General features: G+C 51.0%; 6 protein-coding genes across 16 annotated transcripts in view; 2 read left to right on the top strand and 4 right to left on the bottom strand.

Annotated features, from left to right (window-relative positions):
- The window catches only part of TSPEAR (thrombospondin type laminin G domain and EAR repeats), a gene marked incomplete at both ends in the record, with an annotated part of 153,565 nt that extends 137,396 nt beyond the window's left edge, over positions 1-16,169 (top strand). Inside the window, 9 exons of the mRNA XM_080937782.1 lie at positions 109-199; positions 1,684-1,840; positions 2,837-2,968; positions 3,572-3,798; positions 4,777-4,963; positions 7,161-7,390; positions 12,277-12,467; positions 13,171-13,272; positions 16,016-16,169. Of these exons, the coding sequence (XP_080793908.1) occupies positions 109-199; positions 1,684-1,840; positions 2,837-2,968; positions 3,572-3,798; positions 4,777-4,963; positions 7,161-7,390; positions 12,277-12,467; positions 13,171-13,272; positions 16,016-16,169 (1,471 nt within the window). The remainder of the gene's footprint in view (positions 1-108; positions 200-1,683; positions 1,841-2,836; positions 2,969-3,571; positions 3,799-4,776; positions 4,964-7,160; positions 7,391-12,276; positions 12,468-13,170; positions 13,273-16,015) is intronic.
- Positions 16,170-28,104: 11,935 nt separating this feature from the next.
- Positions 28,105-28,878, bottom strand: LRRC3 (leucine rich repeat containing 3; the record flags this gene model as incomplete). Its single annotated transcript, XM_080938249.1, has 1 exon — positions 28,105-28,878. One exon carries the CDS (start codon positions 28,876-28,878, stop codon positions 28,105-28,107), a length of 774 nt encoding a protein of 257 aa, XP_080794375.1.
- Positions 28,879-37,955: 9,077 nt separating this feature from the next.
- On the bottom strand, positions 37,956-79,621 carry TRPM2 (transient receptor potential cation channel subfamily M member 2; the record flags this gene model as incomplete). The annotated part of the gene is made up of 32 exons (XM_080937780.1): positions 37,956-38,102; positions 39,233-39,349; positions 40,529-40,630; positions 41,750-41,855; positions 42,668-42,754; positions 45,652-45,753; positions 46,032-46,108; positions 47,226-47,383; positions 47,975-48,062; positions 49,119-49,206; positions 51,141-51,273; positions 51,506-51,687; positions 53,798-53,981; positions 56,264-56,435; positions 56,869-57,001; positions 57,574-57,692; positions 59,230-59,443; positions 60,486-60,598; positions 61,396-61,541; positions 61,759-61,888; positions 62,379-62,516; positions 63,161-63,514; positions 63,687-63,808; positions 66,624-66,726; positions 68,409-68,609; positions 69,540-69,601; positions 69,751-69,931; positions 71,555-71,721; positions 73,122-73,302; positions 74,821-74,989; positions 78,455-78,543; positions 79,460-79,621. 32 exons carry the CDS (start codon positions 79,619-79,621, stop codon positions 37,956-37,958), a joined length of 4,527 nt encoding a protein of 1,508 aa, XP_080793906.1.
- A 13,442-nt stretch (positions 79,622-93,063) lies between these two features.
- On the top strand, positions 93,064-99,444 carry CFAP410 (cilia and flagella associated protein 410). Of its 3 annotated transcripts, none has more exons than XM_080937886.1 (7): positions 93,064-93,195; positions 94,143-94,161; positions 95,013-95,059; positions 96,097-96,326; positions 97,295-97,460; positions 97,884-97,959; positions 98,734-99,444. In XM_080937886.1, exons 1-7 carry the CDS (start codon positions 93,119-93,121, stop codon positions 98,860-98,862), a joined length of 744 nt encoding a protein of 247 aa, XP_080794012.1. In that variant the 5' UTR covers positions 93,064-93,118; the 3' UTR covers positions 98,863-99,444. The 3 variants fall into 3 exon arrangements, with proteins under 3 accessions (XP_080794012.1, XP_080794011.1, XP_080794013.1); XM_080937885.1 differs by having other exon boundaries at positions 97,881-97,959; XM_080937887.1 differs by lacking the exon at positions 94,143-94,161 and having other exon boundaries at positions 93,107-93,195; positions 97,881-97,959.
- A 2,276-nt stretch (positions 99,445-101,720) lies between these two features.
- PFKL (phosphofructokinase, liver type) lies at positions 101,721-121,204 on the bottom strand. Of its 2 annotated transcripts, XM_080937588.1 has the most exons (22): positions 121,061-121,204; positions 117,911-117,984; positions 114,685-114,762; positions 114,000-114,189; positions 113,376-113,541; positions 112,893-112,937; positions 112,591-112,699; positions 110,981-111,076; positions 109,824-109,916; positions 108,782-108,907; positions 107,989-108,053; positions 107,353-107,416; positions 106,340-106,486; positions 106,001-106,071; positions 105,308-105,395; positions 104,657-104,809; positions 104,160-104,324; positions 103,923-103,984; positions 103,419-103,530; positions 102,689-102,788; positions 102,500-102,605; positions 101,721-102,167 (listed from the first exon to the last, which is right to left on the bottom strand). In XM_080937588.1, the coding sequence occupies exons 1-22, from the start codon at positions 121,143-121,145 to the stop codon at positions 102,020-102,022; spliced, it is 2,343 nt and encodes a 780-aa protein (XP_080793714.1). In that variant the 5' UTR covers positions 121,146-121,204; the 3' UTR covers positions 101,721-102,019. The 2 variants fall into 2 exon arrangements, with proteins under 2 accessions (XP_080793714.1, XP_080793715.1); XM_080937589.1 differs by lacking the exons at positions 112,591-112,699; positions 112,893-112,937; positions 113,376-113,541; ... (2 more) ...; positions 117,911-117,984; positions 121,061-121,204 and having other exon boundaries at positions 109,820-109,916.
- Positions 121,205-133,446: 12,242 nt separating this feature from the next.
- The window catches only part of AIRE (autoimmune regulator), a gene marked incomplete at both ends in the record, with an annotated part of 11,444 nt that continues 3,917 nt past the window's right edge, over positions 133,447-140,973 (bottom strand). For 2 of the 8 annotated variants that reach the window (XM_080938298.1, XM_080938300.1), the window contains 7 exons: positions 133,447-133,527; positions 134,410-134,478; positions 136,594-136,699; positions 136,795-136,916; positions 137,812-137,988; positions 138,619-138,718; positions 139,782-139,897. In XM_080938298.1, the coding sequence (XP_080794424.1) occupies positions 133,447-133,527; positions 134,410-134,478; positions 136,594-136,699; positions 136,795-136,916; positions 137,812-137,988; positions 138,619-138,718; positions 139,782-139,897 (771 nt within the window). The remainder of the gene's footprint in view (positions 133,528-134,409; positions 134,479-136,593; positions 136,700-136,794; positions 136,917-137,811; positions 137,989-138,618; positions 138,719-139,781; positions 139,898-140,973) is intronic. The other 6 variants (XM_080938299.1, XM_080938301.1, XM_080938302.1 and 3 more) reach the window with 3 other exon arrangements.

Here is a 140,973-nt window from a genome sequence, read left to right as displayed (position 1 = left end):
TCGCCACAGCTGCCCAGGATGCTCGCTTGTTTCCATGTGAGACCCCATCCCCGACCTTCATAAGCAAATGAGGGTGATTGGCACTAGTGCTGTCCACTCGTGTTTCAGAATGGCTGATGTTCCCTTCCCATCCACCCTATCAGTAAGAGGAGCCCAGTTCTTCATTGGCAGCCGGAAGAGAACCAAAGGCCGATTCACAGTGAGTGTAGAGGGGCTGCCAGCGGCACCCCTCCCCCTGGACATGTATGGGGACAGCCTGTTACAAGCTTCTGATGATAGATTGCCATCTGTGCTAAGGGAGAGCCAGGAACACAAAGGTGTCACAGAGTCTACCACAGGGCTCTCACTGGCTATTTCTGTTTTCTAGTACATTCTTTAAGGTTCCTGGGTCCCTGCTTACAGAATCTCCTACCATGGAATCCTGTCCCCAACACTCTGACAAACTGATGCTTGAACCCAGCCTTCCCATCCATCCATCCATCCATCCATCCATTATCCATCCTTCTATCCATCCATCCATTCATCTATCTACTCATTCCTCCATTTACCCACCCATCCATCTACTCATTCATTTTTCACTTTCCCATTCATCTACTTACCTACCCATCCATCCATTCACCTACCCACCCATCCATCCACTCATCCACTCATTCACCCACCCATCCATCCACTCATCCATCCTCTCACCTAACAACCCATCCATTCACTCATCCATCCATTCACCTACCTACCCATACATCCACTCATCCATCCTCTTGCCTACCCACCCATCCATCAATCCATCCATACACTCATATATTTACACACACACACACACACACACACACACACACACCTATCTATCCATCCATTCATTCACACATCTATACCTGTGTTGTACTCACTGCTAGTGTGGTATCTGTACTCTACACCATACCTAGAATCTACAATTCTCTGTAGTGTCCATAGTAACCACTCTATGGAAGTGTACTTGTGTTACGCTTGATGGGCAAATGAAGAAAAGCAGATATATGGATAGATGCATGGGCAGATGGATGGATGCTTACATGCATGCGTGGGTGAATGAGTGAATAGACAGAGAAGTGGGCAGATACATATATGGGTAGATGGCTCAGTGGCTGGCTGGATGGGTTGGTGGGTGGGTAGATGGATGAATGGGAAGGTGAAAAAATGATTTAGTAAGTGGTTGAGTGGGTAAATAGAGGGATGAGTAGATGGATGAATGGATGGATGGATAGATGAATGAATAGGTAGATAGGTTGATAGATTTTGGATCCATGGACATTGATGGCTGGGAAGATGGACAAGTAAGTGGGTAGGTGTATGTATACATGGATAGATGGTTGGATGGATAGTTTGATAGATAGATAGATGATAGATAGATAGATAGATAGATAGATAGATAGACAGACAGATAGATAGACAGACAGATAGATCCGTGGATGGATCCATGGTGGATGAATGACAAAAGAAGAGATGGAAGAGTAGCTGAGTCAGGTGAAAAGATGTGGCCTTGTCACTCCAGTTCCATGTGGACAGTCCCTCCTTCACTAAGAGCAGTAAGCAGTTGTCCCCTTGCCTCCCCAATAAACCTACAGCCAGACACCTCTCACTCTGCAGGTTAGCCAGCAAAGTCCCCAGCAACTACACACGCCAGTGGTACCTCACTCTCTTCCCCCACAGGGTGTGATAAGGCAGCTGGTTCTGCTGCCTGGCTCAGATGCCACCCCACAGCTGTGTCCCAGCAGGAACGCCAGGCTGGCTGAGCTGTCCATCCCCCAGGTGCTGAAGAGACTCATGGAGAAGCCTGATGATAACGAGGTGCTGAAATATCCCTATGGTTAGTATAGTAGGCGGGGCTTGCTTCCCACCCTGGCAACACCTGAGCCCACAGACTCCTTTCTTGGCTTCTCCAGTGTGCACCTCTCAGTGGCAGAAGGGCAGTTGTCACAGTTGCCAGAACGATACTCAGGGCCATCAGAAAGGCAATAACCTCCAACCTGTCCCTTGAAGGGCTCTTTTTGGATAGCCTACAGGCCAACCAAGCACCTTTCTTGGTTTCATGGGCAGCTGGAAGGTATGGTTCACATCAAGAAGGTTCTCTCCTCTGGACTCCTGGCCAGCTATTGCTCATGTCTCCTAGCTACTCCCTCCAGGTCATTCTAATCTCAGCCCAGCCCATGCCAAGACCTAGCTCTGTTTCCTGCTAGCCTTGCAGCCCATGACATCCCCTGGAAATGTTTTCTATGATCCCCATCTTCTCTGTCCTAGAGTTAAGTTGCAATGTTGAGCCATTTATAAAAATCACAACCCCTGCCTTACAGACTCTTAAGAAGCCCTCCCCTACTACACATAAGCCCCTGCTCTGCAGAAAGAGGCTGAGGGGAGGGACAGCCAGTACTCTAAAACTTGTGGTTCTCACATCATAAATAAAGGACGTCCCCCTCTGTGTGCGTTAGGCATTTGGGTTTTTACTATGGATTTTTGACATGAGACTAAGGTTGGTGCTAGAAGTAGTGAGATCTAAACACACTCGAGAATATTGTCCTTGGCTTTGCACCTAGGGCCTCTAGGGCAGTGTGGGGTCATTGAGGGTCTGCAGGGTGACAGCAAAAGAACAGAGAGATGTGCCCTCCAGGATGAAGGTGAGTAAGGTTAGCCAGCCACACAGGGAACATCATGATTAGAGCCACACACATCTCCAATGACCTGTGCTGTCAGGGCTCCCTTCAGCCACGTACAAAGGTGAAAGACCACTGGCCTTAGACACCTCACATAGAATCCTTGTCTAAGGAATCCTGTTATGCCAGACACTTTGACTTGATCTTCCCCACAGAAGCTGACATGAAAGTAACCCTGGGATCCCGGCCACCATGCACCAAGGCAGAGGGTGCCCAGTTCTGGTTCGATGCTGCCCAGAAGGGGCTGTACCTGTGCGCAGGCAGCGAATGGGTTTCCGTGTTGACAGGTAAGGCTGGACCCAGAATTCAAACCCTACAGTATCCTAAGCACATAGAGCATCTGGCTGCATGCCCTCTGGGAAAGGGTAGGCTGAAGGACTGAAGTCCCATTCATCCATAAAGGTCACTTCAGAGAGTGGAAAGCCACCTCAGTAGCAGGTGGCCACCAGAGCAACCTATGCAAGCCCAGGTGTCCCTCCCCCAACCCCAGAGATAGCCTCAGAACTCCAGGAGTATCAAGCCTCTGTGTTTAATCTAGAAACAGGCAAATCTAGGGTGTGTTATGAGAGATGTGGCCTCTCTCGGCAACTCTTCCCCGGTAGCTAGCTAATGTCTGGAAGAGGGTGCAGTACAGGCAATCACACCTCTCTTTTATCCTGTTTGCATCTGGGATAAACACTGAAGCACCCTAGCAGACAGAAACAGCCTCCCTTTAATGGACCTTTCCCACATAGATAAGACAGGGCTCCAAGAAAAATCTTCATAAATCCCAGGGCCCTGGGCATAAGCCTGGGAACCAAGTCATGTCAGGGCTCCTGAAGTCACTCCCAAGAGAACCCCCAGCTCCGTTCCTATGCACACTGACTAGGTCCCCATCCTCCCATTCCAAGCCAAGACCAAGCTGGATTACGTAGAAGAACATCAGAGTCTACACACCAACTCAGAGACACTGGGCATCGAGGTGTTCAATATCCCCGGTGTGGGGCTCTTCGCAGCCACAGCCAATCGGAAGGCTAGATCAGCCATCTATAAGTGGACAGATGGGAAATTTGTCTCCTATCAGAACATCGCCACACACCAGGCACAGTCATGGAGACATTTCACCATCGGGAAAAAGGCAAGTCTGTACAGGTGACTTCCCCTTCCTTGTTGACAAGCGCCTCCATGGGGTCCGCAGGTTGGAATACCTGTGCACTCTGCAGGCCGAAGCATCTCTTGGGCTTCCAAGCCCTTGCTAGGAGGGATGATGGCTCAGAGTCACAGGTTGTAGGCTGTAGAAATGTGCCTATGAGGAGTCTGTTCAACTCCACGCAGGGCAGAAGTGGCACCAGCTCAAAAGTCTGTCTAGTCCTGTATAACTCACTACAAACCAAAACTGTTCAGACTGGAGGCGGGGAAGTGGCTTGACTGGTAAAGTGTTTGCCCAGCATGCACAGATCCCCAAGTTTGTGCCCCAGCCCCGTATAAACTGGGTGTGCTATATAATTATCTTATAATCCGTCAGGGAATGGAGGCAGCAGGATCAGACATTCAAAAAATCATCCCCAGTCACATAGAGAGTTTGAGGCTAGCCTGGGCTACGTTAGATTATTTAAACAACAACAACAACACTGTTGGAGTAACCTCACTGGGCCAATCACAGTGCAGGGAACATCTCAGAATGAGTATCTTTTATACCACACAGGCTACCCAGAATGCGAAAATGGTGGTTAGTACCAGCTCTTTGGAGGCCAAGGCCTGAGAGTTGGTCTTGGATAGTTCCTTCCACCTGGGCTCGAGTGAGCAGAGAACCTGGACAGGAAGAGGGCATTCACACCAGGAGAGGGCATTCACTCCAGGAGAGGGCATTCACACCAGGAGAGGGCATTCACACCATGACAGGAGAAGGTCACATGAGGACTGGAAACCATGTTTTCTGTCCCTGGGAGAACCACACAACCATGCGATGTTGAGCCCTGAGCATGTCTAAGCACCAAGACTCTCAGATCTGTTCCGTCTGTCCTGTACCCTTCCCTGTAGATGTGGGAAAGATGCTGACGTTCAGACTCCTGCAGATTGGGCTCCTGGTCTATGTAAGATAATGCTTCTCCTTCAGATCTTCCTGGCTGTGGCTAACTTTGGGCCAAATGAAAGGGGTCAAGAGTTCTCAGTCATCTACAAATGGAGCCCCAGAAAGCTGAAGTTCACCCTTTACCAGAGGATCGCTACCCACAGTGCCCGTGACTGGGAGGCCTTTGAGGTAGACGGAGAGCACTTCCTGGTGGTAGCCAACCACCGAGAAGGTAAGATAAATGTAGCCTTTGACCTGGAAGGAAACCATTGCATAGCTTGTGAGCAAGGGTGGATTTTTCATATATATACATATATATACATACACATGTGCACACACATATATACACATATATACACATATATACACACATATACATATACATCATATACATATACACACACACACACACACACAGTTGTGTTGGAGCTGGGAAATGGCTGTCAGTAAAGCACTTGTCTTACAAACTAAGAACTTGTGTTTGCCCAAGCACTATTGCTGATGCCAAGAAGTGCCTACTGGCAGGAGCCAGATATGGATGCCTCCTCAGAGGCTCTGCCAGAGTCATACAGATACAGTTGAGGATGCTTGCAGCTAATCATTGGACTGAACATGGGGTGCCCAATAAAGGAGCTAGAGAAAGGACTGAAGGAGCTGAGAGGGTTTGCAACCCCATGGGAAGAACAATATCAACCAACCAAACCCTCCAGAGCTCCCAGGGACTGAAACACCGACCAATGAGCACACATGGAGAGACCCATGGCTCCAGGTGCATATGTAGCAGAGGACAGCATTGTCTGGCATCAGTGAGAGAATTTGATTTGGTCTTTGGTCCAGAGAAGGCTCATTTTCCCAGTGTAAGGGGACGTCAAGGCACTGAGGTGGGAGAGGGTGGTTGGGAGAGGGAGCCCCTTCATGGTAGCGGGAAGGGGGGGAAAGGGAAATAACATTTAAAATGTAAACACAGAGAATATCCAATAAAAAAAATCAAACCTGAGTTTGACACCCAGCTAAGCATGGTGCCATGCCTTAGTAACCCCAGCACTAGGGTAGCGGACTGTAGCTAATTTGGCCTTATTGGTGACCCCTCAGGCCATTGAAAGGCCTTATATCAAAAAGACAAGGTGGACAATGTCACCGAGGAATGACACTGGAGATCGGCCTGCAGCCTCCACATGGACATATCACATGTACATATGCATCCCCCCACCACACACACATGTGCAAACACACAAGCAGTAAGTCATGCTTGACCCATTTCCTGCAGCTTACCCCTGAAACACATGGTCGGAGGTAGGCCACATAGACTCCATCATAGTCATCCGTCACAGGAGAACAGGGAAGCCACTGAGCCCCTGCATGGACTGTATCCAGCAACTTGCCTTGAGCCAGGTCAACACAGCTCGCCGGTGGCATAAGGACCGTAAACCAGGGCAATAGAGGAAGCATGAGCATCCGTGGGTGTGTGGCCATAAATAAAGGCAGCCAGTTGGGAGGCTGCCGTTGCTGTTCTTCTGACAGCAGGCTCAGGAGTCCTGCGTGGGCTCCTTAATGTCAGAGCAGGTGGCACAGACTGGGCCAGCTAGGGAACCTGATGTCTGGGCCAGGCCCTGGACATTATGGCAGCCAAGTCTTCTCAAACCGAGGATGGATGTTTCAGGGGCCAACTGCATGGTTGCTCTGAACCATTGGTTCCACAGCCCAGCATCCACCCAAGTGCACAGCTCACCAGGTAGACTTGGAGGTGAAGCCTTAGCCACTACACTCAGAGAAGCCAAAGACCCCGACAACGGGGGTACCCCAAAGAGGGAGTACTCCTGCAGAGCAGGCACTGGTGAGGAGGACCATAAGGGAGGACCTTCCAGGAAGGGCCATAGGAGCACAGCCCCAGGGGTCTCCTCTAGGAGACACCATGAAGGGAGGATTAAAGAGGAGGACCTCCAGGGAGCACCACAAGAGAGGGTCTCCAGAGATCACCATAGGAGATGCCTTCCATGAGCATCATGAGGGAGAACCTCTCTAAAGGGCCCCATGGGGGAGGGCTTCCATAGTGTGTCACAAGAGAGAAAAACACCTGGGGAGCACCATTCATGGACGATTTCTGGGGAGCACCATGGGAAAGAAGTTCCAGAAAGAGAGGTATGAACAAGCCTGATCTATTAGGGTAGGGAAGGGCCAAGGCAGGAGGAGGTGAGTCTGGAGATCTGTAGGGCTCAGATATGGGAGGGTCCAGATGGCCCCCTGGGATTTTTCTTCTGCCCCTCAGAGGCTGGGGGAAGAGGCTGCCTGAGGGGTGCAGTAAGGGAGGAACTTGGGGATGCAGGAAACGTGCATGGTAGCTGTCCATGCCCTGGCCAAGCTGTGTCTGGCAAGCAGCTGTGAACCCCCAGGAACAGCGCCCCTCCCCCCAGCACTGACCTTGGTTCCAGGGGACAACCACAACATCGACAGCGTGGTCTACAGGTGGAATCCCAGCAGCCAGCTCTTTGAAGCCAACCAATCTATTGCCACATCTGGTGCCTACGACTGGGAGTTCTTCACCGTGGGGCCTTACTCCTTCCTGGTGGTGGCCAACACCTTCAATGGCACCTCCACCCAGGTGCATTCCCACCTGTATATCTGGCTTGTCGGTGCCTTCCAGCTCTTCCAGTCATTCCTGGTAAGGAGCCCGAGTTCTCTAGTGCATGGGCCCCATGTGTAGTGTGAACCTGCTGAACGGGATGACTAAGGGGCAGGTTCTCTGAAAGCCAGCATGGTGTGGCCCTGACCCCAGTGCCCGAGTTCCTGTCCCTTCCAAATGCTACAAGAGCCAGGTGTCTTCCCAGGTGGTCCCTTCCAAATGCTACAAGAGCCAGGTGTCTTCCCAGGTGGTCCCTTCCGAATGCTACAAGAGCCAGGTGTCTTCCCAGGTGGTCCCTTCTGAATGCTACAAGAGCCAGGTGTCTTCCCAGGTGGTCTGAGCCCTCACTGTGTCTCTGGCCACCTGGGCTCGTGAGAAAAGCCTGGGTGTATTGAGTCTGGGTTACTAAGAAGGTGTCACAACAGGCCTCCCCATTGCCCCCTCACCCCGGTTCTGATCAGTCACTGGCTCTCCAGGTCTACAGGGTGTAACAAGGCAACTTGCACTAATCAGGGGCAGAGGGGATCAGTGTCCCCTTTCGACTTGGAAACCCCTTGGCTGGTCCACCACCCCTGCTGGCAAGACCTATGAGTACTTAGTTTTGTGGCACAAACACAGTTTTATGGTCATGGTCTGTTTGTGCGGGCTGCACTGAAGAGAAATATTTTTGTCAAGACGAGCAGGGCTCCAAGCAGTGACCTTAGTAGAGGGCACAGGCACAGAGGGCAGCGGCCACTCCGTATTTAGCACAGGGTCAGAGCAGAACCCTAATCCTGGGGACTGGTCTGGCTCCCTGCTGCAGGAGAGGGCAGCCCCGAAAGTGACTCTGCTGAAGGAGGGGGTGGGGCACAGCTAGAACAGAGCAGTGGAGGGCGGGTACAGAGGCAGATGCTGCTAGAAGCCACTAGCCACTGGGGAGTCAACAAAGACACCCCAGAGGAGGGACAGACTCAGCCCCGCTGGAGCTGCCGGCTGCCCTTAGGAGCAGCTCCCCGCCCCGCCCCAAGCCGGTCCCCGGCCCCGCCCCCCGCTCCCGTCCCCGCCCCACTCTAACTCTTCAGAGCCTACAGAAGTCCACTTTAATGCTTTGCCAATGTCTCTCTTCCTTTGCCTAAATCCTTTCAGCCCTGGAGATGCCTTAGTACATTTACCGTTTGCATTTTACAATGTCACGAACATGAGCTTTGAAGCAGTCTCAACTACATACCCTGAACTACCTGCCCTCTGTGGGGACACACCCACCTCTGCAGGGCATGCCTTTCTGGAAGGGTCTGTGGTGCAGGCACTCAAACCTGAAAAGCTCCCATACATAGGGCAGGAACTCCCAGGGCACCATGGGTAAGTGCACAGTGGTTCAAAGGGAGACTCCAGGCATCAGGAATTTTCCAGCCTAGGGCCAGTTGAGCAGAGACTGGTTGTCACTGGTGTGGGTTGGGGACAGTGGAGTGGTGCAGAAAGAGACTCTTTAAAGGTGTGGCATTCCTTAGTCACATCCTCTAGTGTTTCAAGAAATTCCAGAGCCCTCCTCTTAGAGTAGAGACCAGGGCTTCCATGATGGGACCCTTGGTCCATTGCTCCAACAGAATCTCTGAGATTTCGGACAGGGCTGGAGAAATTAGCAGCAGTTAAGAGCACTGACTGCTCTTAAGAGGCCCTGAGTTCAATTCCCAGCAACCACATGGTGGCTCACAACCATCTGTCATGGGATCTGATGCCCTCTTCTGGTGTGTCTGAAGACACTAATATACTCATATGAATAAAATAAATAAATCTTTAAAAAAAAAAAGAATCTTTGAGGTAGGGTGATCTATAAACAAAGGAAGTTTATTTGGCTCACTGGTTCAGAGGCTGGGGAGCTCGGAAAGATCAAAGTTCGGCTTCTTTCTACACAGGGCAGAGAAGGAAGGATGAATGAAGCGGAAGGCATACCAGCATGCTCCTGTAACCTAAAAAAAAAAAAAAAAAAAAAAGACACTCGCTAGGTCCACACTCCACACCAGCTCTGGGCTCCTGAGTAGCAGGGAAGACACTTAGCATTCACTGAGGCTGGTCTGGCCCCAGTGGGACATTAACACCCCTTACACAGTTCCAGGAGAGCGTGCTCTTAGGTCTCCCCAGGGCCTCCTGTGCAAATCTCCTCAGGGTCCATTAGTGCACATGAAAGGACAGCAAGCAGCTCAGAGCTCAAAGGAATGAAGCCCTGATAATGAGAGAGATGTATAGTATGTAGGTGTGTATGTGCATTCCCACAGGCACCTGTCTGTCCACATGTGTGCACATGTTCAGACACATGCTTGCAGGCCAGTGTGCATCCAACCCGTGATGTGTATCCAGGTATACATGTTTGTGCATACATTCACAATGCATGTGCACAGACATTGTATACATGTGTCATACACGTGTGTGGACATGTTCCTGCATATGTGCACAGATTTATGTATGTGCATAAACATGTACACGTGTTGTGGGCACGGGAGTGCACCGGTGTGCCTGTATGTACGCCTGCAAGTAGGTAACAGGCATGTGGTCAGCGGTGACTATTTTCTCAGCACGTACTTGCAAGAAGCAATACAGTGACAGTCAGGACACTGCCTGAGCCATGCCCTGCTTGGGTGGGGGTCTGGCAGTCTGAAGTTCCTGCAGGATAACTGGGGTGGCCCTGGACTGGTCCCAGCAGATGGGCACAGCCCTGTACATGGAAGGCAGGCCGATCTAGAAAGTCTCTGCTCTGCACCCAGACATCGTGGCTCAGGACTCCTGGACCTCTCGTCCTCTATTGTCTCATTCCTCAGACTATACCTGATATCTCATATCTCAGTTTATGCCTCTCAGGCTTTCTCAAGCTCGTCCTGGGTCAGTCCTTCAGCGGCCTCCTCTTGGGATTCCCAGCTGGTTCTTGCCCGATGCCTGGGTGGCTGAGCTCAGTGGGTATTGGCGCCCTCTATTGTACAAGGAGAAAAATGCTGTTATGTTCTGTTGGCTGGCCAGACCATGGACAGCGAGGGAACAGGGTTCTCATAGGTAGTGTGCAGACAAGGAGCTAACTGACCCATACTGAGGGCAGGTAAAAAGCCTTCAGAGGAGGGCTGTGAAGATGGCTCAGTAGGTAGTAAAGTGCTTACCTACCATTTAGCCCCTAGAACCCTCGTAAATTAATCCCAGCACTGGGAGGCAGAGGCAGGTGGATCTGTGAGTTCGAGGCCAGCCTGGTCTGCAGCGTGAGTTCTAGGACAGCCAGGGCTACACAGAGAAACTCTGTCTTGAAAGAAAAACAACAAAATCTATGTGTGTAGTAAATAAACACGTGCTTTTAACCTTAAATTCTAGAGAGACAGAGGTGAGTGATCCCAGGGACTCACCGACAGTTTAATCGACGAACCCCGGGTCCCACAGAGAGGCTCTCTCTTAAAATAACTAAGTAGATGGTTACTTGGTAATAATGCTTGAGGTTGACCTCTGCCCCCCACATACATGTGCATACATATGTATGTATACCTGCATATATGAACACACACATGGGAGTTCCCAAGCCATTTCCCACACTGACTGTGCAAGATGCCATTCAAGCAGAAGGCTCCTTGGCATCAGCAGTGGCAAGGGCATGCAACTGACCTGCCTACAGTCTACACCATGACTTACTCTGTCCCCAGCCAGGACAACCTGGGTCAGCCCCAGGATACCCTGCCCTGTTCAGAGAAGCAGCTATGGGTTCCGACTGGCTGTGTGTCTTGAACATCCCTGTCCTGGGTTCGGGTCCTCATTGTTCAGTGAGAATTCCAGCAGATGCTGGCCCAAGGTGTTATCTTGAGACATAGGGTCGTCACCTAACTCACATTCCAGCAGAAATCAAATGTACCCAAATGCGGGGTTCGCCCCTGTCCCCCATAACTGTCCCTGGATAGTAAACATGCTGATTCCTTTTTTTTTTTTTTTTAAGATTTATTACATATAAGTACACTGTCGCTGTCTTCAGACACACCAGAAGAGGGCATCAGATCTCATGACAGATGGTTGTGAGCCACCATGTGGTTGCTGGGATTTGAACTCAGGACCTCTGGTAGGGCAGCCGGCACTCTTAACCACTGAGCCATCTTTCCAGCCTGTGGTGATTCCTTATAGTGGTTGCATGTGCCATTTTCTGGCTCTGAGGCGAGCTGAGCTTCTGACAATTAGTCTTTGCTGTGCTGTGCCTAAGTTCCACTTTTAGTTCCCGGCCTCAGTCCTGCACCCCCCACCCTCCTCACTCCTGGGCAGCCTTTCTCTTGAGGTCCTGACACCACACAGTGCCAGCCTCCCCCCTCTGATGGACTGTGGCTCCTGATCCTAGCTCCTCCTCCCACCACAGGCTCCACCTCCTGGTCTGCTGAATTCCGGAGCTCACCCCTCAGCTCTGCAAGGTAGCTTCTCTCTCCCTGTAGGCCAAGATGGAAGGCACAGACTTGAGCAGGAGCTAAGAATGCAGAGCCCCTGGCTGTGGCGTCAGGTTCCTGAACGCCGGTAGAGCCCTGCTCTCAACCTTAGACCTCCATACGGGCCAGCACATGCCTCCCCGTCCCCTAGCCTCCTATCTTGATGTCTTCCCAGGCGGTCACATACCCACCAGGGCTTTTCTGGTGACATTGCTCAGGGACTCCCTCTCCTGGACCAGGATTGGGAATGTCTCCAGTCCACTCCCTCCATACATGTACCCCAGCCACATGCTTCCTTTGTGTAGGCCCCTCATACACATGGATCTGCAAAGCTTCAGGTCTGTGGTAAGGGCTCCATTCCCCCACCACCTCACACCTCATGGGGCTGAGTGACCTTTGGAGCAAGCGGGCAGAGGAACACCGTCTTGGTAAAAAGAATGGCAGCCAGGTGGCCTCAGTGGCCTCTGGAGCCATCCTCACCCGGACCTCCTCCCCGCCGTTCTTCATTTACTCCAGACATTCGGCGCTGCCGACTGGGAGGTCTTCCACATCGGCGACAGGATCTTCCTCGCTGTGGCGAACAGTCACAGCTACGACGTCGTGCACATGCAGGCACAAAACGACACCTACGTCCTCAGTTCCGTCATCTACGAGCTGAACGTCACGGCTCAGACCTTCGTCAAGTTCCAGGATATCCCCACCTGCAGGTACCAACCAGGTGGTTTGTAAGGGCGGGGTTGAGTTTATGGGTGGGCGGCTACAAGTCTCTCTACAATCAAGTCACAGGGCTGGGCTTCAGGCTAGGCCCAGTGTGGTCACCAACCCAGAATGCATCAGGAGCTCCCATTGGGGTTCTTTATTCCTTAAGAGCTATTAGACACGCTCACAGCCCCCTCTGGAGTGCCAGGCACTCCTCAGCCAGAGAGAAAACACTGGGGCAATTTAGACTCTCCACAGAAAAAACTCTTAAGGCCAACAGTCAAGGGAAGAGGTAGTGCTTGCTAGGAATTGAACTCAGGACCTCTGGAAGAGCAGCTAGTGCTTTTAACTGTTGAGTCATCTCTCTAGCCCATTTGTTCCAATTTTTCAATTTTGTTTTTTAATGTGCCTTGGTGTTTTGTCTGCATATATGCTGTGTGAAGATGCCAGACGTCCCCCCACCGCTGGGAACGAGGCAGTTGTGAGCTGCCACGTGGGTACGGGGACCTCTGGAAGATCAGAGAGTGCTCTTCACCGCTGAGCCATCCCTCCCGCCCCAAGATAAGTTTTAAAAATCAAACGAAGGAAGACGTTGCACAGTGAGAGAGCGAAATGTAACTCAGGAGACAAGACCTGCCCAGAGTCCAACATGGGGCGGGCATCGGCTCTGCCAAAGCATTAGTATTTCCACCCCACTCCCTGTCTCCTCAGTGCGCTGGACTGGGAGTTCTTCTCCGTGGGAGAAGATCACTTCCTGGTGGTTGCGAACTCCTTTGATGGAAACACCTTCTCAGTGAACAGTATTATTTACAGGTAAGGATTGCCGAAGATCAGCAGACATCCTCCTACCTTAGAGTTCAGAGTGTGGGGGAGGAGTGTGTTCCCCCCCCCCATGTTACCAGCTACAACCCGAGGGCCACGCCCCTCAGATAATGATTGACAGCAAGAGATGCGTAAGTGGGCATGCTAAGCGCGAATTGTGGGGGGCCTGGTTTTCATGTTTAACCATGAATGGCGTCGGTTCATTCCCAGAATTTCATCAGTTTTTGCAGCTAGTCACCTGAACACATTATCTAATGACTCTAAAGGCTTCTCGAGTCCCACGGCCCTCGCCACACTCTGTCACTGCCATGAAGGTAGCGGCACCCTCACCTGGCAAGGCTTCTATTGCCTAGTTAGATGCCTAACTTGCTTAGAGTTCTAGAACGGTCTTGGACAGCAGCAGTGGCTGCCAGCAGCTCTGCCTAGGGCTTTGATCTAATGCTGAGGGAACAGACTGCCTGGCTCCTCATTTCCCTAGGCATCCATAGCATTTGGGGTGGGAGAGGCTGGTCTGCTGGTGTGATGGCAGACAGTGAGAGGTTAGTTCAGAGCCAAGCCACTGACGTTGAACTCAGACTTACTTCATCCCAGAATCCAATTGCCGACTCGGAATTTCTGCATCCTTCCGGAATTCCAACTGTAGCTCAGACTCTGGTTCCTGAGAGGAAAGGAAGTTTGTCTGTGACATCCTGTAGTCTATAACTTCATAAGGATATGATGCTGCTTCTCTCTGCACCTGTCACCAGGACAGTTTCTGGAACTTCTTTGGGACCCCCCTCTCCCTCACGCTTACCTGCTTCTTCAGGTCTCTACTCTCCTGAAATACTTCCACCACCTATGGTTTATGAGAAAGTTATGGCTTTGCTTAGACGTCCAGATTCATTGCTATAGGCTTGACCATGATAAAATAGATGTTGAAGGGTTTGTTAAAGGGATGGCTCAGTGGCTAAGAGCACTCCCTGCTCTCCCAGAAGACTCCCCGATGGTAACCACCCACATGGTAACTCCCAACCACTCGTAACTCCAATTCCACGCATGCACAAAGTCTGGGAAGGTCACAGGACTGTCCAAAATCACAGGACACCTGCCACATACAATCAAAACACTCATACACATAAAATAAACATAAAAGAAAAAAATGAATTTATGTTGAAGAGTCATGGTGGCCAAGAAACATTTGAAAAGGCTTGGGAGATGTCTCAGTAAAGGGCTTACTGAAAAAGACCCAAGTTTAATCCCCAGTCCCCCCCCAAAAGCCAGCCCATGTGTGTAGTCCCAACACGGAGGATGTGGAGATAAACCCATCCCTGGAGTTCTTTGTTCAGCTGGCCCAGCCAATTCAATGAGCTGTGGGTTCTGTGAGAGATCCTGAGAAGATGGGGGTAATTGAGAAAGATACCCCAATTCTATTTCTATGTGCATGCAAACCAATACATGCACACACAGACATACACACACATAGCCACACATAGACATACACACACCACACACATAGACATACAACACACACATGGACACACAAGCACACACACACATAGACATACAGACACCACACACAGAGACACACACAGAGACACACACAGACATACAACACACTCATCAACACACAAGCACACACACACACACACACATAGACATACAGACACCACACACACAGACACACATAGACATACAACACACACATCGACACACAAGCACACATACACACAGGAATAGTGAAGGAAAAAAACCTGTGAATGTGTAAATAAACTAGGGTGGGTTTTGCCTAAAGTGAGTTTTCAGGTGACTGGGCTGAAATATGGCGCAGTGGTAGTGCAATTACCTGCCGTGCCTGAGCCCTGGTTCCATTCCCAGCGCTGCAAAAAAAAAAAAAAAAAAAAAAAAAAAAAAAAAAAAAAAAAAAATTTAAAAATTAAAAACAGATAGAATAGAATACAGCCCAGAATAAGTAGAAATCCATGGTTGCCTAACCCAATAAATTATTGAATTCCAAGTCAATGGAGAAGGATGTGTTGTTTATAAAAGATCTCACAGACTTACCTCTCTACAACAGAGCATAGGTATTGTTACTTTATATTCATGGACAAAAAATAATTTCATATGAATTAAAAATCCAAACATAACCTGGGCAGTGGGGGTTCATGCTCAGCACTTGGGAGGCAGAAGCAGGCAGATCTCTGAGTTTGAAGCCAGCCTGGTCTACAGAGTAAGTTCCGGGACAGCCAGGGCTACACAGAGGAACCCTGTCTTGAAAAACAAGCAAAGAAACAAAACATTCAAAAAAAGGAGTAGAAATGCAAAATGACCTCATGTCACATCAAGCATGTAGAAGGTGCCGTCTGGGAAGGTCACGGGACTGTTCAAAATCAGAGAGGAGTCTCTCACCACCCACACACGCAGCATCCCTGCTGATCAACAGCAAACAGATGCTTTTAACCCAGGGGAACGGGCGAAAGCAAGAATGTCCAGGAGGTCACAGTGGAGGGCATCACTGTGCTGAGATAGTCCAGCCCCACGGGCAACACGGCTGCTTCTCACAATGTGGCAGAGCCTGCCCTTACCTGCTGGGTTTGACAAGATAATGTTGGAGGATATTAGCTCAGAGACACTGCAGCTCAGTGTGAGGCTGCCCTGGGATCTGGGATGGGGGCAGTTTCTCCCCGGGGCCTCAGTTTCCCACGTGACCCTGGGAGCATCGGTGCCGAGGGGACCAGGCTGACTATCTCTCCTACAGGTGGCAAGGTTATGAGGGCTTCGTGGCGGTGCACAAACTCCCCACCTTTGGCTGCCGGGACTGGGAGGCCTTTAACACCTCTGCCGGCTCGTACCTCATCTACTCCAGCGCCAAAGAGCCCCTCTCCAGGGTCCTGAAGCTGAGGACTGGCTGAAGTCACCCTGGACCCTCGCTGTCTCCCCCGCCCCCACATGCATCAGGGCAGGACCCACCCAGCTCTCTCTGGTCCTGGGGCAGGTGAAGATGTCTGTACACCTCCCTACACTCTCTGAGCTGGCTCTTCCCCTCCCCCAGCTGGGATCTGTATCAGAACCACAGTCCTGGTGACTGGCGGCCATGTTTCAGGTAACCCTGGGGTCCTTCAGGCTGAGGCCCAGGGCTGCCACCCAATCTCGGTGCTCCCAACCTGTTTCTGCAGGAATTCTGCCTTAAAGGGACAGTTGCTATCACATTTTACCTCAAATACATAGGCCCTAGAAGTCTCTAGGGCCCCAGCTCTCCCTGCTGTACAGCCCTGATGTGCATGTCATGACCCAACACCTATTTATTGTATTTTTAACTATGTGAAAATATATTTATATTGCTCTTTACAAAAAGGCACGGATGGCATTTTTTCCTTTGCAGGGATCAGTAGTGGACAGGTGAGAAAAGTATCCTCCTGTGGGGGGGGGGGAGTTTTTCCTGGGATGTGAACAGTGGACACATGCAGAGAAAAGCATCCTTCTGTAGGAGGAATTTTTCTCCTGATGGCAGTTTATTTGTAAAAACCTGGGGGCAGGAAAAGTTAAATCATAAATCTCAAACTCTATATGGTGTGTCCCTTTCCTCCCTCAGGAGCCCCATCATGGGGACACGGGTGGCTTCCCTAACTATATTCCAACTCCAACAGTGCAGCAAGCTAGGCACATACGTGTGGACCCCAAGGCCTTCTAGAAACAGTCAGCTTGCTCCTTTCTATGGTCAAGCCAAGCATAAGACCCCTTAGGCTTCTCTGGATAGTTCCTTGAATTTCTATCCTTGAAGGACATCACGGAGGCAAGGGACACTGAACACCCCCCCCCCAGGGGAGGCAGGAAACAATAAGGCCTTAAGGGACATCCCTGTGCGAGATGCAAGGGCACAGGCCTTCCACTTCAGGTCCTGGAGTCCAGAAAACATTGGCAGACCTGGAAGGGTGGCTTGTACAGAGTAACCTAGCTGACCTGTTTCCAGACCTTTCTCCAGCTACCAGAGTTGGAACCAGAAGACATGGCCAGGACCGTGGGCACACTCTGGGGCCTTGCCAGGTTTGCCGGAGTATTGCTCAAGTGTTAACGTGAAGCTGAGACTCTCTCTTGCACCATGCATGCAAGTCACAGAGGCTGTCGAAAGAGAACAGTACAGAAAGAGCAGTCACACACCCTGGGCAGCTTTTTTGTTGCTGTTGTCTGGGTTTTATTTTAATTCTTGTAACGCAGTTTCATGTAGCCCCTACTGGTCTAACGTTTGCTGTGTAGCTCAATCTGGTCTTGAGCTCCCGATTCTCCTGCCTCAGCCTAAGTGCTGGGGATACAGACATGTGCCACCCCAGACAGCTTAGTTACCTCCATAACAGCTGACTCTAAATCAGAAGTGATGCAGACCATAAGTTACCCAGGGGTGCTGTACTGGCTGGTTTTGTGTCAACTTGACACACACTGGAGTTATCACAGAGAAAGAAGCCTCAGTTGGGGAAATGCCTCCATGAGATTCAGCTGTAAGGCATTTTCTCAACTAGTGACTGGGGGTGGGGGAGAGGCCCAGCCCATTGTGGGCCATCCCTGGGCTGGTAGACCTGGGTTCTATAAGAAAGTGGGCTGAGCAAGGCTGGGGAGCAAGCCAGTAACTAATTAAGTAACATCCCTCCATGGCCTCTGCCTCAGCTCCAGCTTCCTGACCTGCTTGAGTTCCAGTCCTGACTTCCTTTGGTGATGAACAGCAATGTGGAAGTGTAAGCTGAATAAACCCTTTCCTCCCCAACTTGCTTCTTGGTCATAATGTTTGTGCAGGAATAGAAACCCTGACGGAGACAGGTTCGAAGCCAGCACTGATTAAAGGAGACCTGAGCACAGCTCTCACACTGACCCAGGAGACAGGAAGCCCAGCCAGACCAGCATGAGGAAAGAAACCACCCCCCCCCAAATAAAACCAATGTTCAAGTGATCATTTGATCACTTTAAACGTGTCTTTTAAAACCCGGTGGCTTTCTTGATTGATAAACCCCTCACAGCAATCATGATGGGCCGCCCACTGATTCTGTTTTGGGATGGCCCAGCTCCAAAACTGGGCTCTCAGGCCAAGAAATAACAGACCTGCACAACAGGCCCAGTGGGAAGGAAGACATGTGCATGTGCAGAGAAGTCTGTGGGTTAGCCCAGGGGTCCAGTGTTGATTTAGTCCCCTACCCTGCCCTTCACATGGGGCGCTTGCTGGGCCGTCAGGATTGTCCCCATGCTTTGGCATTCACATTCACATGGCTAGAAAATCCTCTGAAGCCAGTCCTCCTGAGGAGAGGGGTTGCTGCCCTGCAGGCCATCTCTCTCCACAGTACTGACTGGGACAGAAGTGTGACAGGTTAAGTGGACACAGAGTAAGGTGAGTGGCAGTCACTTCTGACAACATCCAATAGACTCTACCCCTAAGCTCAGTGCAACCAAACTCTTGGTAAATTCAGGATGTGTCTCAGAAGACCCTCAGCCTTCCCCCTGTTTATGAGCTGTGGTGGAAAATTCCCATATAGCTCCAGGTCCAAGAAGGACTTGCCTTTCCCATCTGGGTTGCTCTCTGCTACCATACCCACATCTAAGGATGATGCTTAGGTCCATGGATCAGCCCAAATTCTCTTAAGGGTATGTGGGACCATGAAAGATAACCTGGTCCCCGGTTGAGCTAAGGCTAAAAGCCCCCCCTACTGAAGATACAGTAGGCACTTTGCCTGTTCCCCAGCACCACACCTCCGTCACTAACCGCAGCCTGCCCCCATAGATTTGTACCTAGTGACATAAGGGCAATGCCCCAAGCCTTTCCACATGTAGGACGTGACCTGTGGCCACATGGGCTCAAGACAGATCTCTATTTTAATGAGGTACCTGAAGGTCTGGAGGGCTTAGCCAATAAGCTTTCCTTCCCATACACTCCTCTCAGTCACTCCTCTCTGTAAAAGGCATTTAACCCCAGGCCCACCCTGAGAAGTGGGATATGGTTTTACGCAGCCTCTTCCCACCATGATAACAAGTGTCTTAAAACCATGGCCTGCCTCTTTTCATTGGGATCCACCGTGCAGAGCCCTGGAGAAGGCTTTTGCCTACAGAGCTGCTGTCCAGTCTCCCACAGAAGACCCCTCTGTGCTCCTAGCCACACCCACCACCAAACCCAAGCCCCCAAGACAGCGCAGACTCATGGAAAGTCTGAGTCCGGTGGGAGGGCTGGAGAGGGCAATCAGGAAGCTTTAGAAACAGGAAGGGACACACAGGTCCTCTTGACCTGAGAATGGCTTCCTAGAGCTGTCCCAAAGAAAAGCAGAGAGCAAGCTGGTGATGGTCAAACACCCAAGTCATGTCTGCAGTACCATGAGGGCAGGGTGAGGACTAGGTAGAGCACTGTGTTGTAACAAAGTCAGTGGCCAAAACCAGCACAGAAACTCCCCCAACTCTGTCCCACAAGGCAGAAGGCCCACACGGGCTCCTGGATGAATGAAGTGCTAACAGAGATGGCCCCTTCCTAAAGGAGCCTGGCTCCCCATCCTTCTAGCTCCTAGAGCCACGGGCAGCCTCTGGCTTATGATCTTACCCCTCATTCCGAGCCCAGCTGCTTTGGCTGTACCTCTTTTCCTCCAGAGGCACTGAGTCTCTCTTCCCAACCTGCTCCGCATAGCAATAGCCACAAGACCACAGTTGGCCATGGAAACTTCAAGTTCTTTTCTTGGCAATGGCCACAGGATCACAGTCAGTGATGACCACAGGGCCACTGTGAGCAATGGCTACAGGACCACAGTCAGCAATGACCACAGGACCACAGTCAGCAATGACCACAGGACCGCAGTCAGCAATGACCACAGGACCACAGTCAGCAATGACCACAGGACTGCAGTCAGCAATGACCACAGGACCACAGTCAGCAACAGCCATAGAATCACACTCAGCAATGACCACAGGACCACAGTCAACAATGACCACAGGACCACAGTCAGCAATGACCACAGGACCACAGTCAGCAACAGCCACAGAATCATAGTCAGCAATGGCAACCTGAAGTCCTTTTCTGCTGTGCAAAGAAACAAGCAAGGATTCTAGAATTGGGGTAGGACACCTGTAGTGGCAACTGTTCTACTAGATGTCTCCTGGGTTTTCCTCCTCTCCCATCTCTCTTTTCTCTCCCCTCTTTTTTCATTTTTCTCTCCTCTTTTCCATCCTTCCTCTCACCTTTGTTTTTCATCTCTCCTCCCTCTCTGCCCACCTTTATCTTCCCTGTCCTTTCCTCTCCTCCTCCCCTTCCCCACCTCAGAAGGACCAGCATTGAGATATAATAAGAAGGTGACCGCTGGAGAGGTGACTCAGTGGTTAAGAGCACCGACTGCTCTTTCAGAGGTCCTGAGTTCAATTCCCAGCAACCACATGGTGGCTCACAACCGTCTGGAATGGGATCTGATGCCCTTTTCTGGTGTGTCTGAAGACAGCAACAGTGTACCCACATACACAAAATAAATAAATCTTTAAAAAAAAAAAGGTGCCCATGGAGAGAGGTTCAAGAAAGCCCTTACCCCACAGCTTGGCATCTGGCCTCAGACTTAACACCTCCAGGAGCCTAACAGGTGCAGAAGGACAGGATAGGCTGTGTTGTTATCTTTCTTGCTATTCTTCTGCAAGATGAAACTGTGTGCAAAGCTCACCTGTCCCCCTGGGAGCACCTTGCTAAAGCTGACCGAATTCCCCAGAAGGAAGCCACAAAATCAGACTGCAGGACACAAAGTACATAGACAAAACTTTCCATCCTGGTCCTAACCTGGCCAATCTGACCCAATATGTATGTGATTTTTAGGCAGTTCTCATCCAAACCCAAGAGCCACCCTTCCTAAGAGGGCACAAGAGCATCTCTAAAAGAACTGAACAAAGGCCCTGGGACAGGAGGGAAGCGGCCCCAGCTCCTAGCCCGCCCTTGGCAGATACACAGCTGTGGCTGATATTATTATCTGGAGAGCTCTACATTACAGGGCTGGAGCTGTCACTAGGGGATGCAGTGCCTGCTAGCTTGCAAAGCATGTGCCAGGGCCTAGGTTCAATCTGGAGCACCAAGAAAAGTAGGAAGGATGAGAGGAAGGGAAGGAGGGAAGAAGAGAGGAAGGAAAGGAAGAAAGGAGGAAGGAAAGGAGGGAAGGAAGGAGAAAGAAAAAGAGGGAAGGAAAGAGGAAGGAAAGGAGGGAAAGAGGGAGGAAGGAAAGGAAGAAAGGAAGGAGGAAGGAAAGGAGGGAAGGAGGGAGGAAGGAAAGGAGGGAAGGAGGGAGGAAGGAAAGGAAGAAAGGAGGAAGGAAAGGAGGGAAGGAAGGAGGAAGGAAAGGAGGGAAGGAAGGAGGAAGGAAAGGAGGGAAGGAGGGAGAAAGAAAAGAAAGAAGGAACTGGGAGAAGGAAGGAGGGGAGGAAGGAGAGAAAGAAGGAGGGAAAGAGAAAGAAGGAAAGGAGGGAGGAAGGGAAGGAGGGAAGGAAAGAAGGAAGGCAGGCAGTTGGTCCAAGTTCCAAGGATAGGACATGAATGTTTCTAGAACTTCCTGCCCCCCTGGCATGAGGGGTAACTTTCTGAAGGTATGAGCAATGACCAGGGGCCATGAAAGACAGATAGTGTGTGAAGTGATTCCTGAAGATGGAACTTTGCATGTTTCAAACTGTAGGTTAGTGGAGGTGTAACAGCACGAATCGCTGGCACAGTGATGGTGTCTTGTTACACCCACTCCTCTCAGCTGACACAAGCAGAGAGACCACATGGGGTCATTTGCCCAAGAAGGTGGAGCCAGACACCAACCTCTGGAACAGACTGAAATCCTGGGGAATGAGCCCCATGTCCACCAAGGGGATGTTACACCAGCAAGAGACAGAGGTAACCCCTTCCTGGGTCCTTATTCATAGAACTAGACACTGATAATGGAATGAGCCAGCCAGTACCCCTAAACCCATGCACCCCATCTTGCTCTTTCTTGGAAGCTTGAAGGAGAAAGTGAAAGACCCCCGCAGAGGGGAGACCCTCAGTCAAGTCTTGGGATAACATGACCCCCTAAGAACTCACAAAAGATCATCCTTGCTGCAATTACATGAGGTTTTTTATTAACCAGTGCACTTGGGTGGAGACTCATATCCCACACAGGAGTAGAGGAGTCTGACCACGAGTGGCTGGGAGAAGGGGGTTTTAAAGGAAGAAAACCACAATGGCGAGGGGGGGAGTACATCATTGGAGAATATCAAAAATACCAGTAAGAATCGTAAGGGAAATACCTGGTTTCTCAAGATTGCCTATAAGGTCAAAATTACCAGTGAAGAATCTCGAGGGGGAACATCCGGTTTCTCAAGACTGTTTATGATGTGTTATTTAACTTTTATGTTTTTATGGTCAGCCAGTTCCTGAAACAGTCACTGAACTTGCTATCCTACATTTTTGGCTCTACTCTATCCGCTAGGGGTCTTCTACTTTACCTGTTGGGGGTCAGGATTTATCCTGGTCTTTCAGAGGCATTCTGGGCAGCTTCCTACCAGCTCACACCTTGCCAAGCCTGAGAGAATAAAGACACCGAGGGCTCTTGTTCTTGTTCACCATGGAGGGGACCTGGTGAGGCCTAGGCCAAGCTGTTCACTGCTCACACAAACTCTGAACCTCAGAGTCCCTGAGGTCCAGGGGGCATGTGTCAAACCGTCCCAGGATCCACTGTGCTCGGGGCAAGTAGAATGAATGAACCATAGCAACCTCCCCTCTGTCTGAGTCTCCCTTCCCTAAGGGCTGACTGCTACTGTGGCTTCCGGTCCCTTAGATCGTGGATTTGCTTCAGTGTGTGTACAGAGTGTGAGGGAGGGGGTTAGGTGGCCTCCACTGGTCCCAACGGTAACACATAGCTACTTCTCATGGCTAATGTCACCCAGTGATGCTTTGGTGTCCACTCCCTTTCTGGGCAGTGTTGTTGCCATGGTTACAAGTGCAGAGCCAGTTCAAGCTTGAAGCATCCCGCCCCTGGCTATGACGGCCATGCAGAGAGGCTGAATGAATGTGAACTGGTCTGCTTTGCCTCACACACTGGTGGCTGGGCTTTCTTCTCTCAGTAGTCAACCAAGCTCCTGTCTTTTTGTTTTGACAACACCCCCAAGGCCCAGTTCCCAAGTGACAGTGTCCAGGCCAGCCATCAGAGATGCAGATTCCGGCCCAGGCTGCCAGAAGCCAGCTGCCACTAGGCAAGCACATTGCTACTTCTGAACTTCAGCTCCTTTACTGAGGCGGATCAGGACCCACCATGCCAGCCACTAAGAACCAACTAAAACACCCCCAAGAGCAAGCTGGTCCTGTGATGCGGAGGCTGTGGTCCCCTCCCAGTGGCTGTGTCCTGAGTAAAGAGGGTGTCTGAGGACTGCTGCTATCCCAATGCCAGGCCCCCACAGAGTCACAGGATTTTGCCTCAGCAGGGCCTGGGCCCGCCTTGCCGGAGCTCTCTGGATACAACCGTCCCTTAGATCTTCCTTCCACGTGTTCCCATAGCTTTGCCCTCGGTACCACCCAGAGGCCCTTTCCAAAGCAGAGCCTTTCCTGTGAATCCAGCAAGCACTCAGGGACCCATGTCAGGGTCCCCTCAGCCTGGGGTGTGCAAGGTAGAGGGGTCCACTGTAGGTTCAGAGAGCTACAAAACTCCTCAGAATCCCAGAAAAGCAGCTGTTCCCTTTGGATTCTGGGAAAGTCAGGAGATAGATTCTGATACAGAAAAAGTCAGGATGCTGATACAAAAGAGACCCTTAAGCAGGCAGCTGCCTCTAGAGGCCTGGAGGGGAGCAACACTCCCTCCAAGGACCACAGACACACTGTGCCAGGGATGAGGGACGGATGCAGTTGCAGGTGCATGTGTGCAGAAATGTGATACCAAGGAACAGTGCATGCCGCTTAGCATCTCCATGTGAGCACGTGCACATCCACACGAATGTGACATTATGTCTGTGTCTGCCTGGCTTAACTGTTGTGGAAATGTGTGTGCCTGTATTTGTGTGTGTATGTGTGTATGTGTGTGTGTGTGTGTGTGTGTGTGTATGTGTGCATGTGTGCTCATGCACACACACACATCATGGGAGTTCCTGAGCCCTGCTCTGCCTATGCAGAGGGTTCCCTTAGGAGAGACAAGCCAGTTTGCAGGGATGGAAGACAAGCTGGCCGGTGATGTGAACACCCTCTGGGACTTCCAGACTCAACCCTGAGCTGGAGTGTAGAGACTTGGTGTGAGGGGCTCCATGGCAGGAAAGCATTCTGCAGAGGGAAGGAGATCCCACCCATTGTCCAACCCAGAACCCAGAGAACAAAGCAGGATAGGAAGTAGGTAGGGATAACCCAGGCTGGTAGGTGGGTGGGTACCAGGCCATCCTCAGGAACACAAGTCTCCAGGTAGGGCATCTGGGAACAGTCGTTGTAAAGTTGGTGAGGCAGGCAGGCACCCATGACCTCTTTGCAGGGATACGAAGCTGTCGGGAGGCAACGAGCACCCAGAGTCGTGACTTGAAAAGTCAAGTCCTGAAGATTCAGAAACGTTATCTCTGGCACGACAGTGCTGCCTATAAGCCTAAGGAGCATCGCTTCGCCGGAGCGCCCGTTCTGTGGCTATGCGGGTGCTGCTGGGCCCAGCCTGGAGGCCACGCTGAACAGTTCTCTCGCAGAGTGCTGTCAAATAATGACTTCTGGGAGTCTGACACATAATGTTTACTAATCTCCACGGTGAAAAGCCTCTACGTGGTCAGATTCAAGGTGCCACGGGGCAATCTGACTCCCAGAATTCCTGAAAACTTAATGACTGTTATAATCTAACTATACCGGTCAGTTGTCTAGCTAGTTGGAGATGCCTTTCCAGCTGTGAGGACCTTCACACAGATGTTGACAGGGTTGTGAGGGACAGGTATCAGTTATAATTGAAGATGACAGAATCCCAGTCAGCAGCTCGAGGCACAAAAAGCTTTATTGGGGACTCACAGAAAGGCTGGGAGGGGACAGGATCACATTCAGGACTGAGCTTCCAAGGAAGACAACTTAGAAATCATCCTAGGAGCCTAGTGCCCTGAGAACTACCACAGGCCCAGAACATCTCAGTCTATGACCATCCCTCAACCTCTGACCCCACCCAAGGAATTCAATTAAAAACCGAGTCTTAGGCAATCACATGTAATTAGTGGGAGGGAAAGTTCTCAAAGGAGCCGGTGGGTGAGACCTAGGATGATAGGTTTATACTGATAGAGGCCTGGGGCGGGAGGTGCGGGGCGGGGGGGGGGGGCAGAACACTGAGCCATGTGGCAAAAAACCACCCACTGTGTCTGAGAAACATTTAGGCACCTCTCTCTTCTGTGTGGCAAGACCCCATCTACCTTGGGGGGGGATGCACAGAGTAGGGGGAGACTGACTCAGAGTTCTGGAGATCTAGAGGGTCTGTGTAGAGTTAGGGAAGGAGAACATCTCATTCAAGGAGAGGAGGAGAAGCAGGTGGGATCCAGGGAGAAAGACAGTCTAAACTCAACCACCCGCGTCTTCAAGTCTCCATTAGAGGCTCCAGCCTCTTACATTTATCCTGTGAGCTGGTCATGGGAAGGAAGGGGTGGCTATATAAAAAGGACTCCGAGGATGAGTAGGAGAGTGCTGAGGTCTCTGGGGTTCTATAGGACAGGGCATGCTCTCCCCTCTCCCCAGTCTTCTCTTCCCAGCCAGGGTTGAGCAGGAGCCGTATAGATGCACAACCGGGTAGGGCTGAGCCCTAGGCTAAGAGCAGCAAGCCTGGCAGTGAGTTGAACAACCTGGGGAAAAGCCCTACCCCTGTGTATCTAAAGGGCCCAGTAGGGTGATTCTGGGACAAGAGCGGCTAAAGATTTCACCACCCAGCCTCTATCCATGTTCTTTTCTGACCTGCTTGTGTCAAATGGGACAGATGGGCTGGACAGTGGCAAGCTCCTGACACAGGCCTTCTCTACTAAGTAGGATGGTAGAAAGGCCACAGGGGTGGCTACCTCTCAACCTGAGCCCCTGACGACCCTCCCGACACTGGATCCCACCACACAGTAAGAGGAACGGAAGCCACATCCTCTGCACCAGCACCTCCCAGAGTAGGTCCCATGCTAGAGGTGTCCCTGTCCATGAGACAGTCACAGCTACTTCAACACCACCACAGCATCAGGATGCCCGCGGTCCTTAATCCAAGCCCTCATCTCTGGCTTCTTAGCCTCTTTTCCTCGGCACAGAACCCTTCGGGGTCCATTCTGCCCTCAGCACCGGCCTCCTCTGAACACATACTGGACACTATGCACTGAACAATGCCTGTGCCGTGGGGGTCAGGCAGCAGTCACACTGGTGTCTGGTGTCCCTATGGAGGCTGCCTCAAGGTTGCAGTTCTCATGGGAGTGGGAATGGTCAACTACTTCTGCCAGGGTCTGACCCTGAAGACAGTGTAGCTGGGCCCAGTGCTGTGGAGGAATAGTGGGCAGCTTGGGAGCTCATCCAGGACTCCAGATTAGGGCTCTACTCACACCGAACATGCCAGGAGTGGTAGCCCACACAGCCACCGTGTAGGGGAGGACAGTGGGGAAAGTCTGGAATTCGTGTTTTTCCTTTTCATATACTTCTGCAGCTGACGGTCGTGTGGCCTCAGGCAACCCTGTCACGTGGTGACGGAACTGTGGGCCACAGTGACGGTAAGACCAAGTCAGGTCTTGTTCCTGCAGCTCACAAGAGAATTTCCAGCAGAAACAGAAGCCGCATTCAATTTCTGCTCGGAGAGACATCTAGACCTGATACTCAGCACACACACACACACACACACACTCTACACTCACTTGCTTCTCCTAGATCCTTGACGTAGCTTAGGGTACAAACGCTTATACAAAAAGACAGTAAACAACAAAACCGGAAGTCAGTCGAGTTAGGTGGCTAGAACATCTACCCCTGAACACGGAGTAATGCAGGTAAGAAAGTTGATCAGTGAGCTCTGGGGTTTCAGTGAGGTTCAGAGAAGGTTCTTGTTAGAGAAAAGCAGCGTTCCTGCAGACTGGCACGAAAACCTCCAACCCCAGTCCCTCCTCCTCCTGAAAAAAAAGATGCTTTAGATGTTGGCAGTAGGAAAGCAAGGCACAAGAGCCGCCGTGATTGACAGGCTTCGGCTGCCCAGGCACAGATGGAAGTGGCAGGAGCTGGGGGCGGCCCATTAGTGGTCTGGCAGCTGATATTGCCACAATGAGCCCGCACCGGACCTTTCTCACGTTTCTCCATTTTCTCCCTCTCAGGGAACTGAAATTTTGGCACAGGGGGCAACTAAACTCCCAGAACAAAGGTCAAGCACGGGTCGCCACGGGCTGTACTTGGCACTGATCTCTCTGGAAAGGTCTAGATTGCCGGTACTTTGCTCCGGGAAAGGGCAACGTCTCTGTGATCAAATGTACTTGTGAGAGGGCAAGGGTAAACAGAATGAGCCATTCCCTGGTGGCAAAACTGCTGGCGCTTGAGGGGGAGAGGAGGGGATATCCTTTCGTGCGCAAGTATTCACTTCCCACAGCACCGTGTGGGAAAGGTTGGCAGATCAGACGGCTCGCAGACCTATACCACAAGCAGCCAGGGTTTAAGTGCCAGCTGAACCCGGCCCTGGCAAGACTTTCTATTTCTCTCAACCTCCATTTTCCTGCCCATTAAGACGGGCAACCCCGGCTACACTGTTAGGCAGTGGCTGCAGGAACCAAATGCCAGCTATGAAAGTGCTTTTGGGGAGGGGGGTGCACAGCTGCAGTGTGCCTCTCTTGGGACACAAAAGCACCATCACCACCACCGGCTGCAGAAAGCAGGGCAACCAGGCTCAGCGGCCCACCAGAGGAGGGGTACTAGGGTACGGGGCTGAGAGGCTCTTTGGAGACAGGAGCACTAGGCAGGGACTTCAGGTACTCCAGGTGTCGTCTGGCGTCCTCCTGGTTGTGCCGGACGTAGTACACTACATAGGCAATCACCATGGTAAACCAGCCGAACATGGTGACCAGCATGGCGACATCAGTGGTCTTCCGGTGGGTACTGCAGAAGCTGGCACCTGAGTCCAAGACCTGGATCAGCGGCTTGCCCACGAACTGCTCCTGTGCCGAGGTGTGGCAGGCAATTTCATCCACAGAGTCAGGGTCCAGCTTCAGCTCCCACAGGGCCTCCTGCAGGGCACACTCGCAGTGCAGTGGATTGTGGGACAGGCGGATCTTAGCGCTCAACTTGCCCAGTGCGTCCTTCGGAATTCTTCGGATGCGATTGTGGGATAAGTCCAGAAGCCGCAGGCCTCCAGCCAGACCTGAGAAGGCTGCTGGCCCAATGGCCTCGATGGCATTATGGGACAGGTCCAGCTCCCTCAACTGGGGCAGGTGCTGGAAGGCGCCATTGGGGACTCTGGAGATTCTGTTGGCATCTAGTTTCAGAAGCACCGTGTCGGCTGGGATGTCCCTAGGGATCTCCTGCAGCCCCCTTGAGCTGCAATGAACAGCCACAGCCCCGGCATGGTCAGGGCACTGGCATGCCTGTGGGCAGGAGGCACCTAACCGTAAGCAGAAGAGGATGAAGAAACAAGACCCCTGGGAGGGGGCCAGTGGGGATGAGGGGCTCTGCCTGCCCCTGGGGCCCATCGTGCCTCCGCCTGACCCAGGTAGCTCTTCTCTACTTGGATTTGCAAGCCAGTGTCCCTCCTCACGTTGCAGGCAGTCATCCAACACAAACTCTGTGTCTTCGCCTGCTGAAGAGCTTAGTAATCTCAGTTCTACAAGAGAGAGAGAGAGCTGAGGGTGACCAGCGCTGCACATTTCAATCCATCCAGGGAGGAAAGGAGTCATGGGCACACCAGGTTTGAGGCAGGGTTGCAAGCCTTCCAACATACCTGCTTTGTAACTTAACTCTGGAAGATTCCGAAGGCCACCCAGGGAAGCATCTTCCAGCTAAGTAAGACATCTAGGGCTAACCGATAGCTGGAGACAGGCCCTAGCGAGGTAGCTACAGAACCCTGCCCTAGCCTTAGGTCACCCACCCATAGCTGGGGACACAAGTCTGGGCCTCCGCCCAGAGATCCATTTCTCTCTCCCCTCCCCCAGCTCCAGGCCCATGCTGGCTGAGGGCTTCCCTCCGGATCCGCGCGAGCCAGGTCGGGCGGGGCGAGTGGCCGCGTTCGCCAGTTTGTCCCCAAGCACTCGGCTACCTGTGACACCTTAAGGATCGCGGTCATCAGTAGAGCTCGGCTCGCCGCGCGCCCTGAAGCAGCAGCTCCACGCCCGCGGCTCTGGAGACACACAGGCGAGGAAAAGCAGCCCCCTGCATGCAACCGGGCTGGGCGGGGAGCGGCGGCAGAGAGCGGGCGGCAGGGCAGGGACACTGGAGCTCCGCGGGTGGGAGGCCATTCAGGCGGATGGGGGCTTTACCTGAGCGGCCGCGGCTGCTCTGTGCCTTCCGAGCTTCCCGGAGCCTGCCCAGAGCCCTCCCGGCGCCGCGGGGACCCGTCCCGTGCCCACCCAGCGGCCAGTAAAGGAGGGCGGCTGGCAAGCCCGGGCGGGAGGGGCGGGAGCCTTTGCGATAGGGGAGGGGCCGACAAGAGGAGGGGCAGGGTGGGGCCGAGGCCAGGGGGCGGGGTTTTGTGTGTTGAGGCGGGGCCTTTAGAAGAGGGGTGGGAGGGAAAGGATGGGTGGAGAGGGTCCTTACGATTGGGGCGGCACCGGTGAGAAGGGGTCTTAGTAGGGGCGTTGGAGTTCTGTGCATTGGGGGACGGGGTGTAGCCAGTTGTGAGTGGGAGGGGCCAGGTAGGGGCGTGGTCTGCGTGTGGAGAGGCGGGGCCTCTAAAGGGCTGTACCGTGCGAGAGGAGGGGCTTATAGGAAGAGGGGCTGGGAAGGGGAGAGTCCTATTGAGGAGGGCCAAGGTCTTTAGGGAAAGGCCAGAGAGGTGAGGGTCTGAGTAGGGGCTGGGGCCTGCGTAAGGAAGAGTTGAACAGAGTTCATTAAATCCTACGGGGCCAGCACACCAAGGGGGGGAGCCCAAGAAGGGGTACGCAGGGTTGTGGGCGAGGTTTGTGGGAGGGGCGGGGCCTGATATGTAAACTGCCCTAATTGGGGCGGGATGCGGGCGGGGTCTGAGGGGCGTGGGCGGGTTTAGGTACCGGCTTTCTAGGGCATTGGTAAGAGAAGAGTCCGTGGGCGTGCCACGTGGGCAAGCCCCGCCCTGAGCAGCCCCACCGCAAGACTGACACCCCTCACCCCAAGTCTCAGGTCTAAGGCAAATGGGGGCGTCGATGCGAGGACCTAATCCTCAGCCCGCAACCTATCACCACTGGCCTCAGGAGGACCCCAGTCTCCCTTTGTCACCTGCCTTCCTCCCGCGGTCGAGTCTGAGTTCCCCATGACTTCCATAAATGGCCTCCTATCACATAGGTTCTCTTTCTGCCTTCTTATTTCGTGGTTCACCACGCTGAGTGGTTCTCTAGATCCAATGTGCCAGTTTCTGCATCTGTAACCTGTTCAACTCCGGTTGGGTTTTAATCCGGAACTCTAACAGAAGGGCCGTGGGAGCATCATGCAGCAGCCTTAAGAGCATACTCTGGAGGACAGTGGCTGAAACATGCACCACACTGACAACACAGGCACATAGCCAACAGCAACTGTGGGCCAGTGGCTATGACTGGGGGCCACGCTGTTTGTAGAGTGCTGCCTTGAGCTGTGGTATGGGTCTGTGTCGCCCCAGAGCCTCATGGTGTGTCTTGTGTCCTGTTTGCTCCGTTTCTCTGCTTTTAGATGAGTCGTTTGTTTCCCTTAGTTTGGAGTTGTGAGAATTCGCTGGAAACACCCTCCTTATCAGACACATAATTTGTAAATGTTGTTTCTCAATTTGTGTGGACTGTCTCTTGACAGTTATTCCCACAGTCGGTTTTTTAATTTTGAGGGAGTCTAACTCAGCGATCTTCTTTCTCTGGTGTATAATGATTTATCTTATGTAAGCTGTCTTTGTCTTAGGTAAAAGCCACCAGGGTCCTATGGATGTAGAGCTATATTTGACTTTGGGTTTGAAGTTGATCTGGGTAAGTAGTGTGAGACATAGTAAACAGCTCATTTTGTCTGTTGTTGGGAAAAACATCTTTTCTATAATTGCTGAGAATATTTTTTTAATTAGGAGTGGATGTTGAATATTGTATATTATTATATATACATATATATATATTTGCTGAGAATATTTTTAGTTAGAAGTGGATGTTGGATATATAAAGATATATACATATATGTGTGTATATATTATATTATATGAATACACCATAGCTGTCTTCAGATGCACCAGAAGAGAACATCAGATCCCATGACAAATGGTTGTGAGCCACCAGTGGTTGCTGGGATTTGAACTCAGGACCTCTGGAAGAGCAGTCAGTGCTCTTAACTGCTGAGCCGTCTCTCCAGTCCTGTCTATGTCTTATATCACTCAAGAAAGTTTCTGTCTCAACCACGCTTCTACAGTTGTCAGCATGAAGGAGTTCATAACACACCCCTGTAAGGCTTTCGATGTCCGTGAATGTGAGTGACTGCTGCTATTCTCACGCGACTCCTCCTGAGCCCTGTGCTTTCTCTCCGATAATTCAGGGGAGACATGCATTGATTTTGTTGATCAACTCAGAACAATAATTTTTGGTTTAAGTGGCTTCTCCACTTTTTTACTTTCTCCACTTTTACTTTTCCTCCCTTGATTTCCTCTCTAGATGTTGTTCTGTCTCTTGCTTGAACACATTTAACTTCCTCTTCCCTTCCTAGTTTCCTCAGCTAGAAGCAGAGCTCCCAGGCAGTGTTTCCTTTTCCATCATCGGCATTTTCTGTTGTCCTATTTCTGCTGCATCCTGGAACTTTGATATTTATGGTTTTTTTTTCCTTATCCAGTTTAAAATACTCTATAACCTCTCATTCTAGTTTTTTTTTTTTTAAATCTTTTATAAATATCTGTGTTTGTGTGGTCAGGCAAATGGCACCAGAGACCATGGAGGTCAGAGGACAAGTTGCTGTAGTGAGAATTTGGTTTCTTTAAAAACTCAGTTATGTTATGTGAATATGTTTTTGTTTTAATCCTGAGTGTGGGATGAGAGGCTGCTTCACAGCAGGTGATTATGATTTGCCTCATGCACTGTCAAGGGTGTGGTTTTTTGCCAACTGCAGATAGTTTAGTTCTGGTGATTAAACTCTGGAGAGAGTATAAATGAAAGAACCCAGATGGGGGCTGTGGCAGCTGCCTCTCCCCTACCCCCCCCCCGTCCTCTCCCCTTGCCCAATAAAATAGCTAAAATCAAATATGTCAACAACTTGCAGAAGTAGGGCCTCCCCTTCCACCATGTGGGTCCTAGGGATCAAATCAGATCCTCAGGCCTGGCAGCAAGCGCCCTTTTCCTGCTGAACCATCTCACCAGCTTCTCCAATTCTTGTTTAGTCCATGAGTTTAACAGTATGTGATTCAATTTCCAGATGTTTGTAAATTTTCCAGCAGTCTTTTATTATTAATTTAAATATATTGTCAGAAGATATATTCTATATTTCAGGTCCTCTTAACTTTATTGATACCCATTTACCATCCAGAATACAAAGATATTTGCATGCACTCAGAACGTGCTGTCTTAGTCAGGGTTTCTATTCCTGCACAAAACATCATGACCAAGAAGCAAGTTGGGGAGGAAAGGGTTTATTCAGCTTACACTTCCACACTGCTGTTCATCACCAAAGGAACTCAAGTAGGTCAGGAAGCCAGAGCTGATTCAGAGGCCATGGAGGGATGTTACTTACTGGCTTGCTTCCCCTGGCTTGCTCAGCCTGTTTTCTTAAAGAACCCAGGTCTACCAGCCCAGATATGGCACCACCCACAATGGGCTGGGTCCTCCCCCTTGATCACTAGTTGAGAAAATGCCTTACAGCTGGATCACATGGAGGCATTTCCTCAAGGAAGACTCCTTTCTCTGTGATGACTCCAGCGTGTGTCAAGTGGACACAAAACCAGCCGGTACACATGTGTTCTGGCTCTCAGTGAGATGCTCTGTGGCATGGAGGCTGCTGGCTACATCATAGAGAGGTTTCTAGAATTACCAACTAGCCTAGTTGCTCTAATTACTGAGATGTGGAAATTGAAATCTCTAGTTACAATTGTTGATTAGCTCCAGGAAGATGGCTCATCTGGTGAAGGCACTTGCTGAAGCCTGAGGGCCTGAGTTCGATTCCCAGAATCTCTAAGTAGGTAACAGGAGAGACTGAGTCTGCAAAGTAATCCTCTATCTCCACGTGTGCACTGTGGTGTGAGTATACACACACACACACACACACACACACACACACACACACACACACCACCCCATCAAACACAATAGTACATAAAATGGTTTGGAGATGGTTTGTTGGTTTCAAGACAGGGTTTCTCTGTGTCTCCTGTCTGAGCTGAAGCTCACTCTGTAGACCAGGCTGGCCTCAAACTCAGAGATCTGCCTCTGCCTCCAGCACGCTGGGATGAAAGTCATGCACCACCACCACCCAGCTAAAGTAAAATGTTAAAAAGTAAAATTTAAATATTATAGATTATGTGTGTGCACACTGTTAGAAAAAAGATGATGTGAGTGGCCGGGACCAATGAAAGAAAAGAGATGTCCCGGGTTTCAACACCAATGTTAGTTAAAAGATGAAGGGGGGGGGGTATGTTCTACGGAGGTGCGGTGAGGCATGGGGGCAAGAAGGATGCTTCTGGGGTTTCATATTGGAAATCCCTTCCCCCTGAGGGACCAGCCACATGCCGGTATAGTACAGAATAGAATTTAGTCAGGACATGAGGAGGGGAGTTAAGAGGGTAATAGGGGTAGAGAGAAGAGGACAAGAGGAGAGAGAAATAGAGGCTGGCCATGAGCATGTGGAGGAGGGGAGGGAATGGGGAGAGGAGGAACAAGGTGGGGGGGAGGAAGAGAGCAAGAGAGAGAGGAGGGGGCAAGCAGCCCCTTTTATAGTGCCAGGTAACTGTGGGGTGGGGTATACTTGGCTGTTGCTCAGTAACTGTGGGGTGGGGTTTACAGAATCCCAACACACGCGCCTATGTTTGTATATGTGGGTGTACGTACGCTTACATGGATGTGTGTGTGTAAACACATGTGTGGATGTGTAGACTGGAAACTGGTGTCGAATGTCTTCTTCAGTCTCTACCTCAGCTTTGAGACAGTATCCCCAGCTGGCCAGCAAGCCCCAGGAAATCTCCGGTCTCCACGTCCCCAACACTGAGAGGACCGGCACACGCTGCCACACCTGACATTTAAAGCATGAGTGCAGGGGACCTGAGCTCAACATCTCATGCTTGTGCAGCAAACATGTTACCAACTGAAGTCCCCACCCCATCATTGCTCACTTCAAACCCTTCTGCTCTGACCGCCTGTGTTCTTGAGTGCTGTCACTGTGAACTGGTCAGTTGTCTCCCTAGAAATCTACCCCGTGTGTTGTTAATACAGCCACAGCCAGCTTCCTTTTGGTCGAGTTAGAGTCGTATGTCCCAGTCTGTCCTTTCTTGTCATATAACGGGGCTATCCGATTCAAGCCACATCCTTCGGGTTCCCACAGTGCTGATGCACCTCTCAAAAACAATCAACTCCAAAGGGAAAAACAATGGCTCAAAGAAAGCTCCCTCAGTGTGGAAGTGTGCTGGTTGCTCTTTCCCCTTGTGAGTATATATACAGACACACCAGAAAAGGGGATCAGATCCCATTACAGATGGTTGTGAGCCACCATGTGGTTGCTGGGATTTGAACCCAGGACCTCTGGAAGAGCAGTCAGTGCTCTTAACCACTGAGCCATCTCTCCAGTCCCCTTCCCCCTATGAGCAATATCTTACAAGTGACTTACAGGAGGATTTTTTTTTTCCTTGTTCATAGTTTGAGACTGACATCCTGGTGGGGAAAGCATGGTATCAGGTGCCTGTCCATAGTCTGAAGGCAGGATTTGTTCAAAACTTGCTTACTCCATCTTGGAGGACCAGGAAGCAAAGGGACTGAATAGTGGTGTTCGGGTGACTTTTTCCTCTTTTATGCTACCCAAGTCCCCAGCCCACATGGTGGTGTCACCTGTACCCAAGATGGGTCTTCCTGCCTCAGTTAAACTCTCTGAGAAACACCCTCACAGACATGCCCGGGGGTGTTCTTCATTCTTCTAGACGATTCTAAGTCCAGTCAAGTTAACAGTGAGGAGTCATCACAGAGGGTTTATGTGATCAGACAGACAGTAGCTACCCAGCGAGAAGGGTAGCCTTGCTCTGGTGATGTCCTGTAGGCATAACATTATTATGCACTATGTGAAGATTATCCTTGAATTATTTCAATGCTGGTTTCTGTACCCCCATATCTGGTTGCAATCCTTATTCTAAGAATCTCCTGTCTCGACGCTGTGGAAACATTGCTCCCCAATTATTCCCTGATTGGTCGAGAAAGACCTGATCAGCTAGTGACTGAGCAGGGGAGAAAGAATAGGGCTGGGCTTCCACCCAGGGGAGGAGGAGGAAGAGGAGGAGGAGGAGGGAGGGAGGAGTGGAGATTACCCATGGGAGAGAGTCCAGGATAGACCATAAGAAAATACCTGGAGCAGAGAGAGCCGTAAAATGCGGTAGCACAGGGATTTTGCCTGGGAGGCAGCCAGATTAGCATGGAAGATTAAAACAGAGTAGTAACTGCTCAGTTATTGTGCCCTTACAGCTGTGCAATCAACACAACAGCCCAGTCTCAAATATTTGGGAGCCAGGTGGGCAAGGGGAAAGCTGTAACACACCCTTTAAAATGCCACTCAAAAATGACGAGTGAGTCCACGCTCTGAGGAGAGAGCAGACACATCTCAAACTGAATACACTGTCCAGAGGGACGGGATGCTTACCAACGAAAAGGTCATTACAGACAGCAGAAGTCTGAGTCACTGCTGCAGGTAGGGGAAACAAAGAAGTCGGTGCTGACTGGCCTGCATCCGTGTAATGAGATCCTAAGACAAATGAGAAATTCTGAGGGAATCAAGTCAGCGTGACAGCCAGACTGTAGCTTTCAGGCTCGTGGTGTGTGTCTCCTGGCATTGCTGGCTTGGTGTAAAGGATGCCTAGGAAACCCTCTAAGCAGTCTGTCAACATGGCTTTGTTTCCTTGTCTGCCTTCTTGGACTAGGCATGGGACTGTGACTTGGGTTTGTAACTTGAATGTTGGAGGCTTCATCCCTGGCACGGTGTTTCCGGGAGGTGGTGGGACCTTCAGGAAGTGGAGCTGAACAAGGAGGGGGAGGTGTTTCAAGTCACTGTGGAGGTTCCCTTGATGAAAACCGCTGCATGTCTCAGCTGGTGGACGCGAGACTGGTTTGTTTGGTTCCCACATGCTCACCCCACCCCATCCCTGTACCGTCAAGGTATTAACACATGCAATGACTCAATCACATGGCATAGGGTGGCCACGGGGCTGCCAGGCCAGCCAGAGCAGAGCCAACTGCTTTTTAGATCCTTTTCCTCAACAGTTTAAACCAGACAGCCTGCTCTGTACCATTGGAATCCTTGTTTCTCCTGGAGATCCTAGATCTCTCGGGATTCTTGGATCTCCAGGGATTCCTGGATCTTTCAGAATTCCTGGCTCTCTGCGTTGTTTTGAAGCCTGAACTAGAAAAAAAGACAGCCTAAGACCATGCCCTCCAGCTTCCGTGGAGCCACACAGCACTACCTGTCACTTTCCAGAGATCCTTTTGTTGCTTGGCAGGAAACACCAATCAGATGACCTTCCTCTGGGCATCTAGGGCTCCTTTCTGGGAGCCAGGGACATCTACTGGGAAACAAGTAGCTCAGGATAGACCCTAGATGCCGAAGAACTTTGTTCCTGGTATCTCCAGTTGAGTCCTGAACTTTTCCAAGATTCATTTTTAGATAGATGGATCATATACATTCTTTATTGCCCCGTCCCATTAAAACCCGGCATTGCCCACCACCACCCCCCCCCCGGCTACAGAGTTGATCTCCTAGCCAGTACCAATCTTTGAATTATTCATTCTCAGTTGTACATTTCTCCAGAAACCATGACACGATGCCCCATCGTCTTCTTCCAGGACGTTTCGTGACCAGCAGATCACCTAGAGCTGAGGGAGGGTGTGCCCCTGCCCCAGTGTCTTCTGAAGAGCACTTCTAAAGTCTAGGGATGACACTGATCCCAGCTCAAAGCCCTCGCTGCCTTCCTCAATGCCTGTGACTCAGCCCTGACCGGAAGTTATAAGGGTAGTGTCTTTTCTTGAAGGAGGCATAGCCTCTATCAACTTATGCCTAGGACAGAAGGCTCCCACAATGAGGACAGAGGTCCCTCTGGGGAGGGGGGGAAGTCCCAGAGCCAACACTTCCAGTCAGGCTTATGGGTAGTGACAGCGTCTTGCTGTCTCATTAGAGGGCCCCATAAACTCTAGTCAAGGCATGGCACTTGAGGACATGGATGGCTGGAGCCACTGAATACACTTCTGTCCCCCATGCTGTGACCCTCCTGTTGTGGCAGAAGTGGCTTTCAGGACAGCACCTCTGGGGATTTATTAAGATCCCTGTGGTCACCCAACCAAACCTTACAACCTACCCCTCCAACCCGGTACCACAACCTGCCACCCAGCCCAAGACAACGCAGCCCAAGTCTTGGGGGTCATTGATGGATGATCACCCCTGCCCCTGGAACTTCCACCAGAGCCCACAGTCAGAAGTGAGCTCCAAACAGCGAGGCCACCTTTTGGAGGATGGTCTTGTGGTTCGCATACAGAGGGATCCGCCGGTCTACCACCTGCCATTCGGTAGACAACGCCAGGCCATGGGGCGACTCCTTTGGATCACAAGTGTACAGGTTCTGCAAGGACAAACAGCCTGTGTCTACCCAGTGCCCTGAGTTCTCAGGCTGCAGGAGCCAAGGCAGCTGGCAATATGGTGTCCCACCCATGGCTGGCTTGCTATATGACATAGGGTTGCCTGCTCTGGGCGTGCCTGAGCTGACCCTGTAGACTCGGGCGAGTGGAGAGGTGTGTGTGACCGTACTCAGAGGTCTTTATTCTGCCAGGACAACCTGAATTTCTCGCCCTAGTTTCATCTCAACAGTATGAAGAGCCTCTCTGAACGCCAGTGAAAACGTGTCCCATAAAGAGGGTACAGGGAATGAAGGCCATGCCAGCCTCTCTCTGGACATGGTCCTCACGTGCTTTTATGGTGGTTAATATTGACCATCAACTTATCAAGATCTAGAATCACATTGGAGACAAATCCCCAGGCAAGCCTGTGAGAGGATATCTAGACTGGACTAGATCAGAAAGAAAGACCCACTTCTGAATGTGGGTGCCACGGTTCCCTGAAATGAAAGGGTACAGAAGGGGAAGCTGAGCTGAACTCCGGCATTCCTGCCTTCATCCTGACTGCAGACGTGATGCAACCGGCTGCTTCATGCTCCTGCTAGAGTGACTGTCCAGTCAGGATGACTGTGAGCCAAGACAGACTCGTCCCTAAGTTGCTTTCTTAAAAGTATTTGGTCATAGCAATATAAGGAGTACACAGAAAAATGACATATACATATATACATATACACATATACACATATACACACATACACACATACACATATACACATATACACATATATACATATACACATATACACACATACACATATACACATATACACATATACACACATACACATATACACATATACACATATACATACATACATACATATACTCATACTCATACATATACATCCTCCTCACTAAACAACCAAGTACAGATCCACTCTTCATTCTTTTCTGTGGTTCTTTGACCTTTCCCCTGGTGCCCTTTGGTCTCCTCAGGATGCGAATCCCTCTGTTAGCCTCCCCACCCACAGGCAGCTCTGTCTCAAGACCCCAGGCAGACCACTGCTGAAAATGAGGTTACTGAAACATGTCCAGAGCACGTCACCGTGCCTCCTGCTCTGGAGGCCGGGGCTCATACCTCTTCCAACCTCTTCAGCTCCATATCATTCTGGTCCTGGAAATGAACGCTGACGGCCACCGTCTCGATCCAGGCATTGTCTGTGTTCCTTGGGTCATCCACGTACCCTTTGTACACCTGGAGGCCGTGGCATGGGGTGAGCAAGCTGGTTCAGTGATGGGGTCCCGATTCCCCAAGCCCACCAAAAAGGAGCTCGGATCTACATGGAGGGAGCATCTCCTGGGGCAGGGTCTGAACATGGCTGGCTATCCTGCTCAACCCCTGACCTGTCTCTGCTCGAGGCTACCCAGTACATGTGTTCTCCCTGACCCAGTCTCAGGCCCTGCAGCTTCCTCACCCCACTCCTGGCCTCTGGCGCAAGTCAAGCATAGGACCCTCCTGCCTACACTGGGTATCCAGAAGCTTCATCTTTAAAGATTCTTCTCAGAGAGAAGCCATGCAGCCAAGGCCGCTGCTATACAAACCCGTTCAAAATGAGAGCTCAGAACAATTCCAGCGAGAAAGACAGATGTCTTTTGGCGGGGGGTTGTGACACATGTTGGAACTAGATATGGACGGTGGCCACAGAAGATGAGAAGAATATAAACGTATGGAAACTTCTCATCCAGTTGGGCTAAGAAATAATCCCTGGAAACGTCAATAGTCTCCAAGGAGATGGCCTGGACTTTCTCAAAGAGGGTGAGGTGCAGGCATTCCAGCTCCCTTTCTGGGTGTTTCTGTGTTTAGCCACAGGGCGCTCCAGATTCACCTTATGTGAATTTTTACTCCATTAAGAAAAAGAATTTATTTTTTAAATTGTCAGAGAGGAGGCGGTGGTGTCCACTGAGGCACTGTGCCAAGGATACCATCTAAAACTGTGGGGCTTCCGGGAGACAAGAGGAAGCCATCATTCGAAACCCTTGCTTTCTTCTAAGACCCAGAACAGCTGGACTGCTTCAGGACAACTGCTGAAATTGGTTACATTGTATCCCCCCAATAGTCCCAACAAACAGAGGTGAATTTGTAAATCTGGACTTAAGTACAGTGTTTCAGATGCTGTGAGAAAAAAAAAACACACATTATAGACTGTTCATCAGGAACACTCGTGTGTGTGTGTGTGTGTGTGTGTGTGTGTGTGTGTGTGTGTGTGTGTGTAGAGAGAGCCACCCTGTCTGGCTAGGAAGGATGGATAGTCCTATAAAGAAGTAAGAAGCAGATCCCTGCCTAAGGATCCAAGATGGCACCACTTAACATGCAGGGACTCCTCCACACAAGGGTTCAACACACAGGGCTCACTGAATAAGGAACAGACCCTACCTCTGTACCTTGCATCAGCAAGTTCTCAAAGGCCACCCAGAACTCCTGCCGGAGGACCTGTTTCAGCTTCCGTGGTAGCATCTCCCCTGGCTCCCGAGAGCCCTGAGCACAGAGGAAATGGAGGCCAGTCAGTAAGGCACGCAAGCTGGATCCCGGACAACCCAGGAGCCCATTGCCTCTGGCCACCTGCCTAATGTAGGCAGCCAGCCAGTCCTGTGAAAGGCTAAAGGTAGCAGCGTCTGTCAGTCCGGAGTCAGCTTGCTGCCCGAGTGACACTGCCCAGATCACCATCTGCGTCAGCAGCCCACAGCCTGAGCAGGGTATGGGGCTGAAGGATAGCCACAATGGCTCCACAAAGGCAAATGGGCCCTGTCACCACCTGCCACCATCCTGGCACCAGAGAAGGACAGGTGCTATACCCTCCATGGTTGTTGTCCCATCTCCCTCTGTCTGGTCCCTGCAACTAGGCTTTGAGCATCAGAAGACCTGGATGCTGCCTTGGTCCTGTAACTTCTCTAGCCAGAAGACCCCGGCTGACACTACTGCCCATGCCACTATGGGGACGGGTGTCCCTACTAAAGCAACCACTGAGCCACGGCCATCAACAGAGGTCTTCAAAGGAGGACAGCTTATTGGTGAATTTGGTAAGATCACAGGCCCAGGGAATAGGGACAAAGGAGGAACATCCCAGGCTGCACTTGATCTCTCCTAGCAGGACAAGTTCTGAGCCCTGCCCTAAGGTGGGCCTGGTGGTGTGGGTGGGGGGAGGTGGAGGGCAGGCAGGACAAGCCGATCTGAGATAAAATGAACAACGTGGATTCATACTGGCATGAACAGCCCGGGCCTCTGCATCCCAATTCTTTCATTACCAAATGGCCTCTGTGTACGGTTCAGCATCTCAAGTTCAGCCCTACGGCCAGCTGCTGTTTCCCAGCCTAAGGTCTGTGCAACACCCACACACACACCTTAACCCTTAAACATCACCCTTCTGCCTTTAGGGCTCAATTCAGAGTCTGGAGCAGGAGAAGCAATCCACATCTGAACCTCTGTGAGTTGTCCCTGCACTGAGCTCCACAATCCCAGGAAGCCTGGCCTAGGCTACACTGAACCACATTAACTCATCCAGGGCCACGGGAGGCTGGGACTGTCACTGTTTCTGCCGGTGACTGCCGGCTGCTGTCTACAGGCAGTGAGTGGGAGACTAGAAGATGTCTGGCTTACCCCAGGCAAGGCCCAGTGTTCGGAGTGAGGCAGCTTCAGCACCAGCACCTCCAGCATCTTCCTGACACTCTTCCTGCAGATGGCTCCACCCTGGTTCCTCTTCCACCTGCACAGGGGACCCACTTACACCTGCACGCCACAGGTGCCCATGCAGAGCACCTGGCAGGGACTGGCCAGGCCTGGAAGCACCATCAAACCCTCTGCTGCTTCTCCTACACCCTCAACCTCCACCTCCAAACACCCACCATGTTCCCCAGTCTACCCCACCCACCACCCACCAACCCCAGCCCCGTCTTCTTTCCTAAACACCAGTCCCCAGGCAAGATGGAAACAGAAGCCACAAGGGTCCATCCATCCTTAGCCTTTGACCCCGTTATCCAAGGCCACAGCTCACTGGCACTGCCAGGAGAGCCCAGTGCCTTGTTGGGCTTCATACAGCCTGGGCTAAGACCCCCCAGAGCATTGACCCTCAAAGTGCAGCCAGTCAACATTTGCCTAGAAGGTAGGCAGGACCCAGGGTTGGAAACATCATGAGGTTTGAGGGGTGCGTGCGTGCAAGGGTGTGTGAGAGTGTGACTGTGCACATATACCCTGGTAGGGAAATTTCCAAACTTTAATATTCCAGTGGAACCGTGGGTAGGCTTTGCTTTGGGTTTGTTTGCTTGTAACTCCTATAACTTCTTCTCTTTAGTAGAGGCTCTAAATACAGTTTTTATCAGGGCTAAGGGGCTACCCTAAAAAACTTTGGCAGCCTCCCGGGGAAAGGGGATAGTCTGGGCTTTCTCAGAGAGGGTGGGGTGCAGCATACGTGTCTGTGTTTTTCCACAGGCTTCACAAGTATCAAGTACAAAGGTCACCCTCTAAGTCATTAGACCTTGTGCAGGTGGGAGCATCTTTGAAGGCAGGCGAGGTGCTCACCGAGTAACAATTGGCTGCAGAATATGGTTGGGACCAAACCAGCTGAGGCTTCCGCGACCACGCAATCCTGTGCGGCCCATGGGGTTCCTAGGTTAGAAGGATTCACACTTAGCCTCTGCATCTGATGGAGAGGGTAGGAAAATTGGATGGGCGGAGCCAAGTCACAAGGGGCATAGCAGAGATCACATGTCAGTTCCTGCCAACCTGTCCTGGCCCCTCGAAGCTCTCCACAGGGCAAAGTCAGGGCTTCTGGTCAGTGTGCAACTACCACGGCCAGCTCTCCTTCACAGGTAGGGTCAAACACCCAAAAAACCATGTCTAGTGGTTGGGGTCGCAAATGGCGGGTGACTGCGCTTGAAGCCAGACCGAAGGAACCAGGCTGTGACTACACGGACCGTGCTCCTGGAGCACGGAGTGCTAACCACAGGCAACACGAGTGCGCAGGTGCCAACTGGGCCAGGACCCCTCTTTCGCCTCCACACCCCATTCTAAATCAGTACTCAGAATTGGTTGGTTCTCATGATTTCAACACAAACCAGACCTCACCCGTTTCCACCACAGGAGAAGCATTGTCTGCTCCATATACGACTCTCCCCACCCACCAATCCACATCTGCCAACTTGCAAGACCCACCCTGTGGGCAGGCTCTGCTTCCTGCCGCATTCCTAGTGCCCTCTGTGACCCTCCCTCCCTTCCCATGTCCCGCTGCTCAGCTGGAGTCCTAGCATCGAGCTATTGGGAGGTGGAGCCCTTTGGAGGCAAGGCCTGATGGGAAACTTAGGTCATCGGGATGCCCTTTGAGGAACCCCAGCTTCCTCTTCCCGCTTCGCTTCCCCAGCCTGGAGGGGAGAAGCTTTCTCCACTCCACCCATCCTGCCATGATGGGGTTTCCTCTTCACAGAGTCACCAGGGCCACTTTGAGTCTGTACTAAAACCTTTCAAACTGAGGCCGCGGTGATAATTCGCTCTTGGCTGGTTGTCCTGGGTGTTTCATAAGCATAGAAAGCCCTTGCACAAGCCCCACTACCTCCAGCTGCTTGGTCAGCGAGGAACACTTACTTCAAACATGACTTGGCAGAAAAAAAAGAGAACAGTTTTCTTATGATCTGCCCTTGTCCCCACCAAAGCTCACCTCAAACCCACCCCACCATGAGATCTGTGGAGGAATGGAGGCAGAAGGGGTCTTCAGGAGGTGACCGCCCTCACCATATGCCCTCACCTAGCCATGTGATATCCTGCCCTTCCCCCCTGCCTCCATCGACAAGAAAGCATCACCGGATGTGAGCGCCTGACCTTGAGCCAGAACCATGAGCCAAAATCAACGTTCTTTTTTTTTTCTTTTTCCTTTCATAACCTACTTAGTCTTTGGTATTCTATTATGAACAACATAAAACAGACTTAGACAATCATTTCACAGATGGAAGCTATATCTAGGAAATACAATTAAAAAAAAACAGTGCATGAGTCCTAACTATGTAAGTGTGTTATTATCTAATAAAAAAAAAAAAAATCACCAGGGCTGAACGAAGGCCCAGCAGGATAAATGGCCATGCAAAGGTAAGGAGAGAGTTCAAATCCTCGAAAATCGTGTTTTAAAAAAAAAAGTGAGCACAAAAGCACACACCTGTAATCTCCGGGGTGGCAGGGACAGGAGGATGACTGACAGCCAGCCTAGCCAATTACTGAGCTCCAGTCTTATGGAGAGATCCTGCCTTAAAATGAAAAGTGGTCCAGGGAGACCAAAGTCCTATCCAGTTCCATCCTGCTCATGTTTCCACATGCTGTCATAACAACAGGTATTTATCATACATCTGAGCATTGCTCCTCCTCCTTGTCACTCATCCTGCAACTGACATTACTTCCTAAGTCGTTTTTGCCCCATTCATCATGGTCCTATCATGTAGATATGCAGGTTAGAGTCCTGGTCTATTTTAAGCCACCGCTCCATTTGGTGCCACCATATACAACCTCTGGCTCCAGGGACAGTAGCCCACTCATTGTTCTAAAACATTCTCCAAAATGCCTGCCTCCCCCTTCCCTCAGGCCCCTCGGCATCCTCTGTTCCACTGCTCCCCCTGCTGGTCATGCCTGGTCTGGAAGCACAGTGGTATTTATGAGTATCTATGGGTACTTATGTTGTTGGCCCATCATGGTTGCTGGACAAGGTTACCATCCTTAATGTGGGCTCATCAGCCACGCACTCTTGTAGTGGGTTAATGCCGCTTATATTCCAATGCTAATTTGCATTCCCCCAAAATTGGTTGACCCAAAGATGAGAGAGTCCGCCCCCAGTTAATTCTGATTGGTAAATAAAGATATCAGTAGCCAATAGCTGGGGAGAACATAGGCAGGGCTTTAGGTTCGCTGGGGCTGGGTAACATGAGGAGGAGGAAGCAGGGGCAGGGGAGACAGAGTGGCCATGGGATAGAGAAGCAAGAGTCGTCAGGGCTCTGACCAAGAGAATGTGGCCCAGAGGGCTGCCCAACTGGGGTAAGATAAAGCCAAGATGGAACATGAAGCAACAATGGGGTTATGGATAGGAGATAAATGCTAACAGAGTGTGGGGTGGGGAGGCAGCTGACTAGCTATTGTGCTGCATAAGGCCTATTTAAAAATATAAAGGTTCTGTGTGTGTGTTTATGCAGGAGCATAAATGGTCAAAGGTGGGAGGGAAGGAACCCTGTGGCAGGATTTTAAAAATATTTTTACAACACACTCAAACAGCAGTGTTCTCCTCAGACATGACTATGGTCCCGGAGTTTCTGACCATCATTTGAAGTCTCCAGGTTCCCATGCCCTTGGGACACTGCTGGGGTGCATTCAGGAACCTTCCAGGGAAAGGCTCTGAGTGGACTCTGAGGAAATGGCACACATCAAGTTTCCCTTTCTCGTTTGCTTTTGCCAGAAAGAAAGGCCAGCTTGCTCAGAGAGAAATTCACCCCGAAGGCTGGCTTACTGATGCCAGCAAGGTTCAGCATACTCACAAAGGGAATCCATACTGGACCACATAGGCGCCATGGAAGCTGCGACGGTCCGTCAGTCCGTCCACAACGTTGTAACTGATCTTAGTCAGAGGTTCTGCCGTGCTGGGAGCAAGCAAAAAAAACATGTCCCTGTCAGAGGGAGGTTATGGCAAAGTAGAGAGACACAGAGGGACAAGGGATCAACCTCCATTGGCGACCCAACTTCAGTGATCGAAAGCCCTTCTTATGAGAGGTGCCGTTGCCCACAGCTCATGTCCACTGTCAGAATGAGTTGTATCCAGGACAGGAAAAGATGCCCTGGGATCCCCAGATGAGGCAGAACCTTCCTGGTACTGCCCTATGTGAATTCCAGGCTCCCTGTGGAGAAAGGGTCCACTCACTCTCCCATGGGGTCTGTGAGAGTCACATCCTTCTTCTCAGCCGTGTAAAATGGAGGGTCGTAGATCAGAAACTCCGCCTGTAAGAAAGCAAGCAAGCTTCTTCAGGGCTTCATCCCACTCCCAGTTCGGCTAGGCCTGAGTGCTACAAATGTGCCCAAGAGCATCTTCAGCCAAGGCTACGACCTAACCAGGACCAAATTCCTTCCCCCAGTGTGCAAGGGAATTTCCAGCCCTGGTAGAGTTGAGGAGGAGACTCCCAATGAATGCTCCCATGAGACCAGACCAACATTAGCATGGAGGGTGTGAACCTTCTCCAGGATAGGATGGGGGCTATGTGAGAAGGGCAAGCCCATAGGCAGGTGAACTCCCAGATGCCAGAATCCCTGTCTCTCTATAGAGGGCTTGCTTTTGTTCCTGGCACTCAAAGGGGAGCGATAGTTGCTCACTAGGTACTAAAGAGTTAAGAACAAGGAGGAGTGGATGGGATGGCAGGGCCAGGACAGCTGGAGCATGTGAGAAGCTGCAGGAATCCCACTGTAGGTTGATGTCAAAGTGGTACGTGATTGGACAGTAGAGAGTGGGCAAGGACAGAGTTCTGGTAAGGAGAGAGGAGGTGGAGAAAGGGAGATTCAGGAGGAGGCAGCATGGAAGCAGATGTAGATGTTTCTCTAGGTGTGTCTCTACACAGATAAGGTTATTATAATTATTTCTATGGGTTTCTATGGGTTGATTTAGCTTATCTAGGTAGACAGTTTATATCTTTGTCAAGCTTATTGTGTAGAGGGATTGTGGACTGATAATTTAACATATAAACCTGTTTGATAAGTTGATGATTGTAGAGTCATGTTTTTACCAGGACGTGGAGGACAGTGTGTGAAAATAACATGCTGTGGCAATCGTAGGCCACCTGGGACAGAAGCAGTTAGAGAAGGCAGAATGAACCACCTGAGAAGGGAGCCAAGTAGAAAGGGCAGCTTTCAGATCATGTGATAGCCTCCAGGTGCGCTCGGCTCCGCACTAGAGCGGCCTCCATGGAGTGAGACTGTGGTGCTAATAATAATAGAACTATTGAATATTTACCACAAAACCTCACCAGGCCCCTTCCACAATTTGGCCATTACATGGAAGTACCACTTCTCCTCCCCGAGAACCTAACACCTCCAGATTTGGCATACATAAGAGACTTATACCCACCTCCCAGGGCACCTTCTCATTAGGCACAGGGAAGCGCATGATGCGGGCATTGGGGTAGAGGAGGTGCCTGGCGCTCACATGGTAACCATCTTCTTGATCCTCTACTTTCTTCCTGATACTCAGCTCAGCATCTGGCTCATCGAAGGCTCTTTGGGGTGCTAGAAACAGTCACAGGTTTGAATGACAGTCTCAACACCCTGCTTCCCACCCTGGGGATCCCAGCCATAAAAGGACAAAGGTCACATTCCCTACCAGACACCTGCCACTAAAGTCACACTTAGATATCTCAATAGTGGATTAACATCACTGGCTGCTACAGGACCTGTCCAATTAATGGGGGGGGGGGTTTGTTCCCTAGGGGCTAGCCCCACCTAAGGAAGACCACGACCATTCATGTCCATTTCCCATGAACATATAGGGAAATGAACTTTATTTTCTATGCCTAGATTGACATAGCTTCAGCCACCCAGAACTGTTCCCTGCTCCCAACTTTGCAGCAAGATATATAAAGGATATCAGGGAGGGATGACATGCTGCCCCTAAGAGCCTAGTAACTTGCTCAAGCCAGGAGAGACCTGCTCAGCTCACAGGAGGAGATGGGGGCTACCCACCTCCCGGGGCATGGGGGCAGCTACAGCCAAATTCCTCCTTCAGCAAAACCCCTATAGCTACCTCTTCTCCAAATCCATCCCCTAGACTCAAAACCACACAGACTATTGGAGACAGTTCCTGAGAGATTATATACTCACCCAGGGTCAGTGCACCTGCCCCTGAACCAAAGCCACTGTCCTTCAGGGTTGTCACGATCCAGTGCAAAGCTCTGCCCATCTGAGTCACCTGGATGGCATGTCCCAGTAAAGACTAGGTTGGCCTCCTGTGATCTATAGTACCTGTGGCTTATGGCCTGGAGGTCTGACCTCAATACCCAAATAACCCAGGCATCCTGATGGGTCATGTAGCCTCAAAGGAGAACTTGAGGGTTGATCCTCTGGCCCCAGTCAAAGTTTAAATATAGTCCCAAGACATTGTGTCTCAGGGGTAATCTCAAGAGGAAAAAAGAACCATGTATACTCTGGGACCACCAGAAATGTGAACCAAATATGTGTGCCTTACAATTCAAATCTGGGGAAGCTGAATATTAGAAGGCTTGGGCAGAAGTTCTTAGGGAATAAAGAAAGTCTTACATATATTTTTTTGGTTGTGAGCCTGGCTTCTAATGGCTGAGCCATCTCTCTAGCCCATCAGCTGGCTGGACCACCCAGTGCTCCCAGGGACTAAATCACCAACCAAGGAGTGTACAGGGAGGGATCCATGACTCCAGATACATAGGTAGCAGAGGATGGCCTTGTCTGACATCAATGGGAGGGGAGGCCCTTGGGTCTGTGGAAGTTTGATGCCCCAGCATAAGGGGAATAAAAGGAGCAGTGAGGCAGGAGAGGGTAGGTGGGTAGGGGAGCACCCTTATAGAGGCAAAGGGGAGGGAGGAGAGGGTGGAAAGAGTGGATGTGGAATGGGAGGGAGATTTGTGGAGAGGTAACCAGGAAGTGGGATATCATTTGAGATGTAAATAAATAGAATGATTAATGAAGAAGAAGAAGAAGAGGAGGAGGAGGAGGAGGAGGAGGAGGAAAAAGAAGAAGAGGAGGAAAAAGAAGGAAGGAAGAAAGAAAGTCATAGAAAAAAAGTCTTCCAATAGATAATGATATCTGTGTTTGTCTCTCTATGTCTCTGTCTCTCTCTCCCATCTCTCCTCTCTCTCCCTCCCTCCCTCTCTCCAGTGTTCTTCCCCCTCCCTCTTACAAATATCCATCTCTGCATCTTTTCCCAAAGTGCTCTGTCTCAGTGTCACTATACCACAACACAAAATGCCCAAGGCCCCAACGTCCAACCTACCTGTTCCTCCAGGGAAGCCAGCCTCTGCTCTGTGGAGCCTGACCTCTTGACACGGTCCATGTCCAGCAGATCCACCATGGTGTCCACTCTGAAAGAGGACAGATGGACTTGAGACCCTAATTCCAGACCACCCCACCAAATCCAGCAGCCTGGGCGTGGCATCCCAGCGGCTCTCGCTTCAACACCGTCTTTTGTGATTTGACAGTGTCTCTGACATACATCTGTATCATTAAAACAAAACCATCCCAGTACTCGGACAACCCAGGCTCATGTGGCCTAGCTCAATGAGACATCAAAGGAGTCAGCTGGGGGTGAGGGGTGTCATTCACGGCAACCCACTTGTCTGGGTTTGCCTCATGGTGCTGAACCATGAGCTCTGAACGATATCTCAGATGACAAGGCTTGCGGAGACAGCTGGGCTGGAGCTGGTGATGCATGGCTGTTGTGGAATGTTTAGGTGAACTAGAAGCCCCATTCCCCTCCATGGCCATCTGTGTTTATAGTTAAACCAATGGTAGGTCAACACCTACATGCATGCATGCATGCCTGCATGCACACATACATGCATGCACCCATGCTCACATACTCGAATTCTTGCCTGCCTCCCTAGTTTTGCCCAGGGATTCCCTCACTTCCTCCCACTTGCAGTGCCAACTGCCGGAAATACCCTTTTGTAATAAAGTGAGCCACACGGTAATATCTGTTCAGTATTTCTGGGATGTGACCCAATTTAAACAGCCACCCAGGGAAGGGAAGCTAAGGCCACACTCAGTGTGCTGGGCGTCTATTTTCCCATGCACTGTGTTGTTTCAGTCCAAAAAAAAAGACATTCTGGTACCCTTGACTTTTTTTCCCCAAGACAACCTTCAGCCAGACTCTGGGTTTTCCATGGGCACCAATTACTGTGGGCATCCTGTAAGATTCTGTCCCTGCTTTCAGGAAGCTCCTGGAGGGACAGCTGGATACTGCCGTAGCCCACTGTGGTGGTTAGACTAAAAAATGTCCTCCTCCAAGTCCTGGGCATTTGAATATTTGGTCCCCAGGAGATGGCCCTGTTTGGGAAGGGTTAGATGGTCCATTCTTGCTAGAGAAAGTATGTCACTGGTTAATTTGAGATTTGTTCTCTGTGCTTTGTGCTAGAAGTTCAAGACGTGAACTCTAAAGTGCTATGCACTCCTGCTGAAACACCTGCCGCCCACTGCCATGCTGTTCCCACTATTATGGACTCTAACCTTCTGGACCCATAAGTCCAAATAAACTCTTTCTTCTATAAGTTGCCTGGGTCATGGTGTTTTATTGAAGCTACCAGGAAATAACCAGTACAATTCCCAAGCAATCAGTCGACACATTTGCCAACTGACGAGCTTACCTCCCTCCAACTCCACCTGAAAACCACAAATGAACCTGAGGCAGACTCACCAAACAACTCACTCACAACACCATCAACCAACACACCAGGCAACCTGCCAGCCAGCCTTCAGAATCACTTAAAGGTAAGGGCAGAGAGTGTGGAAGTAGGGCAGACTCTTTAGTCCAATAACAGTGAGTCGGAGACTATTCTCAGCAGAGGGTGTCCCAAGGACTGACATCCAAGAATGTCATTGTACCCAAATTCAAGCACAGGGCATATCTTTGTCTAATTCTCCCACCATAGTTGGTAGAAGGGTCTGTGGTCAACAGCTGGTTCATCAAGGTTTCTCGATGTTACAGTGACAATCTCAACACCATCATCTAGAACATTATCACCATCACCAGCACTGTAGTCACCATGACCCCCAGTGCTAAGACCTTTGTCACATCAACACCATCTCCACCATCTCTACCATCACCATCATCACCATCACCATCTTCATCCTCACAATCAAATGCCTGTTCTCTTGTCTGAGCACAAACATATCCAGTTTTCTCTCCCACAAGTTGAGCATGAACCCTCCCCCATGGGACCACACTTAGGTTGGCTTTGGAACTATGAAGCATGGCTTTAAGGTACCCCCCCATGGTGGGGGCTCTTGGCCTCTGTACTTCTCACTGATGTCCTGAATCTTCTGCTCTGTCCGCTGTTTGTGCTGGTACTGCTGATTCTGCAGGTAGTTCTCTTTCAGGTAGAGTTCCCAGGACAAAAGGGCTGCCTCCTCATTCTTCTCCAGCTTGTTCTCTGTAGACAGGAAAGGGTTAACAGAGACCAAATAACTCACTCAGGGCCCCCATGAAAAGTATCACCCCATCTACAGTCCCAGGAAGCTAGTGGCTCATGGAAGGTCCAAGGATAGCCCAACAGCTTGAGAGCTTAGCATGCCTATTGACTGTCCAGAACTCTTGAAGAAACCCTACATTCATACCTATACCAAGGATGGTAGGACTGCAGTTTGGGGACAAGGGGGACTCACTGAGTTGCTTGTGCCTCTTGGCAGGGATCTTCAAGACAATCCTCTTGATCAGGAGCTGCAGGTGGCTGAGGAGGATGAGTGGGGGAGGGGCTGGGGGCCGGCCATGGTACTCCTCGATCAGGTCGTGGCGCTGGAACTTCCAGATCTGGTCTGTGTGTTCCTGCACCTCCTGGAATGTGTAGCTGGTGGGAGGCAGGGGTGTGTGTGTATCAGGACGTTTGTGGGACACAGCATTCCGGCCTGGCATAGCAGAGGCAGGTGAGGAGAAACGCCAAGAGGCAGCCAGCTTCTGGGTAGCAGGTGAGGAACAGGAAGTCATGGGGATTTTAGATTTGTATTCAGGAATAAGCAAAGATGGTATCTGGGAGGGGTCATCTAGACAGAGCAAATTTGTGTATCTGGCAATTCGGACAGGTACCACAGGTACTTTAGGTACCTAAGTCTGACATGGAGACCCAAGAACAGGAAAGGGACACATAACACTTTGTCAGATAGCTTTCTCTACCTAAGAGACAGAGTCCTCCCCACTCCCAACCCATATGCCTTACTCTGATTTCAGATATATATATATATATATATATATATATATATATATATATATAGCACATGTGGTTCTTAACATTTAGAATACTCTAAAATGGAAGGGGCAGCTCAGCTGGTAAGAAAAAAGTGCACAGTGCACACCACAACGGTGGGAATTCCAAAGGTCACAGTCATTCAGGACCTGTCAGAGCCTGTCTGCTGAGACAGGAAGGCCAAGAGCTCAAGGGGTTTACTGTGGGCAGGTTGGACTTTCCATGACTGAGCTGGCCCCTAGCAGAGTAGTGTGGGTTGATGTCTCTGTGCAGGTGAGGGCAGGCACAAGATAAGGCAAGGCCTGGGATTGGGCAGTGAAAAAAAAAAAAAAAAGGTGGGTGCAGAGCTTTTCAGAGGCGGGAGAGATAGAAGAGAAAGGAGAAGAAACCAAGATGGAGGAAGAGAAGGACAGCCCGTATCTGTGTGGCTTTAATTAGCCACAGGTAGCTATGAATATCTTATAAGGGATGGATTGTTACAGGACAATTTGTCTTACGTAGGCGGGCAGTTTATATCAATATCATCTGGCTCTGAGTTTATTGTGTGGACGTTTTGTGGGGTGAGAATTCACTGACTTACTGGTAAATTACAAGCTTTTAGAGTTTTGATTTTACCAGATTACTGGGGATTGTGACTGAGCAGAGTCCGCGGCAAGAGAATCACGAAACAGGTGGTCGTTGCATGGGGCTGGCGTGGCAGTGACCCATCATGGGAACTAGATGGGCAGCCACTGCATGGGACCAACCATGGTGGCAAGAACACCATGAGACCAGAGAGTAGCTAGCGCTAGGGTGGCATGGTGCAGTTTTTACATTTTTTTAATATTTACCACTACAGAGTAGGAATAGCATTTAGGGCCCAGAGTCAGTGGACCAATGTAGCTGCTTACATTCTAATGCTAATTGGTTTCCCCCAAACTGTTTGCACAAGAGCGTCTGTGTGTAGCTTCTGGGAACCCACCCCCAGTTCATTCTGATTGGTAAATAAAGATGTTGGCAGACAATAGCTGGGAAGGAGAGACAGAGGCAGGGTTTAGGGTTCCCGGGCTTGGGTCTTCGAGGAGGAAGAGACGAAGAGGAGACAAAGAAGAGACAAATGAGAGGTGCCATGCCTGAAGAGTGTGCAGGAGAGCAAAGCAAAGTCATCACGGAAAGGAGCCAAGAGAATGTGACCCAACTGGGTCGAGAGCAGCCAGGATGGAACACAGAAGTTAGTAAGTAGGAGTTATGGGTGGGAGGGAGATTCTAATGGTATGAAGGCTAGGCAGTTGCCCAGCCATTGTGCTGCCTAAGGCATATTAAAATGTAAAGGCTGGGGCTGGAGAGATGGCTCAGTGGTTAAGAGCACTGATTACTCTTCCCAAGGTCCTGAGTTCAAATCCCAGCAACCACATGGTGTCTCACACCATCTGGAACGGGATCTGATGCCCTCTTCTGGTGTGTCTGAAGACAGCGACATTATAGTTATATATAATAAATAAATACATCTTTTTAAAAAATATATAAGCTGTGTCTGTGTCTTTCGTTCAGGAACATAAACCACTGAGGTGGGTAGTCACCCCGCAGTGGGATTTATTAGAAATTATTAATAGTACGGACAAGGGTTTCTGGTCCCCTAGGAACGGTGGTACAGACAGGATGACATGCTGCCGGCACACACTCCACCGGCTGTCACGTGGCTGCCTGTGCACTCGCCAGCCCAGGAGGCCACACTCACTTGAACATGGCGATGAGCAAGTTAAGCAGCAGGATGTTGGCGAAGAGCAGGTAGAGGCAGAGCAGGGTGACCGTCAGCCACTCGGGGAAGGCCGGCGCCTGCCCCGTCCAGTCGCTCTCAGGACACTTGGGCTTGTAGGGGTCTGTGCCATTGGGGCTGCACTGGTCCATGCTGAAATTTACACCTTTGGGAAACAGGAAGAGGCAACCAAAAAAAAAAAAAAAAAAAAGAAGAAGAAGAAGAAGAAAAAAGAAAAAAAAATGCAGTCAGTCACCAGGAACTGCATACCAGGGATCCTGACCATTGTGTCACCAAGTTTCCTCACAGGCTTGGACACCTGCATCCCAGGGGCTAGGTGTCTGACTAGGGTTCAAAGCCTGAGCGAAAAACCATCTATACTGGGATGTCCTCAAGCAGAAAGTAGGTTGTTTAGGGGAGACTGGAGCCAGAGCTGATTCCTAGGTTGGCACCCTGCATCCCAGGATCCACCCATCTCTCCCCTAAGGCACTTCTCATGGACACATCCATCAGTGTATGGGTCTTGATCCTGAGAAATTTAATTAGAAGGGAAGGATTTTAAAAGAAATAATCTGGGGCTAGAGAGGTGGCTCAGCAGGTAAGCCTACATAACTGCTCGTCCAGAGGAACCAAGTGCAGTTCCCAGCACTCACTCTAGGTGGCACTCAATGGCTATAACTCCAGCTCCTGGGGATCAGACACTGGGGTCACTACTATCACGCACACACATAACCTCACACTGACACACACATACACATTAAACATAAGCTGGATCTAGAAAATAATAGGAATAGAAAGTTAAAAAGAAAACTAACAGCAACACACAGGCACACTAAGAAAGAAGACAATAGCCCAGAATGCACTTAAGAGCTCCAGACTTTCACAGGGAGCCAGGACAACTCAGTGAGAGATGCTTGCCAACTGATGCTGCTGGGACAAGTGACAGCCACATGGGAAAAGATGACCCTTGCCAAGCCTGGTGATGCATAGCTACGCACAGCTAGTACTGGGCAAGCAGAGGCAGGGGATTCACTGACAGTTTCAGGGCTACGTAGTGAGACCTGTCTACCAACAGGGGCTGAAAACACAGCACTCCATCCTCTTCTAGAGGATCTGGGTTCAATTCCCAGCATCCATATGGCAGCCACAACAAACTCTAACTCCATATCCAGAGAATCCAATGCCTTCTTAGGGCCTCCCTGGGCATAAGCACGTATGTAATGCATAGACATACATGCGAACAAAATTCCAATACATATGAAATAACAAAGGAAAAATACAAGAGCAACCCCTATCTCACACACGATGCGTGTAGATAAAGCAGATCTGTGTCCGCGGAGCGGTATGAGGACTGTCTCGCCGATGGGGTGGGGGTGAAAGCTAGTCTTTGCAAATGGGTCGGAGGCCAAAAGAAAGATTGAAAGCTATAAACCCTTACAAGAAAAACACACTCATAAATCATTTGAGGCCTGGCTTCGGCACTGTCTTCTCCGCCGCGATACAGAGGCACAAAGTGATTTTTAAAAGTCAAGCCACACCTCATTAAAATTCTATGCTTCAAAGAAAGTTGTCTTTTTCATAAATAAAACAGAGAGACAAGCCCTGTCATAACAGAAAACGCTGCAAACTGGCCCTACAATAAAAGTCTTAAAAGCTCAATAATAATAAAAAATATAATGGAAGGGGGAAAATGAGCTCGAGATAGAAATGGATATCTCTCTTAAGAAGTTGCACAAAATGGTCCAGTAAGTAAGCACGTGGAAATATATCCACAAAAGCCATTAGAGCAGTGTCATTCAAATCCACAAGAAGATACCACCACCAACGCCCGCCCAACAGTCACAAGTGTGAGTGTGAAGAAACCAAAGCACGGACCTTCCGAGGAAACAGCTTGGCATGTTCTCGGAGTTAAACACATCCACACGGACGCACAGACGTGCAAGTTCACAGTAGCAACAGCAGCAGCCACAGTAGCCAGAACCCAGATTCAACGCAAGTGGTCCCAGCTTCCGAATAACTGAAAGGTGTCCATGCAGGGAAATACAGTTTCATGATAAAATGGGGTGACGTGCCGATACCTGCTACATCCCCTGGGAACCCTGAACGTGACACTGGGTAACAAAGCCAGACACAGCCAACTTGTCACCACACTAGCTCGAACCTATGTGACATGTCCCAGAGCGCAAATGTCTTAATAGCACCAGAGGGGTAGCTTTGTAGGGCTGAAGGAGGAGGGCAGTGGCTGTTGATAGGATGGGGTCTGAAGCTAGCTTCTGTAAGACGCCGCTCATGTGTCATGTGTGAGCCATCTGCGGGTAGCTGTGATGTGGGAAGCCTTACCCGAAGGATGCCGGTTAAAAACAACAACACCAACAACACAAAACACATAGGAACTGGGGAACAGTAAGACACTTAATATAAATCTACAGCCCACAACCTGGATCTTACCGTCAATGTAGGTTGGGATCTGCCCAAAGATGGTCAGGTACGAGTGATAGACAACCCCACGGAAGATCCAGTCCACGCGGCTCTCGTTGTGGATTAGGATGGCCTGCTTGGCCACTCCGAAGGACACCACCCACACCGCCAGGAGAAAGAGGAAGAAGAAGACATCCTTCATCTGCAGAGAGTGAAACAACGGGCTGCACCCTGGATGCCTACTCCCCACTATCACCCGGATACGGATGCAGGATGCTGGGTAGCATCCCAGGACCTCCAGGCAACCCCACAGAGCACGCTGACATCTTCATAGGGGGTACCCCAAGACACAGAGGAAGATCGGACAATGACATCCCAAAGAATAAAGGGCTTGCATTCTGAACAGCAACGGGGTTCGTGCTGGGGGCTGTGAAATGAGAAACACGGAAGGCAGCCTGGGGGAGCAGACAGCGCTGTGAAGGACGTTTATAGATTCTGGGGATGAGGCAGAGGCAAGACACAATGCAATGGCAAACTCTAGCCCCTCCCTACATTCTTCATGAGAGCAACTCTCAGCTTCCCTCACAGTGGCCATGGGCTCCAGCCCCTCCCAGGTCAGTCCCTTGTGCCCTCACCATCCGCTTCACGATGATGATCTTGGGCCCCAGTGTCTTGCTAACAGTGAAGATGTGCATGAGGCGGAGGCAGAACATGATGAAATCCAAAGACAGGATGATGCGCCCAGGATACAGCATCGCTGGGATGAGCCTGGCAGTAGTCAGGGTACCACCTCAGGCTCTGCACGCCAGGAGACAGCAGTTTCCCAAACCTCTCCCTAGCTTGGGGTGGCCCTTGGAGGTACAGGGCTCTGGGGGAGCCAGGCCTAAATATATCAAAGGTGAGGCTGATTTGAGGGTAGACTGTCTACAGAGAACTGGGTTGGCTTCAGTACTGTCTAAGAGCCCAGGCACAAGGATATCCCAGAAATAACTGAGGAGCCTAGGTCATGTCTATCTCACCTCAAGAAGGTAGAGGGCCGCCACCTCTCATATACACAACTGTCACGAGTGGGTTGCGACCCAGCAGCGAGGGGTAAAGGGGACACTCTGTCTGGCAAACTCAGACAAACAATATGACTGGTGGCCCCTGCATATCCATCAACCCTTGATGGATAAAGAGCCATCACACACCCCAACACCATGATCTGCTATCCATAGACAGGCAAGAGTTAGGGTTCAGAGGTCACCTGTCAGGGGGTCACACCAGCTCTCCATATTCTGCTAAACTGGCTGAGTCTGGGTGCCATGTTAGGGAGAAGGAGGGGCACCCTGGCTACTCACCGGCAGGTCAGTCCTACTATAAAGAGTAGAATAGCCCCAACGTCCAGTTTGTTCCAGAAGTCACTGAAGTACAGGGATGCCATCTTCATCAGCCCACAGCCATCGGGATCGTAGAATAGCTACTGAGGAGACCACAGTTAGGGGAGGCCAACGTCTCCATCAGCGCCACACAAACAAGGTGCTTTGTGGAGAGATCTCGACAATCGTGGGGCCCAGCAGGACACAGGGCGGACCTTGGCACTCAGCAAGTCCAGCGAGCAGCACAGATGGAGGTAAGTTCCTACCAGACTTCACTGCTAGTCCCCCATGGACCAGGGATGTTATTAAGCTTGGGTGTACATGTGTGTTCATGGACATGTCTGAATGAATGTGTATGTGTGTGTGTGTGCATGTGTGTGTGTGTGTGTGTGTGTGTGTGTGTGTGCATGAATGCACTGGAGGATCTCCCTCATCCCTCCCAACATCTCCTACAAGGATCTTTGCTCATCCAGAATCATGCCTGCTCCCTGAGACAGCCCAGAAAAGAGGAGCCTGGAAGAGACCCCAGGATCCTCACATGGTCTGCCTGGCAGTAATCCTTACCCTTTCCTGGTACCACACCCCCAACAAAGGCATGTCCTTTCCCTGGGTCTGAGGGACATATTCTAAGAGACACATGTGTCTTCTGTCTTGAGGCTGCCATGTGAGTTCAGGGGACATAGAAGCTCTGACCCCTATGGAGGGTCTGGCTACAGAGGCTGAGGAGGCCCAAACTTCTAGACCCTCAACATTGCTCTAGCCTCATTCAGCTCCAGACCCATGGTTCCTTCTTGGGGTCTCCTTCCAGCCCCATGGTTTCTTTCTTGGGGTCTCTCAACAGGAAGAGTACCCACCCAATATAATCTGGTACCACACGGATGCAGCGGGACCCCCAACCGAGTGAAGGGTTAGTCTGTTCAATGGTCACGAAGGTCTTTATCCTAGGAGATGACTTCAATAACCTGGAATATCCAGCTTCACAATAGCGTCCTGTGTGTCAAGGGACTGAGCTTGTCTAGGTGGCCATATAGGCCACTCAGGACTAGTTTGACTCTAAAGAGACTGGAGACAGATCACCCATAAGAACAGAGTCACGTCTGTGTGACTGGCCCCCAGTAAAAAACCCTGGACCCTGAAGCTTGCAGAAGATGCTTGAGTGACACTGACTTTGAATGTCACCACACACCCTTGCAGCGCCTTGTGCAGTCCGTGAGTGAACCGGTACCTCGGCATGTTTTACTCTAAGCCCTTTCTATGGCATGAACCCATAACCATATCCATATCCATGTCTCTCCATCGGCCCGAGTCTTTGGCAAATGATCACACGGAGCCCCACACTTGGTACTGTGGGAAGACATGCCCACTCAAAGACGGCCATAGAATGTGGCCTAGGCAAGGAGGGACCTTGGGCCACACGGAACCAGCTCAACCTCTGGCATCACTGGAAACTCAAGTCAATCATGAGTGCTTGCCTTGGAAAGGTTCAGAAGCCCCAGCCTCAGGTAAGGCAGCCAGGCCATGAATGCAAAGCTCCCAAGTGGAGGGGTAGGTACCTGCCTCCTGGGGTTCTGCCCAGCACCCCGGGGGCTTGGGTGAGGCTCAGTTGAAACAGACACGTGAAGAGGGAGTAATGCCCACCTGCCGGGTCTCTTCGCACACCAGGGAGAAGAGCCATAAGTAGATGAGGTACTCGCACCAGGATGGTGAGGGCTGGAAGTCCACCATGAGCACGTAGGCGAACAGGCAGAGAAAGGCGAAGTAGGACAGGATATTCAGATGGAAGATGACCACAGGCGCGTTGAAGAAGGCGCGGACTCGGGCTGGACGACACAGCGCCTGTAGCCGTTTCTCTCTGCAGAAGACAACAGGTCAGGTCACAGTGACATCCCACCAGCTTTGGTCCCCGGCATCCCCACTCACCCTGCCTTGAGGGGCAAATGCACTCAGGATAATCAAGGTCACTTAGCAGTTATAGATGGGCCAACAAGACAGCCTTGGCACTTAAAGACCCCAAACCTCAGAGGCCCAAAAGGTTTCTTTGCACATCAAATCTCAATACATCCTGTGGACATCACAGCTCCTATCCAAGGCCACGCTTGGTTGTGAGCCCCACCTGGGTTAGGCTCTCTGTGCAGTGGCTCTTAGCTTTAGAGGCACTCTCAGGCCTCAGGTGCCCCCACAAATGAGGACCAGCGGCCATTCCTGTCATAAGGGACAGACGGCCTAACAGGGTGACCAAGACCTGTGCTCTGATGTTCAGCCTCTGCTATTGGAAACACAGGCTCATCTCTGTTCCTCTTATGGAAGGGAAAGATACTATAAAGGTCGCAGGGTGATGTCCATGACTCTGGGCAAGAAGAGATTGACTTCTGGTCCTCCTAGGTTTGTGCAGGGTGGGAACCCAGAAGGCAAAGCCAACCAAGGCTGCTCCTCAGCGCCTTAGTTTCCCATAAGACATATTTCAACAGTCAGGCTGTGAGAAAGGGGTGGACCATGTGACCTACGTCTATAAGAGGGCTTCCCCACTGGCCACCTGGGCTTGGGCTTGGTATCTGGCCCTGAACCCCCAGGAAACCCAGTGACACTGTCTATCAAAACAAAGATGGCATCTTAACAGGAGCCCGTGTACACTAAAGGTGACCACAGGTCAGTCAAGCACAGTCAAGCTTGGTCTTCAATCTTCCAGCTACTCTGGCTGCAGCACCAAGACCGCCCTTATCTACCCCAGCATCCCTGTTGCCATGGAGCTGAGGCCAAGAGACAGACTTGTCAGCACCACCGTCATCCAGTATCCAGCAGGAAACTCGGGGCATGAAAGTTTGACCCAGTGAGGTACTGAGTGTCGCTGGTACTCCCTCTGCTGCCTGCACGCCCTAGGGGTCCCTTCCCCTCACCTGAAGGAGATGAGGCCGGTGAAGAGCAGAGGGAAAGCCAGCATGCACAAGATGATCCTCCACAAACCGTTGTCCACACAGAGCTGGCCCCACCACACCTTGGTTAGGAAAGACTGTGGACAGGGTGGTTTCAGGATAGTGGGCACCCAGAGACCCGACCCCCACCCAACACCCCAGCCACACAAGGATGAGCGATGGATGCTCACACCCTCATAACCACGGTGCTCTGAACTCCTGACCACGGGTGGCCAGCATGACAGATATCCTATTGTCAGCCAGCAGAGGGATGAGGAATTTGGGTGACTGGAGCCAGGCCATTGCGTGTGGTGGACAAGCCAGTCTTATCACACGGAGCTCTGACTCCCTCCTGCCTGCCATTCCTCCTCAAGCTTCAGGATTCCCAATCTCTACAAGCTCCTGAGGCCATACAGTCCCCCGTGTCATAAGCAGACCCCTCTCGGTGCCATGGGCCAGGTTTGATTCCTTCCTGGGTATCCCCCCGGGTTCTGCACATCCCAGAACACATGGAACTCCATGCAGTATGAGGCTGTGCTCTAAGAATAACCAATCAATAAAGGAGTCTGTTCCCCAGTCCTTAATGTTCCATGAAGGCTACACAGGTCCCATGTTCTTCCTGAGGCTCCCTTAGGTGACACAGGCTCTTGGAAAATGCACAGGAGGCCACCTGAACTGCTACCTCTATAGCTACCAGCCAGTTACTTTGCTGTGCGCCAGTTTGCCCACCCACCCCAAAACCAAAAGACAAGTGCCCATTCATCTGCCTGTGGCTAAGTGCCTGGCATTATCCCAGTCATCAAAGAGTTGCCTTGCTGGAAGCAGCCATGTCATCAGAGTCAGGGCTGTGCCCATCTGAGCCCCTGGCTCTGGAAACAGGCCCTCGGGGAATCACCTGGATGCCTCCGTGAGACACGAATTTCATGTCCTTGGCCTCTAGGGCCAGCTGCAGGCAGGTGGTCTTCCCCCAGGCCTCAGACACACGGACAAGCAGCTTCTGGGCCCTTTCCTCATCCTTTCTGTAGCACTCTGTGAAGACACCTGAGGAGAAGAGGAAGAAATACTCAGAGCGTGGGGACAATCAGAGCCGGTCCTTCAAGTGACTCCCACAGCAAAGGCAGGAAATGGGGTAAGACTAACACATCGGTACTGTCCCAAAACATCTAGACCATGGGCAAGGAGTCTAAGAAACAGGATCAAAGTTGACATGCAGAAAGGAAGATGCTGGTGACCATGCAGGTGGCCCCAGGAGGCTTACCTATAGCTCTGTGCTCAAACTCATCTGCCAGTGCTAGCATCTCCTCGGAGCTGTCTGTATCTTCCTCCTCCTTGGACAGTTCCTTCAGGATCTTGCTACAGGCCAGTGCTGCGGCAATACAGTCCTGGCTCTGGGACACAAGGGCACTGTGAGGACCTGGGGGACTAGCTAGGTTTGCCCACCCTGCTCCCAGAAACCTATGCTAGCAGACAGAGCTGGTTAGGATCCCAGGTTTACGTGGGACCTTTTCAAATAAACAACTTGAGTCATGCCACCTTAACACATAACCCCTCTGATGGTGGCCTCTTAGACCCATGAGTACTGTATGCTTGTCTCCCTAATGAACAGACAGGAACCTGGTCAGATCACACAGAACAACACCGCCTACATCATAAGCCCTAGAAGTAATCACAACAGATTGTTTATAAGGCCTTTATCTCCTTCCTTTTCTTTCTTTCATTTAAGAACTAATTTTCCAGCAATGTTTCCTGTTCCCCACGTCTGGGTGCTCCAAGCCTCTCTGGGTTAGAGATCTTAACTGTGAGCTGCGATTTGCTGGGGAAGTGAGTCCCTGACTCAGACCACCAGTCTAGTCATTGCAACTAAGCCGGGCCTGGTACCTGAGCCCAGATGATGCCTGCCAGCTCCCTGTGGTTCTGAATGACGGCCCAAATGAGAAGGTCTCGGACTGGGTCGATGGTGAAGGTAACGTGGTCTGTGGACCGCTTATAGAGGGACCGGAGGCTCACTGCCTGCACCTAATAGGCAGAGAACAGGCCATGGTCCAAAGAGGTCCCCAGCATCAGACCCCAAGGTGGTGGGCAGTGTGTGTCTTGTGAAGTCACGGAGAGACGGCACACATCACTCTTGGAACATAATTAAGTGATTTAATGGCGGTGGAGGAGATGGCTCAGTGGGTAAAGAGCTTGCCACATAGGCCTGAGGATCTTAGCTCAGATCCCCGCTGCCCATGTGGAAAGAAAGGTGAGCAAGGATGGTAAGGATGGTGGTGTCTGAGCAGCAGAGACAGGAGGACTCCTAGAGTTGGCCAGTCAGGCTAGCTGAAACGGAAACTTATGGAATCAGTAAGAGACCTGTCTTCAAAATTAGGTGGTAACAATTGATGAAGGAACCCGATGTCAACCTCTGACCTCCACGTACACACACACACACAAGTCCAAATGCATATACAACACACACACACACACACACACACACACACACACACACACACACTCACATTTAGCAAGCAGTTCATTTTCTAATGACTGTAAGGGCTCACAATTCAGCTGAGGACACAGTGACCATCAGCCACGGGGCCAGACACTGCACATCACCGGCATGCCCCCGTACCACTGACACCGGCACCCACATCACTAACGCCCATGTTTCCAGCACTCACGTTCAGCTTGATGTGTGGCATAGGCAGCGAGAGCCGTGGCCGGTCAGTGTACCGGGGCCGGGGGTACAGCAGCTGCGTAGAGTCCCCCAGGAGCTCACGCAGCACCTGGGCCACATGGTGCATGTGCAGCCGGGGTGTCGCTGGCGCATAGGCTAAGCGCTCATGTTCCTCGGCCAGCACCTTCTGCAGCTTGCTGTGGAAGAGGCAGGACGGCTCTAGGTTCTCGTACAGGCAGAGAAGAGTATCCCAGGTGACAAACTCCTTCAGCCACACCCCGTTCTCCAGAAAGAGCCTCACGAACTCAGGCTTGTTGGAGATGAGGGCGGCTGTCATCATGGGATGCAGATCTGCAGGCTGAGAGGGAGCAGCGCTCAGTGACGTTCGCACTAACTCTGAGCTCAGGACCCTAGGAGTGGCTGGTGGGATATCCATCCTGAAGGATGGAGCCCACCCTGGTCAAAGTCCCAAGGCAGAACTGGAACCCTGCAGAAACACGCACACCCCCCATTTGCACACAGAACCCCACCTTCCACTGCCATTCATCGGTGAAGATCTCACTGCGAGCGATGTCCACGCGGTTCCAGGCCACAGCCAGCTTCAGCTGATGGTCCCAGTTCTCGTGGCCAAAGTGGTCTTGGCTTCGAGAGGCTGTGGGTGACAGTGTGCGTGTATGTGTCAGGGACCTCTGCCTGAGGCTTGGTTCATGCCAGGTTCAGGAACTGGCCAGGAATTCTAGTTCCCATAAAGATGTCAAGGTGAACTCAGAGCTCAGTGCTGACACCCTCCCAAGATACCCACACTGGGAAGTACTTTCTAATCACTGGTAGGCTCAGAGAATCTCTTAGTTTGTCCCATCTCCCCACTTTGAGTCACCTTCCAGACATGCCAAGCTCCTCTGTGACAGGTGGACCACAGCATAAGTCATGATAAAAGAAGACACAGGGCTCTAAAAATTATTCATGTGCATTAACATACAGAGAAGAATTTCAGCACACACATACACACACAAATACATGCAAACACACAGACACATGCATATACATACATACATTCACATATACACACACACAAACACACACACATACATGCATACACACAAACACACACATTCACACACAGACACATACATATATACACATATACACATATATACACACATACACAGAGAGAGAGATACACAAACATATACACATACACACAGAGAGACACACACATATATATGCACAGACACAGATACACACATATACACACAGAGAAAGACACAAACAGACACACACACACACACACACACACACACACACACACACCACCTTTGTCTCCATTCTGCAGCAGCCATACCACCCAAATTCTCAGAAACGCATATTAGCCAATCATTCCTAAGCTTGTTTTCTGCTTTAACTGTGTGTGTATGTGCCTTTATGTGCTTTTGTATGTGTGTGCCTGTGTGTATGTACCTGTGTGTGTGTACACGCATGCATGTGGGAGATCAGAAATCAGGTCCACAAGTCTATAAATTTCTATTTGGAGAAAAACAAAAACAGCTTTGGTCCCCTCCCACCCACCACACAATAAATGGGTGCTAAGATGGGCTGGGTGTATAAAGCAAAGTCAGTGAATATCGGCACCCTTGAGACAGGCAGAATTCTGAGCCAGGACACAGAAAGCTAATCCCTCTGTTCTTCGAAGCCACTTGAAGAAAACATGGCTGCAACCCACAAATCAGGGAAAGACTTTGCATCAAACGTCTGACAGAGGACTCATCAGTCACCAAGGAGGAGAGAAAATGACATCAGAGGTCATGATACATGTTCCATGCCACAGAAAATACACCAAGGAAAAACATACTGAAATCACACCGAGACTGCATCATGTCCAGGCCAGTTCCCAGCCCCCTGTTATATAGTACATTTCTCCAGGTGAAACTTTCTTCCTGGAAGGAAGCTTATAAGACTCAGGAAGTCCCTGAAGCTCACCAAACTCACAAGTCTCATATAAGCAGTTATAACTCCTTATATATAGCTCCCAGGGTTATACAAGCAGTAGAAAAATGCTGAGAAATAAGATGCTTCCACCCCATACAGCTGCCGGCAAGTGTACAGAGAGTCCCAGAGATGCAGTTTCCTGAGTCTTCACCCATACTGGAGTGGCCTTTCAGTGATGATGCCCTGCTTCTGAGTCATCCATGGTCCTGTAAGCAAATTCTCACCCACACTCCTCTAAGTAACCTCAATAAACTCATTGGTTCACCAAACTGGAGTTTGGTAGTAGTGTTACTTTGGTGCATCATCAGCTCCTTATCTGAGGCGAACAGAAGGTTCATTGATGTCTCCCCACGAATAGTCCCTTCCTCAGCCCCACTCCAGCTCTAAGAGCCATGACGCCACCTCTTTCTCTACGCTTATCTACTCTAAGTTCCTCTTATAAGTGGAGTTTGCCATAGTAATGTTTCATAAGCTTTCTTGCAGGCTCCCCAGGTTAATCTCCAAAGTATTATGTAGCCTAGCCTGGCATTGAACTTGGCAGTGAATCTGTTGCTTCGGGTTCTGAAATTCTGGGATTGCAAGCATGAGCCCAGAGCAGGTTCTGAAATTCTGGGATTGCAAGCATGAGCCCAGAGAATGGCTTACAATACTTTTAGAGTAGAAACTGTTACTGTCTTAACCTCTTATGTAACGAAGAAAACAAACGCTGCAATTATAAATGTCACACCGACTGGACCTTTTTTAACTGCCTGTGAATTTGCCTGTTTGGGAATCTTTACTTCTTCATATGGTTTTGAATTCCTATCTACTAGGAATAGATAGTAACTTTCAGTTCTCCCTGCTCGCCCCCCTTGAGTATTTCTTGTAACTCTGGTCTAGTGGTTACAAATTCTAGTTACAAATTCCCTGTTAGTGGTTACAAATTCCCTATGTTTTTGCTTATCGAAGATTACCTTAATTTCTCCCCTATCTTGCATCCTTCTGCCTTCCACCTTCTAAAGTGTCTAATTAGAAATCTGCGGGTTATCTTTTTTAAAAGACTTATTTATTTTATGGATGTGAGTACGCTGTCGCTCTCTTCAGACACACCAGAAGAGGGCATCAGATCCTGTTAGAGAGGGTTGTGAGCTTCCATGGGTTGCTTGGAAATGAACTCAGGACCTCTGGAAGAGCTGTCAGTGCTTTTAACCACTGAGCCATCTCTCCAGCCCCTGCATAGTATCTTACTGAGACTTCCTTGTATGGGATAAGCCAGTCACTTCACCTTGCTGTTCTTGAGATGTTTTGCCTGTGAAAAGCTTGACTGTAATGGTATAGGTGTGGGTGACTGAGTTCATCTCACTGTGAATTTGTTGTGTTTCTTGAGTGACGGGGTGTGCAGGGCATGGCAGGGCAGCAGCTACACCTGACTGAGATGTGAATGCTCATCCTGAACCCACATATTCTGGTCTCTCTCTTTCTTTTGTGCCCTGACCCCTCACCTTTCAGTAAAGCCTGCAAAATGGCCACATCCACGTCCTGCTGACCATCCTTGCCTTCCCGGAAAATCGTCAGCAGCTGCCGCCTCCGGACAATATCTTGGATCTGCAGCGAATGGATTTCAGTGAGATTCGAGCTGGAGGTACTCTGCCTCCTTGAAGGTCAAAAGGGATGGAGGACCCAACAAGGATGCATACTCCCCAGACTCCGCAGGTGCAGGTACGGTAAGGGCACTTGCCACCAAGCCTGACAACCCGACTTCACTCTCCTAGGACCCGTGTGGTAGAAGAAAACCCTGAATCGCACAAAATAATCCTCTGACATCCATAACGTGTGCATCGCTGCACCAGCGTGTGAGCATGAGCCTACACACACACTAAATATAACAGAAATACTTTTGGGTAAAGAGAGAGATTAAATTCGGTTCTCTGAATTGCCTGAATAATTTATAATGTTGCTGAGAAAAAGCTTCCGGCCTGCCCAGCAGCTCATAGCACACCCAACAAGGAAGCCAAGGTCTTCGGGACTGGGGAGATTGGTAAGGAGATGAGGAGCTCACAGAATTCACATTGTTTCCTTGCTGGATAATCCTACAGAATTATCTGTCTTAGTTAGGGCTTTACTGCTGTGAACAGACACCATGACCAAGGCAACTCTTATAAGGACAACATTTAATTGGGGCTGGTTTATGGGTTCAGAGGTTCAGTCCATTATCATCAAAGCAGGAACACGGCGGCATCTAGGCAGGCATGGTGCAGGAGGAACTGAGAGTTCTACATCTTCATCTGAAGGCTGCTAGCAGGATACTGGCTTCCAGCTAGGATGAGGGTCTTAAAGCCTATTCCCACAGTGGCACACCTACTCCAACAAGGCCACACCCACTCCAACAAGACCACACCCACTCCAACAAGGCCACACCCACTCCAACAAGGCCACGCCTACTCCAACAAGAGCATGCCTCCTAATAGTGCTACTCCTTGGGTTGAGCATATGCAAACCACCAGAGCATCCACAGCAAACAAGGCCATTCTGAGTCCTTGGCAAATTTAAAATGAGGTTCCCATGCTTCCCTAAACTACGCAGTCAGAAAGCTGCTGGTTCAGCCACATCCCAAGAGCCCTCCACGAGTCTGGTGTGGTTCAGGTGCCGCTGTGGCCTATGGCTGGTGGGACCTAAACTCAGCTCGACTGAATCTCAGGACTGTTCACAATCGTCCCAAGAAGCTCACTTAGTGAGTGAAATTCTGAGTGTGTACTCGGAGCTCTGAGACTCAGCCTCCCTTGCAGGGGACATACCAAAAGTGTAGACCCTTGCTACACTCTCCTCTGTAGGGCTCAGGGAACCACCCCAAAACCCAGCTTCTGGACTGTGGAGCTGGGTACTTCTGAGTTCACTCCTTAGGGCTCTTATGAGGAGACAAGGCTAGACCACTCACAGCTGTGGCCAGAAAGCTCCTCTGCTGCCAGCATCTCAACCAAGGCCCCGCTGTGCTTCCTGGCCCTCCCCAAGTACCACACCCTTCTACTGCAACAGGTTCTGAACAGCACTCTCAAGCTGAGGGCCCGGAGGGGCCCTAGCATTCTACACACAGAGCTCAAAACCCAGTTCTCCTCTGGCATGCTGTCTGTCATAGGCAGTCCCCAACCAGGTTACCTCTTCTCTTCTGGGGCTCAGAGGCCCCCACCATCTGCAAATCCAATCATGCGCCCAGTCTGACCCACTTAGGATCTCTGGAGTCCTGGTGTGTCTGGGAGTCAGCCTGGTGACCAAAGGCATATGAGCCTCACCTTTTTGGTCCATTCCACGATCTGGTTTTCGGTGAAAGTCTCAAACATCTCCTGGAAGAAGATGCTGAGTTTCTGCTGGATCAAGGAGATGGTGATCTCAGAGACAGGCAGAGCAGCCACCTGAGCGATGACGTCAGCCACTCGGCCGGAGCCCTCCACTATCACGCAGGGCGTGCCATTGGTAATGGCGTTATAGATGGTCTGCAAATCCAGAGCTGAGTGTGAGCTGGCCAGAGTCCTCACCCAGGTCCCACGAATGTGGAATAGAACGTCATTCAATAGAAGCTATGGCTACATCTCATTTGCTGCTAGAGTGAGCCTATGGAGCTGGAATGTTCTGGAAGCTCTCGCTGGTTTGGTGCACACCAGAGAGCTGTTGTTAACACACAAGTCATGTACCACTGATACCCCTGACTCAGGCTTGTCATTCAACACCCAGTACCAGTTGGTGAAAAGGGTTCATGGCATAGCCATGGACCAGACACACTCACAGGGGTGTTCTGTAGGCTCAGAATGACCAAAACCAAGGGATACCAGGACCATGAGGAAAACCCCAGATCTCAGCCCCGGAGCTGGACTAGGGCTGGGGTCTGTACTCAGTGTAGTGCCTGGGACAGTGAGAAAGAGAGAGCCCGCAGACCCACCATGACCTGAGCTGAAGTCAAGCCACCTCTCCCACAGGACGGTCTATCCATCACATGCCTCCTCTCCCACCTACAAACATCCCTGTCCTGTGATGGATACCTTCTCCTCCATGTCCTGAGAACAGTATGACATGTGTGTTCCCAGTGATGGTACCAAATTCTAGCCAAAGCATCTCCCAGTCCTCCCTCAAAGCATCTCCTAGTCCTTCCTCAAAGCATCTCCCAGTCCTCCCTCAAAGCATCTCCCAGTCCTCCCTCAAAGCATCTCCTAGTCCTTCCTCAAAGCATCTCCCAGTCCTCCCTCAAAGCATCTCCCAGTCCTCCCTCAAAGCATCTCCCAGTCCTCCCTCAAAGCATCTCCCAGTCCTCCCTCAAAGCATCTCCCAGTCCTCCCTCAAAGCATCTCCTAGTCCTCCCTCAAAGCTCCTCCCAGCCCTCCCTCCACAGCAGCACCTGAGCCCCACCCTGCACAGCAGCAAGTACTCACATGCAGAGTGCCAGGACCACCCTCCAACACCACGCAGACAATGGGGATCTTGATGGCCACGCCTAGACAGACACGGAGCCCATGTGAAGGCAAGTTGGAAGAAGCACAGACCGACCGTTTGAGTGCTCTTTCTCCACCCAACCAACTCCACTCACAGGGGGAAGAGCCATCTGGGCCCAGTGGCAGATAATGGCGGCTGATAAACACTTACCCCCCCTTTCCTTCGTTTGCTCTGATATGAACTTCTCCAGCTTAGTCCTCAGCGGAATCTCCACACCATACTGCCCATGGGTCCCATCATCCACCAGGATGAAGTGGGAGTGGTTGCTGTCCAGGCAGGTCAGGTTTCCTTGGCCTTCCTCATCCAGCATGTACTCGGCAGGGAAGCCTCCCTGTGGATGACCAGGGGAGTCACATATATTGGTTAAAAATAAAACAAAGTAAAATAAAATTCTATATATATCTGATACCGACCCTCAAAGATAATCCCTAAAACAAAACTCTGCCGGTGTTCCCTTATTTGGAAAAAGGTCTTTTGAAGCTGTGATGTAAAGGATCTAAACATGAGAAGATTAACCACATTTATCTGGATGTGACCTCAGGAACTCCCAGAAGCACCAGTAGTTAAAAGAACAGGAAGGGTCCTGTCAGAACCCATAGAATAGTATAGTTTCATTTTCGTTGGGGGCCAAGTGATATGGTGTCCTGCTGTGTGGAACAGTAACTTCTTTCTTTTTTTAAGATTTATTCATTTTATTTATATAAGTACACTGCAGCCATGTTCAGACACACCAGAAGAGGGCATCAGATCCCATTACAGATGGTTGTGAGCTACCATGTGGCTACCGGGAGCTGAACTCAGGACCTCTGGAAGAGCAGTCAGTTCTCTTAACCACTGAGCCATCTTTTGAGCCCAGGAGAGTAACTTCTAATCGTAGTTGCTTTGTGCACCAGGTTTGTGGTTTTACAATACCCACAGAGGCCGCTAACCTGGGAGATGCTGCCAGACAAGACACCATCTCTACTGCCCACAGAGAAGAGAACAACATTACAACCGGAAGGGTTTTCAACTCAGAACACACCCTCAGGCCTTCCTTAGCCTTGGTTTTACACCAAAAGATGGGTGTGCAAAATAGAACAGTTGGTCCATCCTACCCACAGATGCACTCCATGATTCAGATACAAGAGAAAGACCAAGACTGTGTTTCTCGGGGCAACTATGTCTGACAAAGAACCACTGAGCAGGGGGACTGCACACAGGGCCAGGCAATGACAAAAAACTCCCTAGTCACAGACCATATTGTCCCCAGACTTCCCTGGCTATGAATGAGATATCCATGTTCTTATTAGGGCAGATCCAATGTCTTTAGAAAATCCAGCTTAGTGAATCAAGTTATCCAACCAAGTCTCCATTTTTTTAAATTTATTTATTTTTATGTATATGAGTACACTGTTGCTGTGTTCAGACACACCAGAAGAGGGCATCAGATCCCATTACAGGTGGTCGTGAGTCACCATGTGGTTGCTGGGAATCAAACTCAGGACCTCAGAAAGAGCAATCAGTTCTCTTAACCACTGAGCCATCTCTCCAGCTCCCAAAGTCTCCATTCTTAAGCAGCTGCTAAGCCAAGCTTGTAGTGTATTGTTAAAGGACAGCCGAACTTGCTGCTGACTGCCAGAAACCGCTGCCCTGTGGAACTCCAGGCTGGAGGCCTCTGAGCATAAAGGTCCAAAGCTAAAAGCTTTGTAATTAGATGTTCTGGCTCAATCTGCCCCAGTGTTACCTGGCTGTGTGGTCCTGGTCAAAACCCATTTCTCATCAAAGCAACTCTTGGGATGTACACCCATGTAGTAATAACCAGCATGTGGATGCTCCCTGTGCAATCAGTTTGTGTTAGCTGCCCACCCTGCTCACTGTGCCCTTCCCTCCCCCAACACTCATCCAACGTGATCCCTACACTCTGCCCCCAGCCTTCCTCCTCCCACCCAGACCCACTCCAAAATGGCTTACTCACCATGGGGTGGATCAGCCCCTCACGGTTGTGGATAGTGCCCCACGTGGCTACACCAATGGTGATGACTTCCCCTTCTTTGCAGCTGCTGCTCAGGCTGAAGTCCCGTACCGCCTCACCCACCTGCTTCATCACGCCTGTGTGGGACCCTCCTGTGATGATCCAGGCCCCTGGAGAAGGAGAGACAGGCCATGACTCTAGGTTCCAATATGCATCCTGTCATGCTAATACTGACACCCAGAGTCTCACTGGACTCCTGACATGGGACCTCACCCTCAGACTCTCAAGTACATTGGCAGCTATGTCTCTACATGATTAAGGAAGGGACACTATACTGTGTCCTGAGCTTCCCCACATTATAAAGATGGCAATGGGAAAGAACTGGAAAAGGTCCTCAACTCTCTCTGAATCTCTCCTGCCCTTCTATCGTCTCAGTCCCAGGATGAGAAGCATAGCATACACAGTCTGAGTCTCCTCTGTTGTATATATATATATATATATATATATATATATATATATATATATATATATATATATATATATATATATATATATATATACACATACATACATACACATATGTATGTATATATGTATATGCATATGAATATGCATATGTATATAGTTGTATATATGTGTGTGTGTGTACATTGTAGCTGTCTTCAGATGCACCAGAAGAGGGCATCAGATCCCATTACAGATGGCTGTGAACCACCAAGTGGTTGCTGGGAATTGAACTCAGGAACTCAGGAAGAGCAGTCAGTGCTCTTAACCGTTGAGCCATCTCTCCATCCAGGTCTGAGTCTCCTATTCTGCAGCTTTCTAGCTTCCTTCAGAGTTTGTGACCCAGAGAGTGGTAAGTGATGTCCATCGCTCAGCCTTACTCCCTACAGATGATGATCTGCCTCCTGAACTACCTGAGCCAAGTACATACATGCTACACAAGTCAGGACCCATCCTCTGCAATCAGTGCCTCAAAGCCACATATGATGTGGACATTAAATAAAGTTTAGGGTCTGGAAAGATAGCTCAGTAGTAAAGGCCCTCCACAGGCATCTGAACACATGTAGCATTTCCACACACACATGCATTCATATGTACATAAGTGTACACACATGTACACACATAGGCACTAAATAAAAATATATCTTTTAAAAAAATCTAGCACCCTAGCACATGGCAGTTGGCTAGAGGACATCAGGGCAATAAGTATCATGAAGGAAGTGCTGTTTGGGGCTGGAGAAATGGCTCAGTGGTTAAGAGCACTGACTGCTCTTCCAGAGGTCCTGAGTTCAATTCCCAGCAACCACATGTTGGCTCACAACCATCTATAATGGGATCTGATGCCCTGTTCTGATGTGTCTGAAAACAGCTACAGTGTACTTATATATAATAAACAAATCTTTCTTTTAAGTGCTGTTGTAGATGAGGGACCCATGGAATCTAGCCCAGGTTGGGGTGTGCAAAATTCAGCTATCCCCAAGAGTTTTCCAGACCCCATAACCCTGGTCCCCAGATATCTCCTTCATCCCACTTTGTACTCACGGCCTGGGCAGGCCTCGGTCCTCACCCGTGGTTTGGGCCACCTTAACCAGGCCTCTCCGGAAGATGCTCTTCAGCCTCAGCTTCATGTTGAAGTTCTTGGCTCCACCGGTCACGGAGATGAGGAGGTTGGGGACATCCAGGCCCCAGTGTTGGGTCATGAGCTGATAGATGACACTGGAGGGCGTGTCCTGGGAGACCCGGACATACTGCAGGGGAATGTGAGCTGGTGAGGACACTTTGCAGGAGACACAGCAAGGGAACTCTACAAAGCACAAGGACACCCTGCAGGGGACAGTGAGAGCATCTTGCAGGCCAAGGGGACAGAGCAGGGAACAGAAAGAAAACCCTGCAGGGGTTGGTGAGGATTCCCTGAAAGAATGGCTGTTCCCTTCACTCTCAACAGGGAGTGTGGCCACCTGTGCCCTGCCTGCTCAGCCTGGGGGTGGGCTTCTTGAGTTAACACCCAGAAAGAAAAGTAGCCACAGTATCTAGTCAAGGCATGAGTTGTAAGAAGAAAGAGAAGAAGGTAAGGCCCAGAGGAGAGATTCGAGTACATGGGGCCTCCCTAGGGAAAACCAGACTATTCTTTACAAAGTCCCTGGGCCAGCTCGCCCCATCCTACATACTTTCTCTTTCCTCATCGTTTCTGCTTAGAGAGAACCTCAGACCGTCCTCCCTTCCTTATGTCACCCCTGCACTGGCTCCTCCATGTGGTTTGGCCTCCACCTCATTTCCTTCCTGCTCCCAGCACTGGCCACACTCTGCTGGCCCCTGAACTGTCACTGGGGTTTGAGTTTGGGCCCTGCTCTGTGTACACATTTTCTGCTCCCCAGGGTAAGATGGGGGAGGGGAAACACTGCAGAACTTGCAGAGCCAGGGTAGATTCTCTCCCCCTTCGCCCTGCCCCTCCCCTTCCCTTTTTCCTTCCTCTCTATTCTCTCTCCCCTCCTCCCTTTCCCTCCCCTTCCCCTCTATTCTCTCACCCTGCTTCCCTCCCCCTCCCCTCTGTTCACTTCTCTCTCTGCCTTCCCCATCCCCCTTCCCTCATCTCCCTCCCTCTCCCTTTTCTCCCCTCCCTCTTCCTCCTTCCCATCCCCTCTCCTCCCTCTCTCCTCCTCCTTCCCCCTCCCCTCTCCTCCCTCTCTCCTCCTCCTTCCCCCTCCCCTCTCCTCCCTCCTTATCCCCTCTATTCTCTCCCATCTTCCCCTTCTCCCCCTCCCCCTCATCTGTCCCCTGTCCCCTGTGTGTATATGTGTTCAGTATGCACTGAAGATGGAACCCAGAAACCCACTATATCCCATGCTGCACCTTTCCATTCTGGTTAAATCCGATCGGAGGAGAGCCACCTTTACTAGGATCCACCTGAAGGACTGGTGATGATCAGGATGATGGAGAATCCGAAATCCAAAGGGACATCAGGAGTCCCAGAGCAAACTGGACACAGCATAGCAACAAAGAATGCTAATGCACCACCCTCAAAGGGCTTCATGAGCCAGGACCAGCTTCCCATGGTCTTGCCCTTGGACTGTAAACTGTATGATGCCCAGAAGGAAAGGGGCTGTGGGTCCACATGGAAGGCATTAAAGTCTAACGTGAAACGTTCTCTCTCCCTATATAGTAGACTCTGTACATCCAGACTCTTCATTCTCCCCCAACTCCCTGTCCCCACCTGCTAAAGTGTCCTAGCAGCCAACTCGGTGAAAGACAAGAGTGACAGAACCCACCTTCCCCACTTTCTGGCTCAGGTCTGTGAAAACGATATCACCAAAGGCATCTGTAGGCATCTCGTGGACATGCTTCTTTGGGTCCCACTCCTTGCCCTGGAAAGTGTGAGGCTTGATGGCCACCTCCAGGTGCTGCTCTTGGGTGTAACCACATGCACACACGACCTTCCTGCGAAGACCAAGGGTTGTCATGGGGATGAAAGGGCTCTGCTGCTCTCTACAGGGAGGGACATCGGGGGAATCAGAGGAGAGCCAGGACATTTGCCTCACCCAGCAATGACAAGGCACCCCTCCTTGGTGTCAAGGGGGCCTTGTAGGCAGTGGGTATAAGGCATCATTACCCTCCCAGCCAGGTGGCATCAGCAAGGACTCAAACAGGAATATCCAGTGAGTTCGAAGGAGACATCAGGCGAGGACTTTGAACTTTTCCTGCATAGCAATGATAAGGTTCCCTCCCTCCATCCCTCCCTCCATCCCTCCTTCCATCCCTCCCTTCCTCAGACAGCGTTCAGGACCAGGAAAACTCAAAAGCTAGAAAAATCATCAGTCACACCAAGCAAGCTGACTAGGACAGCCACCCACACCAGGATAGCACAGGTGTGGGAGTCATCTGGTGAGGATTTTAACACGTCCAGGTTAAAAATGCTTCTATGGGTGACTAAAACCACCCAAAGCTTCCAGAAAGAAAGAACAACAACTGGAACTCTCAACTCTGCAAAGGGTAATAACTAAGAGAGAAAATAAATCAGAACATAAATACATAGACGGGGAGCCACTGAGTCCTGAGGGCCATCAGTGTCCCAGAGGGAAAAGATAAGACAAGCCTATAAAGCCATGTAAAGAATGCTCTAAGCTTCCTGTTGAGCCCTAAGCTTCCTGTTGAGCCCTAAACTTCCTGTTGAGCCTCCCTCGGTCAGCTAGGCTGAGTCTCCATAGATCGAAGGAAATGCCAAAGATCTGCTTAGAGTAAGCAGGGAACCTAATGTGTTTGAGCTCAAAGGTAGAACAAGCAAAGCGTTTCTTATTATTATTAAGGCAAATAAAACATGAAGTGATGTTTACAGCTAGCCTAAGTGACAATAAGTACAGAGAGGGAATGCACCTAGTGTTCCGTCTTATCACCTTTGGTCACGTAAAAACAAAAACTAGAATATTCCTCCCAGGCCTTTGCTTTCCCTCAGGGATGATGTGGACATGCCAAGGGCAGTCCCTTCCTGTCCTTGCTTTCAAGCCCATTCCCTTATCATGGTTTACACAATTCCCTCTAGAAGGTCACCTTGTGGGAAAAACATCCTGCCCGCTGCCCCATCAGGAGTAAGTTCACAGCCTTCTGACATAGGCTCTCACAATTTGCTTTAAACAAACAAACAAACAAACCCTATAGATTCAGGAGTCTGAATGAGCGACAAACAACGTCAGGCCAGAGGGACAAATGCTTGAAAACAACATAGTCAAACTTCCAAAGCCAAGGGGGGGGGGGAAGGCTTGACATCAGTGAGACAGAAACGGCACCTGCTGATTTCTCTCCCCTACGTGCATGCATGCCTGGTGCCCAAATAGGCCTAGAAAAAGGCATCTGAATCCCTGCAACTGGAGCTAGAAACACAGATGAGTCATTATGTGGGTCCTAAGAACTGAGCCCTGGTTTTTTTGTGTGCTTTTTAAAAAATTTGTTTATTTGTGTGTGTGAGCACTCTATTTACATGTATGCCTGCATGACCAAAGAGAGCATTAGATAGAAGACAGATCCCATGACAGATGGTTGTGAGCCACTATGTGGTTGCTGGGAATTGAACTCAGGACCTCTGGAAGAACAGTCAGTACTCTTAACCGCTGAGCCATCTCTCCAGCCCAAGTCCTAGTACTTTAAAAGAACAGCTGGTGCTTGAAACTGCTAAGCCATCTCTGCAGCCCAATGGAGATCCACCTGCCTCTGCCTCCCAAGTGCTGGAATTAAAGGTGTGTGACAGGGCTCCCTTGTCCTCCATGAACGCTCTATTCTAGAGCCTTATTGCAGGCTCTGCACTTTTCTAACTGTCAGGCAGGGGTTTATGGCCCCAGCCAGGCTTTAATCTCAGCACCCCGCTGAGCATTGACCCAGCCAGAGTTCATTGGCCTGGCAGCACCCCCCTGGGATTTGTTCCCACGCCTCCCAGCCTGAACTCCTGCAGGCAAGGCAGAGTGCCCCAGAAGCTGCCTTCCCTGGACCAACAGGGAGGAGCTACCTTCCCCCGGAGGAGCAGAGGGGGCCCCCACTGCAAAGTACAACAAGGAGTAGTGGAAGGAGGTATTTCTATACTCTACTGTAACTCTTAGTGTGTCAACACGCATGGATGATAACACACTTTGTTATGTAACTTTAATAACCACAGCAGCCACAAAGACGCTGAACTAAAACAGAAAGAAAACAGAAAAACAGAAATAAAATAGCAGACTTAAGCCCGAATGCAGCAACAATTATATTAAACGTAAATGGTCTAAATGAGAGAGAGAGAGAGAGAGAGAGAGAGAGAGAGAGAGAGAGAGAGAGAGAGAAGAGGGCAAAGAGACTGACAAATGGGATTCAAAAAATAAACCAACCAAACAACAAGGGCCTAGTCATTATTTACAAAGTATCACCTCACATATATACAATTGGAGAATTGTTTAGCAGTAAAAGAGTCAATGGATCTCAAGGGCTACCTGTCAAAGGGCACAGGCCCCTACTGTGTTCGACACAGACCTGGAAGAATATGACTCCATTCATATGTCATTCTCCGAAGGACAAATCTATAGACGTTTTATGTGAAGATTGGATTACTAGTTGCTAGAGGGTGAGAAAGGGTGTGTGTGTGTGTGTGTGTTACCACAAGAGGAAGTACAAGGCCATCCCTGTGGGAATAGAGCTGTGTGCATCCTGTGCTAATGGTTGCACATGCTGTGTGGGTGGTGGAAAGGACACAAGTCGAGTGCACTCTGACCAAGAGTGAACTCTCACCGTTGATGCAACACCACAGTTATACAGAGCACAGCTTCCTTTTCTGGGCCAGGATGAAGAACACCATGGGGCTTTGAAAGCTCATTTTACCAAATATAAGAGAAAAAGGAGACAACTTGGCATTGCCTGGTGGGATCCTTGGCATCATTCGGCCAAGATATCATACCCGGGCCTTACTCGGGGTATGTCCCTGTCTTCATCTAACGCCAACCACAAAGTGAGATCACACAGTGTTCCTTAAGATTTCCTGCAGGCCAAGCCAGCAGTGGTGGTGCATGCTTTGGGCCTGGCATATCTTTCCTTTAAATCTGTCATTATTTTCTTTTTTTTTTTTTTTTAAGATTTATTTATTACATATAAATACACTGTAGCTGTCTTCAAATACACCAGTAGAGGGCATCATATCTCATTACAGATGGTTGTGAGCCACCATGTGGTTGCCTGGAATTGAACTCAGGACCTCTGGAAGAGCAGTCAGTGCTCTAACCACTGGGCCATCTCTCCAGCCACATAATTATTTTCAAATACAACAGAATCCCAGTACAAAAAGAGAAGAGGCAGTCACAATATACTGAGCATGGGCAGGTCCCCTCAACCAGTCACACTGGAACAGGAGAGATGAAACAGAGAGACCTTAGTCAGAGCCACGCCACTTACCCTGCATCTGAGAGTTTGGAACTTTCCACGAAATACACACATTCCTTCTTCTTGATGTTCTCAGGAATCCACGAGCTAAGGTTTTCTTGCTGGGGGTTAAAAGGGACATGTTTACATGAAGCCATCTACCCCAGGCCGCCCTTAGACATCTCTCTGCTCCCTGACCAGCGGCCATTGAGGCACCCAAAGCTACCTCAAGGCCTAAAAGCACCGTGGCTGGGGCTCATAACTGGCTGGGTTGTGTACCCAGGAGACAAGGACAAGCCTAGGCAATCATTTCCTCTTGGGGATACTGCATGTTCAGTGTATATGTCTACACTGCTTTTGGGTGGTATAGTATGAAACGAACATCTGAGGTGAAAATCTGGTACCTGGCTTTGAAGACACCCTCCGGGTGACTTCACACTCAAATGTACTTTCAACATGATCCCTCTGAAGGGGCACATTTGTCCCATTTTGTCTCCAACCAGGAACTAGGACATAAGCCATCTGCTCCAACAGCAGACCTCAGAGTCCAGGAACAAGATAAAAAAATTTCCCACCCGAGAAACAGCCTGAAGATAGCCACGTGAATGGGAGATATCTTATCTTACGGCCCATCTGAGCCGTAAAGCTTATCCTGTGGTTAATCATTCATGATGCGAGAATGCAGCCCATCTGGGGCATCCTGGCACCCACCAATGAGGATTTAGATTACCTAGCCGTGTGTGTGTGTGTGTGTGTGTGTGTGTGTGTGTGTGTGTGTGTGCACATATATGTATAGATATATATGAAAAACACCTATATATAATAATAATACATTTACCTATCTTAAGCCCAAGTCACATTGCTTCTGTAGCTGACCTGCCTGTCTGAGTTGTTCTGAGACTAGAAGCTGCAGTCTCCAACAGTGGATGCTCCTTTCCTGGCCCTCCTTTTCTGGCATGAGTGGGTCACCTAACCTATTGTGGGCATTGGGCTGCCTCTGTGGTCCGGAATGTAGCAGGCTAGCCATCAGAAGCCTACCTTCTCACTGCTGAGGGGGCACAGAAGCCTCCTGCTCTTGCAAAGGCTGCTATTGCTTCGTCGGAGATTGGGGACCATGCCCAGATCAGTGGCCCTCCTGGACTGCACCCCAAAGCCCTCCTCTTGCTCAGAGCCAGTTCTTCTCCGGTCCAAGGACTCCATCCTCCACGGCGCCAGATCTACGCGAGGAGAGAGATCTCTAGATGCCTTCAGGGAAGTCTCTTCTCATTTGTGAGGCTGGGGGTTCTGAAAAAAACACCCCAAGACCTGCAGTATATCTGAAAGAGGAAGATAAGGCTGTGGTTCTGAGAGGACACACCCACACACCTGCTTCCTCTCTGGAGTCTTAATCTGTTTTCCCTTTGTCTGGACACCTCTCCAAGCTCTCTCTCTCTCTCTCTCTCTCTCTCTCACACACACACACACACACACACACACACACACACACACACACACACACACACTTGGCAGAGCTCTCATACAGATCTTCAAGCACACATGGATCTGAGGACCATTGGAGCCCATTCCTAAAGGGCTATCCCCGCAACTCCCCTACTCACCAGCTCCCTGAATAAGAACCCAGACCAGTGAAGGAAGCCGGAGTTCCTGTGGCCACCACATGTGCCGAAGTTCTGCATCTCGTGATTACAGAAATCAGTTGACTTCTTTCATTTTCCAAAAGGAAAACAAAAGCCCCTGCTGGGCCCACAAAATAGGTTTCGGGAAGTCTTGAAGTGCTTCATCCTGAGAAGCCAGCACCAGCCGCTAATGACAACCAGTCTGGTGGTGCAAACCCTTCCTCCCTGGCTCTCCTTTGGGGAGGCAACAAAAAATGCTGCCAGTTTTCCTCAGTGAACACCCAAGGAGAATGAGCAGGGCTTGGTGAACTAATTGAAAGAGAAATCCAGGCAAAACCAAAGAAACCCTAGGTGTTTGGATTACCATCAGATCCTGGGGTCCTCCTTTGGGAGTGTCAGAAGGAACCTCCTGGAACAGGCATCACGGCTGCTGCCCATGGTTGATTAAAATAACAGGCTTCACCCCTGTCCTCTGTTCACTGAGGGATGAATAAAGAAACTGTGTTGAAGATGGATGGGGACTCACACCTTTAATCCCAGCACTGGGGAGGCAGAGACAGGCCAATGTCTGAGTTCAAGGCCAGCCTGGTCTACAAGGAGAGTTCCCGGACAGCCAGGGCTACAAACCCTGTCTTGCAAAACACAAACAAAAGCAAAAATTCTTAAGGAAACCAAAGGTATTGGTTTCTACAGGGCTTCCCTGGGCCAACACTGTCCTCTGATGACAATAGCCCCTCACCCATTGCTCCAACAGATAAACCGGAGGGGTCGTCAAGGGGTAAACACCAAGCACATGTCTCAATCCCTCCCTGAGCTGAACATCACTTCTCCGACACCATTTCTGAAAGCTGTCCCTCTACCCAGTCACTGATCAGCCCTCCTCCCTGATCTCCCCAGGACTCTTGGGGCTGAACTGTGGCTACAGATTTTGGCTTCAGTGAGATGCTCTGGCCCCTCGATCTACCATTCTCTCCCCAGGCCTAACCCCAGGGCTGTGAGAATAAATACTGGGCTAGCCTCTTGTACACTTGCAAGAGTCCAGGAAATGACTTACCCCTATGAGACTTTCAGAACCATGTCTTGTACACCCAGGAGCCTCCTGTCTACAGAGAAACAAAGAAGCCCAGTGGACAAGAGAGGGAAAGAGCTAATACAGCAGCCAGTGTGGAGAGACCTAGAGTATAGCCAGCTACTGAGATAGCCTGTACTCTAGATGTTAGGACGGCAGTAGGTATGTGTACACAGTATGAGCGTCTGATGGCTTTGCCTGTCCTGAGGACCCCGAGGCATCTGAATCCAGATTCACATTCAGATAGCTCCTATTCCAGCACAGCCACTAGGTTTCTGCAGTTGTCCTCCAAGCCCACCTGCAAACAGCCCTGCGATGTCCACCAATCTGAATCCAGCACTGTCCTTCAGCCACACTGTAACCTCGGCTCAGCCTCTTTCTCTCCCCATCCTCTACCCCAAAGAAGTAAAAGACTATAGATGGAGTTAAGAAGACTGACCATGCCCTCAGAGGAGTTTCCCCAGACTCTCACACCTACACTATAAGTGTAGCTTTGCCCACACCAGCTTATAGCTAAAAAAATCTCCACAAGCAGTTGGCATAGGCATGTGTGTGTGTGTGTGTGTGTGTGTGTCCAAAAGAAAAAGAATGAATGGACAGACAGACAGAAAGGACTTGGCAGAGCCTACACTCCGGATACACAACATCTATAAATGTATTTGTGTAGGTCATCTGGTCTACCTGTAGAAGACAACAGGCTGGAACAGAGCAAGACTCCATGTGGGATGAGTCTCCAAACCTGACCTCTACACACACACACACACACACACACAGACACACACACACACACACACACACACTGATAGAGATAGGAAAGGACTCAGATGTAGGGACAGGGAAGTGACACACCCTCCACTATAGCCTTGGAAAACTGAGTCCAGCTCTTGCTGAAATTAAGAATGGATGGATGGTCAAACCCAGCTGGGCACATCTTCCAAGTAGCTATTCATGTTCAAGACCCCTGGAGCCAGCATGTTTCTGGCTACCACACCCACCCCAGCACACAAAAGTACCAGAAAACATAAGAGACTTTAATGGGAGGGAAGGCTTATGAGCCCTGGCTGGTGGCTGGAACATGTGGCATCTTCTTTACCTCACTCACTGAAAACTCTGCAGCTCTCTGGCTTCCCAGTGCTTCTCTGCTTGCTCCCAAGCATCCTGGACATACTGGCCTGGAAAGCAGTTCAGATACAATAAACAGATAAACACAGGAAAGGACACAGAAGCTAATGCTCCCAGTCCCCTGTGAGGGTCCAGAGCAAGAGCCGGGAGCTGGGAGCTACAGCGCCTGGGCACAGACCACACTGGCTGACGTTGACCCCGAGCCCTCTCTAACTCCAGAAACTGTACCTGGATGCAGCTAAAACACTGCAGCCCCTTAACACCCCCAACTTATGCCTCTATTCCAGAGCACACCCTCCCCCAACTCAGGCTAAAATCTCTGCACCAGAGAGCAGTCGGCATTCCAGCATATACCTGCAGCCAGGTCGGAGACTTAATCTTCACACTTCTATCTCATTCAAACAACACTGCAACTCGCCCCTGAACCTCGCACTTCGCACTCCCTCCCTCACCTGAGCCCCTGCAATCAGCATTCCCTTCCCCCAACTGAATCCCTATTTCCTCTCCAGATACTAGGTCAGGGACCCTTTACCAGCGCCGGGTACCTGCTCAGAGGCCGCGCGCCCCAGCGTCACCCGCGCAGCTGCGCAGGACAGCCTGCCCTCACCCGCAGCTCACCGCTAGGCGCAGCCTGAGTGGCCCGCCCCGCACTCTGCGTCACTCAGCCTGATTGCGTGGAAGCCGCAACGAAGAACGTGGAGCCAAGCATGTGCTGGGGCCTCCTGAGATGCTCTACCTGCGGGTCAGACTGTTCAGGACAGCTAGAAAGGCACCCGGGGTCCTGGCAGTCAGATCTTCCACAACGTGTAGGAAGAAAGTATATGCCTTATCTTAGAGCCCTGAACCACAAAGGGGGCAGCCTGGGATTGAGAGGAGAGTCGTCCCTGTTGGACCTGACCCTACTTAAGTACCCGACACACTCCTGTCTCAGTATCCTCCTACTAAAAGTTCCTTACAGCTGCCCTCCCATTAGGAGCACCCAAAGCCAAAGACAATTCCCAGGGGGTGACTTTGGACCTGAAGACTTGAGCAGCCTCAGGGTCCCTCCAAATGTGTCACACAACAGAGGGGACAGAAAGAACCAAAAGGATCAGGGCTGGTTCTAAAGATGCCTACCCTACCCACCCCAGCCCCAGTTACCCTGAATGTGCTGTGCCTGGTTCCTGAGAGGGTTAAGGGCTGTACTAACTCCTAGGAAGATGGCTGAGACTTCCTCCTCCATCCCCAAAACTCACTCTTTCCTCTCCATTCCCAACACCAATAGAGAATGCCCGGCAGAATCCCTGAGCCATTGGCCTCAGTGCCAGGCATATGGAGAGGATTGGTCTACACCTCTGACATGGATAGTGAGGGTTCTGCCCAGGAAGTCATGCCTGGCCAGCAGCTTCCTCCCCAGACCCTGATTCAGCATGTACTACTGAAGGTCCTCTACAACTACCTTGTGGCTTCCCCACCCCAGATGAGCCAACTAGCCTGCTGATGTTTAACGTACCCGACATCTTCCCATCCAGCCACCCAAGTCTGGATGGAGCCATGGCAAGGATGCATTATTTGCAGGGACAGTACTCATGAAGTGTTGTTAGGAATAATACCATAAGGGAAGGGGGCTGTCTCTCTTCCAGAACAGTGGCTCGGCCAGTCACAGGCCAGACAAATGTGTGTACGGTCATTGGTGCAGTGACTCTGCTTGATTAGGCTGCGTGATGCACGGGCACCCAATGGCTTCCCCCATCTCCTGCTCTGTTCCCAGTGTCTGGCAACTAGGGCTCATGGAGTGGTAGATTAGGGAACAAGCTGCCACTCCCCGGAGAGATGCCCCGGCCATGGTAACACACACACACACACACACACACACACACACACACACACACACTCATAATGTCTGAGCATGTTCCTTCCCAAAGACATCTCATTAAGTGAAATCACCGTGGGCAGTTAATATTTCATAAGACAGCAATTGCAGCATCCAGCTTATCAGCATGCTGGCCTCTGTGGCCCCCTGTGGGAACATTATCTGAGGTGATCCAGCCAGGAAACTGTGCATCTCCATGAAGTGTCTGTGCCGTGTGGCCCCGAGTGGCTCCTTCTCTTCTAGAGAAGAACCACAGGTTACAGAAAGGCCACATTGTATCTTCCAAGATACATTACAATGGCATTTATGAAATCTCCATCCATAAAAATGATGGGCACCATCCATAAAACTCAGAAGCAGCCTGTGCTGATCTCCCCCAGAGAGTCGCCTCAGTTCTGACGAAGGAGATATTCAGCACAAGAAGTTTTTTTTTTTTTTCTTTTTAACTTTTTTAAAGGACATTATGCTCAAGATAAAAAAGCCCCTGCTTTGGTAGCAAAAAGAAAACCACAGAAATGTGGTGATCTGATGACTCTCTGCAGGGGGGTCATGAGTGAGAAATGTGACGAAGGACGCTGTGGAAAGAGAAGTCTTAGCACAGAGCATCCGCACTTGCTCTACGGAGTGGAGTGACTTCTCTGCCTTTGTATTAGGAAGAGCAGACTAGGGGGTGTGTATGGGGATGGGCATGGCTTTGTGCAGAAAACAAAACAAAAACAAAAACCTACCCAAACAAACAAACAAACAAAAAAAACAACAACAACAAAAACCCTTATGTACAAAAACAGGCAGAGGACCAGATTTGGAGCTGAGGCTCAGGCTAGAGAGTTCCAGAAACACTGTAGCAAGAAGATGGCTCCTGAAAACTCAGTGGAGGGAGGGAAGACACTGTAGGAAGTTGTAAGAAAAGCAGCAGTTTGCCCCAAGAATTGCCCACTCACTGGGGACTGTTGAATGCTAACTCCGATACAACATACTCTCCGGAGAGCTGAGTTGACCCCAGGGCCCAAAAGGTCACACAGCATTTTGAATAAAAATCAACAGCATATACCCACACATAGGCACACACATATACACATAATTAAAAAATAGAAACAGAATCTAACCAAAAGAAATCTGTCTTTTAACAGGATTTAAAACAAAAACAAAACAAAAAACCCTCTAAAGACGTGTGGATATTGATGTGTCTATAAAAAGATTAAGAAGAGATATGTCTGGGTTTCAGCACCAATGTTAGGAAAATGATAAAGAGAGTAGAGGGGGTACGTTCTATGGAGGTGTGGGGGGTAAGGGGGATGCCTCTGGTGGACCCATGTTGAGGCATCCCCTCCCCCTGAAGGACCAGCCACAGCACAGTATAGTATAGAATAGAGTTTATTCAGAGCATGAGAAGAGGAGTTGAGAAGGTAGTAGGGGCGGAGAAGGAGAAGAGGAGAAGAGGAGTAGAGGCTGGCCATGATCACGTGGAAGGGTGGGAGGGAATGGGGAGAGGAGGAGCAAAGGAGGGGAGAGCTATAGAAGAGAGCAAGAGAGTGAGGAGGGGGCAAGCAGCCCCTTTTACAGGGCCGAGTAACTGTGGGGTGGAGCATGCCTGGCTGTTGCCAGGTAACTGCGGGGTGGAGATTACAGAATCCTAACAGATATGAGAACACAGCGCCTATGATGGGATGAGATTATTCTTTGCTGTGTTGTGAGGCTCATGGCTGCACACACAGAGCCTGGCATACTGTCCAGATGACGCATGTGCTGGCATCCACTGTACCTACCTCCGCTCTGAGATGGATGCCCACAGTGAGGCTGGGAGAGCCTAGGAAGGTAAACCTTCACAGCAAGGTCTGAACTGGTTCTTTAGAGGAGAGAACAGCTAAGGCAGCTGAACTCTACCAAATGTCCCCTGTGGGGACCTGTCCTGTGGAGTCCTAGTAAGGACTCTAGAGCAGGAGCCAGCACAGGTGACTGTGTTCCTCAGCATGCTGGCTATAAGTGCCCAAAAGACCTCCTCCAGTGGGTTAAAACCATAAGAGGTACCTAGCCTGTGTAACCATTTAGAACAGATAGCCTCTGGTTGGGGGGGGGGAGAGCCACTGTGTGGGGTTCGAGAGCTGGCTCAGATGGTAAGAGCACCCACTGCTTTTTCAGAGGACCCTAGTTCAGTTCCCAGGATTTACTTGGCAGCTCACGACCGCTTGGAACTCTGGTTCCAAGAGATCTGATGCCCTCTTCTGGCCTCTTCCCAGGACCTGACTCTCTGAGTTTCATCTTTGAAAGAAATAGCAAAGTGGGGCCTTCAGATAAAGGAGGAAGGGACAGGGGTAGGCAGAATGATCCACACTGTGACCTAGTTGTGACCAAGAGCCTGAGGCCACAGCCTTCGCAGCTTTGTAACCCTGAGGCCTGAGACCTGTCTGGGTGCCCATCGAGTGACTGAAGAAGGCGGCTGCAGCTGCCTTAGTCAAAAGCAAATCGCGGAGGGTTCCAGCTGTGAGCCACCAAGAAGTGGCCAGCAGACAGCCAGATGAAAACCTGCCCTGGTGTCAATTCCTTCCCAGACATCACAGCTCTCACCAGGGTGTGGCTCTGTGCTCTGCTGTGGCTGCAGCTGTCTCAGCCATCTTTCCTGGCCCTAGCTCTGGGGTCTATCAGCTCCAGTACTACAAGCCCAGGTGGCGCATCCCTTCCCTGGGGAGATGTAAGCAATGTCACACACACAGAGACACATGCACACACACACACACACACACACACTTCCTCCTATGGTCTTTTTTTACAGATTTAATTATTATATATCAATACACTGTAGCTATCTTCAGACACACCAGAAGAGGGCATCAGATCTCATTAGAGATAGTTGTGAGCCACCATGTGGTTGCTGGGATTTGAACTCGGAACCTCTGGAATGGTCTTAACCACTGAGCCATCTCTCCAGACCCCCTTCTATGGTCTTAACCACAAACCAAAGTTCAGCCTGGACAACCAATGACTTTACTGGTCTCATTTACAGAAAATGTGTGAGAAATTGCTGGTGAGATGTTGGTGGTGGGGTTGGGGGTGGGGGAAGACGCCAAAGAGGCTACACTGGAAAGTCTTCACACAGCGCGGATGACAGCTTCCCCAACAGCCTCACAGATGCACCCTCCTTCCATTAACCTCCCTGCTTGTTTACTCTCTCACATCCCAAGACCACATGCAACCAAGACCTCCTGAAACAAGGGTAAAGTTTGATACAAATGGCTGGGGGAGAGAAGGGAGAGGACAGGCTAAACTCTCAGGCAAGGGTTCACTGGCCCTCCCCGAACCCCTCGTTTTAACCCCTCAAGAGTTAACCAGGCTATTCTGAATGGCCTCTTGAAAATTGGCAAAGTTAATCTGATGGCAATGGTATTTTACACCAGTTACATTCCTCTTCTGCAGAAGCAGCAGAAGAAGAGGTAGGCTTCGATATTGGGTAGCTGTTTCCTCTGAACTGAAATATTTGCTTGTTAAGGGAGATTGGGGGGAGGGTGCCTCATAAGATTGAAAAAAAAGGAAAAGAAACTCACAAGGCTCAGGAAGTTCAGAAAGTTACAAGACTCACAAGGCTAGGTAAACAAGGTTAGATAAACAGCTACAGTTGCTGAGGAAAGGAGACTCTCTGAGCACCCACTGCCTGCAAGTTGTTCAGGGAGCTTGATACATACAGCTTTTGTGAATGGTCACCCGCACTCCTGTATTGAACCCCAGTAAACTCATCGGTTCAACATGCTGAATGGAAAATTGTTTCTCTGGTCTGTTGTCATCTCCCTATAGATGTTTGTTTGTGTCTCTAGATTAAACACCACACAACACCAGAGAATGAGCCTCAGCCCCACAGGGAGCAACAAGAAATATCAGTACAGGCTGGAGAGATGACGCTATTAAGAGCACTGACTGCTCTTCCAGAGGTCCTGAGTTCAATTCCCAGCAACCACATGGTGGCTCACAACCATCTGTAATGGGATCTGAGACCCTCTTCTGGTGTGTCTGAAGAGAGCGACAGTGTGCTCACACACATAAAATAAATAAATACGTCTTTTTAAAAACAGAAGTGCCGGTTCTAAGGAAACCAAACAGCAACACAGAGAAGGGCCACTCTGTCCACATCAATGTCGGGTTTGCAGCAACCAGGTCCTTTAGTGTCCCGCCATTATAACCCCTCTGAAGGACTACAGACTGCAGCTGAGGTAGTGCACACCCAGTTCATGGACAGCCCATGACTCAGACGGGGCCAGTTGAGGAACTAAACTTCCAGAAGCCCTCTTCCTACTTGATGTGAACCTACCAACTTCATACCTAAAGCTGGAGGCCAACCACAGCGGCTGTGGGCCCATAGGACACAGGATGAGGCCGTGCCCTGAGAGCTCTGGTTGGCCTTCTGTCTGTACCAAGGTTCTTTGGGGGGGGGCGAAGAGGGGGAAGACACCCGTCTGCATTTGAAATGAGACCTTTGTTATAGGCGCCAAAATTTATGCAATTGTGACAGAATACGGAAGTGGAAGCCAGAAATTGCAGAGTTTAGGGAAGCCCCTTGGCAGTCCTCTGGAAGTAGGACAAGAACACTTGTGAAATACCGAGAGACAAGTCCCCCAACCCACTCCACCCCCCTACCCAGTGTAGATACAGACCCCCCCCCACCCAGTGTAGATACAGACCCAGACAGAGCTGGGAGAACAGTTGAGTTTTGCTCTGAGTTTGTGCCAATGCCGGGGTGCTTCTGAGACCACGTGCGGGATAAATAGGCTGTTGGCTACAGCCTAAGGAGAAGACACTTTGTCATTTCTCACCACAGTGACCTTTCCACATGGCTACGGCTGCTGCTCCTCCACCTTCCAGATCACATGTTTACTGGTTGCTTCTCTTTAGGTCAAAACTATCCTGAAGTTGTGGGGGAGGGGAAGGGAGTTACTTTTTTTTTTTTTTTTTTTTTTAAAGATTTGTTTAGTTTATGTGAGTACACTGTTGCTGTTTTCAGACACACCAGAAAAAGACATCTAATCCCATTACAGATGGTTGTAAGCCATCTGGAAGAGCAGTCAAAGCTCTCCATCTCTCCAGCCCCCCCCCCCCCCCCCCCCCCCGTGAGTTCTAGGAATAGAGCTGAGGCCCGACAGTGCTTCTAATACCACGTGCTTGGGCTTCCTTCGTTAAAAAATCTTAGCCATCACTAACCGGCAGGCTCTCGAACAGCCATCAAATATGATACAGTCCGAAGAAGAACCCGGGGGTCATATGACGCGGCCACCTCCTGTCTTTCTAAAGAGATGCCAGAGAAATCCAGAAAGCAGTTGTTGGCTTTTTTTTTTTTTTTAGGCAGATGGTATACTGTTGCAGGAACGCAAGGGGGCGCTGTTCTAGCTCAGCTGCCTACGACCTCTCAAGGCAGGAAAAGCCAGGCGCCTTGAAAGTCAAGGTTCCTAGTGCCTCGTAGGGGGCCCCCCGGAGGGCAGGTGAGGACGGGGTGCTTTCTCGGTGACAGCGAGACCTTCCCGTTGGCAGGGGGACCTTTCCGGGCTGATGGTCTTAGGGTCGTCGCTGACAAGGCAGCCCTCGAAGAGATTAGGCATTGACGAGGGGAGGGAGGGAGTCAGGCGATGGTCAGGGGAATTTGACAGCTCTGACCTGCCAGCAATCAGGCTGCTGCTTCTGTGGCTCCGACTCTAGCAGCCAGGTCCTCCTTTATGTTTACAGGTCTCACAGAACAAAGACAGACTAATGGATATCCGAGGGGTACAGAATATGTGTTTGATTTTTTTTTTAATTCCATGTCCAGAGTTACAAGTTCAGATAAAATTAGAAGATACAAACAGAATATGTTCTATTCCCTGGACTGCCAATGTAAAGAATCTAAAGATCGTCTCCTCCAAAGTAAGCACATTTAATATATGACAGCCTGCTTTTGGACTGGCAGTGTTTGCAGTTTGAAAACATCCCGGAGAAACAGAGGATCTGAACCGGTCTTTTTATGAATAGCAAATACTAATTAATTAACTTCTGCTTCTATATGTTTTATCATCTAGGCTATAAAGTAGGAGGCATTTATTTTAGTCTATCTCTCTTATTGAGTTCTATTTCTCCCTGTACCACTCCCTAAAACTACATTTTCAGAGAGCTCTAAGCCTATAAAAGAGACCTTGAATCTGTAACATATTCTCCTGGCCAGTCAGTTTGTTAAAAATCTCTGTTTACCCTGCACCAGTTACATTGCTTGAGCTAGCTCAGGGGCAGAGAGCCCGAGAAAATTTCTGGAGTAATGGCTTCATCCGTACTTAATGATCTCCAGGACATAAAGAACACTTCCAAGTAGTGGCTGGATAAAGTTAATTTTAGGATTTTTCTAAAAAGTCTCGGACATAATTTTTCTCAGGAAAAGACATAAAATAAAAATGAATCATAATACAGAAAGTCCAAAGAATGCCACACGTGGAGAGCAAAACACTGCCTCCATCAAACCTACAGGGTACCACGATTCTGCAGGAGTGCCTCTTTCTTCAGGCCCTCTTCCAAAAATCTCCAGGAATAAATAGCCTTTTGCAGGGAAGTCTCCTTGGAGATATCAGTGATCAAGGGCCAGATACTAAGACCAGAACAGCTGTAAACCAGATCCCACCCCACATCCTGACCTGGCCCACTCTCTACCAGTACCACCCCTGACCTTGGCCACTCTATCTAAGTAGAAGAGGGGAGAGCTTGGGAAGACAAACCCAAGCTGAACAGGGTAGCAACTCCACACTTCCCCACAGGCACTTGATACTGTTAGCATTCTAAGATCCACCCCACAGTTACCTGGCAATAGCCAAGTATGCCTGACACTATAAAAGGGACTGCTTGCCCCCTCCTCTCTTACTCCCTTATCCTCTTCTCCCTCTCTCTCCCCATTCCCTTCCCCCCTCTCTCTTCACATGCTCATGGCCGGCCTCTTCTCTACTTCTCTCCTTATTCTCTCTCTCTGCCTTTCTCTGCCCTTACTACTTTCTTAACTCCCCTCCCCATGCCCTGAATAAACTTCATCCTATACTAAACTGTCATGTGGCTGATCCCTCAGGGGGAAGGGATGCCCCCACACCTCACCGCACCTCCATAGAACATACCTCCCCCCTTTATCTTTTTATAAACACATCAGAAACAATGTGATACAATTCTACCTCAGGCCTCTTCAGGACAAAAGGTGTAGTGCAAGATGCCGCCGACCCTGTCACTCCTCCACAAAGTCTTAGCTCCTTTTCCATCATCCTCCTCTGGAGCAGCCAGAAGACCTCCTTAAGCTCAGCTGAACCGAGCCTATGAAATTCTGCCCACCACGTTGGCTAGGCCGAGCTGTTCCCTGCATGTTTCAACTCAGGCCTTATTGTTCCTGATGCTAATAAATGGTGCACATGTGGAGGTCAGAGGATAAATCTTCAGAGTCGGCTCTCTCTTTCCGCTGTGGAGCAAACGTGGGTATTCAGGCTTACACGGCCAGTGCCTTCACATGCTGAACCATTTCACTTGTTTTTGGTAAAGGCAGACCAGGGTGGTCAGATGGAAAAAAGGAGCCCTAGAATATTTCATCAAGAACAGTTTATTACCTAAAGGGCCTGAAGTACCTGTCATGGTGCAATCTGTAGGCTAGAAAAAGATGTGAAGTTTTCAACCTAAAAATAAGCATAGAGCCAGGCTCTCTAGGGAAAACAAAGCAAAAACAAAAATTTATTTGTGATTACTTAAGTTGCTTACTGACAACCACAGGCACAGGATTTGGAGGCTTTCAAAAGGATAGAGTATTTTTAAAATTATTTATTTATGTATGTGAGCACACTGTATTACAGATGGTTGTGAGCCACCATGTGGTTGCTGGGAATTGAACTCAGGACCTCTGGAAGAGCAGTCGGTGCTCTTAACCACTGAGCCATCTCTCCAGCCCAAACTCTATTTTATAGATGTTGTTTTTAAGATTTATTTATTCATTATATATAAGTACACTGTAGCCGACTTCAGACACACCAGAAGAGGGTATTGGATCCTATTATAGATGGCTGTGAGCCACCATGTGGTTATTGGGATTTGAACTCAGGACCTCGGGAAGAGCAGTCAGTGCTCTTAACCACTGAGCCATCTCTCCAGTCCCTTGTTTGTTTAAGGTTTTTGTATTGTTCGTTTTGTTTTTCTGCTTATGAGTGTATCCTTGCATATATGTGTGCAATGCAAGTGACCTGTCTGGTGCACAAGGAGGCCAGAAAAGGGCATTGGATCCCCTGGAACTAGAGTTTACAGAAGGTTGTGAGCCGGCCACCACGGCCCTGGTAAAGCAGTCAGCGCTCTTAACTGTTCCTTCAGTCCCTTCCCCAAACCCCCACTACTCGGCTTTGTGTTTTGAGATAACGTCTCTGTAAGCCAGTCTTGCTGGAAACTGTTGGGCTCAGGCAATTCTCCTGCCTCAGTCCCTAAATGCAGCAACTACAAGTGTGAGCCATCCTCTGGTGGTGGATTAGCTGTTTTGTAACAAAAAAAAAAAAAAAAAAAAAAAAAAAAATCCCCAGTTTAGGCTCAAGCGGAAATGGGCAAGGGCACAGTGGTGACAGGGCCATGGCAGGGATGAGGATCCGGAGCAAGCGTCCCAGGAGGGGTTTCTGCTGGCATCCCCCACGAGGATTCTGTCACCCTTCCTGGTGTCCCTCGTCTATTCTTCTCGATGTCCCCGAGATCTGCCAGGCGTCCCGAGTCGCTCACACCTACGCCTTTCTCACCCCGGCCAGGCCATCTTAGACTCTTGCACCCTGGAATCCTGAGGATCACCCTTCCCGCACACGCGAACACAGGACGCTGTCACCATCGGTACCCAGGCAGCAAAGCCCAGAGCCTCGTATCCCGGAAGTCGGGATGTTCCGCTGCGCGCGCTTCCGCCCTCTCTCCTGGCTGCCAATGGGACCTCAGGCTCCGCCCCTAGAGACGCGGGCCCCGCCCCTGGAGACGCGCCGCGGCGCAGGCCTCTCCCGCTAGTGGCGTGTACAGCGGAGGGCAGCCGGGCCCGCGGCCCTGCGGCCACCATGAAGCTGACACGAAAGATGGTTCTGTCCAGAGCCAAGGCTTCAGAGCTGCACAGCGTGCGAAAGCTCAACTGCTGGTGAGGCTGGCCAGGCGCGGGAGGGAGCAGAGGCCGCGCTGAGCGTCTGCTGCCTCAGGCAGGCTAGGTTGCAGGCTCACTCGGGGACAGTTCCTCAGAAGGCTGTGGCCCTCACAGGATAACTAGAATTTCCCTCTAGTCTCGCTGAGGGATTCTCACTAACCCTCTGTGACTGTGTCTGGTATCTGAAGACAAAGGTGTTTAGCGGCATGTCTACAGGGAGAGAGACTGAGGTTGTAAAGTCATGATTCCGTGAACAGTCGCTAGATGCTGGAGAGGGTGACTTGGTGTGGGTGACAGCCTATAACTTAAATGCTATTATATCGATGCATCAAAGTTGCATGTCTGGGTCACACGAATACTGAAAGCCCCGGGCTTCTTTCGGAGTTTGTATTAATGGAGTGGGAACGAGCTACAGGTGTCTCTGGGGACTCAGGTGGGACGCTGTGGCCAGAGCATTTAGAAGGAGCAGAGCAAGTGCAGACCCTTGCTTCTAGTGGGGTCAGTTTTGTTAAGTAAAAGCCTTCCTGTGCCCTGGCACGTCTGGTGTCGGGGCCACAGTCCTCTTTGTCCTGGGTTTTCATAATACCCTTCTTTGTTGAACCAGCAAACACATTAGCCACAGTGCAGGCCTGTGAGGTTTGCTTCATAAGTGATGTGATCAGCCTTTGTGCTTGGCCTCTTATGAAAACCCCTTTATTTATGTGTATGACTGGAAACCACTTTCTGCTATGGGAGCCCGAAAGCAGTAAACCGTGTACCCCTGTGCACCAGTCACGTAATATTGGCAGAAACCAACCTAGCCATTTTTGATACCTATTATCTGGGCAGCCAGCCTTCCTTGCTGTGCCATTCTAATCGTACAACCTTTAGATTTCCCTGGAGATTTTTTCCCCTTTTTTATCTTTTCATTCAACAAGTCAAAGTAAATTTCTTTTCTTCTCCAGGGGCAGCCAGCTCACGGATGTAAGTTCTGCCTTGATTGGATCATCTCCCAGATGTCCCTTCCCCTAGAAGAATAGCTGAAGTTACAAAACTGTGGTCATCAGCTCATTGCCTTGTCACAGAGGAGAACAAAGCCAAAGCTCTGGGCTGGGAGGAGTCCCGGGTGGTGATTTTCCTCAAGGACATCAACAGAGGGGCTGGAGAGATGGCTCAGTGGTTAAGAACACTGACTGCTCTTCCAGAGGTCCTGTGTTCTATTCTCAGCAACCACATGGTGGCTCACAACCATCTGTCATGGGATCCGATGCCCTCTTCTGGTGTGTGTGAAGACGGCTACAATATACTCACAAGGACATCAGCAGAGGCAATCTACATGGCTTCCCCTCAGCTTCAGGAGGCCCCACCCCAACCCCACCCTAAATGGCAGGTTCTGAGACTGGAGCCCACAGCCCAGGTCTGATCCACCGATCCGATGGTGTGTTGTGGCCAAAACTTAGCTCCAGTATTATCTACCTTGGGCTCAGCTCCATTGGTAAGGAGAGGATCTGTCCTTCCTCTGTGCCTCTGGAACAGCAAGATTGTGTATCTCAGGGTAGGAAAGCACAAGATCCCTGGCCAGGCGTCCTCAGAGGGCACTGACTGTAATGAAGGTCTGTGTCTAGAACTGTCAGTAAACTGTCAGGTAGAAACAGCCAGTGCAGGACACCCGAGGGCAGGCTGATTTCTTCTGAGCGTCATTGTTGTGTGCAAGGCTAATACCCCTTGGCCCCGTTAGTGCAGGTGACAGGACCCAGAACAGATGTGTCCCCTGACCTGAGAAGTGACAACACCACACTATTGTTAACTCACCAGCCCTGTTCTTCCCTCCCTAGATTTCCATATGCCGGGAGATGCCCAGCCTGGAGGTGATCACACTCAGGTATGTGACTGTTGTGTTGTGGTAGTCCTGGGGCATGGTAGCAATGGGGAGCCTCGTGTCTTTCCTGTGGGTTATGGGAAGAAACATTCCCATCTAGGGAATGGGACTTCAGGAGCCCTGGTCCTCCTGCAGCTCCTGTCTGCTTTCTCGGGGACTTACCTGGGTCTCCTAAGGCTCTCCCCTCTGCTTGTCCATTCACATCCACCCCAGGAAATAATCTGTGTGCTTGTATCAGGCCCTCTAATAATGGACAGCAGTCCAGCTAGGCCAGTCCTCCCTGTGGCCACATCTGTCCCCTAAAACCTAAAACTACTATCTCCCCTGCCTTCCTGATTTCATCACCTCTGGGAGCTCCTCCATCCCTAAATTCTCTCCTGCCCATCCTGGGGCCCAGGACAGGGGCTGGCATGGGTGTGTTCTCAATGTCAGGTGACTTTTTTCTGGAGCATGATACCCACCAGGGAATGCTTGCTGGAGGAGCGTGGGTAGGGCTGGCTCAGCAGGCTCTGGGAGGTAGAGTGTGTGGCTGCTATTGAGAAGAACCCCATGTGTAAAGACTTGGTGTGTTGGTGAGGACTTTGAGGGTTTCTGGATGCTGTTTTCCCTTTCTGCGCTTCCACGCTGTCCTATGGGTTAGAAATCACCCTAAAATCCTGTTTCTCTCTAGCCTGGCATTCTGGAAATCAGATCTGGTTTATGTATGGCGTGTTTGCTGAGTTTTAGCCAGTGCCTGCTGTGGGCTAAGTGTATCCCCTGGGGACTCAGTGTCTTCTCTGAAGAAGGGTGAAGCATCCTGTCTGTCATAATCCATGCAAATGCAGAGCTTCAAGGCCAAGGAGCTGCCCACGTGGTGTCTAAGGTTGAGTGGCCGCTGCTGCTGCCACCTCTTGTCCAACCTAAGATATTTGGCTCTGACCCATTTCTAAGATGGAGACCTTCTCATGATACTCATGGGTGAGGCAGACTCACAAGTAGAGGCCACTGGCCCACGGAGACCCACACTGTATAGGTCGCTGACAGTATTGCTGGCCCCACAGTGTCAACAGTGTCTCCACCCTGGAACCAGTGCGCAGCTGCCGACGGCTGAGTGAGCTGTACCTGAGGAGGAACCGTATCCCCAGTCTGAACGAGCTGTTCTACCTAAAGGACTTGCCACACCTCAGGGTGCTGTGGCTGGCGGAGAACCCGTGCTGTGGCACCAGCCCACACCTTTACCGCATGACGGTGCTGCGTAACCTGCCCCACCTGCAGAAGCTGGACAACCAGGGTAGGCTCCGGGACATCCACCCACTGGCAACCGAGGCGGTACCCATTGAGGGGGTTTCCAGGCATTGTTCAGTGTCATCGGGAGCAGTCCCCCGTGAGACTGTTCCCTTTCGGGGGTACCATTGCAGGGTTTAGTACCCTCAGGGCCCCTGTCTGTTAACCCCACCTGGGCTTATTTGCCTCAACAGTCTCCTCCCTCTATGAAGAAAACCCCTGTGCCAGGGTGAGGATGTGCAGTGACCAGGTAGCACATGGTGGTCTCAGCTGGCAGCCAGACCTCGAACCACACAGAGGACAGTCCTCCTGTTCCCACACTAAACCCACAAGTACCTCTTTCACGGTGGAGTGCCCTGCTCTTGGCAGGGTCTGTCTCACTGACTCCACGGGATGATAGTTTCTTTTTTTTCCTAAGATTTATTTGTTTTATTTAATGTATATGAGTACACTGTAGCTGTCTTCAGACTCACCAGCAGAGGGCATCGGATCCCATTCCTGAAGGCTGTGAGCCACCATGTGTTTGTGGGATTTGAACTCAGGACCTCTGGGAGAGCAGTCGGTGCTCTTACCCGCTGAGCCATCCCTCCAGGGGACAACGCTCTTAACGGTTTCTGGTCCTCCTCAGTTACATGCAGTTTCTTCTTCCGGACACTTACTAAACAAGAAGTGAAGTGGGGTAAACATGCAACGTCCATTCCTGTAAAGTTTGTCTTAGGCGCTGGAGATGTAGGGCCTGGGTCCAACCCCAGCACCACACAGGTTTATCTGGCTTGGAGGTTCGTTCTTAGAAGATGCCACGCCTCTCCTGTGCCTCCCCTTTGCCCTTCAGGCCTCATAGGCATTCTGGGACTGGGGACTAACTGTCCCCAGGGAGAGCGCCTCCGCTATCCCCAGCTCAGGGCGAACAGAGGCATTGTATGGATCCGGTGCTGCTCAGGCCTGACACCCTGACCTTCCTGTCCTTTCCACAAGCTGTGACAGAGGAAGAGCTGACCCGGGCGCTGATGGAGGGAGACGAGATCACCGCCGCCCCGAGCAGAGAAGGCGCAGGCAATGGTTGTCCCCAGCCCCCCTACACTGTCAGCTCTGTCAGCTCTGAGGCCAGCCAGAGCCTGCTGAACTACACAGAAGAGCCAGAGTGAGCCTTTGGGGGGCGGGGGGGCAAGACCCACCGTCCCAAGGGCAGCAGAGGGAGGGGAGCTACCTCAGAGCCTGCCTGTGCACACCAGGCCGTGGGTCCTGGAGATGGAGCTCTGTGGGAGTGGCTGCAGCCGACTGTTGGGCTCTGAGTCCCTCCAGGGTCAATTCTGTGCCTTCCCTGAGGCCCTTAGTAGATGCATTGCCAGGGGGAGCCCCAGGCACAGAGAAGTTGCTCCTGGTGGCTCTGGGTCCCCATTCTGCCCGCCAGGCCCCTGTGCCATTATAAAGGTACCTAGATTGAGGGGGCCATCTCTCTCCCGCTCTGGGCCCAGACCACTTGCCAGTGTGACTTGATGTGCAGGTGGTGGTGCTCTGGAGTCTTCTGACTGTCACAGCCTCAGCGTCTCCCTCTCACCAGCAGAGCCCAGGGCCAGACTGCTGCAGACCAATCTCCTTCCTTCTCACCAAGGGACACGATGAGGAGCCACAAGAATAGGGTGAGTGGCCACTGCCCCCTCCATCCAGACAGCAGAAGGCAGGCTCCTAAGGGTGGAGCCAACGTGGGGTGGGGTCAGGTCAGAGCTCATGGGAGGAGTGGGGTACATGAGACAGGAGTGTCAGCCACAGCACCCAGGCTCAGTTCTGCTTCCACCTCACTAGGTCACTGTCCCCTCAGGATCCCTTCCCTCCCCATTTGCTGCTGTCCCCCACCCCAATACACACACACACACACATATCACACATCACACTCAATTCTAAGAGCAGGACTGTGCTCACAGGGTCCCTTCCCTCTCCAGATCCTCAGTTGTTCAACAGAGAGAAGGCACCTGTCTACCCCCCACCAACCAGGCACTACCCTCCCTGCAGCTAGAATAAGCACTCCTGTCCCAGAACAAGGTCCACCTTCCAGCTGGTGGCCCTTGGACCTGCCATCCGTAGAACAGGGACACACATGGGGATGGCAGAGGCCTTAGTGTGCTACAGAAGTCAGGGGTCAGAAGCTAAAGTAAGTTTTCCACTTGTGGCCTGTTCCTCCCAGTGAGCAACAGGTGCTCCCCCTCAGCCATCCATGTCTCTCATCTTTGGGTTAGAAACACCCTTTTCCACCACTTTGTATGAGAAGATACCACTCTGAGGGGCGTAGGACCCTCAGACCCAAATCAGGCTGTAACTGGATAGGAAACAGCGTACCAGTGTCTAGCAGGCCTGGGACTGTTTACCCTATAAAGGATGCCACCAGCCAGGTTCTAGGTCATTCCTTCTGTCCCCAGAACATCCTGACTGCCATATTGCTGCTGCTTCAAGAGCTGGATGTGGAGGGGCTGGAGACCATCCAGCAGACCGTGGGCAACCGGCTACAGACACTGCACAGGCTGGAGCCCCAGGACGACACGGAGTGACGTCATGTGACCCAGGATCTGAACCCTGTTATATCCTGAGGAAATACAGCTCTACCTGGAAAGCCATCCTCTGGGTTCCCAACACCAAGCCAATGCGGCACAGTGGCTGCCAGCTAGGCAGACCCCTCTCCTGTGCTTAGGGCTGGCAGAGATGCTGTCCACCAGCATAGTCCCTGGGACTTACCTGCTGAGGCCTTGATACTCTAGGCACTGTCTGACCCTTCCTCAAGGGAGAACTGAATGATCCATACCCTCCAATAAAGCACTTTCTGTCTGGGCTGGAAGGTCTGGGACAGGAAGCATCTAAGTGGCAGGCAGGGCCTTGAATTCTAGGTTCATGTTATTTCTCAGCCGCTAGGGGGAGCCCTAGTATCCCTGTATCAAGCGTGCCCTTGGAGATGCCTGGAATATCTTGCCTGCCCAGTAACTTACAAAGGTAGGGCCACCTTAGTGTCCTGTGGTGACCTTACACCTGCTGCAGGGAGCCAATAAAGGTATCAAAATTAACATATGTAAAACAACCTGAGCAAAAAAGTCTAGAAGGGCCAAGGGACAGGAAGAGCATTCAGAGGCAGCCTGAAGTAGATGACCTACCTGTAAGGGTCTTAAAGCTGAAGGTTCAGGACAGCTGGGCCCTTGGCTTTGCTCCACCACTGGCCCACTTCCAAACTTGGGAGTACTTTCTCTCTTAATAAACTGTTTCTACCAGTGTCTGTGTCCCAGGTTCAATTCCTCATCCCAGGACATAAGATTCTGCAAACAGCAGCCGGTTCCCTCAGGACTACACACCCCTGCCTGTCACACCCTAGCCTTCCATCTTCCTGTTGCACACTCACGTGTACCTCAGGGATGGACAAACTACCAGCTGTGCTGAGCCCCCAGTCCCTGCCCAGACTGGGGACAAGCTGAATGGAGCACAGCTTGGAGCACTACCTGGAGCCAAGCATGGGACACTCCGTCCTATTCTGAATCTTGCAGTCTGGCCCCTTGAGTGGAACAGGAATTGGCATCTCAAGGGTTTGGTGCCAATTTGGGTCTAACTCGCAGCAGGGACAACCAAGGCTGCAGGTACAAGAAGGGGATAAGAGAAGAGATGGCTGCTCTACACCCAAAGCCATTGCCCTCACCAGAGCCCAGAGCTGCAGACAAGCAGACGCTAAAGCTAGCAGGGGTTTCACACCGAGAACTGAGTCTATGCTAGTGGACCAGGGCACAGGACAATGACCTGACCCCTACCTGGCCTTAAAATGAGCCACACAGGTCCTGTCTGGATCTCCTGCCCTTCATGCCTCCCCACTGCAGAACCCTCTGTTTAGCAGATGCCTAGACTGAGCCAGGGGCTGGTGGGTGCTGTTCTAATCTTCGGATATCCAACTATAGCCTGCCGCTGTCCCCAGACCCTGAGCTGCTTGGGATGGAGGGAGAACACACTAACAGTTGCGGACATTGATGATGACTCTGTAACAAGCACAGGTGTCCCCCAGCAGGGCGTCCTGAGCCTGTCAATTAAGATCCTGAAGAATTAGTAAGAGGCTTAATGATGGATAGCCTATGAGACTATTTCCGGGAAGGCTTAGTGACGGGGAAAGCCCTTCTCAGGGTGCCAGGCACCACTTAGCAGGCAGCCCAGGGTGGTGTGGACTGAAGATAAGAGGCTTTCTAGGTTCTTCAGGCCCCCAGCACTAGATTGGGACGGCTGAGACGCGTACTTGTAGATTTAGCAGCTCCCGGATCTTAGCCTCCCCAGCAAACAGATGGTCATTATAGGTATGGTCTGGATAGAAATGGCCCCCATAGGCCCGTAGGGAGTGGCACTATTAGGATGTGTGCCCCTGTTGGAGGGGGTGGGGTCTCATTGCAGGAAGTGTGTCACCAGGGGCAGGCTTTGAGGTTTCAGCTCAAGCCAGGCCTAGTGGCTCACTGTCTCTTCCTACAGACAGACCTCCATGAACTCTCAGGCACCTCTCCAGCATCCTGTCTGCCTGCACACTGCCATGCTTCCCACCATGATGGTAATGGGCTAAACCTCTGAACTACAAGCCAGCCCAATTAAATGTTTCTCTTTATAAGAGCTGCTGAGGCCATGGCATCTGTTTGCAGCAGGTAAACCCTAAGACAATTAGGCTACAGAGCCTAATTTTGTGTTAAGCCAGTCTGGCGAACCCACTTTTGTAGTACATCTACGTTCTGCTGGTTCTGTTTCTCTAGATCTCTAATACAGGCCAAACCCTCCAGGGTGCTGTGATGACAAACACTCCAGGACTCCTCTCCCAGCAGCTTTTTGGGGTTCCAGACAAATGAAGCATCTGGGTATGTTGCCTGGGATACCCCCACAGCAGCATTTATGGTGATCCATGGGGAAACCACCACCCCAATTTGGCCTGCAGGTCCCACAAAGCCAAAGTCACAACCCTTGACTTCCATACACCGAGAGACCGGAAACAGCCTCCACCTATTGTAAATACTGTAAAAAAATATCCATGCGCTGTGGAGGATGGGCCCAGCAGTTGTTCATGCAAGAAACCCTGATAAGTAGCCTAGAGAGGGATTGGCTGGGGCTCAGCCCCTCACAGGCCTCTCTCTGAGGAGCCAGCCTCTCTATCTCGAGAACCTCCTGGGGGAGAGCAACCAGCCAAGCCCACTGTACTGACAATGAGCCTCCTCTCCAGATCTGATTCCATAGCCAACAAGCCCATACTGCAACCATTAGGGGGGCAGGTGTGGAACCCACACAAGGCTCAGTAGCTCTCCTCAGCCCTTTAGAACTCAGATCTTCATAGTCCTTTCCCAGGAGGGTTCCCTCTCCCTGGACTCCTCAGGTCATGCTGTCCCGGTGACCGTGTTCCAGACAGGTGACTTTATTTCTAAAAAATGTGAGGCTCTTTTCGGCCGTGTGGTGAGGCAGCCAGCTGGCCAGTGAGGGAGAGGCAATGTGGGTCTGCCCAGCCAAGACTGGAAGGTGGGGGCCCCACAGGTGCTCCGTCCTGGGGTGGGGGAGTAGGTAAGAGAAAGCTCCAGAGCAGCACAGTAGACCCCCACATCCCTCAACCAGCCATGGGCTTCAAGTTCCATGTGAGTTCCCCTCGGTGCCGGGATCTGTGGCTAGCACTAGGAGGGAAGAGAGTCCGGGAAAGCAGGAACGGTAGAGATGGTAAGATCAGAAACCCTTGTCTATGCTCAAGGTGCGGCGTGTGACGTGCTCCAGCTCCCCGGACACGTAGTCTGCCATGCTGATGCGGTAGTGTGCCAGCATCTTCAGCATCAGCCGCAGATTCAGCCACCACTGCTCCCGTGGCATACGGTGCCTGAGTAGGTCAAGGTTAGATAGTTCGTTACAGGACCAAATCCTGCAATCCCTTAAACCCTGAATACCTAGTCACCGTCATGACCAGGGTATATGGGGTACATCCGGTGCCCCATTCCTCTGGCTTGGGGGTGAGGGGCAATGCTTCTGAGGTAGACTCAGATGCTAGGCTAGGCTCCTTACCACAAACCCTCCCTATACATCCCGGGCTAGCCTTAGAACACATTCAGAAGACTCCTGCTCTTTAGAGCCTGGTCTTGGGACCTTGTCCAGGGAAGTTCTGGGCCTCCCAGGGTCCCCCCCACTTCTCCACTCAGCTCTTAAAGGACTTACTCAAAATCAGTTTCTTTCTTGAGTTCTGTGACTGGACTGAAAGCCACCACCTTCTTCCGCAGGCCAATCACACAGGCTGAGTCCGGAGCATTGGCAAACACCCGCCCTATGGGAACAGGTATGTGGTACGAAAATCCAAGCCTCCAGAGACCCTCAGAGAGCCAGGTCGGGCCAGTCAACCCCGCCTACCCTTGCGGTAGACATCTCGAAGCTTCTCCGACATCCACAACATAGCCTTTACTCCCAGTTTGGTCCCATAGTTCCGGTCGAAGGGGGTTGGAGCACCACCCTGGAAACAAACAAAACCATGTCCCTGGACTGACCCCCATCCAAGGAGGACACGAGACACAAAGGGGTCCCAGGCCACATGAGCCATGTCTCTGGGTATCTTTGCAATGAGCATGACCACCTGAGGACCTCAAAGCACCACCTAGAAGCCATCCCAGAGGCCATAAATTACATCTGGAGCCATAAGGAATGGCTCCACCCCGGTCCTTCTGAGAGCCACCATGAGACAACACTAGGCAGGGAGGAGATTGTCACAGAATGATGGGCTTGGGCCACCTCCCAGAAGAGGTCTTAGTCCAGAACTCAAGTGTCAGGTTTGGGTCTCAGCCCCACCCTGAGGTGAGAACTCAAAAGATGGGCCTCAGTCTTCTCTCCGTGAAAAAGAAATGGGAACAGTCAGCACCCCAGAGTGCTGGAGTAATTAAAAACAAACAAACAAACAAACAAACAAAAAACAGCTTCGCAAATACCTTCTCGGGACCATGCACGAAACCTCTCCCAAGGGTCCTCCCAGGACCCCCAGAGAAGAAGAGAAGAAAATGGGGATGGAGATGGGAACCCCACCCCCACTCCCCAACCCCCTGGGCAGATGAATACCACCGGGACCAGGGGACGGCCCTCAGAGCTGTACCTGCTGCAAATGGCCCAGTACGTTGGTCCTACAGTCGAACACACCTCTGCCTTCTGAGGAGTACAGGTTGTATAGGAACTCTGTGGTGTAGTGTTCGTGACACTTCTCGTTCCTGTGGAGACACGCAAGGCTGTCAAGGCTGTTCCAAGTCTGGCCCACCCCTGCCCCGCCCCCCCCCCAGGCCAAACTTAAGTAGTGTGGGATAGGTGGCAAGGTCTGGCTCCGCCCCTGCCCCGCCCCCAGGCCAGACAAAATAGTGTGGGATAGGTGGCAAGGTCTGGCCCCGCCCCTGCCCCGCCCCCAGGCCAGACAAAATAGTGTGGGATAGGTGGCAAGGTCTGGCCCCGCCCCTGCCCCGCCCCCAGGCCAGACAAAATAGTGTGGGATAGGTGACAAGGTCTGGCCCCGCCCCTGCCCCGCCCCCAGGACAAACACAGGATAAATGATGAGGCAGAAACTCCCAATCCCTGCGCCCACACTGCCCATCACCCACAGCAGCCTCACCGGAGCACCAAGCCCCTCTGGATGTCTGTCTTCATCTTCTCTGTCATATGCTCCACATTGGCCTGGGAAGGAGAGGAGGTAAGCTAAGAGAGGACCCAGAAGCCTCAGGGCGAGGGTGAGGCCATGACACCAGAACAGTCTACTTAAAAATGGAACTTGCTGACATCCATCAGGTGACTTGGAGGGCTAGTCAGACTCATGGGTGACCGCAGAGCACAGGCGCGGGGCTGGGCTCACCTTTAAGTCGTGGATGTTGAAAGGGTCCTCGAAGACGTAGGCGGCGTCAGCACCCACAGCAATGCCTGTCACAGTGGCCAGGTAGCCACAGTAGCCCCCCATGGTCTCAACAATGAACACACGGCGCTTTGTCCCCGAGGCGGACTGCTTGATGCGGTCACAACTCTGGAGGGATCAAGGGGGCAGTTAGAGCCCAACATGACAGCTCGCTGCAATAATCTCAGTTAGTCAGGATGTTGAGGCAAGTTCAAGGCTAGCCTGAGTTATATAGTGAGTTGCAGAATTCCGGGAGGACAGTTAAGAGTCCTCTGTGCCCATCCTTCTCACTTCCCACAGGCCATAGGACACTGCTACAAAGAACCATGACAGGTTCCCAAGGCAACAGCATTCAGTACCAAGGGCTTCCAAAATAAACTCCTCTGGGTCTGCACCCAGGTGCTAGGAGACCCACTAAGCAACCCGCCCGTGGCCTGACTAAACGCTCCGGGCCACCTCACCTCCATTGCAGCGTTGACAGCTGTGTCTGAGCCCAGGCTGAAGTCAGTGCCAGGCACATTATTGCTGATGGTGGCTGGGATAACGCACATGACGATGCAAAGTTCCTCGTAGCGCCCCCTAGCCTCCACCAGTTGCAGCACACCCTCATAGGCCTGCGGGGCAGGAAGGGAAGAAGGGAATGGTGGGGGGCGGGGCGGTGAGGCAGGGTTCCACCAGGGCCAGGGAGCCATCTTGGTACTGTGTTAACACAATCTACTCCCATCCAGGGTCTGTCCGTCTAAAAGACACTGGTCCTTCCAGAAAAGCAGGGTCCTAATGAGGACCAGCGGGGTTGCAGCCAAGCTCCTGCGTTCAGACCTGCCCACATTCGTGTTTATCAGGTGACAAGGACTCATCAAGCACCAGGGCATGCCATCACTGAGCCTCCTAGGCCTTGCTCCCTATCCGTTTTGGGGCCTTCTATTTCTCCTGATCTCCTAGAGCTAGGCTCGGTGCTCTGTAAGGCTTTCAGAAGGTAAAATCCTAGCCGCAACCCTACAACTCACAGCTTTGACCCCTTGGCTGCCTTCTAAGCCCGAAGCCCCATGTTTGAGGCCACACCTGTGACCCCGGGGCACAGCAGCAAGTGACCTAGGATGAGAAAGCCTCACCTCAAAGCCACCAATAACCAGCAGGGCGTGGATGTTGTAGGTGCGGAGATTCTCCACAATGTCCTCCAGGTGAGGCTTGGGCAGTGTCCTGTGGTTAGAGATACATCAGCCTGGCTAGGAAGCAGACAACTCACAAAACCAGAGCGTATCTCATCTCAGAAAAATGTGTGGCTTGGCCTTTCCCAGAGCCAGAAATCAGTCACCAAAGGGCCTGCCTCTCAGTGGCTCCGTGTGGAACAGAGATGTGTGAGGCCTGAACACGTTCTCAGCAACCTCACTAAGCACTGTCTAGCAATGGTCAGCCAGACCTCTGCCTGTCAGTCTACTCCGGGTGTCCCTCTGGCTGAGGGTGACAGGAAGGGACACTTTCTCCAGCCATGGTAGCCTCACAGATTTGGATAGGACAACTTCTCACCTTCACAACATGAGCATCCATAACCACCCCAGGCCAACTCTGTGGAGGATCTCGAACCTAAAACCACCAGGCCTTGGGATAAAACCCACAGCCCACAGGCAGAAGGAACAGCCCGTCTGTCTCTCATGAGGGACACCTCTGCTCCAGCTGCCCTCCCACTGGGCATCCCCACACTGCAGGGCAGGCACGAGATTCTGGCAGCTCATGAGACCTCTGCCCAGCTGAGCCTAAGGGCCCCAACCCTGGACTTCAGGACTAGAGTCCTATCAGCTACTCACCTCTTGGTCCCCAGCACTGAGCCACCGCGTCCCAGCCAGCCTGCCACATCATGCCAGCTCACTTCTTGCACCTGGAAGGAAGATCATGGCTTCAAGAAGGTGGCCCGGAAGATAACAGAGACCCTGCCAGAGCTGTCCATCCCCTCAAAGGAGGGGCCTGGGTCTCAGGGCTGATGAGGACAGAGCCCAGGTTTCACGCCCAGAGCAGCCAGGCCTTCCCCATGGGCTATTATGTTTCTTCATGTGCCTGAACTGGACTGTTCCATTTAAGCATCTAACACCCCTCAGGTCTTCAAACGTGAGTGACCGAGCCCACAGCACCAGCATCACGACACCTACCTGACCCTTGGCCAGGCCCTCAAAGCCATCGTGAACAACGTACACCGTGTGTCCCTCGGAGATGCCGGTACGCACTGCGGAGCGCACAGCTGCATTCATGCCGGCGGCTGGCGCTCCCACATTCAGGATGGCCAGGGAGAAGTTAGACTTCAGGAAGAGAAAGGATGGAAATGTAAGCCACGGGGGCCAGATGGATCCCCGGGGAGCCCGAATGTGATCCACCATGTCAACTCCCTTATATTACACTATACAATAGCCGTTCTGCTCATTCCAGAAAGGTCTGGGAAAGACTAAATAAGAAAGCACAAGTCCTGCATACATCGGCAGGTCTCCTGGCATGAGAGGTGGACACCACATGACAGCCAGGCTCAGAGGCATAGCCTGATGGGCCAGGTCAACAGCTGCTTCCAAGCTCTAGGGCATCAGCCATTCCTCAGACAGGAGTGGTACAGCCAAGGTGGGAAAGGGGAAGCTACACTGTATCAAGAATAGGAGCACTCACTTTGGAGCTATGTTGATACAAAGTGATTTATGCTTTGGAACTATGTTAATAATACAAAGTGATTTATGCTTTGGAGCTATGTTGATACAAAGTGATTTATCCGTAAGCTGTATGGGCCAGTGTGCCCTCTCAGAGTATCTAAGCGGGACCTTGTCCTGGTCCCTGAAATAGCAGGAATTGAGCCAGCCCTTCCTCTGAGACTTTTCCCCAGTCTCAATGCACTGACCCCTACCCCTATGTCATATATCAGGGGCAATTCATTCAATGGTCCTTGAGAAGTACTAGATTGTGTCGTAGCTGGGCCTCGTAGCCACATGCAAAGCCCAGTACAAGCCTCAGTACATGGCTAAGACCAAAGGCAGGAGGATGGAGGTCCTACTGTGCACATCCCAGCCACAAGCTTGGAACCCTGTGCCCATGAGGCAGAGTTTACAGTGAAGCAGGAGGAAGCGGAAAATGGCAGACCCATTGCATTGCACCCGGGGGGGGGGGGCTCTGTCCTCTTCCTTACCTTCTCCTTAGACACCTTCTGGTGGGCGAGGAGCTTATAAATTTTCCAGTTGTTCTCAAAGCTCCTGGAAAGGAAGACCATGTAGTTCACAGCCCGGCCTCATCCCTCCAGCCACGAACTCAGTGAGAAGCGGGGCCGGCTGCTCAACAGTCAGAACGGCACATGGGTATCATGCATGTGACTTGAGTGACTTCTCAATAGCCACATGAGATCCAACAGGACACAGGGTGTGTTTTCCTAGGTGACAAAGCCCCATGGCTTAAGCATCCAGCCAGAATATACCCTCGGGCCCCAGGGCCAGGTAGGAGGTATCTGCAGGAGGTAGCACCCCATGCCACCAAGGGCTAGAATCCTCCAGGAAGGCACACCCACAGAATCCAAAGCTGGTCATGACTTCTGTTCATCCTGCAGTATCCCCCCTCCTCCTACATTTCTTGTAGGTCCCTCCTGGGCACAGCAGTCCTTCCCACACCTCACAGTTAGCACGGTTGCCATGGAGACAGCTCCTACAGCAGTGGGTACTAGTACAGAGCACAGAAGGGAAGAGGGGAGTGCGGCCCAGAGCACTGTCTGAGAAAATGGATCCATGCTCACCCCTGCCTCCCCACTGTCAGAAATGACAGCTACCCTCCTCACCTGCCACGGAGCTGGATGGCCTCATCAAACCTTTTCTCGTCCATGGCCTTCTGTACATCCTTTGTCTTAAAGAGAAAAGAGAGCCAGGTTGCACGCACTGACAGAGCCTGCTAAGCTCAAGAAGGGACTCTTAGCCAACACCTTCATGCCATAAGCCCAGTTTTCAGGAGGCCCAAGAGGCCCACCTGGCCCCAAGCATAAGCCCTCCCTACTAGCAGCAAACCAGTCCTGTGATTCACCAGGCTCTAAACCCCTCGGAATGTTGAGAATGAGAGAACCCCCCCTAACCCCACCTCCTAGGCCCACAACCAATACCCAGCAGCCTGAAACTGGGTTAGGCATGGTACATGTCCTAAGAGGGACAAGCTCCCCTCCTGCCCTACAACCCAGCATTTTAATCATCTCTGTTATTCCAAGCCACAGAGCCCACAAACCTGAGCCAAAGCCAGCATCTCCCTGCTTGGCCTCACCTGTACCCCATCCTAAAGTCCCTGATGTGGCTACCCTACCTGCCAGAGCCTCACCCAGTATGCCATTCTTCCCCGCCCCCCATTCGAATCCCAAATACCTAGTCCCCTACCAAATAGCACTATGCCCCAGGAAGCTGAGATCTCACTCCCCAGCCTCCTGATAACCCATGTCCACCCTTCATGCCAGCTTCTGGCTCTTGGGAACCCCTTCCTCTCCTACTGCAACCCTTGCCTCCTTTCCCCCACCCTATACACATAAGCAGTGGGGCTCAGAGAGGGGCCTTGAAAGGACAAGGGCTCTTCTGGAAGGAGGCTACACTCACCACTTGCACACACTCCATGAGAGGCAGCCTCACAGACTGATTCCCGGAGAGGCTGACCACACAGGCCGGCGTGTCGGGTGTGGCCTCCAGCAGCGCCATTATGGCCTCCATGCCCATCTGGCTACTCTGTCCAGGAGAGAGAAAAAGCATGGCTTAGGGCTGGCACAGCCCACCTCACTTCACGCGGGTGCACCAGGTCGTCCGCTTGGTCTGCAAACCAATCCAGGCCCCTGCCAATGCACCTCACCCCCACAACCACTCCCTCCCCCACCCCTACCTTCTGGGCCTCCTCCACACTGGCCCAGATCACGATAACATGGCATGACCAGTCACAACAGCCAACCAGGCTCCATTTCCCAACAGAGTCCCCACAGTCAGGTCTCTTAGACCGAAAAGTGTCAGCTAGGGCTCCACCATCTCTCACTGGGAAACTCATAGATGTCACACTCCTGGCAAACACGGGCTTACAGGCTAAAATGCCAAGAACTGTGCCACAGGGGACAGACCACAGTAGCAGGCTCTAGCACGGGAGAGAGAACAGGCAGGCAGAGATGAAGGACTCCCGGAAGACCTACTCCTTGAGCAGGTGTCCCCTGGCTCACCCTGTAGACATCTGGGCTCAGAACTGGCATAAAAATGTTGACACCCCAGCGATTGCCAAACTGTAATGAGCTGTCCATCATCCCTCGACTCTGCCCAGGCAGCTTGCATTCCCACCAACACCCAGGGCATTGGCTGAGCACAGTGACCTCAGGACATTTTAGATCCTGGCCCAAGTCTTGAGCTCCCTTGGCCTCTAGAGAGACTTGAGTTTCACGTAGGGTACGAAGAGACCTGGATTATCCAGTAAGATCCCTTCCCATGGGATGGGTTTGTGTCCAGTTTTTTCAGTAGGGCCAACGAGATGGTACATTGGAGCTTTTGGCAGAGCAAAGTAGATGTTGTATACACAAGGGCCCAGCCAGCCCAGTCCCTCAGTGCACATGCATGTATACACACACACACAACAACACACACTCCCTGCAGAGGCTTATAAACATACCAGGACTCGGTCAAAGGCTGAGGGCGTCCCTCCTCGCTGTACATGGCCCAGCACGGTCACTCGTGTATCGAAGCCCAGCCTCTGAACCACCAGCTATTGGTCAAAAGAGCAAAGGGTCTGAAAGGTTCCTTCAGTCCAGGGCTGACTATGGGCTCGGTCCCCGTGGTCCACCCATGTAGCCTAAGGTTTACAAATAACCCTGAGGTTCCCCAGAACCAGCCTGAGAAACACGCCAAGTTCATGTGATTGTGTATGAATATGTGCGGATCGTGTGATCATACACAGAGGGCCCATGTGTTTGTGCATAGGGAGATATGTATCTGTGCATACAGCACTGGCTGTGTTTTATGGCCCGCAGCCCTGGCTGTTCAAAGCTCAACGTAGTCTCTGGTCCCTCTGCTCAGTGTCTGCTGGACCTCTGTAGTTCTAGTTACAGAGAAAGAGCAAGTAAGGTGAAGTCGTAGGAGAAAACCAGAAGATACGGGAGCATAGTCACTGGCTGGGGGCGTGGAGGCAGAGGTAGGGGCACCAGGCAGGGGCTGTGTTTCCCTGAGAGACACCCATCATCGTCACCTCCTCCACCACCACTACCAGAAGCTAGAGAAAAACTCTTCACGGTCCTAACCACTACTTATGTTTTGTTTTGAGATAAGATTTCATTACGTAGCCAGGGCTGGCCTAGAATCTGTAAGGATGCCAGGCAGGCACAGAACTCACATTCCTTCTGCCTCAGCCTCCCTAGCATGGGATTACAGGTGTGCAACACATCTGGCAGCTCCACGCTGTTGAGTGCTGAGTCTGGAGTGGGGGGAGGGTGGGGAGGATGGGAGACGACACTCTATCATTCGGAGTGCTGACAGAGCCAAGATCTATGACTGGGGTGCTGAGGGGCCTTGTCAGACACACAGAACTGAATATAGTCAGGACCCAAAAGATTGGTTGGGCTCACAATATGGAGGGACAGAGCCTTGAACCAGACCTGAATCCTCAACTTCTCTGGAGACTCCAGCCAGCCACCACACAACTGGCAATGTCCCAATGACTGACTTTTGCCCAGGGAGGGGCCAACTCAGGAAACCCAGGACCAGCACCTATCTTTAGGAGATGCTGCTGGCGTCAGGGGATGCGGCCTGCCCCGGGAAAACAGCTGCACTCACATCCTTCACGTAGCTGGACGAGATAGGTTTTCCATGCCGGTCGATGGCACCCTCCGCGATGATGATGATGTTCAGTCGAGATCCCCGGCTCCGAGTCTATCAAAGACACTGAGATCACTCTCCAGCCATGGACCACTCACTGCCCATGACCACCATGGACCGCAAGCCTCACTGGGGTCCAGGACACTGTATCTACAACCCACTTGAACAAGGTGAGCTTTTCCCCCACCTCTGGAAGATGGAAAGAGATCTGGTGAACATAGTAGAGCTGAGGCCAGCCAACTACAATCCTACTGTCCCCCTGGGGGGCAACAAGCAATAGGCTAGGTAGTGGGGGCAGGGGATGAGCAGGTACTAGACAGTGTCTGCAGGGAGCACGCTAGAAATATCCACTCCTACAGTTAGCTAACCAAGCCTCGGGTCCCATCTCAAGTTATTTCTGCATCCTTCAATGGGGGAAACACCCCACCACCACCAATGGCAACCATCAGCCAGGGGTTCTAGAACACACTCTACCCATGAACTAATGGGAGGCCAACAGGTAGCACAGGGGACCCATGAGGCCCAACAGCAGCTCCGTATGACAGTGCCACATGCTAATCCAACCATCACAGAGCACTCTCACACCTACCCCCCTCAGAGATCTGACAGACAGACAGACTTTCATGAGCCTCAGAACCTCCATAGGGACAGGGTAGAAGCAGCTCGTGGGAGTCTCATTACACACCCCAGGCTGGCCTAGAGCTCATGTTCCTCCTGCCTCAGGAAGCTGGGAGCAGCTAATGAAAGGCCTGGATATAGTGGAGGGAAAGAGAGGGCTTTGAGGAAGGGGAGGGGAATGCTGGCAAGGAGCCCGACTTCCAGGCCAAGGGTGCTGCTGATAGAGTGTAAGAGCCAGGGCTCCTCTCCTCCCTCGATGGTGCTTGAGCAATGGACAAGGTAGGAAACACCCACGTCTTCAGGAAAAGTTCTGAAGCTCAGAGAGGCCAATCGCCTTAGACAGACAGAACAGAGAACCAACTACGCAGACCCAGGTGCTCAGACCCCACTTGGCACTGTAGCTTCCACCCAGAGGCAACTAGAGCTTGCCCACCTCAATCCTGCCTGTTGCTTCACTTGGGAAGGTTCTAGAAACAGGTCATGACCTCAGGAAGCTCTACTGGCTGGATAGGATGCAGGATTCATAGCCGCAAGGAGGAGGTACTACCTTCCCTGGAATATTACCCACCACCCTCACAAGAGCACAGTCCCAGTAGACAAGTAACTAGGCCCCAGGCCCTTCAACTACCCTTTAGGCCTTTACCTCTTACAGACCCTTCCTCTGGGTCCTAGCTTATGAGGCCACCTCTCAGAGACTAAGACCTAAAGCCAGCACTCCAAGAAACAAATTCACCATGCTCCCTGCACTGGCCACAGAGATGAACCCAGACGGTGGCCTGAACATCTCCGTCGGCTCTGCCCACAGTGGGTAGGATCACAGGAATGTCTAAGTCACCTGCACTATGAACCTCACCATGCAAGGGCATCATGACCCTCCCAGTTCCCCAGAGGAAGCAGATGGATGCTGTGAACACCTGCCTCTGAGTGGCTGAAATCCCTGGACCACTCACCTCACCCAGCCTCTCACACATGAAGTTCTCCCAGCCATCCTCCGGGGGCGCTTCAGGGATGAATAGCCAATCAGCCCCAGAGGCCAGCGCAGACACCAGCGCCAGGTACCTGGAGGAGCAGAGGAGGCAGCCTGCTCAGGACCTCCTCCCTGTCTCTCTCCCTGCTGCCTACCAGGGCTCCCTCATATTCATAACATTAAATGATCAAACTCGGTTACAGGCACTATGGGCTCCCCTCCCACTGTCCCCAACAGCTCCCAACTGCCCCACCTCTCCCTGCCAACTAGAATAGACCTCCTCACCCGCAGTGCCGTCCCATCACCTCCAGCACAAAGGTCCTTTGGTGGCTGCGGAGAAGAAACAGGCGTAGAAATCAATGCCAGAACTTGCGAGCCACACATTTTAACCCACCACACTAGTCCAAAAGGATAGAGGTGCTGAAAAAGGACAATGCCCATCTCCTCGTGACCAGGGACTGCTGCCTGCTCCCTAAGCTAGGAAACACCAGTCTTCCAGACAGCTCTCAACCATCTTGAAAGCCTGGCATTGATCCAGACTTGGTGATCCCTGACTAGAGCCCAAGAACCCCCTTCAGGCGTACCACCCTGAGGAGCATGGTAGCCTCTGGCAGCTCATGTCCCACTGACACCTAGAGGGCTGGGAGCTGACCCCCAGCATCTCCTCTAGCAGGAGGCATGGCCATACTGTGGCAGCCCCGCCCCCCATGAAGTCAACTTCACTACCATGACCCCAAGTCAGCCCAGCGCGCATAGGTCGTCACTTACCTTTGGGCAGTGGTGGTGATGGCATCGATGACCTCCATGATGCGGTGCAGGGCTGAGTCTGTGCCGATGGTCATGTCGGTGCCACAGAAGTCATTATCGATGGAGCCCACCAGACCAGCAATGCTCAAATGTGCATAGTTCTGAGCTGTGGACTCTGAGATCTTGCCTGTGTCCGAGAAGCAAAGGCCAGATGAGGACCACGACCTGGCCAGCTGCTTCACCCGCTACACCTTTTTCTGCCTCATCCACCATCTATGAGAAGGAGTACAGCCCAGCAAGAAGCCTCCAGAGGACTGTGGGAGCACTGTGCTCCAGGTACCCCACAGGAGACACAGAATGTCAAGTTTGTCACCTTCCCCCATGGCAACCTTGGGACTTAGAATCTAATGTCACCCAAACCATAACTACACCTCTGCAAATAGATGTCTATGCACATCAGACTCTCTCAGGAATCAGTTACAAGCAAGACCATCACACAGCTGGGAACATGCTGTGCTGGAACCCGGGGTACCGCCAAGGTGAACCTCATGCTGACCTCACCACCTGCACACTGCTCCACCTTGGGAGCTGTTCTGGAGCAGACGTTAACTTCCAGCCACTTCCAGAGCCAGCCTGCAGACCCACCTTCCTTCACCAGCTCCTCCAGCAAGCTACCCCACTCGTTGCGGAAGATGTTGGCCCCTGTGAGGCTGCCATCCCCACCGATGACACACAGGTTGGTGATGCCGTGTTGGAGCAGATTGTAGGCTGCTGCCAGGCGCCCTTCCCTCGTCATGAAGGCCTTACAGCGGGCACTGCCAATAATGGTTCCGCCCTATATGGAAGAAACAAGAGCCTTCGGGTAGGATGGCTAAAGGTCCCTGGAGGCATCAGAAAGATGCCGTTGCTGGATGAGGTGAACCCCAGAGAATTAGATGAGGGAGAAATCTCTATAGCCTTATATAGCTCCTCCCACACCCTGGCCTTTCTCCTTGAGTCCAAAGCCTTGGGGAGTTTCCACAAGTCTTAGAACTAGAAAGCACATCCTCCCCACCCACCCCCACACCCCAACACACACACACACACACACACACACACACACACACACACCCTACACACACCACCCACCAGGCAGAACAGAACCTTCCCTGTCTCCACCCACAGCCTCCCTGATCTAGACTACTTGGTATTTGTATGTGTGTGTCTGTCATTTCTACTTGTCTATATGTCTATGTGCCCATGAGATCTCTGTACCGGAAGTGCATGTGTACGCCCACACGTGCTCACACACTCTCAGGGTGGGAAGGAGCCACCTGGCTTCGAGCCTCACCAGCTGGATGATGTTGGAAACACTGAGCCAATTGGCTGGCTTGATGTTCTCGCCTCCTTCCACAAGGCCCTCGTAGCCCTGCAAGCAAAGAAGGACATCTGAGATGGCTGCCCCAATGTGGCCAGAAGCACCGTGCTCGCCAGCAGTAAGCGAGCTCAGGAAGCCTAATAGTGAGCAGCAGGGTCAGCATCCTATGTGGGGCTCCGAGCATGCTCTGCATGCCCAAGAGTCTGCTTATTACAAAGAGGAAAACACGCAGTATTTGCTTGTGGCGCAAGCAGATACCCAGAGAGTGTCCCCAAGCTGATCTCATGTCATTTGTACCCAAGTCAAGGTCAGGACACAGAAGCCTCTAGGGAAGGCTGAAGTCCTTCAGAGGAGATCTACCCAGTGTGAATGGTGGAAATGACCTGGGTGTGGTCCAAGTGTGTCTAGCTACACAACCGCATAGCATGACACCCTCCCTACTCATGTGCATATGTAGTGCCTAGTTTCAAAGGCAGAAATCAAGCTGTCAGAAACACACACCACACACCTCTCCACATAGGAACATGCACGTGTTTTGGATGGAAAGGCCCATTCCCGAGGAAGAACTCACAAGTCCCCTGGATTTATGGGCAACCACAAAAAAAAAAAAAAAAAAAAAAACAAAAAACAAAACACAATGTCCTGTGTTTCCCCAGGTGCTTGTGGCCAATTCTTCACCCCAGAGCAAAGCAGCAAAGCAATGGAAGTTCAGGGTGCTGCCCCATTGCAGTACCAGATAAACGCCTATCTTTCTTTCATCCTGGGGGTTTTGGACTGGATCCTAATGGAGAATCAACTTAGCTTCCTTGCCAACCTCTGCTGTTGCTCATCAGACAGCAAGGTGCCAACCAAGTACCTCTACCTCACTGTGGTGTCTGCCTGTGGGTTTTATATAAGATGGACGTGGGATATGGGTATTTTGCAAAGGCTATGACAAGATGGCGGCCTCCTTCCATTGTGAAGCTCCAAAGCCCTCAGGGGACATCACCAGCCCCAGGGAGAAGGGACATTCATGCTTAGCCTGGGCTGTCCAACTCAGCTCTTGCCTGTGCTCCTCCCTAGCTAAGTGGTAGAGTCCCAGAGGATGGGCAGGAAAGGGGCAGCTCAGACCACTGCAGCCACACAAGCAGCTCTGTCTTCAACCCTGGAGTCTAACCAGAAGGCTCTAAGGAGCCACAGGTAGACAATGCACCCTAGTATGGGGACGAGCTAGCTCTTCTAGTTCAGGTCAGGCCAATGGTAGCCCCTCTGGCCACTCAAGACTTCTAACCAAGACAGGGAAAAGTAAGACCCTTAATGGGCAAGTCGGAAGACTTCAGACACCGCTGTCAAAAAACCAAAATCACTTGAGAGTCAAAAGTAATTCTTGAAATAAGTTGTATCTGAAGAGATGTAGAGAGGCTGGACTGTGGCAAGTCAAGAAGTTAATCACCATATCTGGTTTACTTTTAGCTCCTGGAACAGCTATTCCTTGTCCTTCCAGGTCTCGGAACTAACATCCCATGTCTAATAGATAACAGACTGTTTAGAATCTACTAACTTAACAGACCACTAGTTTCCACTGTCCTAAACAATACCCCTCAGAAACCTCACTATTCCACCTTTAAACCTGCAGATTTCACTCTCAGCAATGGGACTTGGAAAGCCACAAGGCCCCACACAGCCACTGTATTAAAAAAAAAAAAAAAAAGACACCTTGGGAAGCCCACACCCACACCCACACTCTCCTATGCATCAGAGATGAAAGTAAGGGAATCCTGGTGCATGGAGGGCCCCGCGAAGGAAGGGGGTGCAGGTCCTGCAGCAGAGGAAGAGAAGTCTCTCTTTCCATTCCATAGTTGCCGACACCCTCAAAGCCTAAGCACCTCTCCTCTTGAGAGTCTCTGAGCTCAAAGGTGCAGCCCCCATTTATTTACACAGTCATTAAAAGATGAAAGACCACCCACTAGAAGGGAGAACTCATTTCCCATTTAACTTTTAATTAATTAATTTTTTAAAGTTTAATTTTTCCCCCTTGAGACAGAGTTCCAGGCTAGCCTTTTAACTCACAGATATCCTCCTGCCTCTACAACTGGAGTCCTAGGATAAGAGGCATTCACCACCCACTCCTGGCTCTCAGTATTTCCACTGAGCTGAAGAGGCTGGGATCCTGAGGTCTTATATAGCTAGGACCCAGCTCTCCCCATTTGGAGCCCCCTCTGCCAGGATCCTTCCATTCAGATCTCTGAAACCCCACAGCAGGGTTTTCGGGGTTCTCCCCGCCACCCCCATCCAAGCTTGCTTGAAGCCTGCACTCAGAGAGAGAGAAGGCAGAACCCTATATGTAAGCACCCCCACCCACACCCCCTCCCTCCCCTACATCTGTAGAGCAGAAGGCTGGATATGGCCCTGCCATAACTTGGGGCCAGGGCAAAGGGACAAAGACATACCCAGCAGGGAGAGGGAGGGGCAGAGGCCCTATAGGAGGCTGAGCTGAGGTTAGATACATTGTGTATAAAAAGTGAATACAATATAACCTCAAGGTAGTACACGGGAATTCGGGAGCCTTGTGAGGAAAGGAGATGAGACAACTCTACAAAAGGGAGTAGATTGGGGAGAGAAAATGGCTCTCAGACTACAGTGTCTGTCCAAAGCTACATCAGGGAGACCCTCTATCCCCACTTTCTTATGTATACAGCATTCTGCCTGCATGTATGCCTGCAGGCCAGAAGAGGGCACCAGATCCCATGACAGATGGTTGTGAGCCACTATGGGGTTGCTGGGATTTGAACTCAGGACCTCTGAAGAGCAGACAGTGCTCTTAACCTCCGAGCCATCTCTCCAACGCCCCCTCCCCCCACTTTGCTTCTCATAGGCCACAGTGTAGGAACAAACCAGGACCGTGTGGCCTGGGGGTGGGGGGGAGGTGGGATTGTGCTATTTGCCTGCATAGGTAGGGTCCTTCCTATTGGTCCCTCCCTGTTGGTCTTATTGTCCTGGCTGGTCTTCTAGTGACTCTGGGACAAGTATCAATGGGCACAAACCCCATAATATGTTTCCATTCTGCTAGTCTGGGCCCAGCTACCTGAAAGCTTCCAAGGTGACCAGAACACAACAGGCTATCCTGTCCCACAGAACAATGTGTTCCCTACAGGAACACACCTAGGTTACCTCACCATAGGCCACCCCCACCACACACCCCCACCACGCCCGGGCTTACCTCGTAGATGAGGAAGACTTTGGCCCCCACATATATGCCCATACGAGTCACAGCTCTGACAGCAGCATTCATGCCTGTGAGAGAATCAGGACCCGGCCATCAGTCCAGACAGGGAGAACTGGACCCTCCCATAGCACCCCCATCCCAGTGGGCTCAGGGCCAGGAAATCAGAGCCTGGTGTTAATGAAACTGCTCTCTGGAAGATTTCGAAAAAAGTGTGGAGGAGCGTGGCAGCTCCTGTGGGCTTGGTTTCCTTCCATTCCTAGTTCCCAGCCTCAGTTACCCGACACACGACAATAGGAAGGTCCTCCCCCTTGCAGACTCACAGAGCCAGGTGCAAACCTTGGGGCCTAGGCATGACATATGGGGACAGTGGAACCCAGGGTGTAGGCTAGTGTATAGGACAGGAAGTTGACCCGGGCATCGAAGACCATGTGGCCTCTGGCCAGAGACCTCCACCTGGGCCTTAGCAAGCAGTTGGGCAGAGCACCAAGGGTCACTGACTGTACCTAGCTATAGGGTTGCCTCCCCCGCTCCTCCTACCCCAGACTGGACCTTCCCAGGACCCAGAGCAGGAAAGGTCATTGTTCCTGACGTCACCTTCCTGCCATGTATGCCAGACTGTGGCAGAGGTCTGGGCCCCACCCTCTACGTGCCATGGTCCCCATACAATTCACTTTATAGCCCAGAACTCACGGCAATCCTCCTGCCACGGCAACCCAATTACTGGGATTAGAAGCCTGAGCCACCGCACCCAGTTAAAGGCCTTTCCATTACACTTTAATTTGCTTTTCATTCTCAGAAATGAGCAGGGCAAAGACCAGGCCCAATCAAAGAGCCGTCAGCAGAGAGCAGGCATTGTCTGTTTGTCTGTCAGTTGATAACCATAGGTGCCCCATGAAGAGCCAAAGGCTGGTTATGCATTTGATGCAAAAATGGCCTCATAGACATGACCTTTGGGAAGACAAGGTGTTATACAGACACCAAGAGACGATCCTGGGCCTACCAGAGTTACTTATCAGCTAAAGGGCCTGCGTCTAATCCCAGACCCTGGGGCAGCTCCAAACACAAACAGCAAATCAGTGTCTTCCCCTGACCACAAAGAAGACAGAGCCCCAGGGCAAATTGGGTACAGAGAAGAGGCCGGAAGGAACAGCCAGAGTTGGCCCCTGCCTGGTTGGGATGTGACTGAGGTTAACCCGGCTGGTTTGTTGCAGTTGTTGGTTAATTGGTTTTTTGTTTGTTTGTTTGTTTTGCTTTTTTTTCTCTACCTGTAGCAATTTTTAAACCAAGTCCTCCAATCAAACAGACAATGGTGAACAGCGGCCCTTGTCAGCTCTCTAACTGTGACTCTTGGCCAACAGGAAGGGAGAGACTCTGGTCTGGAAAAAAAAAAGGGTCTTCCTGCTTGGCTAGAAGGGAAAAAGAAACCTTTTCATAGGCCAGAGGCAGTGCTTGGGTCAGGCTAAGGACCTGGCCATCTCTAGCATGGCCTGGACTGGGTCTAGGCCCATGTTGCCTTCTCAAATGAGGACTGGTGTTCACAAGCTCAATGCACGCAGATGGAGCTCTGTGAGCACAAAGTACCAGGAGCCCATCAGCTGACTGGGCACAGAAGCAGCTCAGGCATGGGGAACACACCCACAGGCAGCTTCCAGAATTTAGGCAACAGAAGGCTCCACTCTGCCCCATCCCAGAGGACTCTGAGGAAACCTGTAGAGATCTTGCCCTGAAGCCAGAATAAAACCGTAAGAAGGTTTTGCCTACCTTCCCCTGACCAGGAAGGGCCTACTGCCCCTAGTTCCTCCACCAGCCTCCAAAACAAATGTCTGTCACCTTGGTGGCCCTGGCCTGGCAGCTGCTCACAGAGAGCAGCAGGAACTCCTCCCCCGGAGTCCACTCAATATAACCATCCCTCAGACACTGGGCCCTCCCTTGCTCATCAGGAGCGTGAGGTAGATAGCCTATGCCTGCCAGAGCCAGGAGCCCTTCAGATGGGATTCAGGACTCTGCTGACCTCACTGAAATGCCTCATGGATGAGGTGGGCCCAAACAGCGCCCCTCTTGTGGTCCACTACCATGCGTGATTCTTCCCAGCATGGGGCTGTGCTCTAGGGTACCAGGTACAGCCACAGCCCTGAAAAAAGGCTATGCTGACTGCCAGCCTAGACCAGGCCCAGGAGACCCAACAGAGATTTGAGATTTCCAACATGCTGGGAGTCAGCGTGACTTTTTTTCCCCCTGCCTTCCTGGGCTTGCAACCATGCGGTGTTGTTCCCGCTCCTCTCTTAGGTAAGGGCTGGGCAGTCAGGAGCCTGCACTGGGAAGCATGTATATGTTTCCTGAAAATGTTTGGAAGGAAATGGCGAAGCCCAACAGCAGGAAGCTAAGCCCCTTGAAGCCCCACGTGTCTTACTCCGCTGAGTAGTACTGCTCTTCAGTTGGACCCAACTTGAGCCAGAGACTTCGCACATCAACAGTCAGCACGGAACCAGGCCACTAAGAAAAGGGGCTGAGGGGAAGGCAAATCCTCCCCAGCCAGGCTTTTCCCTAGCCTTACCAGGTCGAACCCTGAACTGTTAGCCATGTGGTGCGTGCCCTGTTACAGCGGCGAGAAATACCCTAGAGTTAGCTCCCTACCCCTAGGCCCCGCTCCATTCACTTTGTTCTTCCACCCAAGTCTCCATCCAAGGGACAGGAAAGCAGGCCGAGTGAAGGCGTGTGGGCAAGCCTGCCTCACCCTCACCCCACCCCGGTACAGGCAAGGTACGGGGAAGAGTACAGGGTCCCTAATCCTTTCAAACTCCTGGGCTGTGAAACTTGGCCGACTGCGCTCTCAGAGGTCCTGACACGTGTGGCCTAGAAAGGAACAGCCGTGTGCCCTAAGTCTGCGCGGACACACCCCCAAGCCGGGCCGACCCAGGCAGCGCGAGGGCGGGGCGTGCAAAGGCCCGTGGCCTGCAGCACGTACGCCAGCGACTCGGGGCGGAGTCTGGGGACAGGGACCTGGAGCCGTGGTGCCCCGTAGGAGGTTGGCTGGCCACGTATACCCAGGTCCCTAGGCGAGGGGCAGTGGACAACCCGAAGGGTTCTGGGGACAGACAGAAACCCCAGATCCAACCGTAAACACGCCTTCACGCCCCCCATCACCTTGCGCGTCACCGCCGCTGGTCAGCACTCCGATGGCCTTGCCAGCCCCCGACATCCGCAACTTCTCCAGGTCCACGGTAGCCATGGCGGCAGCAGAGACCAGGAGTCCGGGCTCCTCTCCCGCCGCTCTGCGTTCCGCGCCGCTGTCGCCTGTCCCCGCCCCGTGCCACTGCCAGTGCGCCCGGTTCGTCCCGCCCCGCCTGGCTCCGCCCCCAGCACAACGTTTGACTGACAGGCTCGGGGACCTGGCCGCCCCTCTAGTGGCTGCTGGAATAGGTGGCTGCTACTTTGATGGGCGGAGCGCACTACAGTCTACTGATGCCTGGCAGCGGTACCGGAACTCAGGGTCCCCAAGCAGGCCTTCCGACTCCCCAGGCACGGAGCAGCTAGGATCAACGTCTTCACCAAAGGGAATACACAACCTGAGCCTGACTGAAGTTTCTGAGCAAGTGGAGTTCATGCTACAGCAAACTGATTTTACAACTGTCCAGGCGTTGTTAAAGGAAACCTGTAGCCAAGTCTCACGGGCATTTTAAACCCCACTTGGCCAGGATCCTGGAACTGCCCCGGGGTGCAGGTGTGGTTTAGGTAAACATTCCTCAGCCGCACCTTGAGTTGAGTTAGGCTCGCGACAGTGTTCACGGAGCTGAAGTTAAAAAAGAAACAAACAAACAAACAAACAACAACAAACAAAAGCTGCAGTTGTATCTGGGACAATAGCCACGATTCGATTCGTCCCATCGCGACTGCCGGATGTAGTTGCGGATTCGGAAGGATCGGCTCATCCTTACTTCCGTGGATTTGCTAAACCAGTCGCTTCTCCTAACTCTCACAGTCTGTTGAGAGCTGTTGGTCAAGGGGAGTGACCTTTGTCTGGGGCATAAAGTAGGGAACCAGCCCCTCAGGACTGGTTAGAAGGATTCGAAGCTGGTGGTGTTAGGAAAAAGATGGAGAGTGGGGGAGATAATGCTCCGTGGGGGTGCATCGAGGCCTCTGGGGGACCCATGTTGGGAAGCCCTTCCCCTTGAGGGACCAGCCACACGACGGTATAGTACAGAATAGTTTATTCAGGTCATGGGGGTCAGGGGTTAAGAAGATAGTAGAGGCAGAGAGAGAGGAATAGAGAAGTGAAAGCCGGCCATGAGCATGTGGAGAGAGGCGGGGATTGGGGGGAAATGGGGAGAGGAGGAGAAGGGGGAAGAGCAAGGACGAGACAAAGAGAGTAGGAAGGCAAGAGGCCAAGAGAGAGAAGAGGGGACAAGCAGCCCCTTTATAGTGTCAGGTAACTGGGGCGGAGCATACCTGGGTGTTGCCAGGTAACTGGGGGGCGGGGCTTACAGAATCCCAACAGGTGGGGCAATGACCACCAGATCCAGGACTCTCAAGGGATGCTACCCACACTCCAGAGCCCTGGATCTGGGGTGCCATGGGTAGGGGTGTCCTGTGGGGAATGAGGGTACCCCATCTGATTCTGATGGTTTGTGCTTTTTGCCTGGTTTTGCTAATTTTTTAAGAGTTATTTTTTATTGCCTGACAGGGGTGTCCCATGCCTTCAACCCCAGAATTCAGGAAGCAAAAACAGACGCATCTCTGAAGGTCAGCTTGGTATACAGAACAAATTCCAGGACAGCCAAAGGTATACAAAGAAACCAAGAACGGGGAAGGAAAGAAGGAAGAGGCAGGACGTTTAACTCAAATTCTAAGAACATAGCAGGGCCTTTGTTTTACTGGGTTGTAGGGGTGATTATAACTCCCACATAAAAGTCATACAAGGTTGAGGGAGAGAAAGGGGATTTAATCCCTTGTAAACCCAAGTTTCACAGTGTCTGATAGAAAATACGAATGTCTAATGTGTTGTACAATGGACTAGGAACATCGAACAAGGGTCATAAAAGCTGATGTGTTTATAAAAAAGAAAAGATATGTCCCGAGCTTTGGCACCAATGTTAGGAAAAAGATGGGGGGGTATATATGCTCCATGGAGATGTGGTGAGGCATGGGAACGAGGGGGATGCCTCTGGGGGACCCATGCTGGAAATCCTTTCCCCCTGAGGTATAGTATAGAGTTTATTCAGGTCATAGGGGGGAGTTGAGAGGGTAGTAGAGGCAGAGAGAGAGGAGGAGAGAGAAGCAGAGGCCGGCCATGAGCTCGTGGAGAGAGAGGGGGGTAAGGCATGGGGAGAGAATGGACAAAGGGGCAAGAGAAGAGAGAGAGAGAGAGAGAGAGAGAGAGAGAGAGAGAGAGAGGAGGGGGGGGGTGGCAAGCAGCCACTTTTTACAGTGCCAGGTTACTGTGGGGCGGAGCGTACCTGACTGTTGCTAGGTAACTGTGGGGTGGAGCTTACCTGACTGTTGCTAGGTAACTGTGGGGTGGAGCTTAGACCGAACGCTAATAGTCACCACTCCAGGCTCCCATTTATAGTCTTAAAAGTACAATGAGATTCCTCCACACACATTAGAGCAGCCACTCGGTCACTGTCCATCTACAGATGACAAGTGCTGACCAGGATGGTCTGGTTGGCGCCTTTAGGCACTGAGGAGAGAAAGCGAACTGCCCGATGGGTCCTCAAAACTTAAACATAGGCTTACCATCTGAAGTAGGTCTACACTGCGAACATTTGGTCCCAGGTCCTCCATGCTAGTGGGGCCCCTTCTGTCAGACTCTGCCCTCTGAGGCACCGCAGGATTCCCTGCTGCCCACATTGGGGGGGGGGGCAGAATATACTTGATTTTACTCGCGGCATGAGTATTCTATCTGGCGGACTCAGGAGTCAGTAAAACCGGCAGCCCAAAGTTCAGGGGTCTGAAAATTGGCCTTGTGTTACAGTTGGCACAGCGAAGCCTACGCTATCCAGAAGGCAGTGGGCCGCCTCCCGGGAGTTAGCAATCAGCCAACTTTTCAGTAGTTCCCAGTTAGAAAACTCACAAGGGAAAAGGTCTGAACTTCGCCTCTGGGGGAGTCCAGAGTGGAAGCAGTGTGTCCCTGTTTCAAAACCACCAGCAGACCCTTCTGGAGCAGGCACGTGCCAGGACTGCTTGGGTCCTGGAACACAGGCTAAGGCCAAAGGACCAGGTCTTTTTGCTACGTCCTGGACCGAGCTGCAGGGAGGGCGGGGCTAAAAGTGAAGATGGGTGTGGTCAGAATGAGGGCGGGGCCGAAGTGTGGGCGGGTAGTGTTCCTAACCCCTAGGTCAGGTGGGATTGTGGTTTGGGAATGAATAAGTAGTCATCAGCTTTTACAACAAGGGAAGGACCATCCAACTATCAGAGGTCAAAGCCGGGTTCTGAGTAACACCCATATCCTCTCTCACAAGGGCCAGGCGAGAGGAAGTTTCTCAGAGTATTTTAGTCAGGGACAGATGATTTTCTTGAGTTGACCTGTCCTGAAGGTGAAAAGGAGCTAAGGGAAGCCTCGGTGGTTAAGGCTGTTCTCGCGGAGGACGGGGGCTTGGGTCTCAGCATTCACCAAGAAGTTCGTCACCGTTCACAACTTCAGTTCCAGGGGATCTGACGCCCTCTTCTGATCTCTGAGCGCAAAAGGCACATATGATGTGCAATGACACCAGTGAAGCAAACACGCATACCCATTAAATTAAATTAAATTCCTAAAGACAGAGGAGAAGGTGTAACAACCCCAGGCCACAAGTCGCCCTCAGTGAGAGAGTACCTTGCTAGACTGGAACCCTGAATCATAAGTCAAACAAACTTATGTAAACAAGTGTTTTTTGTCAAGGTCCACTTATTATTAATTTTTTTTCCCTAAACCAGTCATCGTGGTCCATGCCTATAATCCCAGCACTCAGGAGGCAGAGGCAGATGGATCTCTGATTTCGAGGCCAGCCTGATGTACAAAGCAAGTTCCAGGACGGTCACAGCTACACAGAGAAACTCTATCTTGAACAGTAAAACACAAATGAATAAAAAATTTTATACAATATGTTTTGACCATGCTTTCTCCCCCATTGAGCCCTCCTAGATGCCCCCTACCTCCCTATATATCCAATTTTTTGTTCTGTTTCAAAAAAGAAAGAAACAGGGCTGGAGAGATGGCTCAGTGGTTAAGAGCACTGACTGCTCTTCCAGAGGTCCTAAGTTCAAATCCCAGCAACCACATGCTGGCTCACAACCATCTGTCATGGGATCTGATACCCTCTTCTGGTCTGAGTGTACTTATATATAATAAATAAATAAAATCTTTTTTAAAAAAAGGAACAGCAACCATAAATAACAGACATCTCACACATATACATAAAACAAAAATCAAAACAAGTCAATAAAACAAAAAAGAGCAAATTAACAGCAAGCTCAAAGCTTCTCTAATGAGGGCTGAGGGAAACACTGACCTATAGGAATAGCAATATGCCTTGTCAATCATTCTGTTCTTTTGGCAGAATAGTAGTGTTATTCTGCTGAGCCTTGGGTTCTTGGCTACTGTAGCAGTGCCAGGTGTGAATCCCATCTCAATAAACCCACTCAAAATGTGGTTGGGAAAAAGAGGCTATGAATCTAAAGAAGAGTGGGGGGGGGAAGGTATTTGGAAGGGTTTGGAGGGAGAAAAGTTAAGGGAGATATGTTGGAATAAATTATAATCTCAAAAAAAACCCCTGCTTTTTAAGTGCTTGGTTACACCCATAACATTTCTACCAATATTGTAGTGGCATATTATGCAATCAGGTTAATGTTGTAGGTCGTGGGGTTTGTAACTTGTCTGAGGATTACTTTTCTCCCCTAGTCCTGTGCAGAGTACCTTCCAGTACCATGAATGCTAGGCTGTAGGGATGAAGCTTCTAGTTAAGTTTGATCAGACTCGTCCATTTTCCCCCATGGATCCCTCTCTTTTTCCTGCCTGGTTTTGGATTCAGTGTGCCCTCAGCATTGTCCTGAGGTAAGGTATTCTTCTCCCAAGACCCAACTGTCTACCAGGATGCTTCACGGAAACACCCCCCACAGATTTGAAAACTAAAGTTGTTTACCCACAAGGTTGGAAAGGCATATTTGAAACTTTCTTATTCTCAGTATTGCTAGGAAGGACTTGGTCAGTCCTTCTGACCCCATTCGTATCTTTGGCAAACGACCTAAAACTTCCTTTCTAGAAGTTGTAGAGCGTCTCCCCCCCCCCCACCCTGATGTTGTAAATCACACTGGAAGAGGCTGGCAGAGTAGGTCTGCATCCTGCATCCCCAGTGAGCACACAGTCAGTCTACCCAGGTTTCCTTCTTGGCTGCTCACTTCTCCCTTCTGTGCCCCGCCCCGACCCTTTCTGTATGCCTAGTGTTTCTGTCTTCAATTTCCTTGGTCAAGAGTTGGCATTTCTTAACATTCTTGCCTGTTTCCTAATTCCCTGTTGCTCTGCTTTCAGATAATGTTCCTTACGAGATGTTCCAACCTTGCATAATAGTCTCCCTGTCTGCTGTCATGCCTTTGTTGGCCGGAGCTATTTCTGTTAAGTCTATGAATGTTCCTTTTTATCTGGGGAGGAGGAGCTATGTAGCCCAGACTAACCTTAAACTTACTTTGACTCCCAAACTGACCTTGATCTTGTAACCTTCTGCCTCGGCCTAACAGTGCTAGGATTAGGCCACAGAAAGCAGCTGGATCTGGTTCTATTACTGACCCTCCAGATGCCTAGAAACTGGCTGTGCTGAGGAAAACCAGGCTCCTGCACAGACTCAGGGCTGTATCATGCTTAGTGAAAGCCTATGTTTATCTCTGTAATCCTGGAACTGGGGTTACAGGTAGTTGTGACTGTAATTTAGCAGTCTGGAAGTCTGGAGAGGGCAGATTAGCTTGCTTGAGCATGGGGAGACCTTTCTGACCTGCTCTTGCCCAATGTAGCCACCTGCCTGACTGCAGAAACACCCCAGATTCCCATCTATCGCCCACACACTGCCCACAGTGACCCTTGTGTCCACTCCCACCAGATGGATGTCTCCAGGCTTCCGGCTCGAGATACAATTAAGGGTCACCCTGAAACGCAGGCTTTGCGATATCAGTACAGAACCCAGTCGGGGCCAGGATCTGCTCAGAGGTAGGCTGGCAGGGTGACTGCAAACAGCAGAAGCTGTGCCTGCCTCCAGCCACACTGGGGAAACTTTGACCTTGTCCTGCAACGTAGGCAAACTTTGAGGTTGGCTAGGTTTGGTTTGGGTCTTGCCTATCTTCCATTTTGCTCTGGGAAGTAAGAATGGTTTTCAGAGGCAGTGGCAAAATGGCTTGTGTCTCTCGTGAGTCGACGGGGGTGGTGGGGGTGGAGGAAGGGGAACAGGGATGGATCTGGGGTAGAGGCAGAGGAGCTAGAGAAGCAGCTGGAAGCTGAGAGGTGCCTCAGGATCAGGATCAGTGACAGTTGCTCCCGGGAAGTGACAGTGGGCACAGAGAGAAGACAACTGATGTGTGTGATGTGTAATAGGTCTATCCAGGGACCAGGGATGCTTAAGGGCAGAGAGGCAGAGGGACTAGTATAGCAGGTTTGGCCTAATGCTACTTGGATTCTAATGCTAATTTGGGTCCTCCCCCCCAAAAAAAAAATGTTTGCATGGGAGAGACCCTGCCCCTAGTTAATTCTGATTGGTAAACAAAGATGCCAGCAGCCAATAGCTGGGGAGAAGAGACATAGGCAGGGTTTAGGTTTCCCGGGCTAAGGAAGGAGGAGAGCCACCATACCTAGAATAGTGTGCAGGAGAGCCCACCAGGGGTTAGCTGAGCCCTAGAATGTAGGCTGGCCATTTTAGAGCTAGTAGCAGCCCGGATGGATCATCTTAAGTAATAACTTGGGTTATGGATGGGAGGTGGATTCTAACAGCCCGAGGGTAGGCAGCTGCCCAGCTATTGTGCTGGTTAAAGCATATTGAAGCATAAAGGCTGTGTGTGTCTTTCATCGGGGAACATAAATAGTCAAAGGAGGAAAGTAACCCTGCACCAGGATTTATTAAAGTACTCATACTACAGACTAGTTCGAACCACCTGGGAGAGCAGGGACTAGGGCTGGGGCCTCTGTCCTGGGGGTCACTGGGCTGCTCTCTCTGGCTGCTTCCGGGCACCATCTCAGCCCCTTCTGAGTAGAATGACTGGTGCTGGACACTAATTGGTGCTGATGAGAGAGTCAGGACTGACTGCCACCTCTTCACAAGAAGGGATGCTCGGGCCACTTACTGGACAAAGGTGTGCTGAGGCTGCCCGTGCTGGACAGGTGGACACACGGGGCTGCAGGCTCAGGCTCAGCAGTTGGGAGCGCTAGCTGCTCTTCCAGAGGTCCCAAGTTCAAATCCCAGCAACCACATGGTGGCTCATAACCATCTGTCATGAGATCTGATGCCCTCTTCTGGTGTATCTGAAGACAGCTACAGTATACTTTCATGCAATGCACACAACACACACACACACACACACACACACACACACACACCATTGCCTGCTCTTACAGGTAACTTGGGCTCAGTCCACCTATGTGGTGTGGTTCATAACTACCTGTAACCCCAGTTCCAGGAGATCAGATACATTCTTCTGAATTCCCAGGGCAGCAGGCATGAAAGTGGTATACAGATGTATGTGCAGGCAAAATACTCATTCACACAAAGTAGTAATGATCTTTAAAGACTCAAAACCATTTGGGAGCTTTCTGTTTGTTTGTTTGTTTTTGGTAGGGTTTCTGTGTGTACCCCTGGGACTGCTGTAGACCAGGGTGGTTCGAATGCTCAGATTAAGGTATCTGCCACCACACACACTTTCTGAACTCAGTTTCCACACCTCAGTTAGGGTTTCTACTGCTGAGATAAATACCATGACTAAAAGCAAATTGGGGAGGAAAGGGTTTACTTCATCTCACTAATTATAGTCTATTATTGGAAAAGTCGGGACAGGGACTCAAGCAGAGGCTACAGAGGAAAGTTGCTTACTGGATTACTAAAACCTGGAACTACCTGCCTAGGGTTGGCACCCATTTCTCAACTGAGAGTCCTACTTCCCAGTGACTCTAGCTTATGTCAAGCTGACATAAAACTAGTCCACACACAGTGGAAACATTTATACATGTATCGTAGAAATAAATAAGATATTAAAAAGCATCAACAAAACCCAGTTGCTCTCTATTTCCTCCCTCCCTACTTTTAGTTTTTGGATCTGATTAACACAGCCGGCAGCTAATCTGAACACTGAGGGTTGCCACCAGGTGGCGCTGTGTCCCCACTGTTAGTGAAGCAACCTACAGCGGGAGCCGACTTTCCATGCAGGGTTTTTGCTGTTGTTTTTGGTTTTGTTTTTTTCCACCCCACACTACCTCGGGAAAGATAAGATGTTTACTCCGAGGCTTTCCCCTTTAGTTGCCTCTTTGGTAGTGAGGCCAAAGGTGGCCCTCAGCTAGGCTGAATTACAGTTATGGATGCACGGACTCTGTGGAAGGCTGGGCACGGGTAACTAAGCAACAGGTGGGAATCAAGAATCTGAGGACCTGAGGCAGGTGGGGGGGGGTGTGGAAGAGAGAAGGAGGTAGGGAGGAACGGGGAGGGATTGGGATTGGGAGTGGGAGGGGGAGGGGGGAAGGAAAGAGAGAGGATGTTCTGCTAAAGCAAGCACATGAAAGGAAATGTGATGGAGTCTTTGCTAAGGACACGCATTTATTGGTCCGCCTTACATTGTATAGTTGAGCTGCATTTGTCGAGACGCCATGGAGAGAAACGCACTACAGTTTGTTGTGGCTTCCAAGGACTCAGGCTGATTGAATGCACGTGCTGAGGCGCGGCATGTGGAGGGCAGGGGATGCTTGGAGGGTATAAATAGGACTCCATGACAGAGACAGAGCGCGGCTTGCTGGTTCAGCTCTCTGTGCAATGCTTGTGGGTCGCAAGTCTTCGCTGATCTTCGCTTCCCTGAGAGAGACACAGCTAAGAACTTCTCCTGGTGTCCTGTTGCCCCCCCTCCCCCACTGATTCATGTGAAGCTGAGGCCTGGCTGTCTCTGCTGGTGTCATCCTGTTGCTAACCCGACTCTACCGAACTGGACAGCTGGTGTATTTGTGAAGCGCTTGTGAGTGGTTGGAGCTGCCGCTGCTGACCTGGGAACCGAACTGCCGATTTTCAGACAACACAGATGGGAGTTGCTCCAAAGAACCTTTCTAAACAGGTCCACTCCCCCCCCCCCCCCCGCATCCCCGCATCCTTTCTTTTCCATTACCTCTGGTGGGTGATGGGTTACAAGAAAGGTTAAAACGTTTAAAAAGCATCACTAAAGATAAGGTTTAGAAAAATTAAGTTACACTTGAATGTACTTTACACTCAAGTACACTTGAGTTCACTCCTCAGCTCGTAGAACATGACAGGTTAAGACCCTGCCTCACACTAATATAAAACACAATGACAAAACAACTCCATTAACTCTTTACATTTTAAAAATTATTTTAGATTTTACTTATACGTGTGAGTGCTCTATCTGCATGTATGACAGAAGAGAGCATCAAATACCATTATAGACAGCTGTGAGCCCCCATGTGGTTGTTGGGATTTGAACTCAGGACCTCTGGAAGAGCAGCCAGTGCCTCTTAACCACTGAACCATTTCTCCAGCCCCTCTGTTGACTCAATTCAGAGCTTTGTATGAGAAAAAAAAAATCTACTCTGACATACTGATAAAAAGATAGAAAATGAGTCTCTACAAACTGCAGGAGCTATGTGACTAAGAAGACTTTTTAAATCACCTGTAAAGAAAGCTAACTCAGGGGCTGGAGGGATGGCTCAGCGGTTAAGAGCACTGACTGCTCTTCCAGAGGTCCTGAGTTCAAATCCCAGCAACCACATGGTGGCTCACAACAGTTACGGTGTACTTATAATAAATGAATAAATCTAGAAAGAAAGAAGGAAAGAAGAAAAGAAAGGGAAAGGAAAGGAAAGAAGAAAGAAAAAAATTGTCCCTAGATTTTTCCCATGCATACAGGGTTATACCCATGTCAAGTGCGGAAGTCTGGCTGAAGTGCACCTGTAGTCTGCCTTGGAGGGCACCAAGCAATTAAGCAGTGAAATGTTATAGGTGACAAGGTTCAGTCTCCTCTGGGTGAGCTCCATTTACAACTCTACACATGCAAAAACGCACTCTGCATAAAGTTAATAGGTAAACAAACCTTCCTAGCACAGCAGAGGCAGCGTGGCACTTAAGGCTTGGCGAAAAGGCTACTCAGTTAAGTTCAGGACTATCCTGGGAAGTCCGTGGATTCTGTTGAAGGACACAAACCATCTGCAAACAGACAAGAACATGAGTCGCCTTGACAACCCCGTGAGAGAAGCCAGAAAGTGGGGTGAGTGACAGCTTCGGGGACAGGGACCTGCCCCATCTAAAGGCAGAAGGGCATGTTTCTCATTCCTTTCAAAAGACTAGCTAGACTCTTCACTGACAAAGAGAAGCTGAAGTACTGTGATGAAGGACGAATGGCATACAGGAAGTCCAAGAGTATGGAAGGAAAGGGGGACTGTCCTGGGCACCTCCCCTCCTCAACACAAAACAAAACAAAAGCCCCTGTGTTCCCTTAAAGAACCTGTCTCTGGGTGACTTCACGGGCCGGGATCTGAGCTCAGGTCCTAGGTAGGAACAAGTTAGAGTGAAGAGAAAGCATTCAATTTCATGGAGGTCCATGGTCCTTGTCAACCACCAGCACCAAGAATGGTAGATTCTAGGGGCTCTAGCTGTTCATCTTGTCAGTGGATTCCCCCACCAGAACATAAGGACAGTTGCTGTGTGCTTCTGTCGCCAAAATAAACGTAGACCAAGTGCTCACAAAGAGGTACACAGATGCCCACACCCACTTAGATAGATCCCTGTTCTACGTGTCCGAGTTTTTTTTTTTTTTTAAGATTTATTTATTATGTATGCAGCATTCCACCTGCATGTGTGCCTGCAGGCCAGAAGAGGGCGCCAGATCTCATTACAGATGGTTGTGAGCCACCATGTGGTTGCTGGGAATTGAACTCGGGACCTCTGGGCATGTGGTTCTGAACCCATGCTTCGAGCCTTTCCTCTCTCAGCACACCCACCTTCCACACTGGGAGGTCAAGTGTGTGTGTAGCACTCAGTCTCCAAGTTAGGATGCTCAAGCACCCCTGTGACTCTGGTTCCACACAGAGACATCCAAATGCAGCTGGGTGCAGAGGCGCATGCCTTTAATCCCAGTGTTTGAGAGGCAGAGGCAGGTGGAGCTCTGTGAATTTGAGGACAGCCTGGTCTACATAATGAGTTCTAGGACAGCCTGGGCTACATAGTGAAAACATCAAGCGCATCTATGGTGTTGAGATCCCCGTTCTCCCCTGCCTCTGGCCCTACGTAGCAGACATCTGCTCAGTCATGTGTAACAATGTGGACAATGGTCAGATGCCAGCTCTCCTGGGGCCGTCAGGAGTGCCTACCCCCAGCACACCACGGCGCCCAGGGCTAGGCATCCTGGTCATGACCAAGCTCTAGTTCCCTACTGGAGTATCTCAGGACTCACAGAGAGACACTCATGCATCTAAGTTAAGGGCCTGAGGAGGGACAGCTACCAACCTGGCACCAGGGACCTTTCAATAAGCCACAGAGTTTCCATGGCAACCCATCTTTATGAAAGCAACCCAAAGCACCAGGCCTCACCATGCCCGAGTGTCTGAGCTTTGCCTCTGCACATGTGTTTCCTGCCTCCTCCAGGGTCCCAAACTGTAACCCAGTACACCCTAGGCCCCCTCTGATTCCCCAGGTTTCCGGCTTTACAGCCCTTAGGTTATCTAAGGTCATAGCATTGTTTGCAGGTTCTGTGACTCCGATTAGGACATCCCTCTGGGGATAGAATTTTTAAAAAATTATTTTGATGAGTAAATGAAGGGACACGGGGGGGGGGGTGTGACTGAAGTCTCAAGGACTCTAGACAGGTGGCATAGACAAATGGGAAATTCCAAGTGGCAAGGGCCTGCGGTAGAACTGAGTGATGGGGGAGGGGCTCACACAGGGAGACTGGTGCAGGGGTAGAGATGTGCCGAAGCCACACAGGGCCTTGGGGGCCACAACAAGGCCCTAGGTTTTGCTTCAAGGGCACAGAATGCTGTTCACTCCTCAGTGCACATATTCTTCAACGTGTTCCTTTCCCCAAATAGTGAACTCCTTCCACGGTGGCCAAGTTTTCAGCACCAGGAGTATAGATACCCCCAAAACAAACATCCACCAGGGAGCACCCCCAAACACACAGAAGTGACTTTAATTTCAGGAAACAGAATGGCCTTGCATCTCCACAAAGATGAGGACCATCTGTACACTGAGTCCTGCTAGCCGGAACCCTCCAGCTCTTAGTCCTAACCAGCCCAATCCTCTCAGAATGGAGTGGCTGCGGGTGTAAGGCCACTGTGCTTCATGGGGTGGGATGGGGTGGGGGGCCACGTGGAGTCAGGAAGAGAAGGGAGGTGTCTCGGCCAGCGGGCGTGACATGCTCTGGATGGCCCACTGCAGGATGCCGTCGAAGGAGTGCTGGGAGAGAGACACAGAGGTTAGAGCAGTAGCCCCGGAAAGACTTTATTCAGTGCAGCCTGTCAGCCCTGGGCTTGGCCTTCTCTTCTTGGTGGCTTTCTTTGCTAGGTATTTTCTCTCTGCTAAGGAGTCAGACCTTCCAACAGAACAGTGAAGAGGGCACGTGGGCTCCCTGGGGTGGGAATGACCAAACGAGTTTGTGCCCCAATAGATAAAGCCCTATTTCAGTTTCTAAAAGGAACTTATTCTTACACACACATGGGCTCACAAACACACTCACACTACTGTAGCTGTCTTCAGATACACCAGAAGAGGGCATCAGATCTCATTACAGATGGTTCTGAGCCACCATGTGGTTGCTGGGATTTGAACTCAGGACCTCTGGAAGAGCAGTCAGTGCTCTAACCACTGAGCCACCTCTCCCACCCCTCAGGTTTTTAGATAGTGTTCTATAATGTACTCCAGATTAGTATCCACTTCGCAATCCTCCTACATCTGTTTCCCAGGTGCTGGGAATCAAAGACCTGGACCACCACATTTGGCCCTATCTGTCCATCTCAAGAAGCAGAAACCTGAATTTGGAAGGGTACGAGAGAGGTCCCCGAAAAACCGTACCAACTCTCCCTGAAAAGTCAAGGACTTAAACTCCCATGGCTCTGAGGCCCCGAGGACAGTAGGGCTCCCAGGTGTGAGGCTCCTGGTGTGAGAAGGCAACAGGCAGGAGGAGGCCAGCACCCTACATGGAAATAGTGATGTATACTCACTGTTCTGGGAAGAGCAGCTATAGGGCGGGGCAACACCAGTCTGCTGGGTGCTGCCTGACAGGGTGGGGTGGGGCGGCAAAGAACCGGAGAGCATGGCCCAGACTAGGTGACATATTACCTCATTCAGGAGGGACTCCAGGTCATCCCTATGCAGAACAGGGTCATGAGTAGCAGAATCGTCTCCTCCCTGGAACCAAAGCAGAGAGTCAACAGTCAACCCAACCTTGCTGCAGGCTGGAGACCAGAGGCAGGATTCCAGCCTGTGGGGGGGGGGGGGGCAGCATTCTGCACCCAACCAGAGTGGGCTGGGGACACAGGTAGAGTGGGGGGAACTGACCTGTCCTGTGGCCCCCCAAAGAGACACAGTGGCCAGGACCCAGATAGTGTCTCTCTCTGCTTCCACTGACCACATGAGCCGTACTTAGTTGGACCTGCCCTGGCCATAGTGACAGAGCCATCAGGGAGTGGCTGGCTCCAGTCAGACGTTCACGGTGAAGCCAGTGGAAGCTCCGCTGTTCAGTCCTTCATTCTAGAAGTGACTTTCACTTGTCCATCTTCCCTTTGTGTCTAGGACAGTGGTTCTCAATCTTCCTAATGCTTCCACCCTCTAATACAGCTCCTCAGGATGTGATGATTTCCCCCCCCCACCATAAAATCATTTTTGTTGCTACTTTGTAACTATAATCTCGATACTGTTACACATCACAAATACCAGATATTACAGATGGTCCTGTAAAAAGATCATTTGCTACCTAAGCTTGAGGACCCCAACTCAGCAAAGGTTGTCCCATGCTTCCCTGGGTCCTCCAGCAGAATCCTAGGATCAGTAGGTTCCAATGCAGCCTCCCAGATGTTCTCAATCATGTAAGGCCAACCTGCAGCTAGGGGCCCAGATTTATCAGGGGACAGCTGAAGTCTGGCACGGTGCTGCGAATACCCACTGTCACCCCACATAACACATCTACACACAATCTCTTCCTTCTACCCATAAACCCCAAGGACCGCTAGGAGCCCAAGCCTGGAGCCCATGTCTGTTGTCTTAGCAGTACTGTGGAGCGGCAATTGGCTGGAGGTGGATACTGCCCTTTCCTCCTTGGGCCTCAGATATCCAGACAAAGCTCAGTCCCTGCCCAGTTAGTAAAAATGGAGGTGACATAATGATCCATTTGAGGTAGAAGACTTGGGTAGGTGGCTCTCTGGTTAATCAAAAGCCAGAAGCTTCGTTTGGCTCTCATCCCCAACTGGAGTCCTTTCTCTTCTCTCTCTCTCTCTCTCTCTCTCTCTCTCTCTCTCTCTCTCTCTCTCTCTCTCTCTCTCTCCTTCTCCCTACCTAGACATTCTGATAGCTATTCTCCCATTTCAGCAGAATATCTGGCCCCTAGGTGTCTCCCAGTGGTCTTGTGAATTAAGCCAACTGCCCTTAGGTCCAGAGCTCTCTGAACAGAGCTCCAAGGCCCACAAACTCCTGGGAACCCAGTACCAACAGTGAGTTCACAGCTATTTGAAAGGCTTTCCTTTTTAAAATATGTTGGTTTTGTCTAGAAGTGGTTTTCACTGTGTAGCCCCAACTGATCTGAAAGTCACTATAGACCAGACTGGACTCTGACTTACAGAGGCCAGCCTACCTTTACTGGTGGGCACTGGGGTTAAAGTCTCGCCCTATCACATCCAGCCTTTCCCTTTTAGATAGATGCAACGAATCAAAGTACGTTGTCTATGTATTGAAAAACACATTGGGGATCTGGAATTAGTGACACACACCTTTGATCCCAGCACTTTTCTTAAAACAAACAAGGGCCAGAGAAATGGCTCTGACTGCTCTTCCAGAGGTCCTGAGTTCATTCCCAGCAACCACATGGTGGCTCACAACCATCTATAATGAGATCTGATGCCCTCTTCTGGTGCGTCTGAAAACAGCTTCAGTATACTTATAAATAAAATAAACTAATCTTAAAAGTTTTTTTTTTAAAAAAAAGGATTAATTTTTAAAAACAAACAAATAGTCTGGGAATAGAGTCACACGTCTTTAATTCCAGCACTTGGGAGGCAGAAGCAGGTGGATCTCCGAGTTTGAAGTCAGCCTGGTCTACATAGTAAGTTCAGCCAGAGATCTGTAGTGAGGTCGACCCTCCCTCGACAAAACAAAATAAACAAACCCCCAAAACAACAAAAAACACGCCCCCCCAAAATCTTCCAAACTCAAACAAACAAAAAGTAATGGGGCACACTGCTATTGGATATGGGTTTAAATTCTCTTCCACTCCCACAGTCCCACATCTGGACTGACCATACCCTGACTGACCTTGGCAAGCCCAGGTGCCGGTCGCGCAGAGGTGGGCACAGCCTCGCCTGGCATGCCTGGCGCAGGAGTCGGCTCTGCCGAGCAGGACTTGCAGCGGAGATTGGTCCTGTCGGGGTGGAATGGGGAAAGCTTGCTGGCTCGGCGAACCTTCGGGATGGGTGGGGTCGCTGGCTACTCTCCCACCCGTGCCTCCTCGCTCACCCCGGCCGGGCAGCGGCCGTCGGGAAGTGGCAGCGCCAGTGGAAAGCGGCGGCACAGTGTGCGCACCGCAGCACGTCGGTGCCGTCGCGACACACACCGCATCGCGCGCTTGGAGCTGGACCCTGAAGGAGCAACACGGGTGGCACTCAGCCTGACTCCTGCTCGCCCTAAACACACCCCACCAGCCCGGGTTAACTGGGAAACCTCACAGTTTCAAGTCATGTAAGTGGGACTGTAAGTTCTAAGGTTTTGATATCCCGACGGGGTAGGGGTGACCTTAAGAAATGTCAAAAAGCAGCCTTCCAATCCAGTCCATCCCACCAACTGTATGTAGGGCTACAGAAGAGCTTTGGAGGGAGGAAGGATTGTGGGAAGGGGTGACAGTGGGAGGGAGGCAGTGAGGGGGGATGTAAAGTGAATAAGTAAAAGAAGAAAATTAAATTGCATTTAAAAAGGGAGGGTGGAGGTATCCAAAAAAGAAAGGTAACCAACGGAAGTGGGCAGGGCCTGAGGGATTCTGAGTTTGTTGCCCGGCTTCATGCTGGGGGAGGATATATTACCAAGATAACCAAGCTAAGCCCGTCTGTCTGTCTGTCTGTCTGTCTGTCTGTCTGTCTTCCTTCCCTTCTTTCTATCTAATTCACTATTTGTGGTTGTGCACATGGAGACCAGAGGACAGCTCGCAGACTGAGTCCTCTGAGTCTTGGGAAGCCAGGTCAGGTCCGCCATCTTGTCAGCAAACCCTTCCACCTGCTGAACCATCTCTAAGGCCCAACTGGATTTGGGGAACATCAGAGTGTGACAAGGCTGAGATCTATACACAGGGCCCCCTTGGTGCTCTCCCCACGGCCCCCGTGCCTACTGTTAAAGGAACTTGGCAGAGCCCTCCCCTGACCTCAGAAATGCCTGTCTAATTCCTAGCCCCTGGGAATCTACCAGAGGTCCTGTTTTGGGCTTAAAACTGTCCTGTAAGCTCCCAGAAGATAGCACCCAGGCCTCAGGGGTCGCCTCACTCACCGGCTGCCCCTCAGACCCAGCATTCAGTAGCGGGCATAGTGTTGAAGGTTCTAGCACAGGGGCTGCAGAAGGTGGGGCCAGCAGGTTCACAAAGGTGACTGCAGCATCCGTGCTGGTTGGGAGCTCCCTGGGCAGGACCCTGGTTTTCTCTGAAGCTGACCTGAGTCCCAGGAGGATCTGGAATCCAAGAGTCATCTTTCAGGGGCCATAGGGCACTCAGTACCACCTATGAGTCAGGACTGGGCTGCTGTGGTGAGTCTGAGGTCAGAAAGGCCTGGTACAGACTTAAGAGATGGCTCAGTGGCTAAGAGCACTGGCTGTTCTTCCAAAGGACTTGGGTTCAAGTCCCAGCACCCCACATGACAGCTCACAACTGCCTGTAACTCCAGTTCTAGGGGATCTGACACCTGCATACAGACACACATGCAGGCAGAACACCTATACACATAAAATAAAAATAAAATTAAGAAAAGGCTGGCTGTGACTGGCTCCAGGGCTCTCAGCAAATGCTTCTAATTCTTGTCTTAGAACTGGTGGCAATGGCCTCAGGGCCAGCCAGAGCAAACTGGGTTTCTAACAGAAACCAAGGCTATCAGCAGTGGTGAGGCAGGAGAAACAGAGCCATCTTGGGAAGCTGTCCTTAATCCCTTGGCCCCGTAGCCCCACAGGGAATTCACCAGAAAGGCCACTCGGGACTGAACAGAGCATGGTGCTACAGCCCGGACACGCAGGACTCACAGAAGAATCCAGGAGAAAGGACTGTAGAGAGACAGAAGGATGGGGGTGGGGGGTGACCCATGAGCATACCGGGGTCTCTGCGGATGGCTCCAGGGGCCTGGACTCTTCAGGTTGGGACAGGCTCTGCTGGACTCTGTCCTGGAGGCAGCAGGAACATCTCCATGGGCCACTATGCAGGAGGCCACTAGTCAGATGCCAGATGAAGCAGAGACCACAGGCCCCACCCCCCACCACCAAGAACTGTATGGACCCTCGTGTCACCATGTCACTCACAGATGGGAAATCAAACCCAGGAATAAGAGTTACATACCAAAAGAGAAGTTCAGTAGGGTGTGGGCAATTTACCCCTAGAGGGTGACTCTGGACAGAGAGTTGGGGTCCCTAGAGTGTTTCTCTGCTAATTCTTTTTTTTTTTTTCTCTTTACCTTCTTTTAAAAAGATTTATTTACTTATTGTATGGATGTGAGTACACTGTCTCTTCAAATATACCAGAAGAAGGCATTGGAACCCATTGCAGATGGTTGTGAGCCACCATGTGGTTCCCAGGACCTCTGGAAGCAGTCAGTGCTCTTACCAACTGAGCCACCTCTCCAGTCCCTTCTCTGCCAATTCTTAGGAATACCCTATGCCCAGTACTGCTCAACGCCTATCCCTGCTTGCCATGGGCCTGGCCTAACTGTGGGCTCCCCCAGCTACACTGTTTCCATCCTCAATACACCCAAGGTCTTGTAGGGATGGGACAGTAGGGGAGGGGAGATAAGAGCAGGAGGGGAAGGACCCTGGTGGAAGAGAGTCAGAGAGACCTGGGTCAGAGCCCAGGCTCGTCCCCACAGACTGCTGCACACCTCCCCTCAGAACAGAAGGCTGTGCAGTCAGTGATAGGGGCAACAGCACATCTTTGTGGGAGTGATATTTGGGGGAAGGGGTGCCTTGGGAAAAGGCCTGTGCCCAAATATGGTCATCTTTGCTTCGGGACATCATGTTATAGCTGCCTTTAGTTCTGTTGGCCCCCAGTGGGCCTTGAGGCAGGGAACGGAGAAAGATTTCAATACGGAGAGAGAATCCTACCACATCCATAGTTAGGGCCCTGTTCATTCTACAGCTCTTCCCGAAGGGCCCTTAGTGTCCTCTGTGGAGGCTGCTAGGCTTCTTCAAGGTCAACGGATAAGGACGGTGGTGGATCAGGGTGGCCAGGACATAAGTAGCCCGCAGGGATGGGGAGGTCTGCTCACCTGGGGATCTCCTGCAGAGGTGGTGACAGGCAAGCCAGGTGGAAGGCCCGGGGACAGCCGTCACAGCAGATGAGCTCACCTCCATCATGGCACATGGCACACTCATCCTCGTTCTTCTGACAAGAGGGGCCCAGAATGGAACACAGTGCCCGCCTGAGAGACCCGCTTGGGACCCGCTCGGGACAATGCTAGCCACTAGGGACTGACTCCCAGGTTCCCTCTGGGCTCTCTCTCTGGCCCCTGCCTGACCTCTGCAGTACTAAGTCTCACACAGACCCAGGGGTTGTCCCTCTCAGGAAGGGGTGCTGGGTGCCAGGCAGTCACCAGTGGGAAAATTCTGCCAAGTTGACCATGACTCGATAGCTTCCGGGCTCAGCACAATATGGGGGACACCCTTCATTAGCAGGATTTCTCCTTCTTTGATCTTGTCTGGGAAATTCTAAGCCCTCACGCCCGCCCCACATAGGCTACCTGAGGAATGTCACGTAACCTCAACTAGACTCCAGGAACAATTTCCTTTCTCCTGATAAAGCTTCTATTCGCCCAGCACCCAAGATTCCAGAAATGCTTCCCCTTGCTAATGAGGCATTTCAGGGACCCTAAGCCCCCAGCCGATGAGCTTTGCCCATCCTGGATGTTCTTGCCTTCAGACCCCCAAAAATGTTACAAGCCTTGAATCACTCTAAATAAAGTTGGTCTGCCTCCTGATAACTGGTTCCGGTACAACCACAACCATACCAGTGATGCGGGAGAGAAGAGGACAGCGTGATGTTCTCAGAGAATCCTTACTCTCAGGCTTTATCCCCATCTCCACCACACTCCCAGCAAAGATGCGTTTTGTAGTCATGACAGAACGTGTGATCATTTTTTTCGTGTTTTTTTAAAACTTATTTTATGTATGTGAGTACACTGTAGCTGTCTTCAGACACACCAGGATAGAGCATCAGATCCCATTAGGGATGGTTATGAGCTACCATGTGGTTGCTGGGATTTGAACTCAGGACCTCTGGAAGAGCAGTCAGTGCTCTTAACCACTGAGCCATCTCTCCAGCTCCTTTTTTTCTCCTATGTTCGGTTTGTTTTCAAGACAGGGTTTCTCTGCATATCCTCGGCCATCCTAGAACTCTGTAGACCAGGTTAGCCTCGAATTCACAGAGATCTACCTACCTCTGCCTCCCAAGGGCTGGGATGA

The sequence above is a fragment of the Micromys minutus genome, assembly GCF_963924665.1.
Source record: "Micromys minutus genome assembly, chromosome: 25".
NCBI lineage: Eukaryota > Metazoa > Chordata > Mammalia > Rodentia > Muridae > Micromys > Micromys minutus.
The sequence above is the reverse complement of the archived record's forward strand: the minus strand, read 5'-3'. Positions and strand labels throughout refer to the sequence as shown.

Excerpts from the sequence above, each read along its gene's own strand:
- CFAP410 (XM_080937885.1), top strand. The coding sequence starts at position 93,119 with ATGAAGCTGACACGAAAGATGGTTCTGTCCAGAGCCAAGGCTTCAGAG. Across the intron at positions 97,461-97,880 it reads AACTACACAGAAGAGCCAGA|CAGAGCCCAGGGCCAGACTG; the intron begins GTGAGCCTTTGG and ends CCCTCTCACCAG. Across the intron at positions 97,960-98,733 it reads TGAGGAGCCACAAGAATAGG|AACATCCTGACTGCCATATT; the intron begins GTGAGTGGCCAC and ends TTCTGTCCCCAG.
- PFKL (XM_080937588.1), bottom strand. The coding sequence starts at position 121,145 with ATGGCTACCGTGGACCTGGAGAAGTTGCGGATGTCGGGGGCTGGCAAG. Across the intron at positions 112,700-112,892 it reads GTGATGGGACGGCACTGCGG|GTACCTGGCGCTGGTGTCTG; the intron begins GTGAGGAGGTCT and ends CTGCTCCTCCAG. Across the intron at positions 104,810-105,307 it reads TGGTTATTGGTGGCTTTGAG|GCCTATGAGGGTGTGCTGCA; the intron begins GTGAGGCTTTCT and ends CCTGCCCCGCAG.